The sequence below is a fragment of the Syzygium oleosum genome, unplaced genomic scaffold (assembly GCF_021117445.2).
Source record: "Syzygium oleosum isolate NSW1041296 unplaced genomic scaffold, Sole_v2.1 Sole_v2.11, whole genome shotgun sequence".
NCBI classification, from domain to species: domain Eukaryota; kingdom Viridiplantae; phylum Streptophyta; class Magnoliopsida; order Myrtales; family Myrtaceae; genus Syzygium; species Syzygium oleosum.
The window spans coordinates 6901923-7010431 of record NW_026607495.1 but is presented as its reverse complement, the minus strand read 5'-3'; the positions used below and the strand labels follow the sequence as shown (position 1 = coordinate 7010431).

General features: G+C 38.5%; 3 protein-coding genes across 29 annotated transcripts; all 3 read right to left on the bottom strand.

The window, feature by feature from the left end:
- Positions 1–224: 224 nt before the first annotated feature.
- Positions 225–58747, bottom strand: LOC115667385 (anaphase-promoting complex subunit 4-like). Of its 2 annotated transcripts, XM_056315913.1 has the most exons (20): positions 58538–58747; positions 28650–28756; positions 28424–28535; positions 26713–26804; positions 21941–22024; positions 21358–21597; positions 19784–19864; positions 18406–18557; positions 17342–17502; positions 17163–17263; positions 16991–17065; positions 7869–8048; positions 7091–7173; positions 6920–7018; positions 5691–5795; positions 4815–4950; positions 4488–4712; positions 4264–4416; positions 1214–1295; positions 227–433 (listed from the first exon to the last, which is right to left on the bottom strand). In XM_056315913.1, exons 2-20 carry the CDS (start codon positions 28722–28724, stop codon positions 339–341), a joined length of 2331 nt encoding a protein of 776 aa, XP_056171888.1. In that variant the 5' UTR covers positions 28725–28756; positions 58538–58747; the 3' UTR covers positions 227–338. The 2 variants fall into 2 exon arrangements, with proteins under 2 accessions (XP_056171889.1, XP_056171888.1); XM_056315914.1 differs by lacking the exon at positions 16991–17065 and having other exon boundaries at positions 225–433.
- Positions 33413–50540, bottom strand: LOC115687874 (disease resistance protein L6-like). Of its 19 annotated transcripts, none has more exons than XM_056315881.1 (13): positions 50089–50540; positions 47565–48660; positions 44841–45152; positions 41110–44743; positions 40847–40969; positions 39597–39755; positions 38955–39450; positions 37908–38084; positions 37133–37225; positions 35502–35741; positions 35095–35251; positions 34316–34467; positions 33413–34079 (listed from the first exon to the last, which is right to left on the bottom strand). In XM_056315881.1, exons 1-4 carry the CDS (start codon positions 50391–50393, stop codon positions 41711–41713), a joined length of 4746 nt encoding a protein of 1581 aa, XP_056171856.1. In that variant the 5' UTR covers positions 50394–50540; the 3' UTR covers positions 33413–34079; positions 34316–34467; positions 35095–35251; positions 35502–35741; positions 37133–37225; positions 37908–38084; positions 38955–39450; positions 39597–39755; positions 40847–40969; positions 41110–41710. The 19 variants fall into 19 exon arrangements, with proteins under 19 accessions (XP_056171856.1, XP_056171853.1, XP_056171855.1 ...); XM_056315878.1 differs by having other exon boundaries at positions 35624–35741; XM_056315880.1 differs by having other exon boundaries at positions 35118–35251; positions 35624–35741.
- A 3093-nt stretch (positions 58748–61840) lies between the features above and the next one.
- On the bottom strand, positions 61841–92702 carry LOC115687887 (disease resistance protein L6-like). 8 transcript variants are annotated; one of them, XM_056315908.1, is made up of 16 exons: positions 91867–92702; positions 89416–90511; positions 85980–86291; positions 84477–85877; positions 82957–83241; positions 82558–82669; positions 81079–81261; positions 80843–80934; positions 80099–80182; positions 79776–79880; positions 78388–78726; positions 70680–70859; positions 70286–70384; positions 63984–64118; positions 62711–62850; positions 61841–62474 (listed from the first exon to the last, which is right to left on the bottom strand). In XM_056315908.1, exons 1-4 carry the CDS (start codon positions 92553–92555, stop codon positions 84615–84617), a joined length of 3360 nt encoding a protein of 1119 aa, XP_056171883.1. In that variant the 5' UTR covers positions 92556–92702; the 3' UTR covers positions 61841–62474; positions 62711–62850; positions 63984–64118; positions 70286–70384; positions 70680–70859; positions 78388–78726; positions 79776–79880; positions 80099–80182; positions 80843–80934; positions 81079–81261; positions 82558–82669; positions 82957–83241; positions 84477–84614. The 8 variants fall into 8 exon arrangements, with proteins under 8 accessions (XP_056171883.1, XP_056171881.1, XP_056171880.1 ...); XM_056315906.1 differs by having other exon boundaries at positions 82558–83241; XM_056315905.1 differs by lacking the exon at positions 81079–81261.
- Between the last annotated feature and the right edge of the window lie 15807 nt (positions 92703–108509).

The following is a 108509-nucleotide window of genomic DNA, read 5'->3' as shown; positions in this document are numbered from 1 at the left end:
TCGAATGGGTCTCAAAGCTTGCAGCAATACCATGAAGACAATTACCACCAGATAGAAGCCCACCTAGCAGAAATTACTTTCATGCATTATGGCACATGGCCACCTAATAGATAAATAGTCACCTTTTACTCCAATTTTCTCTTCGACAAATGCCCACCTAGCAGAAAAGGCACATGGCAGGTACAAATTAAGGCTCTCCGAGAAGGCGGAGCCGAAAAGCTTCTGGCACAAAAGCCCACATGCATTGCTTCTCACACCGGTGTCTACAGCTTCAAGGAGTAGAGGTTCACCCACGGGAACAACACGAGCATAACCACCACAAATTCTTGAACGGACGGTCATTCTGAATCAGAGATTTCATCTTCATCCTCGTCCAGTATGTAGACCAGGGCCCGCTTTCTTGCAGCCAAAACACAAGCCACGCCTCTACTTGCTGTTGCCAAAAAGACATCAACTTGATTTCAGTCCGGTGTTCCTTGAATATATGGCCATAACTAACGTGATGTTTAGACCTTTGTTGGGTAAAAGTAAAAGTACAACACTTGCATTATGCTGAAACACAGGCGGGAAGCAAACCTTCCATGCCTAAAGACGCTATGGTATGCATGTAAACTATAAATGCTCTACATTATCTTGCTATACTAGATAACATGATAGTATTAGTCATCATGAACATGCACATGACAGTTCTCAGTCAGTAACCCAGATTGCAATGCATCGTAAGAAGATTATTCTTGTAGTATTTGTCTGGCCACTATATATTCATCCTTTTCGCACTTTGTCCTCTCAATTGATTTAAAATTAGGAGGAAACCTAATACTTTAGTATATTACTTCTTCAACTGAAAACATATTATTCTTTGGAGCATACTTTTGCATAAGGAGTCCATTAAAAAGGCACAATGTACCTACGCCAGTCACATTTAAACTAAAGAGTAGGTTCTAAGTGGAAATTTGGTAAAAAGCATGGGCAGGACTAATTCAGTTCCACCACGCAACCAACAAGATAAATTTGTAACTGACACTGGCAAGTTTATCAAACATTGATCCACAAAGAAAAGAGTATGGGCAACAATAAGTTTCCAAACATCCAAAACTGCTAACGGACATGGTAAGAAACTCAAAAGAAAAAATCTTCAGAACTATACTATTGATGGCATCCGCAATGAATTGATTTTTAGCTCGATAGTATGACAGTGTCAAAAAATTCTTACCACTAACTGACAAGGGAGGAACTACAGCATGGGGAATGCTGCGAATCTTCTCATTCTCCATGTCTAGGTGTAAGATAGAGTCCTAGATGCGTAGTTTCACTGGGTTAGTGTTTCAGAAGTGAGAATAATAAAAGCAGTAAAAATGTCGTCACAAAATAGAAGCAAAAATAGCACTACTAACCCATTAGGGCCATCAAATGCACATTTCTTAACATAGATACAAGTACAAGGCTCCAACTGTCAATGTATGTTGGAACTCTAGCAGTTACAGTAAGGCAGAAAAACATCCTTTGAATTTGCAAGCATGAAATGGCATGTATATGCTTTATACACAGGAGGAAAAACTAAGCTGCTGCTACTTGTGCTGATGAGGAGAGCAGATAAATCATAAATAGGAACAATAAAAAAAACAAACATTTTTAAAAACCAGACCAGTGGTTCAACCGGTCAAACTGGTAGAGCCGTGATCTACCAGTTCAACTGATTGAACCGATTACATGTGATGTCATCTGATAGAATACTCTGCATATATTAGATTACACACGTTCAGAACAAAAGAAGCCCAGTGAATCGGCAAGTGAACAAAAGAATCCCAGTGAGTCAGCAGAACCGCTTGAGCACACAAGACAGGATTTAGGTTCTTAACAACATCGTTCAATTTTCTCGTAAATTAGGCCAATACAGTCAATAAATAAATTATCCACCACAAATTGAAGCGAGCAGACACCGGAGTAAATGGTTGGCACTTTTGTTAGTAACAAGAGGTTGGAGTTCCACACCCCAACCCAACTCCAACATTATTCCTGTTGGGTTTATTATTTATTATAGTGTTAACAAGTTGGGGCCATTTTTTTGTAATTGTGCTAGGCTTAAGGTTAAGCCTATATATACCTTTTTGTATCTTCTTTTGACACTAACAAAAATAGAAGAGAGAGAGAGCCAACTTTTTCCACATAGTATCAGAGCATTGGCTCTCTTTTCTCTCTCTCTTCTTCGTCTCCTCCAGCTCTGATATTATTGTTACTGGGAATGACATGGATCACTCTGTGTTTAGTATGTCATCTTCAAAGGGGTGTGTTATTTTTCTTGTTTACGTTGATGATATTATTGTTACTGGGAATGACGTGGAAGGTATACAGTGCCTCAAGCAGTTTCTGCAGAAAGAGTTTAATACTAAAGACTTGGGTCATCTTCGATATTTCCTTGGCATAGAGATTGCATATACTAATGACAGTATCGCTCTCTCAGCGAAAGTATACTCGACATTCTTAAGGAGGCGGGCTTGCATGACGCTAGACCTAGTGACACCTATGGACCCCGGGGTGAGACTTGATAATGAACATGGAGAGCTTCTTCATGATCCCGAGAAGTATCGTCGGTTAGTAGGAAAGTTAAATTATCTCACTATTACTCGTCCAGATATTTCCTTTGCTGTTAGTGTGATGAGTCAATTCATGAGCTCTCCCCGTACCACTCGTTGGCAAGCCATTCTACACATTGTTCGCTATTTAAAGAGGGCTCTAGGTCAAGGACTTGTGTTCCATAATCGGGGTCATCTTCATATAGCTGGTTATTCTGACCCTAAATCTTTGGAGGTGACAGCATACTCTGATGCAGACTGGGCCGGTTGCCCTGTGGATCGTCGGTCTACTTCTGGATACTGTGTCTTTGTTGGTGGCAATCTTGTATCATGGAAAAGTAAGAAACAATATGTTGTTTCTCGATCTAGTGCAGAGGCCGAGTATTGTGCTATGGCTAATGTTACGAGTGAACTCCAATGGGTTCGTATGTTATTGACTGAGATTGGACTACCTATGACTGGAACATCTACTCTTCATTGTGATAATCAATCAGCTGTTCACATTGCTAGCAATCCAGTGTTTCATGAACGAACAAAGCATATAGAGATTGATTGTCACTTTGTTCGAGAAAAGGTGAATTGTGGTGATATACGGTTGGTGCACACACGGTCTGAGGAATAGCTGGTGATATACGGTTGGTGCACACACGGTCTGAGGAACAGCTAGCAAACATTTTCACCTTTTCCCGAACAAAGTGACAATCAATCTCTATATGCTTTGTTCGTTCATGAAACACTAGATTGCTAGCAATGTGAACAGCTGATTGATTATCACAATGATGAGTAGATGATCCAGTCATAGGTAGTCCAATCTCAGTCAACAACATACGAACCCATTGGAGTTCACTCGTAACATTAGCCATAGCACGATACTCGGCCTCTGCACTAGATCAAGAAACAACAGATTGTTTCTTACTTTTCCATGATACAAGATTGCCACCAACAAAGACACAGTATCCAGAAATAGACCGACGATCCACAGGGCAACCGGCCCAGTTTGCATCAGAGTATGCTGTCACCTCCAAAGATTTAGGGTCAGAATAACCAGCTATATGAAGATAATGGTTGGTGCACACACGGTATGAGGAACAGCTAGCAGACATTTTCACCAAACCTCTTCGACGTGGACGAGTTACGTACATTTGCGACAAGTTAGGCCTTTTTGATATGTACTCCCCAACTTGAGGGGGAGTGTTGGGTTTATTATTTATTATAGTGTTAACAAGTTGGGGGCATTTTTTTGTAATTGTGCTAGGCTTAAGGTTAAGCCTATATATACCTTTTTGTATCTTCTTTTGACACTAACAAAAATAGAAGAGAGAAAGCCAACTTTTTCCACAATTCCTTTAAATTTTTTGGAGCCCCAGAACTGGTCCAAACTAGTTGACAGGTTCGCTGGGTACCAGTTGACAGGTACACCTGGTTATCGGTTGAATAGGGTCAACGCACCACCTCTCAACCAATACTATTTCTGCTGGGGAACCAGACTGGACAGGTGTGGTTCCCGGTCCAACCAGAGCCACTTCTTAAAACTCTGAAAAGACCAGGAGTCGACATAAAAGAAGAATATCCTAGTAATTTTCCATTTGCCATCAATGTCTTAGGCAGTGAATTGACATGATCCGGAAAAATAGAACTCAGGATATCATGACTAAGAAATTAATATGCAAGCTCCAGATCCATGAGTTACCTTCAATTGGTACAACTCCCAGTTATTAGCACAAGTGGTACCAGCAATATGTACAAAAGGAAGGTCACAGGCCTGCAAGATCGTCATCCAGGCATCTCCCAAGTTTTCACGAGTATCATTCATCTTATTTAGCAACATAACAATTTGATGTTCCTGTTTCCAACAGAATATATTAGCCAAATTTACAAATTTGGGCTTTAAAATATAAGATACCAAGCTTTTACCTTATATAGAGCCAAATCCACACAACAGTAAGCAGGAGGGATGCACAACAAGATCGCTTCCAAAGGTCTTCCCTGCTTCACATTGGTTGAATCATTCGAAAGTCCCCTCACTACTGCTAAACAGTTCGTTACATCTACAAAAGACTCATCAGGTATCTGGAAGGAAATATAATCTGTAAACCCAATTTCATGGGTTTGATTAGATGAAGCAAATTCAGAGTCATCCTGCAGAGTCATACAGAGAAATGATTAGCATGAAAAAGCAGTATTACCCTGCACATGTGGATCTCTGGATAAAATTTGTACTTTAAGATTAAAAGTATACACCTCATAGAAGGACAGTGAAATGGGAATGTATCTGGTGGATGTTGAAACTGATGTAAGTGGGAATAGCGGCAGCAAATTCGTACAAAGTATCTTTTTTGAAATAGTAGAAAAAGGCATCTGGGCAGCTTCCTTGAAACTGTAATGATCAAATTAGTTCCTAATCAGGAAACATGAGATACGGTATTTCCATACACAAGGATCATAAGCTAAACAGAAAGCCCAATCCGATAAGATCACCCATCTAAAGTTTCCATGTACATTGTCAAGTAATCAACCTGAGATCAAATGCGAAAGACCAGATTATTAGACAGAGGGGTAAGTGAAAAACTATTGTTGAGGACAATCTCCAGAATACAACCCCTAACCCCCAAAGGTTTCCCTTTCTTTCTCTTTCTCTCCACTCGTTATGGTCTCAAGATTCTGGCCACTCAGGCAAGGAAATGACAAATATAGGTAAAACTTTATGGTAATAGGCATGCGGATAGAAATATCTACAGACAAACCCCATCAACACAAGTCCTGAATCAGCCAAATAAGAAATGAATATTTCAGCTCAAATAATGGATGAGTTGGGTAAAACAACCAATTTTGAACCCAGGTAATTATCCTCAAACTCCTGTTATGCATACAAAGAGATCTAGAATTTCACATTTGGTACACATACCAGCAATGAGGACCAGACTTGAAGAGGGATGGGGGGGGGAGAGGTGTTGGGTGGGGAAACATGTGTAAGAACATTTATGAATGATAAAGTAGATATAGCATTAATATGAAGAATTTACAATGAAAAAGCAATAAACAACACATTCAAGTAAGAACTTCTAAACACGAACAAGATTCTATGACATTTCAGATTTCTAATTCTTTTGCTAATACCTGTGTTCCATTTGTTGAAATTCCTTTGCAAGTGTCCTTCGCAAATATTCGGTGTCCCCAAATCCTCCAAATTGCAGTAATTCTCTGACTCTCTGCATTGTTTCTCTGAGACAATAATGAGGGTAAGACATCTTACTAACCTAACATGATATATCAAGGCAGAAAAGCGCAAGGAATTACATTTGGTCTTTTGAAAAGTGAGACCTTCCAATCCAATGAGAAACGGCAATCAATCCATCAATTTCAACGCTTGTTACCATGTGGTTACTTAAAATAGTGCTAGAACAACAATAACCATGGTTGAAGCCCAGCAAATCACCCTACCTCAAGTCAACCTCATTTAGTTGAAGTGCTCTTAAGGATTTCCTGTTCCAGTCATGGAACAGAAATGGGAGAAGCTGTAGGTATTATTGTGGGGAAGATCCTTTGCTGGGTCTCCGTTAACTCAAAAAAGAATATAGATGGATATGATAGCAAGATGACCTGAAATGAAGAACTAACCCACAAACCAGGAGTCATTTAAAATTTCACATCCTCAGTTTTGGCAACTAATTTGGTCACATTCCATTAAAGCATGAGTCAGCCTGACCAATTTCCATTACACCCTGATATTTTAATTCTCTGGCACATAAATGAATAGCACAACCTAGTGAAGGCCAACCAAAATTAGTTGCTAGAGTACATGAAGGCAATACTAAGCTGACCACACTTCGCAGTATCCAAGCCATTGCCTCACCAAATTTCAGGTACAAAGATGAAGAGATGACTCGCCACCCTTGAAATTATAAGGTCATCTATGTCCAATTATGAATCCAGTCTTGTCTCCAGATGATACATGTGATTTTATAACTAGGGCCAGGCAATAACCTTTTCTTATGAGCTGAATAAAATTCATTCAGAAAACCAAGGAGCAAAACTCACAGATAATTCACAAGAGAAGAAATTTATAATTCAATGGTTAGCCATTCTACCAACAATAATGACATGTCACAACTCAGCCCAAGTAAAAGTATATGTGAACTGAAATGACAGGAAAAAGTTTAACTTCAAGATATAAGTACACAAGGAATATCTACTGGAAGCTTTCTGTACATGGTGATGCCAAACATTCCACTTGGTGCCTCCATCAGGTATGAACAAATAATAACTTTAGATTCTGGGGTTCCAGGTGCCATATTGTAAAGGACATATAATTAGGAACTAGAACAAGTTAAGAGAAAGTCACTCACAGATCAATATCAATTCCTTCATCAGCATCAGATAGATCCAGAAGCTGCATAACTGGATCTTGATCATATAGAAACTTCAAGAACACGACAACAAGTTCACTGTTCAAATTCACAAGAGTAAATAGGAATTCACCGTAAGGAAGGATCCTGATTGACAAAAATTAGACAAACCTATTGTATGTTAAAAGTTGATCACTTGGCTCTGACATCAGTTGTTTTATACATTTCAGAAGCCAGCTAAAGAAATTTGCAAACTGAAAGAGAGACGAAAGCAAAAGCTTCAGCAACATGCACATTATTAACCAATACAAAATGCTTTCGACCCCTAAGGCAAATACCACAAGCACGCCACAGTCTTGAGAATTCTACAGGATCCTACCAATATTCTGATCTTGCCCTAGATTTTAGTGGTTGCACTATAAATCTTTTCATTTTGAAACAAGTAAGATTGCATTTCTTCAGGGTAGCATGCGAGAATTGAAAAGGTATCAATAAACCACAAGTTGTGTGAGGTGTGGGAAGCAAAGATAAGAAAAAGTCATGCAATTTCTCTTTGCTCCTTCAGTAGCATGACAATATCAACACAACAATGTGTTATTGTCAGTATTTCATAATGACCTTAACAGGTACTAAATGGACCTTTGTTGAACAGGTTCAAGTCATGTGTAAAGACTCACTGTCCATCGATATCTCCTTTACAATGTCGATAACAAGCTCACTTTTCAAATTATTAAATGCTATTTGACTTACATTTATTTGTCATTCTGAGCACGCAATATTGTCTCTTATCCACAAATAGTTCAACTTCATGTCTAAAAATTTAGGAATTTAGTCACTAAAGACATGATACCATACACGATGAGAGACGGGCAAGATTTTAGACAATAGTTGCAAACGGAAAATATCAAGAAAGGTAGAGAAATCATAAGAAAGATTGGAACAGGCATACCTGCTGCACAACAGATGAGAGCACCCTTATGAATCGCTCAACCTGTACAAGCAGCATTCCAGCCCTTTCTACTGCATTATTCACCAGTGTCTCATCCAAACGAATACCTAGATAACGAGAACGCCATCTCGAAAGACCCCTGAGCTCACCCATTCTAAAGCCAATAATTTCTACAGCAGGCTGCTAAGTAAATAACAATACTTCAATTACTTAACCCCATAAGTCAAATATCATCTCTTATTAAGGAAACTGACACACACTCATGAGGGATAAAAATAGCATTGAACACGTAAGTAACATGCTAAACGGTAATTGGAACCATTGGAGTTAAAAGTTCACGAGAGAAAATATTTTACACAGCAAATGGTCACTACAAGCCATCTTCGTCATCTTCGTCTTTCAACTGCGAACTGTGTTTGGACTAAACAACATATTCTAGAGTCTCTAACAAATAAAAGTTATCCTGGAAAATTCATAAAAAAAAATGGAGTTTGGTCTGCTATCCAATTCATGCAAGCAGGATGGAAGTTTGGAATGTTCATGTGAAATTATCAAGTCCTGTCCCAAATTCACTGAGAGAGAGAGAGAGAGAGAGAGAGAGAGAGAGGCTATTTATGTGATAGTTGTGGGCTATAAGCACAATATTGACAGGAATTGCTAGTGTTCTAAAGGAGACAAAGCCCTAGCCTTCTGCTGTCAGCTCAGGGAAGGGCAACTTCTTTACAACCTTCAAATATCGAACTGCACCTCTTACCAATAGCTAATGTTTTTTTATCACTTGGCACTAGTCCCATAAAATTATACGTGGAACTAGAGTAGGAGGTACTCGACTCAAAACTCTCCATGCTACCTATTTACCTCCCCATCTATCACATTTTTATGCTTCAATTTAAGGTGAAGTCCTAGCCTACAAGAGAGGCAGAGTATTATAACATTTATACAGTAAACCACATCTTTATTTCATAGCTTAATCTTTTAGATCACTTGGCAATTGTTCCACAAAATTCTACACCATCGTGAATGCACATTTTGAATAGACAAAGGGAGAATGGAACCCAAAAACATTGATCGGCAATACCATGGAGTTAAAGAGAATTCACAAGCTTTGCTAAAAAATGAATAGGCGGGCTTTTAAAAATGAGGAAACTTCTAATGGTGCTGTAAAGCTTTGTGATGGCAATTCTTTGGACACCAAGTCGTTTTTTTAATTTTTAAGGTAAATACGAGCTTATAGGTGGTAATTTGTAAATAAGAGGCATCCCCTTGGTGCTCTTTAATAGACTTACTTATCAAAAAAGAAAACAGGAGAGTTTATAACCTTAAAGAATATAACTAGAAACATCATTTCTCACTATAGTAGTAATCCACAAGAATGTGCAGCATGTACATGAAAGTGACTGTACCCAGGAGAAGCTAAGCCTCCGATTTAATTAACAACAACCCATGTACATGTGTGCACACCTGTGCAAGCACACGATCGCATGCATGTACATGCCGATGCACATGTTCACAACACACAAAAATGCCCACATGCATGGAGAGAGATCTGGCAGGAGAATAAACTGGCAATATCTTTTCTCAAGATAATAAAGGATTTTGTTGAAAGAAAAAGTTCTAGTACATCAGTATATTAAAATGAAAAAACAAACAAACAAACAAAAATAAAGCATCAGAAGAGTACACAGAATCAAAACATGATGCTCAAAGCCAGTTAAAAGGTACAATGCAGAAGCAACCAAAGATTCCGCACCCTACTATTTGGTTGCTTTCTTTCCAAAGGCACCACATGAGACAAAGGTGCGGTGCTCCAATACTTCTCAGAAAATGATCCTCCTAATGAGGCATTTCAACAACTAAAAAGCTGGATGGCATGTTTTGGCAAGAACCAAACCACATTATACAAGGTAAAGATTTGATGCAAAAGCTTGGGAACGAAGTCAGAATGATGAAAGAGATGGTCAACATTTTCACCCCAATGCTTACATGCATAACACCAATATGTGAGAATCAAATTCAGTTCCTGAGATTCTTGATTGTAAGAATGTCATTCCAATTTGATGCACATTTACTAAAAAATTTACACTCTCAGGAAACGGAATTTGATTCTCACAGATTGGTGTTGTATGTGTAAGCATTTGGGTGAAATGTTGAGGAACAATGAAGCTTTGGTAGCAGATTGTTATCGATTAAACAACGAAATGATCATTTGGGATATTGAGTTTGTGAGACAAGCCCAAGATTAGGAGTTTGACGCTTTTGCCCACCTCTTCTATGTCTTGCATAATTTGAAGATTTCTACTAGTTTTGAGGATTGTCTTGTGTGGACCAATGGAAGAGATGAAATTATTTCTGTAAAGTCTTACGACAAGCAGCTTGATAAGGAGGTTGTTGGTGGAAGAACGGATTTTCCTTGGAAAGCGATTTGGAAAGTGAGGATTCCAATTAGCATTCCTCTTTTGCTTGGGAAGCAACCTGGGAACAAATCCTCACTTTAGATATGAGGCACTATACTGGTTACCATGTGTTTCCTCGGCAAAAGGAGGCAGATTCCATGCAGCATCTCCACCTTCATTTTTTTTGGACAAGAATGGTTTGGACAGTTTCCTATGCTTGCACCGGTTTATCTTGGGTTATCAGAAGTTTATTGAGCTAGAGCTTTGGGCTTGGCAAGGCATTTGATTTCAGCGAAACAAAAAATCAAGGATTAACTCAATTCCCCTCTCCATTTTTTGGCTGATTTAGAAGGACCAGAACAAGAGAGCTTTTGATCGAGAGAAATCTTCCTTTCTGTTTTTATTGAGATTTGGCTTAAAGTCATACACTTTTGGTATAGTGCAAACTTGCATATGGATGTAAATGCCTTGGTTGATATAGTCGATGATTTATCTGGTAATTGAGCTCCCTTTTGGTTTTGGGAGTTGTTTTGTATATGGCTCTAGATTTTTGGGCTCCTTTTGTCTTGGTGCTCTACAGGTGAACTATATAATCTATAAAAAGAAAATCAAACTTTTCTTAGGATTTTAAGCTATTCCAATTATTCGACCGAAAAAAGAAGCCACTCCAATTACCCTAACACACTACCAAAAAGAAGCAATACTAGGAACCAAGACTATTATACAAAACTGGTTTGAAGAGGCAAAATCCGAATATAATACTAGGAAACCAATTTCAATACTGGGACTTAACATCCTTAGCATTATCCTGCCAAAAAAGAGGTGGTATGACAGAAATCGTGATCTAAAGATACAAAATAATAGTTGATAATAATAATATAAAATAATCAATTCTCAAATCTAAGTACTTTAAACAAAGGCTCTCATAACCATGATTAAGCATCACAGAGTTGATCCATGTAGGCTCGATTCATAGTCATCCGAGGACCCAACAGTTAGTTATCTACTCATTTTCTTCAGATAACGGAGTTCGTTCTCATCCTTAGCTTGTTGACAGTAAACATTACACCAGAAGGTAGTATAAATAAGTCTAACTTCTCCTAGGCTCTAATAGTGATATTGGTATGTTAAAAGAGTTGAACATGATTCTTTGATACAAAATTGACCCTTGCAATTATGAGGAGATATATGCTGAGATTGAAGCGACAATAAACTTTTTCCTTTTAAACTGAGAACATATCTCTACACCTGCAAATTATAATGTGAAATCATAAACATTCTGTTAGTTTTATTATTAGATAATTAGCAAGTTGGGTTTATTTTAGGAAAGGGTATTTAGGTCTTTGTATCAAGGCTTAACCCTAAGCCTATATATACTTGGTTTATCTCAATAATAAAGAATATCTCTTTTACCAAATTACATGGTATCAGAGCCACAGTAAAACCCTAATCCTAATCCTAAATTAAGCCCTAACCCTAGCCTACTGTTCACGGCCAGCGAAGAACCCACACGTCTCGCGCGTCTTAGCTCGCGCGCCTCGGCGCGACCTCGCGCCCCCCCGCGCGCGACTCAGCGCGCCTCCAGCGCGCCTCCAGAGCGCGACTCAACGCCTCTTCCAGTGATGTGATTCGCAGAGAGAGGCAACAAATGTGAAGAAATTTTTGGTCATGTTCCTGTTGCTTCTCTACTGATCTGTCTTGGTTATGGGATTTTTTGCTTGTGTTTCTCTGCTGTCTTGCACTGTCTGATGTGAAGACATTATTTTTAATTAAAGTGTAGTGGTGGTTGATATGGTGAGCAGATCTGGTTGATGTGGTAGTGGAAGTTGGAGTGGTGACTTGTAGTGTGATTGATAGTTGCTGTTGGTGGTGTTCACATTTTTTTTAGTGGATTTGGTGACAATCGATAGATTACGGTGTTCTCTTTTTAATTGGTGGATATGTCTACGATTCGAAGAACGTCGGATGTTCGTTCGGGGGTGACTACCCGACTATTGCAGGTTCCTTTGGTATGAGTGGTTTACACACCACATTAGTAAAGTTGGATGGCACGAATTACCCGAGTTGGTCAATGGCCCTTTCTACTTTTATTTATGCTAATCGCCAATCTAGGTGGCTCCATGAACCACCACCGAGGATTCAGCTAATTTAGAAGAATGGAGGGTCACCGACGCCGTTGCGTACTTTCTTTGTGGGGAAGTATGACCGATTCTATTCGTCCTCTTTTTATGGATTGTATGACAGCTCGTGAGGTGTGGTCCAAATGCACTTTACTTTATTCTGGACAGAATAATATGAGTCGAGTATGTGATATGTGGGAGGCATTATTTGAGGCTAAAATTGGTCCTTCCGGATTGGCAGAATACTATGCTCGTTTTACTTCTTTGTCTCAGCAACTCCGGTCTCATCTTCCACCAGCCACAACAGTTACTCAGATGCAGCAGAGAGAAGCAGACATGCTGGTGGTCCTCTTTCTTCGAGGTCTTGGTCCAGATCACAGTGCCCTAAGACAGCAGATTACTTCTCTGGGCACCCTTCCTTCCATAGAGGAAGTATATTCTCGAGCTGCTCGGTACACTCCTGATTCAAAAGCTTCAACTATGTCAGATAATAGTGCTATGGTGGCTCGTGGTAATCAAGGAGTTCGTGGTCGTGGCAATTGGAGTACAAGTAACTTTAATCATGGTCGTGGCCGCACTATTCCGGGTCGAGGTGTTCCTCGAGGTGGTAGTACTGCTAGTGCTAGAGGAGGTCGTGGAGGTCGTTTTTGTACTCATTGTTAGTTGGCTGGACACACTATTAACTATTGTTATGATCTCCATCCTGAGTTGCGGGATTTACAGGCTTCCATTGATATTGAGCCTCGGTCTTCTTCATCTGGATCAGCTTCCGAACAAAGTACTGTGCAGTTGACTCGTGCAGAATATGATGAGCTGATTAGAGCGCGACAACCTGGTGGTTCTTCAGCTCCTGTTGCTACTTTGGCACAACATAATGATGGTACTTGTCTCTTAGCCACTACAGATACACTTAGTCCTTGGATTATTGATTCAGGTGCCACTCATCATATGACTGGTGATTCGCGTCTTCTTACTTCATCTTCTTCTACTCCTTCCACTTCAGTCACCTTAGCAGATGGTTCAAAATCTCAAGTAGCTGGTACAGGTTGTGTGTCATTGAATTCCTCCATATCTTTGCCTTTTGTTTACCATATTCCTCGATTCCCTTATAGTTTGTTATCTGTCAGTTCCATTACTCGTGATCTTGATTGCAATATCACCTTTTCTCCATCTTCATGTGTCCTCCAGGATCGGAAGACTGGACGCCGGATAGGTGGTGGGCGTGAGGCTGGTGGATTGTATCTTCTAGACCCCGTGATTGTTGCTGCTACTGCTACTATTCAGAAGAAGGCTGTGGATGACTCTTATCGGTTGCATTGTCGTCTGGGTCATCCGTCAACAGATACACTTTGTCATTTTCCTTTTGTGTCTAGATCGAGTCTTAAGTTTGATTGTGAAACGTGTCAGTTGGGAAAGCATCATCGTGTGTCTTTTCCACCCCGTGTTTTGAGTCGTGCTTCTCAACCATTTGAGTTAGTCCATTCTGATGTTTGGGGTCCTAGTCGAGAGTCTTCATTTGGTTTTCGTTATTGTGTCACTTTCATTGATGATTGTACTCGTACCACTTGATTATATTTAATAAAAGATCGTACTGAGGTATTTCACTCCTTTCGTCAATTTTACAATGAAGTTACTACTCAGTATGGATATCCTGTTAAATGCTTACGTACAGATAATGCTCGTGAGTATTTTTCTTCTTCCACCTTTCTTCCTTTCCTTGAATCTCGTGGTATTTTACATCAGAGTTCTTGCGCTCACACTCCACAACAAAATGGAGTTGCTGAACGTAAGAATCGTCATTTACTCGATGTTGCCCGGTGTCTTCTTCATACACATGTACCTAAATCTTACTGGAGCTATGCTATTCGTACAGCATGTCATCTTATTAATCGTCTTCCATCTTCTGTGTTAAAGGGAGCTGTTCCTTTTACTCTTCTTCATCCTAATCAACCTTTATGGTCTATTCGTCCTCGTATTTTTGGTTGTGTCTGTTTTGTCCATCAGTTGTCTCCTGGCCTAGACAAATTATCTCCCCGTGCTGAAAAATGTGTCTTCGTTGGTTACTCTTGTACCCAAAAGGGTTATGTTTGTTATAATCCTACTTCTCGTCGAGAGTACGTCTCTGCTGATGTTGCCTTCTTCGAGGATCGGACATTTTTTGGTAATGTTTCTTGTCCTGCACCGTCTTCCTCACCTTCTCAAACATTGTTAGTTCCCTACCTATATCTCCAAAGAATCACCATATGTCTCTTCTACTGTTGTTCCATCAAATCCAAGTTCATCTCACCACTACAGTCTATACATGTGGTCCTCGCCGTGCTTGGAATCATGACTCTCCATCAGCAGACGCCTCACCACTATCTCCGGCCCCGGCTTCTGATCCTCTTCCATCACCTCCAGTTGACTCTCCTGTTGCACACCGTACTCGATCTCGGTATCCTCTTGCTCATTTTGTGTCTTATCATAATTTATCTCCTCAAATGTCATCATTTGTGTCGTCTCTCGCATCTGTGTCTGTGCCCAATAGTGTGCAGGAAGCTTTAGCTCATCCAGGTTGGGCTCGTGCTATGGAGGAAGAAATGGCTGCACTACAACACAACAAGACTTGGGAACTTGTCTCTTTACCTCCTGATAAGCAATTGGTAGGTTGTCGGTGGATATTTGTTGTTAAATATCATCCTGATGGTTCTGTTGAGCGCTTAAAGGCGCGTCTTGTTGCGAAGGGCTATACTCAAAATTATGGCATTGACTATGACGAGACTTTTTCTCCAGTGGCTAAAATTCCTTCTGTTCGTGTCATTATTTCTTTGGCTGCTCGTTTTAAGTGGACTCTTCATCAGCTTGATGTTAAAAATGCGTTTCTTCATGGGGATCTTCAAGAAGAGGTCTATATGGAGCAACCACCCGGGTTTGTTGCTCAAGGGGAGAAGGTATGCCGATTGCGTAAAGCTCTATATGGACTAAAGCAGTCTCTTCGTGCTTGGTTCGGTTGTTTTAGTGATGCTGTTACCAGTTTTGGTATGCATCGATGCAATGTGGATCATTCCGTATTTAGTATGTCATCTTTGAAGGGGTATGTTATTCTCGTTGTTTATGTTGATGATATCATTGTTCTTTGGGAGTGATGTTGAAGGCATAAAACGACTCAGCAGCTTTCTACAAAAGGAGTTTAATACTAAAGACTTAGGTCTACTTCGATATTTTCTCGGTATCGAAGTTGCATATACTGGTGATAGTATTGCTCTTTCTCAGAGAAAGTACGCCATTGATATTCTTAAGGAGGTGGGCTTGCACGATGCTAAGCCTGGTGATACACCTATGGACCCTGGAGTGAAGCTTGATAACGAACACGGGGAGCTTCTTCATGATCCAGAAAAATATCGTCGGTTGGTAGGCAAGTTGAATTATCTTACCATTACTCGTCCAGATATCTCATTTGCTGTTAGTGTGGTGAGTCAGCCTCATGAGCTCTCCTCGTACTACTCACTGGCAAGCTGTCTTACATATTATACGATATTTGAAGGGAGCCCCAGGTCAAGGGCTTGTATTCCATAATCGGGGTCATCTTAATGTAGCTGGTTATTCTGAGCCACTCTTTGGAGGTGACAGGATACTCTGATGCAGATTGGGCTAGTTGTCCTGTAGATCGCCGGTCTATATCAGGGTACTGTGTATTCCTTGGAGGTAATCTTGTGTCGTGGAAGAGTAAGAAACAATCATTTGTTTCTCGATCTAGTGCAAAAGCAGAATATCGTGCTATGGCTAACGTTACAAGTGAGCTTCAGTGGATTCGTATGTTGTAGACTGAGATTGGATTACATATGGCAGGATCGTCTACTCTCCATTGTGACAATCAATCTGCCATTCATATTGCTAGTAATCCAGTGTTTCATGAGCGAACTAAGCATATAGAGATTGATTGTCACTTTGTTCGGGAAAAGGTGAATTGTGGTGATATACAGCTGGTACATACACGGTCTGAGGAGCAATTAGCAGACATTTTCACGAAACCTCTACGGCGTGGACGAGTTTCATATATTTGCAGCAAGTTCGGTCTTTTTGATATGTATGCCCCAACTTGAGGGGGAGTGTTAGTTTTATTATTAGATAATTAGCAAGTTGAGTTTATTTTAGGAAAGGGTATTTAGGTCTTTGTATCAAGGCTTAACCCTAAGCCTATATATACTTGGTTTATCTCAATAATAAAGAATATCTCTTTTAACAAATTACACATTCTATATCCACATCTCATGTACAGCACTCTTAAAGCTCAAACTTAGATCAAGTTCAAGTTCAAACCAATGATCAATGTCCTACAATTTCCATTATACGCTTATAACAGAGATTTCCAACTTGTTGAATCAGATTTTACTTCACCCTTTCCAGCCACTTAATGTTAGTAATCCATATCATTGCATGCGATATGTTCGTATGAAAAATCAACATCAGGATGTTCTGACAGATATGGTGTGTTTCAAGACAAGTGAAGCATAACTTACTATAGCAAATTCCTATCTTTATCTAATCACTTCCAAGACTGTTCTCCGTGATGCTTCAAACATAATAATTTATCAGGGAGAAAGGCCAATGCAAAGATAATAACGTGCACCTGCAGATGATTGAGGACAACCAGCTGAAGTTCTTTTCCAGCACCACAAACAACTTTTGATACACGCTTCATAACCTATCATTGAACAAACTAGCAGACTAAGATTATAAAAACCAACCAACAAAAAATCAAAGTCCTATAGCAACACCAGAGCTTAAAAAACCAGCTGTACCACTTCACCCAGAGAATTAACAAGAAACTGATGGACTGCAGGACTGGTCCTAGCACCACCGAGAAGACTCAAAAGTTCCTCCTGAGGAGAAGAGTCAAGACCTAGTTAAACAAACAGAAACAGTTAAATGAAGAAAAATGAAAAGCAATCTACCACTCTGTATTAACAGTACCACTTACCATGGTCACTAATAAGGTTGGATAGCAAATCAAACTTCTCATGAAATATGTTCATGGCATCAGCCCACTGCTTATGCATAACTGATAAAGATGTCCGGATGACATGAAGTAAATCTTCGATGTTCGAAGCCTGTTGAGCAACTTGATGAAGTTCATTTTTTCTGCAGACAGGAAGAGATTGATAATCTAAGGAGGCATTCGGCTGATTAAGATTCTCAAAAGTCTGTTCTGATTTCAATTTGAGAAATAAAAGAGTCCAGAAAATGTGTTTGGTAACACTCTGAAAGCAGTTGATGAATGCAAGGAAAACTATTCTCTAAATCAAAATTACAAAATGAAGATGACTTTTAGTATTTGCATTCCACATGCAAACATGGAGATTTGGAATAACTAAGCCTGTTTTTTGAATGCAACATAACCCAAGCATATTCTCACAATCTTCATCCCCAACGACATATATGTTTTCACTTAACATATATTTTGTCAAAAAACACTGAAAACAGTTTCTATGAAATGGAAACTTACAGTGTTTGCTAAAACTAAGCAGGCCTTAATAGTTGAGAACAAAATTGATGTGTGAATTATGTGGCAATGTTTAAAATTTTGCAATAGTAACTCCTGCAAATTTGTCTGACCACTTTCAACATCTGACTTTATAGATTTCTAGAGGTTTCTACTAAAGATAGTATGATACTTGAAGGTTGGGTAGAAACCTTAAGCATGAAAAAAATTATTCAGGCTTCAAAGTATGAAGCATCATGTTGTTCAGCTTATGGTGATTCTCAAAAGTCAACTTAGTAGCATGTTAGAGCAATTTCCAAGAAAATTGTCCCGAAATTGCTCTATGTTAACTATCCATTTCTTTTTAAGGATGAAGATAATATCCTGAGTTATATGAGTTTTACTTTCCTTATGACCAAACAAAGTTAGATACACTGACACAAATATCAATGCACATAAACAACCTAATATAATCGTAATATCAAGTAAAATCACAACTACATAAACTAAAACAGAAGTTTCACCTAAAACTTGAACAACATTAAATCCTAGTGCAAGTTTACCTGTTTTGGAATATTGAAGTATCAAGCACTAAGCAATGGAAACCATGCATGCTATCTCCAACCTTTTGACCCCCTCTTGATTCAACAATGTCTTCAACAAGTTCTCCTGAACATGCAACTGTCAAACAACAAAGATCCTTGGATAAAGCCACCTAATGATAACAATTACATGCCTGTTAGCTTATTCTGGTGAAACATCAAACATGATATCTGGAATAATCCAATGACGAGAATTAATTTACAGAAGGTATACATTTGATTTCTAGCAAACAGTAAGCATTTACATCTATCAAAACGTTATCCAAGCTGTTTGACTTTTACTCTAGCTGGCTGTTTGACAATTATAGAAACATGTTTAGTTACCACTGAGCTTTTATTCGATATTCTTTATGAAATTCCAATAATGTGTTCATGAAAAGACAATGTATCTGACAACTATAACTTAAATGTCACAAAGCGAATGAAATTCTTTGTTGGTCACCAAAGCATTTCTAGCAAGAATCTTTGGACAACCACAGACTCATTTGTAACACGTAATATATTTTTTTAAAAACAACGATAAGCATGCCAAACATATACATATAAACAAGCATTTTTCCACATATCAGTTTTCTAGGAAAGACAAATTTCATCACATTATTGTCCAAGATCCATATGACACATGAGTAATGGAACTACCATTTAGGTGAGTCTTGCAAGTGTATACTAAATGTTGTTTTAACTGGTTCTCTAGCTTTAAGGAGAAGACGTTATACAGTTACATTTGGGAACATTCTTAGTAAAATAAAATGATAACAAGCCCTAATAACCATTGAATCATCCCCTTTAAAAGCATTCCAATAAAGCCTTAGGCCTCCCTTCCACTTATTTGATAAGTAGAAAGAATTATTATGCTCCAACTTCCTTAAGAAGTCTCTGTTGTCACATCCTTGAAAAATGATGCACACACCTTTTGCCCTCACACACTTATTTCCATTCCCGTAAAAATGTCACAGCGATGCATGGAGTCCATAAGAGCATGCAATCTAAACTAACTATGGCACGGCAACTAAATGCTGATATGAGCCAAAAACATCAAGGAGCGTCGCGTAAATTTTTGCTTCATTTAGTCTAGGTTCTTTTATATAAATTTAAGTTTATATTGATCACCAATCCTTCAAAAAGTCTCTTAAGGTTTATTTGTATTTTTCTTTTCCTAATGCATGGGAAAAACTAAACAAAAGAGAATATACCATACAATAAAGTTGAAATATGTTGATAGACAAAGTAGGAAGGAAAACAAAATTAACAACAGCAGAGCAAAATGGGCAACTATCGTTAACCCATTAGTTGAAGGAACATGGAGGCTCTTTAGAGACAACTATGGAAGTGAGTGTACCTTGCTGATGGAAGCATTTAGAAGTCGGCAAACAGTGTTTCTGTCGTTGGTTGTCGTGGGAATATTACATTCATGTATATTCTGGCACATATTCCCAGGCGTTACGGCAATCACACAGTAAGAAGCAATAAGTGACTCATTATATCGAGCTGAAAATAGCCAAGTGAATATAACAAAGAGCAACTATACAAACAAAGTGGAAACAGAAAGTTAGAAACGCTTCAAACCTGAAATAACTAGTATATGTGGAAGCTGTGCTATCTCTACAAGGTCAACTTGGAATCAACCAAGCACCATAGTAAAGTAACATCCATTTTTAGATTATGTCAAAGAAAAAACTAGCAAAAAGAGAGAAGCAACAACTTAACCAAAAACATCATCTTCATGGGCAACAGCACAAGTACAGTATCAGTACTGATTCAACTGTTCTTAAGGCCTTTAAATGACCTTAACTCAATGCCAGATTACAAAATATTTACATTTCATGGGAACTTGGAAGGCCGTAAATTAGTAGTTCACAATGTGGTTCCAAAGAAACTTCATATTCCTGCTAGTGGCATTTTTTTTGCAAAGGAAAAAGAAGAAAAAGCAACCCAGAGGCTCAATATTGAACTAAATGAGCTAAATCAATTTTCATAACAAGAGATCTTCCTATCAATGATGTTTAATTTTCCATCAAAATATCTCATCTTAAAGTGCATATTACGTGCTCTACAGAAAGCACATAGATTTTGGGATTGACTTTAGGAAGTTCACCGAGTTAGACATTTTGATCAAATCAATATTGACAATAAACAAATTTGTCTTAGGAAACTATAGTCCACACTTGTAGATGTGGAAATAGAGCAGTGGGCCCTAGGAAATCCATTTGGAAGAGTTCCTACAAGGAATTATAACTACAAGGACTTGCTCCACGTAACTAAAGAGACAACTGACAGAACCTAAACGGTACTTATTAGAACAATTCTCCTGCTCGCATTTTCTAGACTAATCAAATTTCTTCGGTTGAGAAATTTCTTCATGTTTGTTTTACTTTCATGTTGAAACAGTACCAAACCCAAACACGCAGGAAAGTTCCGAGTACCTAAAATTCTAAATCTTCTGATGGTTGCACACCCCAGAGAGAACTATCTACGTACATGCGCCCTCTCAGAACACTTTCCCCAACCGATGGTTGCATAGGCTCTCTCAATCTCCCTAGAACAGAGCAGAAACTCAAGAGTCTACAGCAAAAGCAGAAAGTCTTACAGTCAGGCTGACCTCAGGTCAAACAACAAAAAGATACAGATAAGTGTGTTGTATCAAAGTCGGAGGTGTCACCAGAAATGAAATCTAGCCAGGGAATATGGCTTAAACATTTAGAACTTTTACAGGCATTACTTCACCTAGTATAGTTTTTTAGTTAACCACCCATTACTTACCAGGCAATACTGATTTACTGCCAGTATGCTATCAAATCCATTTATTAAGAAAGACTGCTGTATGAGAGGCAAGAACAAGGAAAGAAGTACTCATTGACTGAATTTGATGGACCATAATGCTAAATATTTTATCTGAACAGACAGGAGACTTACAACATTCCCGATTGGAAACACACCAAATTTACTGAAGCACAAAACCCCATCTTTATCTCCACTGCAAAGGATATTGAAACATTGCTTTGAAGAATTTGAGAGCTCTACGAATGAATCTTGACCATCATCAGTTAAACCAGTGTCTCCGGGTACTAGTCCAGGCATGCGAGGAACTCTTGGAGCTGGAGGGAAGAAACAAGTAGTGCGATCTTCAAATGCCAAAGTGTTACCAGAAGTGTCCTATGAAAGAAAAGTAAATAATTATTTTTCCAATTGGAAAAATAAAAGAAAAAATACAACAAGAGATTAGAGCTAAGGAGTCAACAATCAGCAAATTAACAAGTTATAAATGACACCAAACATAAGGTTTTTAAAACATCTTCCATAAACCCCAATTAGAGCTGTTGGACTGTTAATAAGATTCTAAGGTTGAAAAAGAAATATTTTAGTAAACCAGACTAAAATAACTGCTTTACAGCACACAAAGCATTAGATATAACATGAAACGCATGACCAATAAAATATTGTCTGTTAAGAATCAAAATCAATAAGTTTATCAACTTTTAAGTGGAAAGATGCATACTCTGTTCACTTGGGCATCTTCCTCCCAGTTGAGGCACACCACAGCTGCTGCATGGGACTTCAAGCTTCTTAACAGTTTTCCATTCTGCTTAATATTTATACCATGTTAGGAATGATTATACCACGGCATGTATAACTGCTGCAAGTACTAGCATATACAAAGCAGCAAACCGCATATCAATAGTTAAGTAAAGAAAGCTAGATTAGTAAGATAACATTCATTAAATAAAAAACAAACTCTCTTCCAAGCAAAATGTAGTCCATGAAGTGGATGATGGTTAAAAAAATGGTAGAAGTCTCAAAGAAACAGAAATGCAGCAGCATCAACCAAATTCACAGCCATTGTACTATGACCAAACAGCTATAGCTTAATGACATAACCAGTTATCTACGAGCTTTTCCACCCACAAGCATATATAAGGCATATACACATCCTATCATTTAGGAGTCACCTAAATTATTACCTTCCTAATTTGACTGAACTGAACATATTTGAAATTTTTATAATCAAAAGAGACTATTAATTTAATGAAAATGAGCATGTCATAGACGACTGCTTCTATTGACACCATCCGCCTAGACCATGGATCCTCACAATGAGCTTGACCTCAGTAAACGCTATTCTGTAATTTGTCGTTGAAATTTGAAGCATTTTCAATCATCGATGACAACATCAACAGCAAGGTAACAATTTTCTGTCCTAAATGAGAATGCAATTGAGCACATCCTTTAGATTCAAGTCCTAAAGTGTATAAATCTATTGAATCTATCATTACTGTATGACATGTGAACCCAACAATTCAAACTGATTTCACCGATTAGATATGAGTCAATCCATTTCCTTGATTCATAATCAAATATAATTCAGGCATCAAACAATGCAGTGTCAAAAACATTTCATGGCTTTGATGTAGGAGGACAAGTCCCACAAGAAAGAATTAATCTTTAGGCATCAAACCCAAAACTCTTAAGCATCACACCTTAAAGAAAACTTGCATCACAAAATCCCAAAGCAAACACTGGCATAATTCCATAATTTATCAACTCAATTAAATTGTAAAAATTACAATTACATTTATGCACTCTCTAAAAGTTCTACTCCGAGTTGAAATAGGAAACCTCTAAACAAGACACATAATTGAAATATAAGTAATATTCACTACTCAAAGTAAACGAAGGTATATTAGTAAAATCTATATAATACGTAAATCCTAGCTGATAATTTTACAATAAAATTTCGAGAAGAATCTTGATCCTTGTAGAACTCTTAATTGAGTTGCAAAGTCCATCTTTACCAAAAGCTTGATAGAAACGCCAACATTTGAACAAAAATCATCTTGCATGATTTTGTTGGCTGCATCAGGCATGGTGGATGTTTTGATTGTCTTACATCAAACTCTATAAGTAAAAATTCAAGAACAATACTAACCCAATTACAATACTATGTTCACAATCTTTGTGCCCTTGCAGTTAAATGCAGTACTTATTTGACAAAAAAAATAATTTGTAGAATATCTAATGTTTAGAAATCATAAAATCAGTTTAATTTCAATATCTTTATCATTAGTCATGAGCCTACTTAACAATAAGAAGAAATCATAGTTCACAGTTAATTTACATATGTCATGAAATACGTATCTTAAACACTATATCAAACTTTCTAATTTCACTGGATTTAATTCTCACTTCACAATCCATAGATTTAATATTTTGATTCGTGACTGATATTTACATGTGACAACTTTGGGTGAACCTAGGTGGTAATCATGTCGTGTCAAGATTATGGCAACCTACTTGTTAGAAGTAGTATGTGCAAACTGTTGTTGCTGCACTGATCTTCCATGTAACTTATAACAGAATTTTTGAATATGGCCAGCTTTCCCACAGTAATGACAAGTCCGTATGGCCCCTGAGTTGTTAGTAGACATGTGCTGTTGGCCTTGGCCTCTCCCTGGTCCTTCACCTCGGCCTCCTCCTCGGCCACCACGTCCACTGTATCCTCCACGATTTCCTCCATCACTCCTGCTACCGCTACCCGATCGAGATTGGAACACAAGAGCTGAACTATCTGCCATAGGTGTAATATCTTGAGGAGACTCACGAGATACCCGAAGTACCCGAGCAAACGTATCCGTGAGTGATGCGACAGCCTCTCCTCCAAGAATCTGAGACCTAACAGTTTCATATTCAGGACCAATGCCTGCTAGATACACCATTACAGCCAATTGTTCTCTTTGAAGTTGCATTTGCTGAATATTGGCTGAAATGGGAAGAATAGCATTCAACTCCTCATACATTCTCTTAAACTCAGCAAAGTATTGCGTCATAGGACGTCCCTTCCTTTCAGATCGGTAAAACTCCTGCGATAACTCATAAACTCGTGACAGGTTATTTTGGCCAGAATATAATACATTCAAATAGTCCCACATTTCTTTGACCGTGTCAATATGAGTTACTAGATCAACTATATTATTTTCCATAGAGTTTAACATCTGACCAAGGATGCATGCATCAACAATATCCCAATTTGCATCATCTTCGGGTTTCGGCTCAGTTATGTGTTTAATCTGATTCCTGCCTGTCAAAGTAAGCTTCACAATTTTCTTCCATTGATGGAAGTTAGAACTCCCCACAAGCTTCTTATCAGTAATTCGATTAGATGAAGACGACATCACCTCAGTCATCACAGGATTATTCCTCTCAGAATCACCCATCCTTCAATATCCCAGTAGACCGTATACTGGCTCCCAAGCCTCGTCAACGTTACCAGCCTTCCTCCACAACTCCACCAATCAATAAACCATAACCCGATTAATCAAACATCCATAATCTAACGTCTAACAACCAAGCAATCTAACCTGGCCAGTATTGAAGAGCGACAAAAGCAAGCAAGGCAACAACAGCAGCATAGTCCAGCAACAAAACCACTGCAGGCAACTATGAAAAGGCTAAGAACACCTTCCTGCCAGCTTGAAATCCATCTTGAAGAATTTTCATTTGCTTGTCATTCCATCGAGAGACAATAACACATGCTGAAACTACTGGCCAGTTTCACAAATTTCTTGCATAAAGCAATTTCAGAGGAACAGAGGAACAAAGGAGGAACAGAGGGGGAGAGACCTTCAGAGACCTTCAGTTCATGGAGAGACCTTCAGTTCACATCAATGGCGAGGAAACCTCCAATCACCAGGCTCGCGTGACTCGCACGACCTGAATCGCGCGAGCTGGAGCCCCGCGCGAGCTGGGTCGCGCGAGCTGGACCCCCGCGCGAGCTGGGTCGCGCGAGCTGGAGCCCCGCGCGAGCTGGGTCGCGCGGTTGGAGCCCCGCGCGAGCTGGGTCGCGCGAGCTGGAGCCCCACGCGAGCTGGGTCGCGCGGCAACCCCGCGCGAGCTGGAGCCCCGCGCGAGCTGGGTCGCGCGGCTGGAGCCCCTCGCGAGCTGGGGTCGCCGGCGACGGGTTGTTCCGGCGACGGCGACGGCGCCGGCGACGGGTTGTTCCGGCGGCAGCGGCTAGGGTCGAGGCTCTGATACCATGAGAAGTAGAGAGAGAGAGAGGGAAAAGTGTATACTGTATTAACCAGTAGTGTCTAATACATATACCAAAAATAAGACCTAAAGGTCCTAAGGACCACTTTACCCTTTTACTACTTCTAACACTACTCAACAGTTAACACAATTAATAAACGAATATTTCAAGTTCAAAGATCAAACCACACAACACAAATTGACTAACGTAAACTATCTACCTATCATCCCAACTTGATTAGCAACCTGACCTATTTTGACCTATTTATATTTAGTTCAGTAAGTTTTATGATAATAAATTACATATGAATTTCGTTTTCAGATTTGCTACAAATTACACCATACAAATACAAGATTTTATGTAAACCTAGGATTTAGTATGCTTAAGGCTTTGACATTGAAGAAGATATTCACATTGCACATATTGTATTAGTTATTCAAGCTGTGTCGGTCCTGTTTGGATTGAAATGACCCATTCAATCTAACTAGTTAAAGACGTTATTCATCTCTTGTCATTTGTTGACATATTTAACAAATGCGTCATGTTCGAATAGAGTGTTCTAATAAGTTTTGTTAAGATTATACTTAAAATATGGACCTTTAGAGAAAACCGAAGAGCAGAAGAACGAATGAAAACCTAGAAACTTGGAACAGTGAGAGAGATAATGCAGAGAACAGAAACAGATGTTTTTTAAATAATGCTGTTGTATTGATTTCTCTCCTTTATGATTAACAAAGAGATGATGGGTTTATATACACTTGCAAAGAATCTGCACAACAAAAATCAGTTTAAGTTTGAATGAGTTTGAATGAGTTATAGATGTTGGTTGCTTGGTTGTCCGTGTGGAGAGAAGCTGGAAGTTTCTCGCTGAACCAAGTCTTGTGCAGGAGAATAGGAAGATGCAAACTGCTTGGGTGACATGGCAATTTGATTTGGGCTGGAAGCTGATGTGGATATGGTTGGACTTGTTCAACACTTATCCTGCTCGGATTGACCTATCTACCAGTCCGCTATTAACTTGACATTGGCAGACATGACCAGCAAACATGGATTGCCATCTATAATAGCAGCTAAATGTTCGTTGAGCAAGCTTGCTGATTGCATTGCATAATGCCACTTTTGAGCAATTCAGTTTCCCGTGAGAGATCAGAGAAGAACACATTCTGATGATAAAGGATTCTTGCAGGAGGAATTTCTTGTTGAGAAGTAATGAGCGTAACGTTAAAGTAATAACATAGAAAACTTACTTCAACATCATGCAGTGAAACTGTACCATCTTCAAGTCCCAACACAACAACCTTGCCATCAGGACGCCAACATAATGATGTTATACATTTACCTGGAGTAACATTAGAACAATAAAGAGAAGCCAGTATTGATGACACACAATGAATGTGCAAAGAAAAGTGAGTTCAAAAGAAACACTCAAGAGAGAGAGAGAGAGAGAGAGAGAGAGAGAATAATTTGTTCACAAAAAAATTAATAGATGAAGAGGGAAGATAGAGAACACACAGTAACTGAGAAAATGTTAATCAAAATTTGTGAAGTGAGGCAAAGCGTCATAACAGTACAAGATAACTGAGGGATATCGGTCACTTAATATGGGATTTCTTTGGACTAGTGCGTCATCTAAACCAAGGGAATCTATATCTTTTTGGTGACCTCCAATCCATTATCTCCAGCCAAAAAAGAATCTTGTAGTTCAGCTTTGGAACCTCAAGGTGGAGTGGATCCATGAAAGCATACTTCAGGCAAGGTCGCAAGTGTTCTAGTATCTGCAACTTAGGATCTCAACAGAAACCATTCAAATATTGGCTCAAGTACTATAGTGCACTCAACAACATGTTCTCCAAATTTAGAAGACAATATGATGCACAAAGCATTCAGATGTTTCTGGAGAAAAAACGCCTCGTCTCTAAATTTTTCCAGTGAGAAGAGATAGCAAGAACTGCCAAGGCTAGGAATCTAATCCGAAGCTCTTACGATTTTGAATTACCAAGATTTAAAGTCATATGAGAACTTAACATACTTGAATGCAGCTCACCCTACACTCCTAGTCTCTTCGCTTGCTCCAATTCCTCCCTCCATCCCTCTCGACCAGATTGTCAAACAAGTATGCAGCATAGCTTGAGATATCCTATTAACAAGTAAGTTAAAATCCCACCAGCGAACTTAATTAATCAAAATGATGCGACAAAATGCCCCTCTGTAATAAGAAGAAGATAAGTTAATTTCAAGCAATACAAAATGTGAGAAACTTTCCAGCCCATACTCTACATTCTAGTATCCATTAAATCTATCCTTATAGGGAACGCTCAATCAGTAAAAGAAGAGGAGCAAGAAGTAATATTACATTGTGAGAGTCAGCATCAGAAATCTAAGGAAAACTATATAGATGCCTGATGGCACTGGGATGGTATTCTGCAGGGGCTAAACCTGCCAACTCCATGTCGGCATCTAGCATTTCTGCATCTCTAGCTTAAATAATGTCCCCTCCAATTCAAGTTCGTCATTTTCATGGACACTTTAACTGATGTATCGAAAGGGAAACAAGATGGCAAAACAGGAGCATGGTACACTTCTGGTTGGTCTAGAAGTTGACAGGAATAAATAAAAGTCCCTCCATTTAACTGATATCAGCTTGGAATTCTTTGCTTGCAACTAAGTCATCTCTAAATTTCCACTCGTATCACCATAATTCGCTCTTCATTTTTGTGTAAAACACCAATTCCTTAGGTTCAACGTGGTCTTCTCGTTTAGACATTCAAGCACTTTACCTCTATGTTCGTCCAATCCTCCATCGAATGCAATTTGAATCAAAAGTAGCACATTTAGGAAAAGCGAAAGAAGTAAAACGAGATAAGGCCAATCACTCAGAGGGCACAAGAAGCCATCGTTGAAGACAAGAACACACTCGATAGAAAAAAAGAGAACTTTCTCTCGAATCGAAGCAATTACCAGGAGAGATGGTCCACAGCCTCTGCCAATTGAAGCGATGAAGCACGACCTTCGAGTCCTCCGTGACCATGGCCAGCAAATCCTTCTCCGGATTCCACTCCGCCATCTTCACCTGCCAATCGGATGAAACCCAGAAAAAACCTCACAAAACCAAGTCGGAAAACAATTGAATCGGCCACGCCCATTAGGAGGTCGCGAAAAGAACGCCCGGACGGGGGAGCCGAACCTGAGAAGCCAGCGGCTTGTCGAACTGGAGCTGAAACGGAAGCGCACGCCGCGACCCTTCTTCGTCGGTCTCCATTACCTCAAAAAGCTCCGGGAGCAGCCGGAAACCAGCCACTGGAGCGAACCGCGAGGGAATGTACAGAAGCGTCGGCGGCAAATGCGAACTTAGAGAGTGGAAGAGCTAGTGAAGGATAGAAGAAAGCTCGATGCTACTTAGGGGAACGGAGGGCGGTCGAAGAGGTGAGACGAAGGAGGATGGAAGAGGGAAGAGCGAGAGAGAGAGTAAAGGAAGGAAGTCCCAGTGGAGTCTTTGAGAGAATTTGCAGAGAGAGAAATTTGCAGAAATGAGGAACGAACAGGCGGGAAACAAAATGAGGACAGAGAGAGAGAGAGAGATTTGACTACAGGAGAGGAGGCGGACATTACTTGATTAATGGGCGGGCCAAGCTGGGCCGGATTGGGCCATTAGTCGGGCTTAACTTTTTCTCCGGACTCGTTCATCGTGTAAAGAGAACGGGAAAATTTATCTAAAAAGTCATAAACTTATTGCGTTGTTGCTAATTTAATCATAAATATTTTGCATTTGTACCAATTCAATCCATTCGACCAATTTTGACCGACTGGTACTGACGTAGATGCCGACTAGCCAGAGGCGAGGGCCGGCCTTTGGGGAAGCTCGCCCTCGCCGACCACTAGCAAGGGCGAGCTTCGCCTACCCTTGGCTGAGCAAGGCTCAACCTCTCCGTCGTTGGGCAAGGTGGAACCCAGCGATGGCAAGGTCAGCCTTGCCTTGGCTGGGCGGGGCTCGACCTCACCCCCGAGCGACAGGGCAAGGACGAGCTTCACCTCCACCTCACCTAGCCAAGGGCAGGCAAGACTCACTCTCACCAATGGCTGATGGGGCAAGCTTCACTAGAGGCCGGTGAGGCTTGATAGGCCAAAGTGAAGAAGGAAAGAAAAAAAAAAGAGAAAGAAAAGAAAAAAATAAATAATTTTGAAAAATATTAAAAATTATCACATCAGCGTTGCCCCGATGGTCGGCACCGGCCGATGTCCACGTTAGTGCCGGCCAGCTAAAGTTGGCTTGATAGATTGAATTGGTACAAATGCAAAATGCTTAGAACTAAATTGGCAAAAATGCAATAAGTTTAGAACTTTTTGGACAATTTTCCCTAAAAAGAACATATGAGATGACCCAACGAACTACTATAGGCTCAAACGGTCCAGGCCGAGCTTAACAACTAAATAGCCTTGTCAAGCAACGCTCAACAATGCCTCTCTGGGCCTGGGTCTTAGCCTGCCAAACTACTAATCATGTCAAGGCGCGGCTCAGTTATAGAGTTTTATGTGGAGTTTTGGGAGCAAGTCACGAAGCCTAAGCTTTGAGAGAAAATATTAGTTAGGACTATCTTGCCAAGTTAGTGCCCATTCACCTTCATTCAACACTTGAAACTTGTCCATATAGTGCCCACTATTCACCTTCATTCTCTCTCCTTTGTTACTCTCTTCCTCCGTTACCAACGGTGGGTTGATTATGGCGGTGGCGTGCATACGTATGTATGCCAAAAAAGAAGATGGTGAAAAGTTGATGCGAGAGAGAACAAAGGTGGGGAGAAAAGTGAGTAAGAGAGAGTAACAGAGGGAAGAGAGTAGTCATGGCCAACGGTTCAGAACTGGCAATTCCAATTTGGAACTACTGGTTTCGGTTCGTGGCCATGTATAAATCGGAACCGAAACCATCTGATTTCGGGCCGGTTCCGATCCTGTTCCGATTCCGGGCCGGTTCCGGTTCCTGCCGGTTCCGATTATCTTTTTATTTTTTTATTTTTTTTACTTTTATTTTATTTTTGCCCGTTGCCAGGGCAGCCTGCAAAGGCTGCCCTGGCAACAGGCCGCAGCAAGGCCTGCAGACGTGCAAGCCCTGCTACAGGTTTTCTATTTTTTAAATTTATTTATTTAAATTTTTAATTTTTTTTTTGGAACCGGGCCCAGAACTGCCGGTTCCGGGCCGGTTCCAAAATTGCTGGAATCGGAACCAGGCCCGTAGGCCACGGGCCGATTCCGATTCTGAACCGCGGGCCCAATCAACGGGCCGGGCCCGGGTTTGACCGGGCCGGTTCCAAGCCGAAATCGGCCCGTGGCCATGACTAGGAGAGAGTAAAGTTGCATAGTAAGACCCACCTTGCCACATGTCGCCCAATGAATGAAGTGGCACATTGCTGACTTGGCAAGACAATCCTATTCAATATTTTCTCAAGCTTGAGAGTAAGAGGGAAAGAGAGTTTGCTTGGTGAGGGAAAGAGAGGGGAAAATAAAGGGTTAGAGAGTAAGTTTTTGTATAAGTGTTTTGTACGTGGCGGAAGAAATTAATTTGTAATGGTGAGGTGTGGTCTTTTGCTCCATATATAGTGTACAATAGTTTTGGAGATTTCATCAAAGTATTATATTAGTACCACATTTTGGTGTAAGTGTGCTTTAAGTTGTTTACTGTAATCTTCTCAGTTTACTAACAAAGTCATGTTTCTATACTCAACAATTGATATCAAAGCTAGACGGTTAGGAATGGTTAGACTTTGCGCAAGTCTTTTGTCCATCTTCTAGGTAGAGGTGAGTGATGACCTGATTAAGAAGATTTTGATGGGTGGTAGCCCTATTCTTGAGTACTCGAAGTTCGAAAGTTGCACGCGTAGGGAGGGACCACATCAACATTTATTCGAGAAACTTGAAATGGCTTGTGATTGATAGATGTTGGCCAGTTGAAACTAATGATATGCTGTTAAAAATTCTCACTCCTTAGTTGTTGTCATTGCGAGAAACATGGCATTTCCACCCTAAGAAGGTTGGAATATAGCCTCACAATGATTTTTCCTGTTAATTGAAATAGAAGCGCTCTCATAAAAAATAAGGCACACCAAACCTTCGAGTCCTCCGTGACCATCGCCAGCAATTCCATCGCGGGATTCCACTCCACCATCTTCACTTGCTTATCGCAAATCGAGCAAAGTTCACAAAACCAAATCGGAACAATCAAGTCGACCCCCCATTAGGTCACAAAAGAGCACTGACAGGAGCTGAACCAACCCGAAGCTGAAACGGAAGCACACGTCGCAGTCCTTCGTCAATCTCAATAGCTAAAAAGCTCCTCGAGCTGCCAAAAATGCAGCAGCAGCGCTGGAAAAAGCATTAAATTGAAGTGTCGGTTTTACTTTGCAACCACAGTGGCCCACATTTCTTGTGCATCAGTTATCAAATCGAGCTCTCACTATCAAATTGATCAAAATCGACTTTCCATTTAGGCAATCCCTTGCACACAATGGGAGAAATAATATGACAAGAAAAGGCATTAAGAGAGTACATGAATCTCCCTAATATTAATTGGGTATCGAATGCGATCATCGATTCCACGAGGACTACTTGAGTTAACGACAAGGAACGAGACAAATTATTAGACATTTGTTTTTGAAAACTGTGATGTTAGTTGGATTCTAAGATTGCATGTTTTATGAGGAGAAAGCAACACAAATAGTCCCCAAACTTTGGCCCACCATGTAAATATTGTCCCTAAACTTTTAATTTATTCAATGTGATCTATGAACAATTGATAAATTTTCAATGTAGTTATTTTATTTGATGAAGTGGATTATTGTATGCCGAGTTGGACGTATAAAAACGATTAGTTAAACTTTATTCGATGACGATAATCTTTTAAAAAAAAAGGGTTTATATCACGAAAAATCCTAAACTGGTATACCTGCGATAAATTTATCCAAAACTAATTTTTTTTATCACAAAAAACCCTAAATTGGTACATCTATGACAAATTTATCCTTTGTAAGTGTCCGTTAAATTTTACTATCAAATTACTTGGTTGGATGACACGTGGCAATTTTTTTGTTTTTGGTCAGAAACACGGGACAATTGATAGTTTTACCGCTTGTTTGTTTATCAATTTGTGATTTTACGTGATATTAATCCAATCTAATAGAAACTAACAAATGGTAAATTTGTCACAAATGTACTAATTTTGGATTTTTGGTGATAAAAAAATTAGTTTGGGATAAATTTATCGCAAATATATTAGTTTGGGATTTTTCATGATATTAACCCTTTTAAAAATAATAAGACACTATTTGATGACGTATATTTCATAACGTTGATTATTATATTATGAGATGAAAACTAATGTGGACAGTCCACATGTAACTATCTTTTTTATTCTTTTGGTTTACAACAGATTGGAAGGCACATCAGCAAATTTCATTAAACTTAAATTAACGGAAGGACGACATTAAATATTTTCATATAGCCTAAGGGCTATATTGTACATTGAACAAATTAAAAATTCATGTTTGTCGTTGCATCTTGAATTAAAATTCATAGACCATTTATATTTTTCCTTTTATGAAAACTAATTCTTTGTTACAAAGCTAAAACAACATCAACAGAGCTTCAATATCCCAAACAGAAGCACGGTCTCAAATGCACATCAATTGGGTTCTGGCTACCTTGTTCTTCACACCAGAAACATTTTCTACTCTGGTTCTACCTGGTGACAATTCACCAAGAACTAATCCAATCCATGATCAATTTCTTTTCTAAAACTAAACCGACCAAAATCAACTTAACCCAACAACAACCCGCAGTATATTCTAGCAATAAAACTTTAAAATAAGTAAATATAATTCTGATGTAATGTTAAAGAGACAATGTAACAATAATACCAATATTTTTACGTGGAAAACCCAATGCGGGAAAAAATCACGAACCGTTCAAATACTTTCACTAATAATTAAGAATAGTAGGATACACAATTGTTCTTCCATAGTCACGCACTGAAGGCTCAACTACAACATTATTTCATCACCACGAAGGTGAATTAATAAAAATAGAGTTAAAAACCCTAACCGCGATTGGAGAAAATGAGAGACAATTTGGAGGTTTTCAATGAACAAACCCGATCAACTCATAGGTCTTGGTCTGACAAACAACATTCTGAAAATTGAGCTAATTCCTACAATGTTTGGCCTTCGAGTATGGACCGGAAAGTTGCTGCCCCTTTTCTTCTTCTCCTGCATTCTTCTCGGGTAACGCTCGCTCTCTCCCCCTCTCCACTCTTCACTTTACGAACAGCCCCTCTCTCTTTTTTTTCTTTTTGGCCTTTTCCTTCTTCTTTTATGTTATGTTAGCTGAACCCCACAAAGGGGCGGACCCAGCCAACGAACCTCCATCATTCTAATAGCAAAATCAACAGCAATAAGATCTCAGCCTCGCAAAACTTTTATTTCGAGACCTTTGACCGCAGGGGATACAACTGTTCCAAGCAAACTCTGACAGCAGCTTCCCTAGTAAGAACCTGTAAGTTCTTTATCAACCCCACAAACTTCAGCTAGCAAGCATCGGATTGCTTCCACTTTAGCATGAAGATCCAAACCTGAATCACAAACAACTCTCTCTGAATAAAGACTCCAATAGACCTCCATACAGGTGTCAACTACGATACCAACTTAAAATACAACTGTCCGATTCATTGACCATTATATCAAACTAGTTGGTTCGACTTCCAGTATTTCATAAACCTCTTAAGTTAATGGACAGTTTCAGCTCTACCAAGCTTCTGTTAAATAAAATCAGGGCAATGTGGGATGACAATATGCAAGCATCCTTTACCGTTCCGTGGATGCATTGTCAGACTTTGGAGAAGTTCAAGAAACATCGAGCTCCTGATCCTCTGATGATTTTGTCTCCTTTTAGAGGTGCCCTGCGAAAGCTCACTTGGATATTTTGGCATTTACATCAACCGGTGGAATGATAACCGAATCCTGCCAGTGAGTTAGATGAAATCAATACAGCAACTAACATCAACGAACTACTTATAGTACTCCGAAGTTTACGGATCTTTGTTTGTCAAACTCAATATTCTTTTAGAACTCTTCGGATCCAACTAATGGGGCATATTTTTGCAAAGGAAAAACAAGAAAAAGCAACCCTGAGGCTCAATATTGAACCAAATGAGCTACATTCATTTTCATAACAAGAGATTTTCCTATCAATGATGTTTAATTTTCCATCTAAAATACCTCATCTTAAAGTGCAATACCTGCTCTACGGAAAGCACATAGATTTTGGGATTGATTTTAGATAGCTCACCAAGTCCGACATTTTGATCAAATAAGCATTGACAATACACAAACTTGTATATAGATCTAAAAAACCTTCCATTAGGAAACTATAGTCCACACTTGTAGATGTGGTAATAGAACAGTGGGCCCGAGGAAGTCCATATGGGAGAGTTCATACAAGAAATTACAAGAACTTGCTCCATGTAACTAAAGAGACAACTAGCAGAATCTAGATAATACTTACTAGAACAATTCTCCTGCATGCACGTTCTAGACTAATCAATTTTAGGTTAAGAAGTTCATCAAGTTTGTTTTATTTACATATACCTGTGCAGGAAAGTTCCGTGTACCTAAAATTCTAAATCTGCTGATGGTTACCCCAGAGAGAACTATCTATGCGCGTGCCCACTCTCAGAACACTTTCCCAACCGATGATTGCATAGTCTCTCTCAATATCCCCAGAACAGAGCAGAAACCCAAGAGTCTAAAACAAAAGCAGAAAGTCCATAAGTCAGGCTGACCTCAGGCCAAACAACAAAAAGCTTCATATAAGTTGTTTACTTAACCAGCCCATTATTTTCCAGGCAATACTGATTCACTGCCAGTATGCTATCAAATCCATTTAATAAGAAAGACTGCTGTATGAGAAGCACGAACAAAGAAAGAAGTGCTAATTGACTGAATTTGATAGACCACAATGCTAAATATTCGAACTGAACAGACAGGTGGCATACAACATTTTCGATTGGAAAGACACCAAATATACTGAAGCACAAAATCCCATCTTTATCTCCACTGCCAAGGATAATGAAACGTTGCTTTGAAGAATTTGAGAGCTCTACGAATGAATCTTTACTATCGTCAGTTAAACCAATGTCTCTGGGTACTAGTCCAAGCATGTGAGGAACTCTCGGAGATGGAGGGAAGAAACAAGTAGTGTGATCTTCAAATGCCAAAGAGTTACCTGAAGCGTCCTATGATAAAACAAAAAACAATGAATAATTATCTTCTCAATTGTAAAAAAAGTGAAAAAAAAATATAAGGAGAAATTAAAGCTAAGGAGTCAACAATCAGCAAATCAACAAGTCAAAAATGACACCAAACATAAGGTTTTCAAAAAATCTTCCGTACACCCATGGTAAAGCTGTTGGACTGTGAAATAAGATTCTAAATTTGAAACTTAACTGCGAACAAATAATTAGAAATAACATGTAAAATATGAACCCTAAAATATTGTCCAATAAGAATCAAGATCAAGAGTTCTATCAACTTATAAGTTGAAAGATACATACTCTTTTCACTTGGGTACTTTTTGAAAGTTTTAGAATTTAATTGCACTTTTTAAAAGTTTTAGAACTCAATTGTATTTTCGTGATAAGTTTTAGGACTTAATTGTACTTTTTGAAAGTTTTAGGACTAAATTGCACTTTCATGATAAGTTTTAGGACTTTTAATGCACTTATCCCATTAAATTTCAAGAAGAATCTTGATCCTTCTAGAACTCTTGTTTGAGTTGCAAAGTCCATCTTTACCAATAGCATGGTAGAAACGGCAATATTAGAACAAATATCACCTTGCTTGATTTTGTTGGCTGCATCAGGCTTAGTGGGTATTTTGATTGTCTTACACTAAACTCTATAAATTAGAATCCAATTTACAAAATCTTTGTGTCCTTGCAGTTAAATGTGGTACTTATTTGACAAAGGAAGAATAATTTGTAGAATATCTAATGTCTAAAAATCATAAAATCAGTTTAATTTTAAATATCTTTATCATTGGTTCTGGAACTACTTAATATTAAAAGTAAGAAAATCATACTTGACAATTAATTTACGTCTGCCGTGTTTTAGTATTGATCACAAATTACACCATACAAATACAAGATTTTATGTAAACCCAGGACCCAGTAAGGTTAAGGTTTTAACATTGATGAAGATATGCACATTGTACATATTGTATTAGTTATGCTATGTCGGTCATGTTTGGATTGGAATGACCCCCTCAATCTATTTAGTTAAACAGGCTATATATCTCCTCATATTGACCTATTTAAAAAATGGGCCATGTTCAATGATCTAATAAGATTTGTTAAGCTTATCCTGCGCAGATTGATCTATCTAACAGTCCATATTAACTTGACATTGGCAAACATGACCAGTAAACATGGATTGCCATCTCTATTAGCAGCTAATTGTTCATTCCACAAGCTTTCTATTTGCATTGCATCATGCAGCTTTTAAGCAATTCAGAACATTTCCCAAGAGAGATCAGAGAACACATTCTGATGATAAAGGATTCCTGCAGGAGAAATTTCTTTTTGAGAAGTAATGAGAGTATCATTACAGCAATAGCATGGAAAACTTACTTCTACATCATGCAGTGAAGCCGTACCATCTTCAAGTCCCAAGACAAACAACCTTGCCATCAGGACCCCAGCATGGTGATGTTATACATTTACCTGGAGTAGATTAGATTAATTAAGAGAAGCCAGTATTGAAGACAATGAATGTGCAAAGAAAAGTGGGTTCATAAAAAACAACAAAAATAACGACATTGAGAGAGAGAGAGAAAGAATGAATAATTTCTTCACAATAAAATTAATAGAAGGAGACGGAAGATGGAGAACGCACAGTAACAAGAAAATGTTAATCAAAATTTGTGAATTGAAGCAAAGCGTCATAACAATACAAGATAACTGAGAGAGATATCAATCACTTAATATGGGATTTCTTTGGGCTAGTAGGTCATCTAAAGTGAGGGGAATCTATATCTTTTTGGCAGCCTCCAATCCATTATCTCAATCCAAAAACGAATCTTGTTGTTCCGCCTTGGAACCGCGAGGTGGAGTGGATCCATGAAAACTTACTTCAGGCAAGGATCACTAGTGTACTAGTACCTACAACTTAGGGTCTCAACAGAAACCATTCAAGGGTTGGCTCAAGTATTATGGTGCACTCAACATGTTCTCCAAATCCAGAAGACTATATGATGCGTGAAGCATTTAGATGTTTCTGGAGAAAAAATGCCTCCCCTTTAAATTTTTCCAGTGAGAATAGATAGCAAGAACTGCTAAGGCTAGGCATCTAATCCTAAGCTCTTACGAATTTGAATTACCAAGTCATATAAGAACTTTAACATACTTGGATGCAGCTCCCTCTATACTCCTAGTCTCTGCGCTTTCTCCAATTCGTAACTCCATCCCTCTCAACCAGATTGTCATACAAGCATGCAGCATAGCTTGAGATATCCTATTAACAAGTAAGTTCAACTCCCACCAGCGAACTTGATAAATCAAAATGATGCGACGAAATGACTGTCTGTAATCAGAAGAAGATAATTAACTTCAGGTAGTACAAAATTTTAGAAACTTTCCAGCCTATACTCTACAATCTAGTATATATTAAGTATCTCCTTGTAGGGAACGCTCAATCAGTATAAAAGAGGAAGAAGAAGAGCCAGAAGTAGCATTACATTGTGAGAGTCAGCATTAGAAATCTAAGAAAAACTATTTAGAGGCCTGACAGCACTGAGATGGTATTTTGCAGGGCCTAAACCTACCAACTCCATGCGGGCATCCAGCATTTCTGCATCTGACATAGCTAGTCTATCTAGCACAAATGACATCCCCTAAAATTCAAGTTCTTTATTTTCATGGACACTTCAACTGGTGTACCCCAGAAGGGAAACAAGATGGCAATACAGCAGTATGGTACACTTCCGGTTGGTCTATAAGACTGTCGGTTAAGTTAGGGAAAAAATTTCGCAAGGCACTTTGTCTGAAATTTGATAGGAATCTATCGCGCCTATAACTAAAAGTCCCTCCATTCAACTGATATCAGCTTGGAATTCTTTATTTGCAACTAAGTCATCTCTAGATTTCCACTTGTATCACCTTCGTTCACTCTTCGTTTTTCTGTAAAACACCAACTCCTTAGTTCGACATCATGTTCTCATTCAGACTTGCAAGCGCTTCACCTCTATATTTGTCCAATTCTCCATCGAACGCAAATCGAGCTAGATTGGCAATTACAGAGGTTCCTCTCTGGAAACGGAAGCAGAGCACATTTAGGAAAAGCGAAAGAAGTAAAACGAGATAAGGTCAATGACTCAAAGGGCGCACCAAGCCATCGTTGAAGCAACGAACATGCTGAATTAAAAAGAGAACTTTCTCTAGTCGAAGCAATTACCAAGGGAGACTGTCCAACAGCCTCTGCCAATCGAAGCGATGAAGGACCACCTTCAAGTCCTCCGTGACCATCACCAGCAAATCCTTCTCTGGATTCCACTTCGCCATCTTCACCTGCCAATCGGATATCAAGCAGACTTCACAAAACTGAGTCGTAACAATCAAGTCCAGCACCCATTTTGTCGCAAGATAACACCGGGAGCCAAACCACAGAAGCCAGCGGTTTGTCAAACTGAAGCTGAAACGGAAGCATACGCTACGGTCCTTCGTCGGTCTCCATAGTAAAAAAGCTCCACAAGCAGCCGAAAATGCAGCACCAGCGCTGGAACATCGTGAGGATGCGAGCTGAAAGAGAACTTGTAAAGGATAGAGCACAAAAACCCAGAGGAAAGCTTGAGGCTAGTTAGGGAATGGACGCTGTTGAAGAGCAGAGACAGAGAATGGAAGAGCGAGAGAGTGAGGAAAGTCCACTCGAGTCCGAGAGCATGCGGAGAAAACTGCAGAAGAGGAACAGGCGGGAAAGAAAATAAGGAAGAGAGAGAGAGAGAGAGAGAGAGAGAGAGAGAGAGAGAGAGAGAGAGAGAGAGAGAGAGAGAGAGAGGCTTGATTACAGGGCAATGTGGAATGACAATAGGCAAACAACCTTTTACCATTCCAAGGATGCACTGTCAGAGTTTGGAGAAGTTCAAGAAACATCGAGCTCTTGATCCTTTGATGATTTCCATTCCTTTTAGAAGTGCCTCGCGAAAGCTCTCTTGGATAAATCAACATTTACATCAACCAGTGGAATGATAACCGAATCCTGCCAGTGAGTCAAATGAAATCAATCCAGCGACTAACATCAACAAATTACAAATAATACTCCAAAGTTTGTTTGTCAAACTCGATATTGTTTTTGAACTCTTTGGATCCAACTAATGGGGCATCTAACATCATCAACCACAGAAGCTTTGATCAAATTAGCATAGTATGTTCAACTCAAGATGCTTGCTTTAGTGGGACATAGTATGATTCTTTTCATTACGTGCTATTCATGCACTAAAATTAATGCAAGACAGTTTTCAAATGGCATATAGGATACCGAAAAGTTTCCTCAGGAAACTTATGGAAATGCTTCCTGCGTTTTTCTTTTCAGCAAGTAAATGCACTAACGAGAGATTATGCACAATATAAGGAATTATTTCACAGTACAGCTGATTATGTCAAAAGACATTCTATATGTCTTGCTTCCAAAGTTGAGGCATTGACAGATGGCTAAACCAACTCTACAAGCATCAAGATGCATTCTTTGGGATAATCTATTATTAGCCTTGGAGTAGGTATATCCTGGATTGAAGCCAAATGAACATGATGGATCCATAGTCAGAAAAATTCGAATTCTAATTTTCTTGATCGATCCAAATAATTTGCGATGCTTTTGCTTCGGCTTCTGCCCTGTTTGCTAGTTCACTCACGACCACACCATTAGGAGAAGAGCTTGGTCTTGCATTTAGCATTTCTAAACCGATACAGTTACCTTAATCAGCTAATGCAAATGGTTCTGTGAGATAAAATGTGTGGAACACAATGGTTGGACAAATTTTATCCCAAGTTAGTAGCGTATGCATACTAAGGCATGCCCTATTAAGGTGCTCCTTTTGCACCTTAAATTCACTCTTAAGTGTACCTTAGATGCAGTCATGAACTGCATGGTGAGCGCAGAGAAAACTAAAACCTCACATTAGAAGGACCGCCATATAGGGTCCTTCATTTAGCATTTCTCGACCTATACAATGACTTTTGGCATGCTATCAGATACCTATATACATCAGTTTTTATTCAGTACTTCTAGCATTCTAGAATCAATCAAACATCGAGAATCTTTATTTTTCTACATAGGATGAAGGATCTTACCCAAAGACTAATGACAAATGATGCGCTTAGAAGGCCTTTTCATCTATTTCCGTTACTGGCACGATCAAGAGAATCATTTTGCCAAAGCACGCATTAACTTCCATGAACATCTCCCCCGGATTCCTTGAATTCAAGTAAGAAAACAATGACGCCACTGTCAACCAGGAAATAATATTGACAATATCATAAATTTTGAAAGATATTGCAAGCAAAAATACAAATGAAAATTGGGTGGTAGATCTCTAAGAGCAAAGGTAACTGACCTGTTTTATGTACCTTTGTTAGAAAATGTGAATCATTTCCAGTATATTACTCATCCAAGTCATCTGTATAGTCTGATCCAAATTCTATTGTTCCGCTATATGAAATGGCTTTTTCTTGATAAATCCGCATTTGAGATATTTCTAGAATTGTTTTGAGTGACTTGCATCCAAAGATACTCAGATCTTCCAAAAACTCCAACCGATCAAGGCCTTGAATTTCGGCTAAGTTTTCGCGGTCATTAGCATTTAATTTCTTTCGACTCCCAGATTTTGCAAGGTCTAACATTTCAATTGAAGTGCACCCTTCGATTTATAGCTTTTCCTAAAACTTCACCTTATCGAGGCCTTGAATTTCGGCTAAGTTTTTACAACCTCCAGCTTTCAATTTCTTCATACTCCCCGATTTTGGAAGGTTTAGCCTTTCAATTGAAGTGCACCATTGAATATATAGCTTTTCCAAAAACACCAACCTATCAAGGCCTTGAATTTCGGCTAAGTTTTCGTAGCCTCCAACTTCTAACTCTAACTCTCGGATTTTGAAAGGTTTAGCCTTTTAATTGAAAATCACCCTTGGATATATAGCTTTTTCAAAAACTCCAACCTATTGAGGCCTTAAAATTTCGGCTAAGTTTTTGCAACCTCCGGCTTCTAATTCCTTTAGCCTCCCGAATTTTGGAAGATCTAGCCTTTCAATTGAAGTGCACCCTTCAATACATATCTTTTCCAAAAACTCCAGCCTATCGAGCCCTTGAATTTTGGCTAAGTTTTTGCAGCCTCCAGCTTGTAATTCCTTCAGACACCCGGATTTTTGAAGGTCTAGCCTTTCAATTGAAGTGCATCCTTGGATATATAGCTTTTCCAAAAACTTCAACCTATCGAGACCTTGAATTTCAACTAATTTTTTGCAGCCTCCAGCTTCTAATTCCTTTAGCCTCCCGGATTTTGAAAGTTCTAGCCTTTCAATTGAAGTGCACCCTTGGATATATAACTTTTCCAAAAACTCCAACCTATCGAGGCCTTGAATTTCGGCTAAGTTTTCGCAACCTCCAGCTTCTAATTCCTTCAGTCTCCCGGATTTTGGAAGGTCTAGCCTTTTAATTGAAGAACACCCTTGGATATATAGCTTTTCCAAAAACTCCAGCCTATCGAGGCCTTGTATTTTGGCTAAGTTTTCGCAGCCTCCAGCATCTAATTCCTTCAGCCTCCCGGATTTTGGAAAGTCTAGTCTTTCAATTGAAGTGCATCCTTGGATATATAGCTTTTCCAGAAACTCTAACTTATTGAGGCCTTGAATTTCAGCTAAGTTTCCACAGCCTCCAGCTTCTAATTCCTTCAACCTCAAAGATTTTGGAAGGTCCAGTCTTTCAATTGAAGTGCACCCTTGGATATAAAGTTTTTCCAAAACCTCCAACCTATCGAGGCCTTGAATTTCATCTAAATTTTCACAGCCTCCAGCTTCTAATTCCTTTAAACTCCCAGATTTTGAAAGATCTAGCCTTTCCTTTGAAGTGCATCCTTGGATATATAGCTTTTCCAAACACTCCAACCTATCAATGCCTTGAATTTCAGCTAAGTTTTTACAGCCTCCAGCTTTTAATTCCTTCAGCCTCTCTGATTTTGGAAGATCTAGCCTTTCAATTGAAGTGCACCCTTGGATATAAAGCTTTTCCAAAACCTCCAACCTATCGAGGCCTTGAATTTCGGCTAAGTTCCCGCAACCTCCAGCTTTTAATTCCTTCAGTCTCCCACATTTTGGAAGGTCTAGCCTTTCAATTGAAGAGCACCCTTCGATATATACCTTTTCCAAAAAGTCCAACCTATTGAGGCCTTGTACTTCGGCTAAGTTTTCGCAGCCTCCAGCATCTAATTCCTTCAGCCTCCCTGATTTTGGAAAGTCTAGCCTTTCAATTGCAGTGCACCCTTGGATATATAGCTTTTCCAGAAACTCCAACCTATCGAGGCCTTGAATTTCGGCTAAGTTTTCGCAGCCTCCAGCTTCTAATTCCTTCAATCTCCTAGATTTTGGAAGGTCTAGCTTTTTAATTGATGAGCACCCTTGTATATATAGCTTTCCCAAAAACTCCAACCCATTGAGGCCTTGAATTTCGGTTAAGTTTTCACAGCCTCCGGCTTCTAATTCCTCTAGCCTCCTGGATTTTAGAAGGTCTAGCCCTTTAATTGAAGTGCAACCTTGGATATATAGCTTTTCCAAAAACTCCAACCTATCGAGGCCTTGAATTTCGGCTAAGTTTTCGCAGCCTCCAGCTTCTAATTCCTTTATTCTCCCGGATTTTGGAAGTTCTCGCCTTTCAATTGAAGTGCATCCTCGGATATATAGCCTTTCAATTGAAGTGCACCCTTGAATATATAGCTTTTCCAAAAACTGCAACCTATCGAGGCCTTGAACTTCGGCTAAGTTTTTGCAGTCTCGAGCTTCTAATTCCTTTAGCCTCCCAGATTTTGGAATGTCTAGCCTTTCAATCGAAGTGCACCCTTGTATATTTAGCAATTCCAAAAACTTCAACATATTGAGGCCTTGAATTTTGGCTAATTTTTTGCACAATTCAGCATCTAATATCTTCATACTCCCGGATTTTGGAAGGAGTAGCCTTTCAATTGAAGTGCACCGAGAGATTGTTAGACTTTCCAAGAATTCCAACCTATCGAGACCTTGAATTTCAACTAAGTTATCACAATCATGAACATTCAAAATCTTCAGACCCTTGAACCTTGGAAGGTCCAACCGTTCAATTGAATTGCAGCATGCAATAGTCAAGCTTTCTAAATATATCGATTTGTCAAGACCTCGAACTTCAAGTAGATTCTTGCAATATTCGACGGATAATGTCTTTAGATGGATAGACTGTGAAACTTCCAGAGTTTCAATAGATTCACAGTGATGGACTTCCAAGATTTCCAACTTGATGGGACTGTTTAGGGATTGTGGTAATTTTGATTCTTTAACGTTTTTGAGTTGGGAGCATTCTGAATTCTTTAAGAGTGTTGATGGAAGCTCCTGGATGCACTCGAGAAATTTGTATCCATGAACTTGTAGTTCTTTGAGATGGATTAAGTGGGAAAGTGAAGGCAATTTGTGGCTTTGACAGGTGATGCCCAAATATGTTAAGCTGGAAGGAAGGTGGTCCGGCAGCGACTGGAGCTCGGTGCAGCCAAGAACATCAAGGCGTTGTAGGGAAGACAGATTACACATGCTTTTCGGCATTTCCCCTTTCAGCTTGCTGCAAAATGAAGCATCGAACTCTCGGAGCTTTCTTAGCCTCCCCATACCGTTGGGTAATTCTTTTATACCGCTGCGAGAAATATTTAGAATCTCTAGATTCTGCAAAGATCCTATGCTGTCTGGTAATGTAGAAAGGGTTGGAGTTTCTAGTAGAAGGAGTTGCTCCAGTGCTTCTAATGTACCTATTTCTGTTGGAAGCTCCTTGAGGCTCCTACACCAGCACAAATTTAAGCAAAGGAGGGCCTTCATGTCTCCAATTGAAGAGTCAATTTGCCGCAGGCTATAACAATGACTAAGGATCAAAACCTCTAAATTTATAAAAGCTGAGAGGAAGTGTGTATTTTCCAAGGATTCACAAGATGTGAGGTCGAGAAATTTGAGCTTCTTTGCCATCTGGTAAAAAAAATGATTGTCAAGGGGTTAGTCTATAGTGATTATGATTCAAAAGAAAGCATAAAAGGGAAAAAAAAGAAAAAAGAATTGTTCTTACCATGAAGGAACTCCATCCTTCCCATTTCTCATTTATCATGCTCTGTGACAATTCGAGTACAACTAGTTCCTTTACATGAAAATTGTTTACTTCAAAATTCATGGGACATTTTTGCCATCGAAGCCATTTTAACCCCTCAATTGAGTCCTTAAAATCTCCACTGAGATGTGCCCCCTCCACGTGAAGGAATCTTAGATTGGTCAAATTCTTGAATTGTTTTTCTGTGTAAATGTCGCCATCTCGCTCGACTGTTTTACCGGAGCCTTCTGCGCTACCTTCACTCAGAAGAATTGCCTCAATCTTTTCTGTTCCCTGTAAGCAATAATCAACGTTCATTAATACTATATCCTACTAAAGTAATCTAGCATTATCTGTTCATATTGCTATTGATGTGCATTAATGTGTTCAAGAGACTAGCAAGGTGAAGACATCATTTTTTTATGCCAATAAACAGCATTGACATTTTGAAATTTGACCACACGCATTCGGATCTTAAAAAGAATTATGATGCAATGGCTCATATAGAGTAAAAACTGTACAACTTGTAATCTTCTTCTTTCCGGTATTGTAGCTTCATTACCATACTAGTTGGGACATGCGTGCAACGCACGAAATTAACAAAATTGCAATGTGCAAAATCAAACGTTGATTTGATCAATTTTAATAGAAATATATTTTTCCTCTCTATAAATTTCATATTAATTTCATGTATATCACTTGACTGTGCTACTTATACGATTAATTAAAAAAAAACATATACTCTTATTTTCCATTGCAATAATAACTAATTACAAGAAACTGAATATTGTGATAGCAATTATATTAATATGCTATGTACTTATTATTTTACTAATAGCAACTTGAAATATTGTTAATTAATTACTTTCTAATTATAAATAACTAAGACAATAATATTAGTTATATTAATATTCTCTACAACTTATTATTTCATCATTAATTTTCAATTTGACATAATCATAATCATAAATAACTGAGTTACCCAAGTTTAATAAATATAATAAACAGCCCCTAATAACTTTGATGTATATTAAAAAATAATTGCTGAAAGTGCAAAGCATTTGCGAAATGTGAAAATTGAAGCTATTCTTGGCTACAAGCCTACTTGGAACAAAAGTAGCAAAACCTTTCAAATGTCTACAAAGCCTAACGTTCAGCATCTATGACAAAAATAACATAACCTTTCCACCGTAATAAAAATAGCCCAACTATTTAACTGTAGAACAAAGCTAACACTTGTTACAAATTTCATCCATTATCATCGTGAAATTGCCATGGCTAGCCTACGCTGCTCACAGTGCCAATGTATTTGGTGAGCCATGTCAACTCACACAAAAAAAGATGTCGTGTTTTATTTTTATAATTTTGTTAGCAAACTTTGTTTATATTCTTACAAACTTTCTGGCTTTTTGTAAAAAAAGAAAAAAGAAGTCATTCTTGGTCATGATTAGTGCGGTTCATTGTGCATATTCGTGCAATGAGCTACATAGGATGATGCGGAGCGACAGAAAGTGAGAATACGCAAAATTGATGGTGGGTCATTTTTGTCCCATGAGTGAAAGGATGAGTTTGAAAGGTAATGTTATTTTTGTCCCAATGCAAAAGGATGGGCTACTTTTTATAATAGTACCATGAATGAAGAGCGAAATGGAGTCATCGAAACTTACTGAAATATTATATAAAAATGCACCTTTTTAGTTGTAAAATTTAGTTATACCTTTTTAGTTGTAAAATATTATATTCATTTTTCTTTTGGTTAGTTTAGTTTATTTAATCATGTAGTACGAAAGACATAATAAATAGATATTAGCTTTGAATTTGTTAATATATGAATTGGCTCTTGAGATTATACATCGGTCGCACATTGAGATTGCAAATAAGGGCTAGTCTTTTGAGCAACAACTTGAGTCAAACCAAATGATGGATTAAAAGTAGTAGAGTCAAAATTATGAATAATTTCACAAATGCAAATACACTCACATACTTAATTATACAAATTAGAATTTTAGAGTATTTGTCTCTTGGACATTTTATGTAGAAAAAGTAAAACATTTCTCTTTTTAATGGTCATTGCATAAAATACGCTTGAAGTTATATATATACATACGCACACATATATTATATATAAGGAATTTCTATTCCTATCTTATTTGGTAAGTTTTAAATGAGTCCCTTTCTTATGAATATTGGTAAATGGAATTCCTAACGTAATACTACATAAAAATAAGTATCCCTTTCATTCTCCATTATGGAATAATGGAGAAAATTTCATGAGAAATGCAGGCATCTTAGTCCTATAATATTAATTTTAACATCTAGAAATTAATGATTTGTATATCCTAAGTAGTTATGGTTAATAGTAGCATAGTCAAGTTATTTATTGCATGTGATCGAAGACGTAATTGAAACAATTATAGAAATTCAAGATCTTGCCAACATTGAATACCCCTATCAATTATCTAAAAAAATTTGGAAGTATCTCATCCTTGGAGATGATTTCGTAATATACACTATAAGGAAAATCTCAGATAACACTACAATATTTACTAAGAGAGAGCAACCTCCCTACTTTCTAATCATGTCAATGACACATTCAAGGCCAATAATAGTAGAAGGTTATCTGATCAATAGAGCAAGCACTAAGTAGTGGACCAACATTACTCTAACAATAGACATGGACTAAGTGCAAAAGAACGAAATGATTACCTTATTTTCCTTTAACACTTTATGGACTTCCTCGGAGTCCCATAACCTGCTCCGGTTCTGAGGCTCCCGCCGGTTTTCCTCGCGAACTATTTCCCTACCAAGATCTCTCAATTGTTCAAGCATTCGGAGCTCATGATCATCTCCAATTGTTACTAATGACATGAATTTCAATACCTCAATTCCCTCCTCAGGGAAAAAGCAACACGCGTCCCACATGTAGGATGCGATTCTCTTGTCAGTGCCAATGAAAAAGCAAGCGATATCCAAAAATATTTGTTTCTGTTCGTAGTCTAATGCTTCATAACTTAGCCTTAACCTTTCTTGCACTTCCTTAGGAGGCACTTTTTTTAACTTGTCTATTGTATCTCTCCAGAATGCTAGCGTTTTTCCACACAACAATGAACCTAAAACCTCAAGGGATAAGGGAAGTCCTCTAGTGATGGATACAACTTCCTGAGTGAGGTCCTTAAATTCCTTTAGAGGAGAGTCCTTTCGAAATGCGTGCTTGCTGAACAGAATCAAAGATTGATCTCTATCCATTTCCTTATGGTCATAGGCGTAGTCCACCCCAACTTCTTCAAGAATACTCTTGTTTCTAGTCGTAATAATGATCCTACTTCCAGAAGAAAACCAATCATGATTACCAGTCAAATGCTTCAACTGAATGACATTATCCACATCATCAAGAAGAATGAGGACCTTTTTACCTTTAAACTTGGAGGAGATGAACTTAGTCCCTTCATCCTCATTATGAACTTCATTTTTTCGCTTCAATATATTATAGATTAACTGATTTTGTAAGTAACATACACCATTATGCTTCCATGATTCCCTTATATTAGCAATGAAGCTACGGTGCTCAAATTGATTGGAGAGCTTGTTGTAGATGGTTTTAGCAAGAGTAGTCTTACCAATGCCTCCCATTCCGTGGATGCCAACAAATAGGGTGGTGTGAGATTTACTATCCACAAATTCCATAACCGTCTTCACATGACTATCAATTCCGACCAAACTCTCGGAAGTAACCAACTCAAACTTTTTCTTCAGTTCACTCAACACTTTTTGGACAATCTCTTTCACCAACTTTGCTTCATATCTGTCAAAAGTTACAAGAGTTCAAATATGTGGCAACAATAATTTTATATTTTTTTATCTATTGAGAACACAGTAATAAATAAATCTGGGGATAAATAGAAAAACTTTATGAACCGTTTTTGTCACCCCTCCATGTATTATCTTATATGCTAAGACTAAAGTGGGAAATGCCGGTGGTTGCTTCACATGGCGTAACCTATTCAACTATTACTCAGACATTATTTATTAAGCCAGAAGAAACTTGAGGGTATCGCTTTTGAATCTTGAGTATTGTGCACATTATGGATTTAAACGAAATTTTAAACTTCTTGTTAATTAACGATATTAGGGATGATGTGCGTGACTTTGAAAATTTTCTAGAGCATTTGAATAAGCAAAAAACCAATAAGCCAGCCCAATGTGAGAGTTAGCCATCAATCAGTAAGCACATCATAACTTCTGATGCAAGAGGATATCAGGCCCTGTGATACGAATCCGAAAAGTCATACAGAGTGTGATATTGTGAACTACCTGAATGCAATAAAGGGGATTTCTTCTTGTTTGTGCAATTGTACACGCTTGCAAGTTCTACTTGTGTTGTGAATTTAGTATCATTCTATATTGGTGTTCTTATCTGTTTTCATTGCCTCTAGGGATGATTACAGGTTGTATTCCTTTGGAGTATCTATGTTCTATGATTTCAATTGATCTAATATTGATTTTATAGGGAAGTAGCAGAATGATTTTTACCGAAAATAAGAACATTGCTTCAATATATGCAGGTGTATGAGATAGAAATTACTTGTCGAAGATGGGAAATCCATTGAAAATTATTTAAACAAACATATAATAAAAATAATCCTTTTTTTCCCTTTTTCTATATTTACCATCATCATAAATAACCAATGTAACATTTTTTTTGTAAAATAATTTTAATAGCAACTAATCAACGATATTAATGATTTAATAAATGTTACTTGGGAAGATAAAGAATTATGGCTTTGACAATCACCATGCACGGTATATGATGTTATGAGCTTCAAATAAAAATCACCAATAAGTTGTACTGTTAATCTCAAATAAATATGTAATTAGAAAAGTTTGTGACAAAGATTAATGTAGTGTACACTATGACGTGATATAAAAATGGCAGAATTTACAAAATCTTTGGATATAAGAGTAAAAATTCATTCAAAAAATCTTATTATTTAGGAGAATGGGATCATAACAATAGAATCTATAATTAGATTGGTCAATATCATTAAAGCAAAAAACGAAGAAAAAAAATAACTTATAGAACTCATGCAATGCGGGATCTTATTGCCAGCAAGATCTTACTATTTTTTATATAAAAAAATGAATGAAAATGAAGCAGGTGAGAATCAGAACAACCAATAAACACCCATACATATTAATAGAAAGTAGAGAATGTTTTGGTGAAAATTTTTACCCATTGGCATTGTATCCTTTCAAGGTGCTGACTTCAAGGAGTGCTTGCTTCCATTTCTCTAAAATCGTTGGGTCGAAATGCCTCTCAAGCAAACGCGTCTCACGCTTATGAAATGCATCTCCAAAACTTCCAATTTGATGTCCCACGTCAGATGGTTTCACTTTATAGAATATAGGCAACACTATTTGCCCTTTATTTTTCTTGCGCTCTATTATTTGAACCAGTTCATCAAGACACCAACTGCTTGTACCATAAGTCACGGAGAGAATAGGGATCAGGATCTTACTGTTCGTGATGGCTGCCATAAGCTCTGGTCCGATATTCTCACCTTGGCAGAGCTCGTCATCGTCTCTGAAAGCATCAACTCCAGCATCAAGGAGCCCATTGTAGAGGTGATCGGTGAAGCCTTTTCGAGTATCTGGACCTCTAAAACTCAAGAATACCTCGTAGCAATTTCCAGTCAATGCATTCAACGAACTAGATGCACCGTTATTAGTTTCTGTCGGAGACGAACTAGATGCACCGTTCTTAGTTTCCGCTGGAGATGAACTAGATCCACCGGAATTAGTTTTTGTCAGAGACGAACTAGATCCACCGGAATTAGTTTCTGTTGAAGACGAACTAGATGCACTGTTATTAGTTTTTGTCGGAGACGAACTAGATCAACCGGAATCAGTTACTGTCGGAGACGAACTAGATGCACCGTCATTCGTTTCTGTCGAAGACGAACTAGATCCACCGGAGTTAGTTTCTGTCGGCGCAATCAACGAACCGGAAGCTCCAACATCAGCATCTTCTGCATTTTCACGCACACTAGCTTTCTTCTTAATGAGAAAATAGAACGCAAGCCCAGGGAGCAGGATCAATGCCACGAGCTCGGCGAAAGAATGGCCGAAAATGAGACGATGCATTTCGTCTTTGCTCCGACTCTGCCCTTGATTTTTGCGTTCAAGTCTGACGAAGAAAAGAACCAGAATGGCTGTCAGGAAACAGGGAATGGCTTATGGTGGCCCATTCTCTTGTGGTTTGATTTATACAACGGAACCAGTTGGCAACCACAATCGCGCCAATAAGTCAAACTTGTCAAGCTACATTTAATTCATTCACCAGGAACCACAGCCACGTGCTTAGAGTCGTTGCGTTCACGCGGCTGAAATCTCATTGCGGAAGAGAATCCAAAGATAACAGGTAAGGTCTGTCAAAATTTCAACCACATGTTTGGAAGATGAAAAGTGGGACTTGCGGGAGAAGATGAAAAGTGGGTGGAGGGAGAAAAAGAGAGACAGATATTCGTCCGGTCCAAGTTGCACACTTGACAAGCAATGGCATTATTTTTTTTTTCCACGTTACTTGAGTACCATTATATTTTCCAGACAAGTGCTCAGAATAGATAAATATATGACACAGAGCGTCAAGACAGTGATGTTGGGCACGCTTAGTCCAGTGCTTGCACCGTTGAACTTTCCTTTTCTTTTGTTAATTTATTTTTCATCAAAAAAGTTATTTTTATCGAGTATATTTAAGCTCTTGATCCCGCTTAGAAATTTATCGCTCTCACTTTGAGCATGTTAAATATTGTCGTATCAAACTGATAAACCTTCATACAGAAACTCTAAATTGATCCGTTGAACTTATTCTTGAAATCCACATTATCCTCCTACAATATCTTCACGACTTGATTGACTATGTGAGTAAGTAGGGGATCCATATTTTTCTTAGTAGTAGGGAATATTATAAACCCAAGAAAGTGTAGAGGAAAAAACCTAGCGGCTTGATATCCCGACTCCTTAGGGGAAGCAGGCAAGGGCCCTACAGGACCTACGATGCTTCCTAAATTGTATTTTTAGGACTTTCAGTGCACTCTCTCTTTATTGATTCTCAGACAAACCAAAGAGCCGTCAATAGCATTAACTTAGACTCGCAAAAAATGTAATCTATAATGGAGAACAGACCAAAACAATTTTCGCTAATACGCATTTCTAATTCTTTTGCTAACTAAAATAATTCAGATAACATATCATAAGTCTTGTATATGTTCTTTTCTTTTGGAATGTAATTTTTTACACACATTTGCCTTTATTTTGCTAGCAATTGAATGCAATGGGTAGATCTAGTGGGATGATTCTCTGAATATATCATAGGACATGGACAGCCACTTGCAATACATCCGGACAAGAAACATGGCTTTATTCATGGGGCTGCAATTTAATGTCGCCAAAATTGACTGAACGTTCAGATGTGGCCGGCTAGTACGAGGGTAGATATTTCTGTAGCCCTTACTACACGTCGTTTTACGGTGGAGACCACTTTGAACACATCAATGCTCAATGTTTTTGTCATTCCTCTTGTTTAATTTCTTTTCCAGCTAAGACTTTTTAACTACAGGACAACTCTTTCTAGTTCCTTCCTTGACCTTTGCCCAGTTCTTATCTTTCCTCGCTCCATTCCTTGATCTTCCCCTTGTTGTCACTGCTCCACTCACATCCCTGCAGAACCCTAACCCCAGGCCCATGGCCATTCTTGGCGACCAATGAGCCACCCTCATCAAAATCACCTGCGAGTTCATGAGAGATGGTTTGATTGACACCGGCAATGATCATAGCATCTCGTCTTCACTCTCGGGATCGGGGCCTGTTCCACTGAAAGAGAGTCTACATAGCGGGACAAAAGTTTTTAAAAAGTTATGAGAAAACTCTAAATTTTCTATAAATAGAATCACCATCAATCAATTTAAGAATATTGAGCTGATTTGGGACCTAGGCGCATGTGTGAAAGCATTGGTTATTTGCAAGCAGTATTTAGTTATGTGTAGGGAGGGCTCAATATCTCCACGACGTCCTTTCGGTAACACATTTTTCAATTAAGTCATCTGTAATGCTTATCAAATAATATCCAAACATAATTGACGTAATATCGATTTTATTCAAATACGTAATCAAAAAAATTCCCTCGTCATTTATTGTCCGGCGTTACTCCGTGCACCATTTGTGTTTGTATTTTGAGAATATGCAATGACGTGTAAATTTGCATGAGTCCTAAATTGTGATGTGTTCATGTGCAATTGATTAATGATGTGCAATTGAGTGATGCATGCTTAGCATTGAAATTAACCTCAGACAAGAGTATTTTAGTCCTTTAGACAATATTTAATATGAATAACTCAAAATATTTTTAGAGAAAAGCAATTTTGAAAAATCTTGACATGCGTGGGGCCTCGATTCACGGACCCGGCGGACCTTAGCTCTTCAGCTTTTGAGATTGCTTGGAGTGACTCCTTTTTTATATGGGTTTGCTTCATACCACTGGTTTCCTAATGCAAATATTTAAACATGCAAAATACACAGCCTAGAGGAATTAAGATATCTCTTATAATTATGCAGAGGAATAGAAACAGTAAAATCACAATTTTTGTATTTTCAAAGGGTTATAAAAATGTTAAACCTAAGTATGCGGTTCCTCTTAAATAACGAGGGGTAGTTATGTTAATAAAAATGTTAAATAGATTTTACTTACCACCCAAAATAAACCTAAGCATATTATTCTCATCCAACAATCCATTTAATGTATACCTATTCCTATTAAATATCGAGGGGTAGCTATCTTTTATAAATATGTGAACTAGGTTGTCCTTACCACTCAAAATATATTTAAGCTTATTAAAATTGTTATTCAACTTGGTTGGTGCAAGATGTGAAGCAATTTGTATGTTCAATAGTGAATCCATCCATTTAGATATTATTTAATGCATTCTTTTTATTTAGTTACTCAATAAAACAATGCTCTTCAGATATTGAATCAACTCCAGTCAAAAAGATTTGCATCAAGAATTGAGTGAAATGTTAAAAATCCAATGCATGAATTACTTCATTTTACAATAGAAAGAAGCTTTATTCTGATATCCACTTGTAACAATGCAAGCTAAAAGAATTGTCAATGCTATTTGTATACAAACAATCCAAACTAAAATGTCAATACATGAAATTGTGGAGTGTATAAAAACAAAAAAAAGAGTGCTCGTGCATTTCTTTTTTTTTTTTGTTCAAAGTTCTCGTGCATTTCACGAGCACTCTTTTTTATAGTATTAATTTACAATGCTTTGTAAGTGCTAAATTATCACTTTAAATTCTAGAGCTTAACTGCATAATTCTCTAAAGCTAATAATTCTAGCTCGTAAGTTAGAGTACTTTGCCTAAAATCCGTCTGACCTGAAAGGCATCAAACATGAATACTATATATCAGCCCATACATATATACCACTCTAATAGGAGAGTACTAAGTATACTTACCATGTTAACTGTTGCGATACTAACATATTCGGCCTATCAATATATACAATTGTCGATCAATAGTTTGACGCAATAAAGTTGACATTTGATAACAAAAAACATAATTTTATTGAATTCGACACAATATTGTTTGGTATCCAAAAAGCAATGCCATGACTTTATGCTTCTAAGTTTGTCATACTGATAATTCATTATATGCATACTATTTAGTTCTATAAATGTTGCTTTAAGTTTGTATTTACGTTGTACATTTTTTTCACACTTGATCTTTTACGACATCATATTGCACGAAAGTTTGACAAACATCTTGGCCCTCCAAGTAAATTTTCTCAAGAAGTCTAGATTAAGGCTTTTGCAATGTCCTCGGCCTGGATTAAACTTGCTGGAAAGGGGAATATCTTCAAAAGATTTTGCTTAAATTTTTCTGAAATACTTCTGCCTACTTCTTTTGGAAGGCAAGCAATGGTACCCTGCACTCTCAATTAGCAGTTTCTCTTGACACGGTGCTTTGCTTGATTTAATATCAGGTTAAGCATCGGTTTGAAAGCCTTCCGGTGTTGCGAGGAAGATTAGATTGATCTTCATCTGTAGCTTTGCTTTAATTGGAGCATCTGCGTTTGATGGTGTGCAATTTGCTTTAAGCTTGTTGATATGATCGTTTAGTTGCTCTGTGTAAAGTTTTTGAAGTTTTTGGCCGTTAGTGCTGGCTAGAGGCGTTGTTGCTTATTGCCTTTTGGATAGTTGGTGATATTGTGTTTTCTGATTTGCGAGGCTCCGTCTGTAGTACGTGAATCTAATGAATTGACAGGGTTGTACTGGATTTCCGTCTGTAGCTCATGCAATATTTAAAAATCTCTTTATGAGCAAGTCCATCTTAATAGATGAACTTCAGACACATAAGATGTTTAAAATAATCTCGTTGACCAAGTAAGATAACATTTTTCAGATTCCTTCTCTTTGCTTTCCAAAGAATCACTAAAAAAAAATGCGAAATGCTCTTGAAAAAAACTACAACGAAATCATTTTCTTCAATTTGCACTAAAGAATGCCCGTTCGATCTCCAAGTTGAACATGCACGGTATATATGGTAGTGTCATGAAACAGGTTGCACGACTATCCTCTGCACAACACAGGATACAATTCGATATGGCACACCTCCATCCACTGTGACCCATCAAATTGGGGAGGATGCCATTAATCTTCTCTAGTTGCCCTACGCTTTTCTGTGCTCTTCTATTAGCCGATGGATATGAACCTTGGAGACTTACTTTTGTTGATATTCACAGGTTCATCCAAAGTAATATCAACTGCCTGGAAAAGGAAGATGGATGATGAGATTCCGAATTTCATTAGGACAGTGCATTTAAGCTGATCTAGTTTGTTATGTTCAGGTTGCTCTAGTTGCTAATTCTGATGGGCCATGGAGAGCAGGACCAGAGGATTTGTCCCAAGTTTAACATGAAGGACTGACAGAGGGGCCACTAGGATTTGCTTACTAGATGATCCTCTGTCAAAATCCGTGAGCTATATATATGCATGCTTTACAGTCCTTTGTATTCCACCTGTCGAGTAGATTGAAATAACTTATTTTCCTTAAAAAAAGGTCGCATTTGCCTGATGGTAATAAAGCTATTAAAAGGTAAAGTACCCTTGATTGAAAACATTGCATGGACGAATAATTTCGTGTTTGTTGGAAATAGAGGCGCTCATATATTTTAAATAAGAGAATTACAATGAATACCGGGAGAATAGTAGCACAAATCTTATCACCAAGATAAGCCAGTCAAAATAGCACCCTTTGAATTTATTTACCCGAATAAAAGTTGCAGCGTAATTTGAGATGAACTAGGAAGAAATTTGAAGCGACTTTAAATGCCAAAGTATACAGATGTTGCAAAAATTTGAGGTTTTTCAACTTTCGTGAAAATTCAATTTGACTCTCAAGTTCAAGAGAAAATAAAATATAAAAGTAAAACCGAACATGCACGATAAAATCTGTTTGGAACCAAATGAAAGAATTTCCACCCGTACTTTCGCTTTCTCCCTGCTAAAATGATAATTCCCTCTCAGATGGGAATTTTAGAAATTTTTTAGATGTGTGATCTTGTGAACAAACAACTTCTGACGGCAATGTTCCTCTTCGTCACCATTCCCAAACCCTGATTGACACTTGACCTGCAAATGGATAGCAAAACCTAGTCCTTCGGTTGAAACTTGATGAGCTTAGACATTTTACACGATGAAACAATAGTTACTATGAACAATAATCATCATGGACATCAACCACCCCAGTTATGATAAACTGAACTTTCGACAGAGCTATCAGCTGAAAAGAAGTACAACGGAGATCAATTATGCCTCTTAATTTCATCCCTCACCTCAATTGAAGTCTTCTCACTGTTCCAAAAGCTATTCGTAAAATGCCACTTACATGTAGTGGTAACATTCGCTAATCAATCTTTTATCATGGACAAGGAAAGCATAAGCTAGTATGTTTCACTGAACTCACATGGCATAATAAAGCTACTAAGATTTAAAAAGCGCTTTGTTTGTCTCAAGGGATTATAAGGCAGACGGCCGCAAACACTTGAGTTTTTCAGTATGATCTGCAGTGAATCACAAGTCTCGAGCTTGCTAAACTCATTACAGGCTACTTAATGCAACAGTAGAGACCCATGCACACACACTGGTATAAGAGTTAGCAACACTGATTTACAGGCATTTGCTTTCTCTTCATCTCGCGGTTCACCAAAAACATTGTCTATTTAGCTTTTATAGGATCAAACACGAATCAAAGCTAACTATTAGTGTAAAACAGCAAGCGGATCCTGTGCTACGAAAACACATCGAATGGATGGACGAAATCAAAGGAGATCGTTACTTGACCAGAGCTGTGCTTGGGGATTTCTCACTGAAGCCAGAGCACTCGAGACCGCGCTCATCTTTATGGCATGAAAGCGTGAGAGAGACTGACAATCGGAGGGGCAAAGTGTGAGAGCTGCGAGGTTCGATTTGAGGGAGAAATGAGAATGGGAGGAGGAGATAAAAGGGATATATCCTATTCACAAGTAAGTTAAATTCCCAACAATGAACTTGATTAATCAAAATGATGTGACAAAATGCCCATCTGTAATCAGAAGAAGATAAATTTAACTTCAAGTAATACAAAATGTGAGAAACTTCCAGGCTATACTAAATCTCTCCTTGTAGGGAACGCTCAATAAGTACAAGAAAAGGAAGAAGAGGAGCCAGAAGTAATATTACATCTCGAGAGTCACCAAAAGAAATCTAAGGAAAACTATACATTGGGATGGTATTCTGCAGGGGCTAAACCTGCCAACTCCATGTCGGCATCTAGCATTTCTGCATCTCTAGCTTAAATGATGTCCACTCCAATTCAAGTTCGTTATTTTCATGGACACTTTAACTGGTGTATCAAAAGGGCAACAAGATGGCAAAACAGGAGCATGGTGTACCATGCAATAAATAAAAGTCCCTCCATTTAATTGATATCAGCTTGGAATTCTTTACTTGCAACTAAGTCATCTCTAAATTTCCACTCGTATCACCATCATTAACTCTTCATTTTTGTGTAAAACACCAATTCCTTAAGTTCAACGCGGTCTTCTCGTTTAGACTTTCAAGCACTTTACCTCTATGTTCGTCCAATTCTCCATCGAATGCAATTTGAACTAGAAGGAGCGCATTTAGGAAAAGCGAAAGAAGTAGAACGAGATAAGGCCAATCACTCAGAGGGCACAACAACAAACTGAACAGAAAAAACAGAACTTTTTTTCTAGACGAAGCATTTACCAGGAGAGATTGCCCACAGCCTCTGCCAATTGAAGCGATGAAGCACCCCACCTTCTCATCCTCCGTGTGACCATGGCCAGCAAATCCTTCTCCGGATCCCACTCAATTCACGCCATCTTCACCTGCCGCCAACCGGAAGAAATCGAGCAACAGCCTCACCCAAAACCGAGTCGGAACACAATCGAATCGGCCACGCTCATTAGGAGGTCGCGAGAAGAACGCCCGAACGGGGGAGCCGAACCTGAGAAGCCGAGCGCGGCTTGTCGAACTGGAGCCGAACCTGAGAAGCGCACGCCGCAATCCTCCGTCGGTCTCCATAGGCTCAAAAAGCTCCGGGAGCAGCCGGAAACGTAGTAGCCAACCAGCTGCTGGAGCGAACCGCGAGGGGGTGTACAGGAGCGTCGGTGGCAAATGCGAACCGAGAGGGAGGTAGAGCTAGTGAAGGATAGGAGAGAGGCCGATGCTGCTTAGGGGAACGGACGGAGGGGGCGGTCGATGAAATGAGACGGAGGAGGATGGAAGAGGGGAAGAGCGAGAGAGAGAGAGATTTGACTACGGGAGTGGAGGCGGACTTTACTTGATTAATGGGCGGGCCATATGTCGGGCTTAACAACTAAATAGCCTCGTCAAGCAACGCTGAATGGTGGCCCCCCGGGCCCAGTTCCCGGCCCGCCAGACTACTGATCATGTCAAGGCGCGGCTGGGTTATAGAGTTTTATGTGGAGTTTTAGGAGTAAGTCACGGAGCCTAAGCTTCAGGAGAAAATATTAGTTAGGACTATCTTACTAAATCAGCAATATGTCGCTCCATTCAGCGCTCGACACTTGTCCATATGGCGCCTACTATTCACCTTTTATTCCCTCTCCTCTGTTACTCTCTCTTCCCCCGTTACCGACCGACGGTGGATTGATTGTGGCGGTGACATGCATATGTATGTCTGCCGAAAAAGAAGATGGCAAAAAGTAGATGAGAGAGAGAGCAATGGTGGGGAGAAAAGTGTGAGTACGAGAGAGTAATAGAGGGGAGAGAGTAGAGTTGCATAATGGGACCCACCTTGCCACGTATCGCTCAATGAATAGAGTGGCATATTGCTGACTTGGCAAAACAATCATATTTAATATTTTCTCGAGCTTCAGAATAAAAGAGAAAGAGGGGGAAATATAAAGGGTTAGAGAGTAAGCCTTTGTGCGAGCTAGTTTGCTCCAAGTGTTGTGTACGTGGAGGGAGAAATTAATTTGTAACGGTGAGGTGGGGTCTTTTGCTCCATACAGTGCATAATAGTTTTGGAGGTTTCATCGAAGTGTTATCTTCGTACCGCATTTTAGTACAAGTGTGTTTCAAGTTGTTTATTGTAATCTTCTCATGTTACTGACAAAGCCATGTTTCTGTGTTCAACAATTGATATCAAATCTAGATGTCTGGGATCGGTTAGACTACGATCAAGTCTTCGTCCGTCTGCCAGATCGAGGTGAGTGATGGCATGATCAAGAAGATTTTGATGGGTAGCCCTGTTCTTGAGTACTCGAAGTTCGAAAGTTGCACGCATAGGGAGTGACCACATCAACATTTATTCAAGAAACTCTCGTGATTGATAGATATTGGCTAGTTGAAACTAATGATCCGCTGTTAAAAATTCTCGCTCCTCAATTGTTGTCATTGCGAGAGACACGGCATTTCCACCGTAAGAAGGTTAGAATATAGCCTCACGATGAATTTTCTTATTAATTGAAATAGAAGCGCTCTCATGAAAAGTAAGGCACATCAAGCCATCGTTGAAGAAACGAACACACTAAATAGAAAAGAGAACTTTCTCTAGTCGAAGCAATTACGATTGTCCATAGCCTTTGCCAATTGGAGCGATGAAGCGCCACCTTCGAGTCCTCCGTGACCATCGCCAGCAAATCCATCACCGGATTCCATTCAACCATCTTCATCTACTGATCGCAAATCAAGCAAAAATCACAAAACCAAGTCGGAAGCTGAAATGGAAGCACATGTCGCAATCCTTGGTCGATCTCCATAGCTAAAAGTTCCCCGAGCAGCCGAAAACACAGCACTAGCACTGGAAAAAGGCATTAAATTGAAGTGTTGGCTTTACTTTGCAACCGCAGTGGCCCACATTTCTTGTGCATTAGTTAGCAAATCGAGCTCTTGCTATCCAATTGATCAAAATCGATTATCCAGTGAGGCAATCCCTTGCACAGCGAGAGAAATAATATGACAAGAAAAGGCATTAAAAGAGTACATGAATCTCCCTAATATTAATTGGTTATCAAATGCGATCATCGATTCCTCAAGGACTGCTCTAGTTAATGACAAGGAACGAGACAAATTATTGGGCATTTGTTTTTGAAAACTATGTTGTTAGTTGGATTCTAAGATTGCATGTTTTATGAGGAGAAAATGACACAAATGATCCATGAACTTTGGCCCACCGTGCAAATGTTATTCTTAAACTTTTAATTTGTTCAATATAGTTGATGAACCATTAGTAAATGTTCAATTTAATTATGTTATTTGATGAAGTGGATTATTGTATGCTGAGTCGGACGTATAAAAACGATTAGTCAGACTTTATTCAATGATGATAATTTTTTTAAAAAAAGGGTTAATACCACGAAAAATCCTAAACTGGTACATCTGCGACAAATTTATCCCAAATTAATTTTTTGACCACAAAAAATCCCAAACAAGTACACCTGTGATAAATTTATCATTCATTAGTTTCCATTAACTTTTACAGTCAAATTGCCAAGTTGGATGACATGTAGCAGTTTTTTTTTTGGTTGGAAACACGGGGCAGCGAGTAGGTGTATCAGTTTTGGGTTTTACTGTCTGTTTCTAGTTTGTGGTTTTTGTGATATTAAACCAATTTAACGAAATCTAACGGAGGGTAAATTTGTCACAAATGTACTAATTTTGGGTTTTTGGTGGTCAAAAAATTAGTTCGAGATAAATTTGTTGTAGACATATCAATTTTGGGTTTTTCATGATATTAAACCTTTTAAAAATAATAAAACATTATTTGATGACATACACTTCATAACGTTGATTATTATATTATGAGATAAAAACTAATGTGGACAATCTATATGTAACTATCTTTTTTTTTTTGGTTTACAACGGATTGGAAGCCACGTTAGCATATTTCATTAAACTTAAATTAACGGAAGGATAATATTGGATATTTTCATTTAACCTAAGGGCTAGATTGTACATTGAACAAATTAAAAGTTCTTGTACGACATAACACCTTGGATTAAAATTCATAAACCATTTATGTCATTTTTCCTTTTATGAAAACTAATTCTTTGTTACAAAGCTAAAGCAACATCAACCGAGCTTCAATGTCCCAAACAGCAAATGCACATCAATTGGGTTCTAGCAACCTTGTTCTTCACACCAGAATCATTTTCTACTCTGGTTCTATCGGGCAATGATTCACTAAGAACTAATACAATCCATGATCAATTTTTTCCCCAAAACTAAACCTACCAAAATCGACTTAATCAAGCAACAACCCACAATATATTCTAGCGTTACAACTTCAAAATAAGCAAATATAATGCTGATGAAATGTTAAAAAGACAAGGCAATAATAATACCAAGATTTTCACCTGGAAAACCCAACGAGGGAAAAAAACCACGGACCGTTCAAAAACTTTCACTAATCATTAAGAATAGTAGGATACACAATTGTTCTTCCTTAATCACACACTAAAGGCTCAACTGTAATATTATTTCATCACCACAAAGGTGAGTTAATAAAAATAAAGCAAGAAACTCTAATCGCGATTGGAGAAAACGAAAGACAATTTGGAGAAGGTTTTCGATGAACAAACAACATTTTAAAATTGAGTCAATTCCGACAGCGTTTGGCCTTTGAATATGGACCGAAAAGTCGCTGCCCCTTTTTCTTCTTCTGGTGCATTCTTCTCGGGGAACGCTCGCTCTCTCTCCCTCTCCACTCTTCACTTCACCAACAGCCCCTCCCTTTCTTTTTCTTTTTGACCTTTTCCTTCTTCTGTTATGTTATGTTAGCTGAACCCCACAAAGAGGCGGGCCCAGCCCACAAACCTCCATCATTCTAATAGCAAAATCAACAGCAATAAGATCTCAGCCTCACAAAACTTTGATTGCGAGACCTTCGACCGCATGGGATACACCCGTTCCAAGCCAACTCTGACAGCAGCTTTCCGTAGTAAGAACCTCTAAGTTCTTTATCAACCCCACAAACTTTAGCAGGCAAGCATCAAATTGCTTCCACTTTAGTATGAAGATCCATACCTGAATCACAAATAACTCTCTTTGAATATAGACTCCAATAGACCTTCATAGAGGTGTCAACTATGATACCGACTTAATAATACAATCATCCGATGCATTGGTCATGATATCAAACGAGTTGGTTATACTTTCACTATTTCAGAAACCTCTTATGTTAACAGACAGTTTCAGCTCTGCAAAGCTTCTGTTAAATATGATCAAGGCAATGTGGGATGACAATATGCAAACATCCTTACCATTCCAAGGATGCATTGTCAGAGTTTGAAGAAGTTCAAGAAACATCAAGCTGCTGATCCTTTGATGATTTCGAAAATCTTCCATGAACCCATATAAAAGCTGTTGGACTGTGAGATAAGATTCTGAGTTTGAAACTTAACTGCAAACAAAGCATTGGAAATAGCATGTAAGATATGAAGAATAAAATAGTCTGTTAAGAACAAGTTCAAGAAGTTGTATCAAAGCAAATTCAGAGTCATCCTGCAGAGCCGCACAGAGAAGTGATTAGCATGAAAAAAAAGTAGTTCTGCTCTGCACATGTGAATCTCTGGATATTATATGTAGTTTCAGATTAAAGGCATATACCCCATAGAAGGACAGTGAATTGGGAATGTATCTGGTGGATGCTGAAACTGACGTAACAGGGAAGAGTGGCAATAAATTCTTAAAAAGTATCTTTTTCGAAATAGAAGAGAAAGGCATCAGGGAAGCTTTCTTGAAAATGTGATGATCAAATTAGTTCCTAATCAGGAAACATGAGATACGGTATTTCTGTACACGAGGATCATAAGCTAAACAGAGAGCCCAATCCGATAAGATCACCCAACTAAAGCTTTCATGTACATTGTCAAGTAATCAAACCTGAGATTAAATACGAAAAACTAGATTATTAGACAGGGTGAGTGAAAAACCATTTGAGGACAACCTCCGGAAGACAACCCCTAAACCCCAATAGTTTCCTCTTCTTTCTCTCCTTCTCTCATTATGGTAGCAAGGTTCCGGTCACTTAGGCAAAGAAATGAAAAATATAAATACAACTTTATGGTAATAGGCATATGGATAGAAATATCTACAGACAAACCCAATTAACAGAATTCCTGAATCAGCCAAACAAGAAATGAATATTTCAGCTCAAATAATTGATGAGTTTGTTAAAACCAAAAGCACAAGCTTTTTTTTTAAAGGATTGCAATGCTTATAGAAACCATTTTTGAGCCTGGGTAATCATACTCAAACTCCTGTTATGCATACAAAGAGATCCAGAATTTCACATTTGGTGCACATATCACCAATGGGGACCAGATTTGAAGGGTGGAAAAAGCAATCACTTCAAACAACATATAACAGCAATTATTTATCACATAGTTCATATTTTTATCACTGAGGTAGCATATTAAAGAACATTTATGAATGGAAAAAGTAGATTAGCATTAATGAGAAGAATTTATGATGAAAGAGCAATAAGCAACACATTCAAGTAAGAACTTCTATACACAAACAAGATTCTATTACCTTTCAGCTTTCTAATTCTTTTGCTAATACCCGCATTCCATCTGTTGAAATTCCTCCACAAGTGTCCTCCACAAATATTCGGTGCCCCCAAATCCTCTAAACTACAGTAATTCTCTGACTCTCTGCATCGTTTCTCTGAGACAATAATGAGGGTAAGACGTCTTGCTAATCTAACAAGATATATCAAGGCAGAAAAGCGCAAGGAATTGCATTTGATCTTTTGGAATGTGAGACCGCCAATCCAATGAGAAGCGACAATCAACCCGTCAATTTCAACCCTGGTTACCATGTGGTTACTTAAAATAGTGCTGGACCAACAATAACCACAGTTGAAGCCCAGCAAACCACTCTAACTCGAGTCAACCTCATCTAGTGGAAGTGCTCCTAAGTATTTCCTGTTCCAGTCATGGAACAGAATTGGGAGAACCTGTAGGTGTTATTGCAGGAAAGATCCTAACTTTAGTGCTTTGGTGGGTGTCCGTTAACTCATATCCTCAATTTTGGCAACTAATTTGGTCACATTGCCTTAAAGCATAAGTCAGCCGCTAAAGCACATGAAAATAATACTAGGCTTGACAGCATATCATTCCGACATTTAAAGCATGACCAATTTCCATTACACCCTAATATTCTAACTCTCTGCTATATAAATGGATTGCACAACCTAGCAAAGGCCAACAAAATTAGCCGCTAGAGAACATGAAGGCAATACTAAGCTGACCACACCTCGCAGTATCCAAACCATTGTCTCACCAAATTTCAGGCACAAAGGATGAAGAGATGACCCACCACCCTTGGAATTATAAGGTCATCTTATGTCCAATTATGAATCCAGTCTCGCTTCATGTCTCCAAATGATACATATGATTCTATAATTAGGGCCAAGCGAACCTTTTCTTATTAGCTGAATGAAATTCATTAAGAAAACCGAGGAGCAAAACTCACAGATAATTCACAAGAGAAAAAATTTATAATTAAATGGTTAGCCATTCTATCAACAATAATGACATGCCACAACTCAGCCCAAGTAAAAGTATATGTGAACTGAAATGACAGGAAAAAGTTTAACTTTCAAGATATAAGTACACAAGGAATTTCTATTGGAAGATTTCTATACATGGTGATGCCAAACAATCCATTTGGTACGTCCATCAGGTATAAACAACTAACAACTAAAGATTCTGGGGTTCCAGGTGCCGTATTATACAGGACATATTGTTAGCGGAATAATAATCTATTTTATTGATCAGAAAGTACGGTATATATACACATCAAAATCCCAAAGACCATTATACCCTTTAACACTCCCCCTTAAACTGGAGCATGGATCTCAAGCATGCCCAGCTTGTTACAGATATACTCAATCCTACTTCCCCCTAGAGATTTGGTGAAAATATCAGCTAGTGTTCACCGGTTCTAACATGACTAGTAGAAATAACTCTAGCTTGAAGTTTATCACGGACAAAGTGGCAATCAACTTCGATATGCTTGGTACGCTCATGGAAAACTGGATTTGAGGCAATATGGACAGCTACTCGATTATCACACCACAACTCCATTGGCACAGGGTCTTCGAATCCAAGTTCAACTAATAATTGACACATCCAAACTAGGTCACAGGTAGCTTAAGCCATAGCTCTGTATTCTGATTCTGCACTTGATCTAGCCACAACACTTTGCTTCTTACTCTTCCAAGATACTAGGTTTCCTCCTACAAAGATACAATATCCTGACGTAGACCTCCTATCTATAGGAGATCCTGCCCAATCAGCATCTGAGAAGGCTTCCACCCTTCTATGACCATGATCCTGATAAATGAGACCACGACCGGGAGCTTTCTTCAAGTATCTCAAAATTTTGATTACAGCATCCCAATGTGAGGTACGGGGAGAAGACATAAACTGACTCACAACACTCATCGGAAAAGAAACATCAGGTCGAGTGATAGTTAGATAATTTAGCTTTCCAACAAGTCTTCGATACCTCTCCGGATCATCCAATAGCTCACCATCCTCTGCCATCAATTTAGAGCCCACTTCCATTGGTGTATCCAGTGGTTTAGCACCTGGCATACCTGTCTCTATAAGCAAATCCAGAACATATTTTCGTTGTGAGATATAAATACCTTTCTTCGCCCGTGTTACTTCGATACCCAGAAAATATCTAAGAAGACCCAAATCCTTTGTATGAAACTGCTGTTGCAAATACCTTTTCAACTCTTTAATCCCTGTAGAATCATCTCCAGTTATGACAATATCATCCACATAAACTACAAGGAATATCCGACCAGCTCCAGAAACTCGATAAAACATAGAATAATCTCCAGTACATCTACACAACCCAAACTGGAGTACCGCCTCAGTAAACTTCCCAAACCAGGCTCTGGGAGACTGTTTCAAGCCATATAAAGATTTGTTTAAGCAACAAACATGACCAGACTCCCCCTGAGCAACAAACCCTGGTGGTTGCTCTATATACACCTCTTCCTGTAAATCTCCATGAAGAAAGACATTCTTTACATCAAGCTGAAACAGAGGCCAACAAGCAGAAGCAGCCAAAGAAAACAAAAGACGAACGGAGGTCATCTTAGCTATCGGAGAAAAAGTATCACCATAATCAACCCCATAAGTCTGTGCATACCCTTTAGCAACCAGTCTAGCTTTGAGATGAGCAAGAGAACCATCAGGGTTAACTTTAACAGTATATACCCACTTATATCCAATGGTTGTTTTCCTTGCAGGCAAAGGAACAAGATCCCAGGTCTGATTTTGGTCCAGTGCCTGTAATTCCTCTTCCATAGATGCCCTCCAGCCTAGACTAGATAATGCTTCAGCAACAGTTTTAGGAATAGGATGATTATCAATGGTCATTAGACTAGCTCGACAAGAGGCAGATAAACCAGAATATGAGACAAACTGGGCAATAGGGTGTTTGGTACAACTACGAACTCCTTTGCGATGAGCAATAGGAATATCGAGATCAATACGTGACTGACTTACCTCAGGTTTAGAAGACGAAGTAGAGGAGATAGGCCGAGGTACATCTGCAGGGGGCTCCACATGTTGACGAGGACGTCTGTTATAAACATACTGGACAGGTGGAGGAATAATTGGACGGTCCAAAGTGGGTGTTGATTCCATAATAATATATGTTAAGGAATCATCATCCACTGTAGGAGTCTCCATCGAATTATCAAAATAGACAGTAGACTCGAAAAAGGAAACATCTGCAGTGATGAAGTACTTATGCAAAGAAGGACAATAATGGTAACCTTTGTATACAAGAATACCCAACAAAAATGCATTTAAGAGATCGAGGATCAAGTTTGGAAAGTCCTAGACGATGGTCACGAATATAACAAACACAACCAAATATACGAGGTGGCAAATGAAACGAAGGGTCAGAAGGAAAAAGAAGAGAGTGAGGAGTGGCACCCTTAAGAACAGAGGACGGCATGCGATTGATAAGATAACATGCTGTCATAACAGCATCAGCCCAAAAGGATTTATCTACCTTCATTTCAAACATCAAACAACGAGTAATTTCTAACAAGTGATGGTTCTTCCTTTCGGCTACACCGTTTTGTTGTGTTGTATCCGAACAAGAAGATTGATGAAGAATGCCCCGTTGGGACATGAATTCAGAGAATGTTCGAGAAAAATACTCCTTGGCATTATCACTTCGAAGAATGCAGACAGAAGCAGAAAATTGAGTATGTACTTCATTAACAAACACACAAAAAATAGAGAATAATTCAGAATGACTTTTCATTAGATATAGCCAAGTGGCTCTTGAATAGTCATCTACAAAAGTCACGAAGTACTTGAAACCCAACTTTGAAGCAGTAGGACATGGACCCCAAACATCAGAATGAACTAAAGAAAACGGCCGAGAAGCCTGTTTATTGACTCTTGGACTATAACTAATACGATGCAATTTTCCAAACTGACACGACTCACACTCAAAACTAGATAAAGAATGAAACCGAGCATCAAGTTTCTGCAAACTTGCTAAAGAAGGATGTCCCAAGCGACAGTGAACTTGATGTGGAGAAACTGCTGAACAAGCGACACTGGTAGCATTATCAAACACATATAGTCCCCCTGACATATGTCCTTTACCAATCGTCTTCAAATCCTGAAAAACACAGGAATCATGATAGAAGGTTATAGAACAGTTATATTCTTTGGTAAGATGACCAACAGACATAAGGTTAAATGGAAAATTTGGGAGGTACATGACAGAGGATAAAGATATGGAGGATGTCAGTGGTACTGTGCCTATCCCTTTCACTTTGGACAAAGAGCCATCAGCTAATGTAACACTAGATGAAGACTCATGAAAGACAGAAAAGATACCTGAAGATCCAGTCATATGATCAGTAGCACCTAAATGAATGACCCAGGGGCGAGAGGTAGATGAAAGACATGCTGTTGCATTACCTGTCTGAGCAAAAGTAGCTGTGGAAGAGGAAACTGGCTGAGAAATCTGGAATTGATTGTACCTAGCAAGTTCCTCTTCTGACATTCTAATAAGTGTTCCTCCTTCAGAAGACTGTGAAGAAACACCCAACTCTACTGCATTGGCTACATTAGCGACAGCCGAATGAGGGGGCTTTCCATGAAGCTTATAGCAAAAATGCTGAATATGTCCAGGCGTACCACAATAATGACATGTTCGTGCAAGTCCGGTATTACTCCCTTTGTCACTAGAGATGCTACCATATGACTGTGATTGGCCTCTATTGAACCCACGGCCACTACCACCACTATTAAAGCCACGGCCACTACGACCACCACCACGACCTTGACCACCACCTCGATTTCCTTGGACTGCCAAGGCAGAACTATCACCTGTGGGGGATATATCCTTAGATGACTCAAGTGAAACCCTTAAGACCTGAGAAAAGGTCTCCGTTAGTGAAGGCACAGTATTTCCTCCAAGAATTTGTGAACGAATTGCATCGAACTCTGGTCCAAGTGCTCCCAAAAATCCCATAACAGCCAATTGTTCTTGTTGCTCCAGCATCGTCTTAACATCAAAGGTAATTGGCAAAAGATGATTAAACTCCTCATACATTTGTTTAAAATCAGCAAAAAATTGAGTAAGAGACTGATTCTTTCTGTCAGCTCTAAAGAAATCTTGGGAGACTTCATAGATCCTTGAGAGATTATTTTCCCCAGAATAAAGGACATTCAAGTAATCCCACAAATCCTTAACAGTAGTGGCATGTGTAACTAAGGCAGCCACATGAGATTCCATAGAATTCCACATTTGTCCAAGAATTCTGGCATCCATGGTATCCCATTTAGTATCAAGAGCAGTTCGTGCACCTGTCAAATGGTGATTTTGCTCTTCCGGTCAATACTATCACCACAATTCTCTTCCAATGCTGAAAGTTGGTGACCCCAGCTAATTTTTCCTCAGTCAAACGATTAGAAGATGTAGATACGACTTCAGTCAATACTCCTTTGTTCTTATTTGCCATAATCAAACACTCACACTAAACCAGGAACAAAGCTCCACAACCTATCACAACACTGATCACCAACCAAATAAAACAATGTTCAACCTCACGTAAATCAGAAAACCAACACCAGTTGAATCAAACCATACACTTCAAAATGATCGACCAAATCCGAACCAATCAACACATCAGTTCGGCACATCAGTAGTTATACGCAACAGTACTCAGCCCCTCTCTTCTCTCAATCTACATGTATAGAACCACACGTAATCAGCCAATTAGCCAAACCAACATACACAGCAATAATCTCCCTTCCCTCAAGCATATTAGCAACCAAGTCAAACTTTAGAACACATTCACCTTTTTTTTTTTTAGCGATTCCACTTCAATCCGCAGCCATCAGAAGGGGCCGCTCCTCATCTAGTGACGTCAGAAGACGTCGAAGTGGGTCGTCCAGCCTGGAAACCTTCGATCGACGCTTGGAGGACTTAAATCGGTGCCGGAAATGGGGTCGTCGGGCCTGGACGACCTCAGATCTGGCTCGTCGGAGCTTCAGCGGGACGCCGGGATGAGGTCGCTGGCCTTGTATGAGGTCGCCGGTTTTGGGTTCTACTGTGGATGAGGTTGCAGGCCTTGGGTTCTACGGTGGTTGGTGGTGGGCGACAATAAGACGACAATAATTTTAGGGTTTAGGCTCTGATACCATGTTAGCGGAATAATAATCTATTTTATAGATCAGAAAGTACGGTATATATACACATCAAAATCCCAAAGACCATTATACCCTTTAACACATATAATTAGGAACTAGAACAAGTTAGAGAAAATCACTCACGGATCAATGTCAATTGCTTCATCAGCCTCAGATAGATCTAGAAGCTACATGACAGGATCTTGATCATATAGAAACTTCAAGAACACAACAAGAAGTTCACTGTCGAAATTCACAAGAGTATATAGGAATTCACCATAAGGAAGGACCCCGATTGACAAAAGTTAGACAAACCTATTGTATGTTAAAAGCTGATCACTTGGCTTTGACATCAATCGCTTACATTTATCAAGAAAGGTAGAGATATCATAAGAAAGATTTAACAGGCATACCGGCTGCACAACAAAAGTTAGACAAACCTATTGTATGTTAAAAGCTGATCACTTGGCTTTGACATCAATCGCTTACATTTATCAAGAAAGGTAGAGATATCATAAGAAAGATTTAACAGGCATACCGGCTGCACAACATATGAGAGCACCCTTATGAATCACTGAACCTGTAGAAGCAACATTCCAGCCTTTTCTACTACAATATCCACTAGTGTCTCATCCAAACCAATACCTAGATAACGAGAATGCCATCTTGAAAGACCCCTGAGCTCACCCATTCTAAAGTCAATAATTTCTACAGCAGGCTGCTAGGTAAATAATAATACTTCAATTACTTAACCCCATAAGTCAAATATCATCTCTTATTAAGGAAACTGACACACTCATGAGGGATAAAAATAGCATTGAACACATAAGTTACATGCTGGAACCATCGAAGTTAAAAGTTTACGAAAGAAAATGTTTTACACAGTAAATGGTCATTACAAGCCATCTTCATCTTCTGCAAACTTGTTTGAACAAAACAACATGCTCTAGAGTCTCTGACAGATAAAAGTTATACTGGAAAATTCATTAAAGAAATGCAACCTAGTCTGCTATCCAATTCATGCAAACAGGATAGAAGTTTGGAATGTTCATGTGAAATTATCAAGTCCTGCCCCAAAGTTGCTGAGAGAGAGAGAGAGAGAGAGAGAGAGAGAGAGAGAGAGAGAGAGAGAGAGAGAGAGAGAGAGAGAGAGAGAGAGAGGCCATTTATGTGATAATTGTGGGCTATAAGCACAATATTGACAGGAATTGCTAGTGTTTTCAAGGAGACAAAGACCAAGCCCTTCTGTTGTTAGCTTGGGGAAGGGCAATTGCTTTACAACATTCAAATATCGAACCGCATCTCTATCCAACAGCTTACGCTTTTGACCACTTAGCACTAGTCCCAAAAATTCCACATGGAACTAGAGTAGGAGGTACTCGATTCAAAACTCTCCCTGTTACCTATTTATCTCCACAATTATCAAATGTTTACACTTCAATCTAAGGCGAAGTCCTAGCCTACGAGAGAGGTGGAGTATTATAACATTTTAATAGTAAACCACATCTTTATTTCACGGCTTAATCATTTTATCTTTTGGAAATTGTTCCACAAAATTCTACACCGTTGAAGGCACATTTTGAATAGACAAAAGGAGAAAGGAGCCCAAAAGCATTGATCGGCAGTACCATGGGGTTAAAGAGAGTTCATAACCCTTGGTAAGAAAGAAATAGGCAGGCTTTTAAAGATGAGGAAAATTCTATAGGTGCAGTAATGGATTTTTGGCTTTCCACCTTATTTTTTCCACATTGTGGTGGCAGTTATTGGCACACCTAGTCTTTCTTTAATTTTGAAGGTAAATATGAACTTATAGGTGGTAATTTGTAAAAAAGAGGCATCCCGTTGGTGCTCTTGTTGCCCAATAATAGACATACTTATCAAAAAATAAAACAGGAGAGTCTATAACCTTAAAGAACATAACTAGAAACATCATTTCTCACTATAGTAGTAATCAACAGGAATGTGTAGCGCATACATGAGTCATTCTACCCAAGAGAAGCACAGAATCTGATCTAATTAACAACAGCCCTATAGTGTGCATGTACATGTGTGGGAACACCTGTGCAAGCACATGATCGCACATAGGTGCACACCAAAGCATATGTTCACAACACACAAATGCCCACATGCATGGACAGAGATTTGGCAAGGGAATAAACTGGTAATATATTTTCACTAGATAATAAAGGATTTTGTTAAAAGAAAAAGTTCCAGTACATCAGTATATATAAGAAAAAAAACAAAAATAAAGCATTAGAAGAGTATACATAATCAGAACATAGTGCTCAAAGCCGGTTAAAATGTACAACCCCGAAGCAACCAAAGATTCCAAACCCTACATTTTGTTGCCTTCTTTCCTAAGGCCCCACATGAGACAAAGGTGCGGCACTTCAGGACTTCTTTTAAATTGATCCTCCTAATTAGGCATTCCAACAACTAAAAAACTGGATGGCATGTTTTGGCAAGAACCAAACCACCTTAGACAAGCTAAAGATTTGATGCAAAAGCTTGGGAGCGAAGTCAGAAAGAAGAAAGAGATGATCAACATTTTCCCCCAAATGCTTTCACACACAACGCCATTCTATGAAAAATCAAATTCCGTTTCCCGAGATTTTCAATTGTAAGAATCTTATTCCAATTTGGGGCAGATTTACTAGAAAACTTACACTCCCAAGCAATGGAAATTGATTCTCAAGGAACAAGGAAGCTGTCACGCCCCGAACCCCACGGCGCGCCACATCCCTCACAAAGGTCGATTCAATGCGACGTCCCAGGACGCGTCGCCGACCCAACGCCCAAACAACAGAGAACAAAGCACAGCGGAAATAGCAAACACCCGAACAATAACTCACATAACCAAGGATAGCCACACCCCCATCAATATAAACAAATACATACTTGCATTGCCAGGGAGAACCTTTACAGTATTCATATACAGCATGAACCTCAAAAATCAAAAGCGGGTCAACAGCCACCAACGTCAAAAAGGGGGGTACGTGGCTCGGCGATCAAGTGCTATATCTAACCGGGGCATCTCCCAAAGCATATCAGCACACCTGCCATCCTCAAGGTCGGGGGTCTGAAAAATTGATTTTCAACAACAATGAGAATAAATCTCAGCGAGTAGGTTCCCTAAACCTAAGCTAGGCTAACATGCACCTCCTGACGAGCACTAATCAACACACCAATCAAACTATAATTGACTTAGGCCCTCGGGCCCAAATCCAATACTCACTTTGCCCTGCAAGTTAGGCACTTACAATTCAAGAATAAAACATAGGACCCAAACGCAACACATGCGCACATTACTTGGTCACAACGCATGTCATGCTTATGCTCGTGCTCATACGCGTGCTCACACCTCATCAATGCATTTTCGCACGCTTGCACTCAGCACACTTGCCATTTATCAATTTCTCCTCCGACCCGCGTAAAACGCATCAGGTCCGACCCGCGTAAAACGCATCAGATCCATCACTTTGAGATCGATCTCTAGCCCGCGTAAAACGCATCAGGCTCATGGCACAACACCCGCGTAAAACGCATCAGGTTTGGCCATCTTCCGGTAGACCGGGCATCGTCCCGCGTAACACGCCTCAGGACGGGTTCACTACCCCGCGTAAAACGCATCAGGGTTTATTGTGATCACACATTCACAAGTACCAATTTTCATCTGAACCCCGCGTTAAACGCATCAGGGCATTTTAGGTGATCACAATGCACATGTCACTCGAGCACACTTGTAAATGCACATGCCGTGCCAATGCTCGTGATGCAAACTCATGGCCATAAACTTCACACTCGGGCATTCACGGTTTTCACAATGAGCATTCAATTGCACAACGCCGCTTATTCAATTCACCACATAATATGCTCAATTCAATAAATCACAAGCCCAAGTAATCAACCATCCATTCCAGCCATGGCACAAACTTGGCACATAATTCACGCATACAAATCACACAATTGAGTCAACATCAATTCACGCACTCGAGGCCCGGCAAGAGACTCCATTCTTAGTCACACTAGGCACATGACACGGCACCACAAAATTGATCACAACCCAGTACAAGTCAGCCACTTAGCCCGCCAACCTAAACATTCCCGATAATCACACAATTAACCTCCAAATTGATCGCTCATAGACCAATTCAAACCCGGTATGGACAGCCACCAAACAAATCGTCCTAGGCCAACAAATGTTCTCAAAACACTCCATTTGACTCCCCAAAATATCACTCAAATCAGCCACCATGAGGACCAAATGAGGCGCGCACTATAATCCACATTTGAACCCGAAATCAACCCCAAACTCGGGCCGAATCATTCCAATACGTTCAGCCTTCATGCAGCACATTCCAAGTCATTACACCTCATTAAAATGATCCCGTTAGACCACCAAACCGCCATGAAATCAGCCGCTATTCGGTCTTCAATTTACACCCGCCAAATTTACAATTTGTACCCGAACCAAGGCGTCAACGCTCAGCCACTATCCAGCACACCACAGACCACTAAACCTCGATTAGAACATCATGCTAACCCACCGAATGCGCCACAACATCAGCCCTTAACAGCCTCCACAAACTAACCCCCAAATTGATCGCGCCTTGTCCGATTCAAACCCGATATGGACAGCCACCACACCGGTCCCTCTAGGCCACTAAATATCCTCAAAATGCTCCATTAGACTCCCCAAAACACCATTCTAGTCAGCCACCACAAGATCGAATAAGGTGCGTACTATAATCCCCATTTCAAACCCGAACTTTCCCGAACTCGGGCCATTCCGACACAAACCTGTCCAGCCAATATACAGCGCCTCTCGGGCCACTAAACCTCCATTAATTCATCACACTAATTCACCGAATCCGCCACAATGACAGCCCCTAATCACCTCCACAATTTAACCCCCAAATTAACCTAATTAAACCCTAAAACCCATCTAGAAACGCACATTAGTCTAATTAGGGTTTAGGGTTGTACTCACCGGGTGTCCTAAGCTTGAAACGGGCCAAACACGCGACGAAAAGGGGCTGGGCAGCGGCGGTCCCTCGCCGGAACAGTGACGGTAGCGGCCGAGCTCCTTCAGCTCAAGGCCTCTCACGGCCAAACCGAGAGAGAGAGAGAGAAAGGAGAGGGGGCTTGCCGGCTGCTTGGGGGAGAGACAAGGCGGCGACCAGCGGCACCGGAGGCGGCGACGGCGACGGGGGCCAGCCGGCGAGCCGGCGAGCCGCACCCGATGAGCGCGGGCGCGTCGCGAGCTCGCTGGCCGGGCGACGACCACGACGGCTCGGCTGGGCTGAGCGACAGCGACCCGCAGCGGCAGCGGCGGGGCGACGGAGCGGGCGGGCGAGCCGGCCGGGCCGGCAAGCAAGGAGAAGAAGAAGCGACGGCGTCGGGCGAAGGGGAAAGAGCGAGAACCGGTCGGGGTCGTGGGGAGGAAGAAGGAAGAGAAGAGAGAAGAGAGAGAAGAAGAAAGAGAAAAGAAAAAGGAGGAGAGAGAGAGGGGAGTGGGTGAGTGGTCTGACTTGCAGAGGGGGAAACGTGACCGGAGGGGGGGAAAGAACGTGCGCGGTTAGAGGAAAAAAAAGAGAGAGAAGGAGAGAGAAAGAGAGAAAGAGAGGGAAAATAAAAGAAAATATTTGAACATTCAAATATTATTTGCAATCCGATGGCCCAAATTAAAAACCGAAAGTGGTTTACCGGTCCAAAATAAGCCTCGCACATAAAAATGGACAAAGACCAAATTAATTAAACCAAAACATAACGAGGAAGGTCTACTAGTCCAAATTCGCACGTGGTCAAAAACTCCCCTTTTTCCATCATTCCTGACAATCTCAACGCTGGCCACAACAATATCGACACCGTCCAATTTATTTCGTCCCGAAACTCCCGAAAATCGACTGCCAAGTTCGGGGTCTAAATAACGGTCAAATTCGATCGAGTGCGATTCTAGCGAAATCTCTAATTAAAAAATAATAACCGAGAGTGATCAGTTTTCGGGAGAGATTTTACTATAAGCACACTGACAAATTACACGTTTTATAAATCCCAAAAATGGGCCGAAATTCGGAATGTCACGTAAGCTTTGGTTGCAGATTGTTATCGTTTAAACAACGAAATGATCATATGGAATATTGAGTCCATGAGCCAAGCCCAAGATTAGGAGTTCGAAGCTTTTTCCTGCCTTCTTTTATGCCTTGCATAATTCAAAGATTTTTGTTGCTTTTAAGGATGCTCTCGTGTGGAACAACAGAAGAGACGGAATTTTTTCTGTAAAGTCTTACTACAAGCTGCTCGATAGGCAGATTTGTGGTAGAACAGATTTTCCTCAGAAAGCGATTTGGAAAGTGAGGATTCCAATTAGAGTTTCTCTTTCTGCTTGGGAAGAAACCTGGGAACAAATCCTTACTTTAGATATGAGGCAAAAACTGGTTAACAGGTTTTTCCTCCGCAAAAGGAGGCATAGTCCGTGCGGCATCTCCTCCTTCACTGTACTTGAACAAGAATGGTTTGGACAGTTCCCTATGCTTGCACCATGTTATCTTGGGCTACCGGAGGTTTTATCGAGCAAGAACTTTGGGCATGGCAGGGCATTCGCTAACAGCACAACAGGTAGGATTAACTCAATTCCCGTGTCTTTTGGCTGATTTGGAAGGAGCGGAACAAGAGAGCTTTGGAAGGAGCGGAGCAAGAGAGCTTCTGATGAAGAGAAATCTTCCATTCTATTTGATGGAAATTTGGCTTAAAGTAATACACTTTTGATATAGTGCAAACATGCATATAGATGTAAATGCCTTGGTTGATTAGTCAATGATTTATCTGGCCTTTGAGCTCCCTTTCAGTTTTGGGAGTTGTTTTGTATATGGCTTTAGTTTTTTGGGCTCCTTTTGTTATGGGTTGCACCCCCTTGGTGCTTTACAGGTGAACTATATAATCTATAAAAAGAAACTTATACCTTTATGAAGATTTTAAGTTATTCCAATTACCCTTTATTCCAACACTTGTTATCCAACCATATAGTTTCAAGTACTAACATCAACATTTCACATATGATTTTGTGCTAATCAGCATAACCATCATCCACATACCATGCATTTATCAAGGGAAAAAACACTCCATTAACTCACAGTTGTAATTCGTTTTGCGAGTAAGATCACTGTTACAAAAGGGTGCCGCTACTACTGAAAGTCAAGATCTAAAAAGTTCAAGAGAAACTTTGGATCCAAAGAGCTACCAACACACTACCAAAAACGGAGCAATACTAGGGACTAAGAATAGTATAGAAAACTGATTTGAAGAGGCGAAATGCGATTATAATACGTAAGTACGTCGCAAACACCTAACACGAATCTATTTGGCACGTGACTTAGTAAACCAATTTCAATACTAGGACTCAACATCCTCTGCATTATTTTGCCAAAAAAGAGGTGTTACATCAAAAATCGTGATCTAAAGATACGATAAAAAAATAATAATATAAAATAATCAATTCTCACATCTAAGCACGAAACAAATGATTGTGAACAGAGGCCCCCATAACCATGGTTAAGCATCACAGATTAGATCCATGTAGGATCCATTCACTATCATCCGAGCACCCACCAATTAGTTTTCTGCTCATTTTCTTCATATAACTGAGTTTTCATTCTCATCCTTAGCTTGTTGACAGTAAACTTAACAAAGGAAAGAAGAGTTTCACTTACTACAGTGAGTGCAACGAGTGGAATTTGGTAGTATAAATTTCCCATAACCAATGATTAATGACTTACAATTTCCATTATACGGTTATAGGAGAGATTGCCAACTTGTTGAATCAAACTCAAATCAGATTTTACTTCACTCTTTCCAGCCACTTTATGTTGGTGATTCATATCATTGCATATGATAGTTCGTATGAAGAATCAACATAAGGATGTTCTGACAAATATGGTGTCTCAAGATGTGCGAAGCATAACTTACTGTAACAAATTCCTATTTCTATCTAATCACCTCCAAGACTGTTCTCTGAGAAGCGTCAAACTTAATTATTTATCAGGGAAAAAGGCCAAATGCAAAGATAATAACGTGCACTTGCAGATGATTGAGGACAACCAGCTGAAGTTCTTTTCCAGCCCCACAGACAGCTTTTGATACACGCTTCATACCCTATTGCTAAACAAACTAGCATACTAAGATTATAAAAACCAATAAAAAAAACAAAGGTCCTACAGCAGCATCGGAGCTTAAAAAACCAGCCATACCACTTTACCCACAGAATTAACAAGAAACTGATGGACTGCAGGACTGGTCCTAGCACCACCGAGAAGACTCAAAAATTCCTCCTGAGGAGAAGAGTCAAGACCTAGATAAGCAAACGAAAACAGTTAAATGAAGAAAAATGAAACGCCATCTACCGCTCTGTATTAACAGTACCACTTGCCATGGTCACTAATAAGGTTTGACAGCAAATCAAACTTCTCATGAAATATGTTGATGGCATCAGCCCACTGCTTATGCATGACTGATAATGATATCCGGATGACATGAAGTAAATCTTCAATGTTCAAAGCCTGTAAGCAACTTGATGAAGTTCATTGTTTCTGCAGACAGAAAGAGATTGATAATCTAAGGAGGCATTCGGCTGACAAAGATTCTCAAAAGTCTGTTCTGATTTCAATATGAGAACTAAAACAGAACAGAAAATGCGTTTGGTAACACTTTGAAAGCAGTTGATGCATAAAAGGAAAACTACTCTCAAAACCAAAAGCACAAGCTTTTTTTTAAAGGATTGGAATGTTTACAGAAACCAATTTTGAGCCCGGGTAAACATACTCAAACTCTTGTTATGCATACAAAGAGATCCAGAATTTCACATTTGGTAAACATATCAGCAATGAGGACCAGACTTGAAGGGGCGAAAAAGCAATCACTTCAAATAACATATGACATCAATGATTTATCACATAGTTCATATTTTTACCACTGAGGTAGCATGTTTAAGATTTGACCAAAAAAATAGGTAGCATGTTTAAGAACATTTATGAATGGAAAAAGTAGATTAGCATTAGGCTCCATTCGTTTGGCGGAAACCGGAAGTCATTTTCCTGGAAAATGTTTTCCCGGAACATAATTTTCCGGTGTTCGGTGACCAATATGAAAAAGTTTCGGAAAATATTTTTCACCGGTGACCGCCGGCCGCCGCCGGTCGCCGGCGGCCGGCGGCGGCGACGGCGGGCGACCGGCAGCGGCGACGGCGGGCGGCCGGCGACCGGCGACCAGCGGCCAACGGTGGTGACCGGCGATCAACTTCCTCTCCCACGGAAAATATTTTCCCTTCCATGGGCAATTTTGCCTTCAATTTGGGGGAAAATGATTTCCTCTTTGTGAAAAGAGGAAATCATTTTCCTCAAAACAATGAAGGATTTGGGGGTGGGGAAGGAAAATGTTTTCCCACGGAAAACATTTTCCGCCCCTGAACACCGGAAAACGCGAAAAATATTTTCCGAAAAAATATTTTTCCGCAAATGAACACAGCCTTAATGTGAAGAATTTATGATGAAAGAGCAATAAGCAACACATTCAAGTAAGAACTTCTATACACGAACAAGATTCTATTACATTTCAGCTTTTCTAATTCTTTTGCTAATACCTACGTTCCATCTATTGAGATTCCTTCGCAAGTGTCCTCCGCAAATATTCAGTGTCCCCAAATCCTCCAAACTGTAGTAATTCTCTAACTCTCTGCATTGTTTCTCTGAGACAATAATGAGGGTAAGACATCTTACTAACCTGACAAGATATATCAAGGCAGAAAATATTAAAGCTGTTGGACTGCAAAATAAGATTCTAAGTTTAAAACTTAACTGCAAACAAACCATTAGAAATAACATGTAAGATATGAAGAATAAAATATTGTCTGTTAAGAATCAAGATCAAGAAGACGTATCAACTTTTAAGTTGAAAGATGCATACTCTGCTCACATGGGCATCTTCCTCCCAATTGAGACACACCACTGCTACCGCACGGGACTTCAAGCTTCTCAACAGTTTTCCATTCTGCTTGATATTTATACCATGTTAGAAACTATTATAAACAGCATGTGTAACTGCTGCAAGCAGTAGCATATAAAAAGCAGCACACCACATATCCATAGTTAAGTAAAGAAAGCTACGTTGGTTTTCATTATGTATTATGTAAAAACAAACTCTCTTCCGAGCAAAACGAGTCCATGAAGTGGATGATGGTTAATAAGCTTAAGGCTTTAACATCAATGAAGATATGAACATTGTACATATTGTATTAGTTATTCATGCTGTCGGTCATGTATGGATTGGAATGACCCATTCGATCTAATTATTTGAACAGACTATTCATCTCTTCTCATTTGTCGACCTATTTAACAAATGGGCCATGTTCAATGATCTAATAAGATTTGTTAAGCTTATCCTGCTCAGATTGACCTATCTAACAGTCCATATTAACTTGACATTGGCAAACATGACCATTACACATGGATTGCCATCTCTATTAGCAGCTAAATGTTCATTTGGCAAGCTCGCTGTTTGCATTGCATCATGCAGCTTTTGAGCAATTCAGAATATTTCGCAAACGATATCAGAGAAGAACACATTCTGATGATTAAGGATTCCTGCAGGAGAAATTTCTTGTTGAGAAGTAATGAGGGTAACATTACAGCAATAGCATGGAAAACTTACTTCTACATCATGCAGTTAAACTGTACCATCTTCAAATCCCAATACAACAACCTTGCCATCAGGACGCCAGCATAATGATGTTATACATTTACCTGGAGTAGATTAGAATAATTAAGAGAAGCCAGTATTGATGACACACAACGAATGTGCAAAGAAAAGTGGGTTCATAAAAAAACAACCGAAGAAACAACGGAGAGAGAGAAAGAATAGAAGAAGAGGGAAGATAGAGAACGCACAGAAACCAGAAAATGTTAGTTAAAATTTGTGAAGTGAGGCAAAGCCTATATCTTTTGGGCAACCTCCAATCCATTATCTCAATCCAAAGATGAATCTTGTTGTTCCGCTTTGGAACCTCGAGGTGGAGTGGATCCACGAAAGCTAACTTCAGGCAAGGATCGCAAGAGTACTTGTATCTACAACTTAGGATTTTTACAGAAACCATTCGAGGGTTAGCTCAAGTACTCTAGTGCACTCAACAACATGTTCTCCAAATCCAGAAGACAATATGATGCGCGCTAAGCATTCAGATGTTTCTGGAGAAAAAACGCCTCCTCTCTAAATATTTCCAGTGGGAATAGATAGCGAGAATTGCCAAGGCTAGGCATCTATTCCTAACCTCTTACGAATTTGAATTACCAAGAGATAAAGTCATATAAGAACTTAAGATACTTGAATTCAGCTCCCTCTACACTCCTTGTCTCTGCACTTTCTCCAATTCCTTACTCCATCCCTCTCGACGAGATTGTCATACAAGAATGCAGCATAGCTTGAGATATACCATTAACAAGTAAAACTCCCACTAGTGAACTTGATTAATTAAAATGATGCGACAAAATGCCCCTCTATAATCAGAAGAAGATAAATTAACATCAAGTAGGACAAAATGTGAGAAACTTTCCAGCCTATACTCTACAATCTAGTATACATTAAATATGTCCGTGTACGGAACGCTCAATCAGTAAAAAAGAGGAAGAAGAGGAGCCAGAAGTAGCATGTACATTGTGAGAGTCAGCATTAGAAATCTAAGGAAAACTATATAGATGCCTGAAAGCATTGAGATGGTATTCTGCAGGGCCTAAACCTACCAACTCCATGTGGCATCAAGCATTTCTGCATCTGACATAACTAGTCTATCTAGCATAAATGACAGCCCCTCCAATTCAAGTTCTTTATTTTCATGGACACTTTAACTGGTGTACCCAGAAGGGAAACAAGATGGAAATACAGTAGTATGGTATACTTCCGGTTGGTCTAGATGACAGTCGGTTAAGTTAGGGAAAAAATCCCCTAAGGCACCAACATTGTCTAAAAGTTGGTAGGAATCTATCGCGCCTATAACTAAAAGTCCCTACATTCAACTGGTATCAGCTTGGAATTCTTTGTTTGCAACTAAGTCATCTCTAGATTTCCACTTGAATCACCTTCCTTCACTCTTTGTTTTTCTGTAAAACACCAAATTCTTAGTTCAACATCATGTTCTCATTCAGACTTTCAAGCACTTCACCTCTATATTCGTCCAATTCTCCATCGAACGCAAATCGAGCTAGATTGGCAATTACAGCGGTTCCTCTCAAGAAAAGGAAGCATAGCACATTTAGGAAAAGCAAAAGAAGTAAACAAGATAAGGCCAATGACTTAGAGGGCACAAGAAGCCATTGTTGAAGAAACGAACATGCTGAATTAAAAAGATAACTTTCTTTAGTCGAAGCAATTACCAGGAGAGACTGTCCACAGCCTCTGCCAATTGAAGCGATGAAGCACCACCTTTGAGTCTTCCTTGACCAATGCCAGCAAATCCTTCTCCGGATTCCACTCTGCCATCTTCACCTGCCAATCAGAAATCGAGCAAACTTCACAAATCCGAGTCGGACCAATCAGGTTGACCACCCATTAGGTTGCAAAAGAACACCGGGAGCCGAACTTGAGAAGCCAGTGAGACCCAAAGTATGCAGAGAAAATTGCAGGGGAGGAATAGGCGGGAGAGAAAATAAGGACGAGAGAGACAGACAGACAGACTTGATTACAGGAGTGGAGGCGGACAGTTTCAGCTCTGCAAAGCTTCAGTTAAATATAATCAGGGCAATTTGGGATGACAACATGCAAACATCCTTTACCTTTCCAAGGATGCATTGTTAGGGTTCGAGAAGTTCAAGAAACATCGAGCTCCTAATCCTTCGATGATTTCGATTCCTTTTAGAAGCGCCTTGTGAAAACTCTCTTGGATATTTCAGCATTTACATCCACCAGTGGAATGATAAATGAATCCTGCCAGTGAGTCAGAAGAAATCAATCCGGCAACTAACATCAACGAACTACTGATAATACTCCAAAGTTTAGGGATCTCTGTTTGTCAAACTCGATATTCTTTTTGAACTCTTTGGATCAAACTAATGCGGCATCTAACATCATCAACCACAGAAGCTTTGATCAAATTAGCATAGTGTATTCAACTCAAGTTGCCTGCTTTTGTGGGACATAGTATGATTCTTTTCCTTATCATCATGTGCTATTCTTGCATTAGAATAAATGCAAGACAATTTTCAAATGGCATATGGAATACCGAAAATTTTCCTCAGGAAACTTATGGAAATGCTTCCTGTGTTTTCCTTTTCAGCAAGTAAATGAACTAACAAGAGCTTATGCACAATATAAGGAACTATCTCACAGTACAGCCGATTATGTCAAAAGACAATCTAGTTAATGTCTTGCTCGGCTCAAAAGTTCATGTACATGAAAGATGGCTGTACCAACTCTACAAACATTAAGATACATTCTTTCGGATAATCTATTATTAGCCTTGGAGTAGGTATATCCTAGATTCAAACCAAACGAACATGAATCCATAGTCAGAAAAATTCGATTGGAATTTTTCTCGATCGATCCAAATAATTCAAGATGCTTTTGCTTCTGCCCTGTTTGCTAGTTCACTCACAACCACACCACTAGGAGAATAGCTCGTTCTTGCATTCAGCATTTCTAGACAGATACGATTACCTTAATCATCTAATGCGGACAGTTCTGTGAGATAAAATGTGTGGAACTCAATGGTTGGACAAGTTTTATCCCAAGTCATTGGCGTATGCATACTAACTAAAGCCCTATCAACATGCTCCTTTAGCTCCGTAAATTCACTCGTAAGTGTACCTTAGAAACATCCAGTCGTGAACAGCATGATGAGTGCAGAGCAAACTAAAACCTCACATTAGAAGGACCGCCATATAGGGTCCTTCATTTAGCATTTCTCAACCGATACAATGACCTTTGGCATACTATGAAATACCTGCATACATCAGTTTTTATTCAATCCTCCAGTATTCCAGAATCAATCGAACGTCGAGAATCTTTATTTTTCTGCATAGGATGAAGGATCCTACCCGAAGACTAATAACAAATGATGCGCTTAGAAAGCCTTTTCATCTATTTCCGTTACCGGCGTGATAAGCAGAATCATTTTGCCAAAGCACACATTAACTTTTAATCTCCCCTGGATTCCTTGAATTCAAGTAAGGATACAATGATGACATTGTCAACCAGGAGATAATAATGATAAGATCATAAATCTTGAAAGATATTGCAAGCAGAAAATACAAATGAAAATTGGGCGGTAGATCTCAAAAGAGCAAAGGTAACTTACCTGCTTTATGTACCCTTCGTTAGAAAATGTGGATCATTTCCATTGTATTGACTCATTCTCGTCGTACGTATCGTCTGATTCCTTGTCTGATTTCTCGTCTGATTCCTCGTCTGATCCCTCATCTGATTTCTAGAAATTTCAATCAATCCACACACCAAATAATTCTGGAATTGTTTGGAGCGACTCGCATCCACCGATTCTCAGTTCTTCCAAAAACTCCAACGTATTGAGGCCTTGAATTTCGGCTAAGTTTTTGCAGCCTTCAACGTTTAATGTCTTCAACCTCCCGGATTTTGGAAGATCCAGCCTTTCAATTGAAGCGCACTCAGAGATAACGAGGCTTTCCAAAAACTCCAACCTATCGAGGCCTTGAATTTCGGCTAAGTTTTCGCAGGCATCAGCGTCTAATATCTTCAGCCTCCCGGATTTTGGAAGGTCTAGCCTTTTAATTGAATCGCTCTTAGAGACATCAAGGATTTCCAAAAACTCCAACCCATCGAGGCCTTGAATTTCGGCTAATTTCTTGCACTTTCTAGCATCTAATGTCTTCAGGCTCTTGAATTTTGGAAGGAGCAGCTTCTCAATTGAACCGCACCGATAGACAGTCAAGCTTTCCAAATATATCAATTTGTCAAGTTCAAGACCTCGAACTTCAACTAGATTCTGGCACTTAGCGACGTTTAATGTCCTTAGATGGATAAACTGTGAAACGTCCATTGTTTTAATGGATTGACAGGCCCGAACGTACAAGAATTCCAGCTCGAAGGGAGTGTTTAGGGATTGTGGTAATTCTGATTCTTCAATGTCTGTCGGTTGGGAGCATTCTGAATTCTTTAATAGTGTTGATGGAAGCACTTCGATGCACTCAAGAGATCCACATGAATAAACTCGTAGTCGCTTGAGATGGGTTAAGTGGGAAAGTGAGGGCAATTTGCGGCTTCCACAGGTGACGCTCAAATCTGTTACGCTGGAAGGAAGGTTGTCCGGCAACGATTGGAGCTGGAGGCAGCCAAGAACATCAAGGAGTTGTAGGGAAGAAAGATTGCACATGCTTTCCGGCATTTCCCCTTTCAGATCTATGCAATATGAAGCGCATAACTCTTGGAGCTTTCTCAAACTCCCAATACCCTTGGGTAATTCTTTTATACGGGTTTCAGATATGTTCAAAATCTCTAGATTCTCCAGAGACTCTATTTCTGCTGGAAGCTTTCTAAGGGACTGACACCCCATCAAATCCAAGCGAAGGAGGGCCTTCATGTCTCCAATTGAAGGATCTATCTGCTTCAGTCTTCGACAATTTTCGAGGATGAGAACCTCCAAATGCTTAAAAGCTGAGAGGAAGATCGTATTTTCCAAGGAGTCACAATCTGTGAGGTCGAGATATTTGAGATTCTCCGCCGTCTGGTAAAATAAAAATAATAATAATTGTCAAAGAATTAGTCTAGAGTGATTATAATTCAAAAGAACAAATAAAAGGCTAAAAAAAAAAGGACTTGTTCTTACCATGAAAGAACTCCATCCTTCCCATTGATCATTTATCTTGCTGCCCGACAATTTGAGTACAACTAATTTCGTTACATGAAAATTTTTTACTTTGAAATTCACAGGACAATATTGCCATCGGAGCCACTTTAACTCCTCAATTGAGTTCTCAAAATCTCCACTGAGATGTGCCCTCTTCATTTGAAGGAATCTTAGACTCGTCAAATTCTTGAATTGTTTTGCTGTGTAATTGTTGCCATCTCGCTTGGTTGTTTTGCCAGAGCCTTTTGAGCTGCCTTCACTCATATCAATGGCCTCAATCTTGTCCGTTCCCTATAAGAAAGAATCAACGTTCATTGATACTAAATCCAACTAGAGTATCCTAATATTATTTGTTCAAATTGCTATTGATGTGCATTAATGTGTTCAAGAGACCACTAATGTGAAGATATGATTTTCTCTTAACGCCAATAAATAGTATTTATGAAGGCTAACAAAGTGAAGGATGTCAACTTCCATTTTGAAATTTGGCCATACGCATTCTGATCTTAAAAAGAATTATGATGTAATGGCTCATTCAAAGTAAAAACTTTACAACATGTAATCTTCTTCTTTTCGGTACTGCAGCTTCATTACCATGCTAGTTGAGACAAGCATGCAATGCAGGGAATTTGATCAAATTGCAATGTGCAAAACCAAAATTTTGATTTGATCAATTTTAATAGAAATATATTTTTTTATCTATGTAAATTTCATACTAATTTCGTGCATATTACGCGATTGTGCTACTCACGCCATTAATAAAAAAAAAACATATACTCTTATTTTCCATCGGAGTAATAACTAATTGCAAGAAACCGAATATTGTGATAGTAGTTATATTAATATATTTTGTACTTATTATTTTACTAATAGTGACTTGAAATATTGTTAATTAATTATTTTCTAATTATAAATAACTAAGACAATAATATTGGTTATATTAATATTCTCTACAACTTATTATTTTATCATAAATTTTAGTTTTAACAATAGATTACATTTTGATATATTCATAATCGTAAATAACTGATTAGTTATATTAATATTCTCTACAGCTTATTATTTTATCATTAATTTAAGTTTAACTATAGATTACAAACTGATATAATCATAATCATAAATAACCGAGTAACTCAAGTATAATAAATATAATAAACAAACCCCGATAACTTTGATGTATACCAAAAATATTAATTGTTAAAAGTGCAAAACATTTTTGCAATTGGAAAATTGAAGCTACTCTTGGCTACAAGCCTACATGGAATAGCTTTTCCTTGGCCCCCCCAAGGAATAACTATTCCTGATTGGGAAAGAATAGTAATTTCTAATATATTTTTGAACAAAATGAAGGAATAATTGCTTTATTGGAATAGATTGGAAATAGAATAGTTCTTCTTGAGAACCAAATGTGTAGTAAGCTTTCACAAGAAAAAAAAAATCACTTATGCATAAGAAGTCAAGAAGTAAAACAGAAAGTTCATGAATTTCCACATCAGTTTCTCCGAACCCAAAATTTTGCTATTGTAATTCACAATGCTATACAAGATTTCATGGATACTCATAGGTGATTGACATAATAATTTTGAAAGGAATCAGATCTCAACACCTAAAAGGAATCCAAGAGAAGAGTAACTATATAAAAAAAAAGGAAGAAATCTTCAACATAAGTAATCTACTCACATTAGTCATTTTCCCATAAACTTCCCTCTCAAAATATCAAGATACCCTATCTATCTTCAAGAATTTTATGTGTGGTGTAACTTTTTTCACCTTCAAAAATCGATAAATAGAGTTTGGCCAAATCCTGAAAATAAGCCCAACCTTTTGTACTTGGGATAAATGCAAAAAAACCGTTCAAACGTCTACAAAGTTTAACCATCGGCATCTACGACAAAAATAACATAACCTTTCTAACGGCATAAAAACAGCCCAAATATTTAACCGTAGAACAAAGCTGGCACCTGTTATAAATTTCATCCATTATCATCGTTAAATCGCCATGGGTATCCTAGATTGCTCACCTTGCTAACGTATACATTGAGCCATGTCAACCCACACCAAAAAAGATGATGTGTTTTATTTTATAATCTTGTTAACAAACTCTGTTTATAATCTTTCTTACAAAATTTCTGGCTTTTTGTAAATAAACAAAAAAGAAGTCATTTGTGGTCATGATTAATGCGGTTCATTGTGCATGTTCGCACAATGAACTATGTAGGACGACACCGGGCGATTTAATGTGAGAATAGGAAGAATTGATGGCGAGTGTCATTTTTATCACGAGTGAAAAGATGACTTTGACAGGAAATGTTATTTTTGTCCCATATGCAAAAGGCTGGGCTTCTTTTTATGATAGTACCATGGATGAAGAGCGAAAAAGAGTCATGCAAAAATACTGAAATAATTATATAAAAATGTACCTTTTTAGTTGTAAAATTTAGCTATACCATTTTATTTGTATATAAAAATATACAACATATTCGTTTTTCTTTTGGTTAGTTTCGTTTATTTAATCGTGCAGTACGAAAGACATAATAAATAGACATTGGCTTTGAAGTTGTTAATATATGAATTGGCTCTTGAGATTATACATGGGTCGCACGCACTTTGAGTCTTTCAAGCAACAACTTGAGTCAAACCAAATGATGGATTAAAAGTAGTAGAGTCAAAATTTTGATTAATTTCACAAATGCATATACAATTGCATACTTAATTTTACAAAACAGGATTTGAGTATTTATCTCCTGGATTTTTGTGAAGAAAAAGAAAAAATACGCTTGATGTTATGGATATTTGTACATATATATACACACATATATATTATATATAAGGAATTTTTGTTCCTATCATATTCGGTAAGTTTTAAATCAGTCCTTGTCCTATGAATATTATTAAATGGAATTCCTAACGTAATATTACATAAAATAACATCCCTTCCATTCTCCATTATGGAATAATGACTAAAATTTCATGAGAAATGCGGGCATCATTAGTCCTATTATATTAATTTTAACATCTAGAGATTATAATTCTATGATTTATATATCCTAAGTAGTTATAGTTTACAGTAGCATAGTCAAGTTATTTATTGCATGTGTCGAAGACGTAAATGAAGCAATTATAGAAATTCAACATCTTTCCAAAATTGAATAACCCTATCAATTATCTAAAAAATTTGAAAGTATCTCATTATTGGCGATAATTTCATAATATACACTTACGAAAAATCTCAGATAACACTACAATACTTACTAAGAGAGAGCAACCTCCCTACATTTTAATCACGTCAATGAAACATTCGAGGGCAATAATAGTAGAAGGTCCTCTGTTCACTAGAGCAAGCACTAAGTAGTGGACCAACATTACTGTAATCGTAGAACACGAACTAAGTGAGAAAAAGAAACGAAACGGTTACCTTATTTTCCTTTAGCACTTTCTGGACTTCCTTAGAGTCCCATAACCTGCTACGGTACTGAGGCTCTCGCTGGTTTTCCTCATGAACTAGATCTCTACCAAGATCTCTCAATTGGTCATGCATTCGAAGCTCATGATCATCTCCAAGTTTTATTAATGACATGAATCTCAATACTTCAATTCCCTCCTCAGGGAAAAAGCCACAGGCATCCCACATATAGGATGCGATTCTTTTGTCAGTGCCAATGAAAAAGCAAGCGATATCCAAAAATATTTGTTTTTGTTCATAGTCTAATACTTCATAACTTATCTTTAACTTTTCTCGCACTTTCTTATGAGGGACTCTTTTTAACTTGTCTATTGTACCTCTCCAGAATTCTGGCTTTTTTCCGCACAATGTTGAACCTAAAACCTCAAGAGATAAGGGAAGCCCTCCGGTGGTAGCTATAACATCACGAGCAAGGTCCTCAAATTCACTTGGAGGAGAGCTCCTTCGAAATGCATGTCTACAAAACAGAACCATGGAATCATTCTTGTCCATTTCCTTATGTTCATATTTGTAGTCCACCCCTACATTGTCAAAAATACTGCTATTTCTAGTGGTAATAAGGATCCTACTTCCAGAAGAAAACCAATTGTGATCTCCAGCCAAAGCCTTCAACTGATCATGATCATCCACATCATCAAGAAGAATGAGGACTTTCTTATCTTTGAACATCAATGAGATGAGCTTAGTCCCTTCATCCTTATTAGTAACTTGATTTTTTTGATTCGATATATCATACAATAGTTGATTCTGCAAGTACTCAAGTCCATGACACTGACATAATTCCCTAATATCTACAATGAAGCTACGATACTCAAATTGATTGGAGAGCTTGTTGTAGATGGTTTTCGCAAGAGTTGTCTTACCAATGCCTCCCATTCCGTGGATTCCGATAAATTTGGTAGCACTGGAATGATTACCTATAAATTTCATAACCTCCTCCACATGACCATCAATTCCGACCAAATATTCAGGAATAACCAACTCAAACTCTTTCTTCAACTCGCTCAACACTTTTTGGATGACCAATTTCACCAATTCTCCTTCCTTCCTATCAAATGCGATGAGTTCAAACATGTGGCAACGGTAATTTTAAGTTATTTCTCTAATTAGAACACAATAATAAACAAATTTGGGGATAAATTGCAAAACTTTAAAAATTGCTTTTGTCACACCTCCATGTGTTATCTTATATGCTAAGAATAAAATGGGAAATGTTGGTCGTTGCTTCACATGAGCCGGAAGAAACTTGACGATAGTGCTAATAAATTTGAATTGAATATGTTATGAATTTGAATCAAAATTTAAACTCGTTGTTTGTTAAAGCTATCAAGGATGATGTCGATGACAGGATGTGACTTTGAAATTTTTTTAGAGAATTTGAATAAGGAAAAGTCCAATAAGCCAGCCATGTACGAGAGTCCAATCATTTTTCAATAAATATGACATAAATTTTGATGGAAGAGAAATTCGTGTCCTGTAATATCTATCCGAAGAGTTGTTCGAACCGCTATATAGTGAACTACCTGAATACAATTGAGGGAATTTCTCCTTATTTGTGCAATTCTACATGTTTGCAAGTTTCTACGCGTGTTGTGAATTCAGTATTGTTCTAGATTTGTGCTCTCAACAGTCATTGCGTCAAGGGATAATAACAAGCCGTACTTTGTTTTCCTTTTGAGTATCCATGTGCTATGATATTAATTAACCGAACATTGATTTTAAAAGAAGTAGAAGAATAATTTTTCCCCAAAAAAAGAACATTGCCTCGATTTATGCAAGTGTATGAGATAGAAATTATGAGTTGAAGATAGGAAAATTGCATTGAAATTATTTAAACAAACATATAATAAAGATGATCTTTTTTTGCTTTTTCATATCTAACATCATCACACATAACCAATTAAATATTTCTTTTGTAAAAATAACAACATTAATGATTTAGTACATGTAACTTGGGAAGATAAAGAATTATGGCTTTGACCATCAACATGCACGATATATGATGTTGTAAGCTTTAAATAGGAACCACCAATAAGTTGTATCATTAATCTCTAATAAATATGTAATTATAAAGTTCGTGATGTAGATTAATGTAGTTTATGCTGTAAAAATGAAAAAAAAAATGGCACCATATTATGAAATCTTTGGATATAAGAGTAAAAATTCATTAAAATAATCTTTATATAATTGAAGTGAATGGGATCTTAACAATAAAATTTATTATTCGATTGGTCGATATCATTAAAATCAGGATCTTACTGCTAGGAAGACTTCAGCTTTTTTCTTTTATAAAAATAACGAAAAATGAAAAAGGAAAATGAAGCATATAGGAATCAGACCAACCGTAAACACCCACACAAATTAAAAGACGCTAACGAATGTTTTGGTGAAAAAGTGAAGTACCTTTTGGCTTCCCATCCTTTCAAGGAACTAACTTTAACGAGTGCTTGCTCCCATTTCTTCAGGATCGTTGGGTCGAAACGCCTCGAACGTGTACGAAATGCTTCTCCAAAATCCCCAATCTGGTGTCGCACGTGAGCTGGTTCCACTTTGTAGAATATAGGTAATACTATATGACCCTTGTTATTATTCTTGCACTCCATTATTTGAACCAGTTCATCAAGGCACCATTTGCTCGAACCATAATTCACTGAGAGGATGGGGATCGAGATCTTACTGTTCTTGATGGCCGCCAAAAGATCTGGGCCAATCTCCTCGCCTTGGCGAAGCTCATCATCGTCCCTGAAAGCACGAATTCCGGCATCAACGAGCCCGGTATAGAGGTGATCGGTGAAGCCATCTCGAGTATCTGGGCCTCTAAAACTCAAGAACACATCGTAGCAGTTTCCAGCCGATGCATTCAACGAAGCAGATGGAACGTTATTAGTTTCTGTCGGTGCGGCTGATGAACTAGATGCGCCAGAATTAGTTTCTGTCGGTGCAGTCGATGAACCAAATTCGCCAATACCAGCACCTTCTGCATTTCTACGAACACTAGATTTCTTCCTAGTGAGAAAATTGAACGCAATCACGGAGAGAAGGATCGGGGCCACGAGCACGGCGAAAGAACGGCCAAAAAGAGGACGATGCATTTCTTCTTGCGCTGATTCTGCCCTTAGTTTTGCGACGGAGAAGAAGACCAATATATGCCTTCTTATTGCCCACAGAAGAAAGTCTGGTATATTTTATTATTATTTGGACCAACCAAACAGCAGCCAATGTTGAAAAAGAATCAGTAAGCACGTGCTGATGCATCGACCACTGTCATTTATTCACGGGGTTGCAAATTAATGTCGCAAAAATTGACTGAAGGTTCGGATGGGGCCGGCTAGCATGAGGGTACGTATTTCTATAGCCCTCACTGCACGTCTTTTAAGGTGAAGATCACTTTGAACACATCAATGCTTAATGTTTTTGTCTTTCCCCTTGTTAAATTTATTTTCTAGGAAAGACTTTTTAACTCCACGACAACTCTTTCTTGTTCCTTTCTCGACCTTTGCACATTTCTTTCTTCCTCACACCATTTAAGGGATATATTTTTATTACAAAAATATAATTGAATCTTAAAATTTTTAAAAATTATAATTAAATTTTAAATTTATTAAATTAATTTAATCAAATCCTAAAGTTAACAGCGTTAATTTGTTTAATAGAAAATGCTGACGTGGTATTTTTCAATGAATTATTCTGTCTTGCGTGGCGTTTTTTATTATTATTTTATTCAAATCTTATTTAAATTAAATTGAAAGACCTAAAAGGCTAAAAATTTTAAAACTAAACTGGAAAGAAAAAGAAAGATAGAAGGAGCTTTGCCGGTGAGGCGCTATCGTCCATCGCCGTAGAGGCCGGCGGAGGTCGCTAGAGGGTGGCCAGTCCTCGTCGGCCCGCCTCTAGGCGAGGCTCATCGGCCCTCACCTAGGACTGGGGGCCGGCGAGCCTCGCACAGCTCTAGGTTGAAGGCACCTAGATCTGGGCAATGCCGGGGCCTCGCTTGGGGCCAGTGAGGCCTTGCCCGGGGCTGGCGAGGATCGGCCACCCTTCGGCGACCTCCGCCGGCCCCTCCGGTGATGGGCGGCGGTGCCCCACTGGCAAAGCTCCTTCTATCTTTTTTTTTTCAGTTTTGTTTTGTCTTTTTTATTTTTAGCCTTTTTAGTTTTTTAATTTAATGTGAATAAAATAATAATAAATGCCATGTAGGAGAGAGAAATTCATTTAAAAATGCCACGTCAGCTTAACTTTAGGATTTGATTGAACCGATTTGATAAGTTTTAAAACTTGATTACATTTTTTGAAAGTTTTAGGATTTAATTGCACTTTTACAATAAATTTTAGGATTTTTAGTGAATATATCCCAAATCGTTGATCTTCCCCTTGTTTTCAGTGCTTCACTCACATGCCTGCAGAACCCTAACCCCATGTCCAGGAAGAAGTAATGAAAAGAAATGAAACCAAAGATAAAAAGACTAGGTCTGTTAGAATTTCAATACACATAAAACGGTGGATTTGTTGGGAAGATGAAAAGTGGAGAGAGAGACTTGGGACGAGTCTTCCTTGAACTTAGTCCACTGCTTGCACTAACTTCCCCTTTTCTTTTGTTAATTTATTCTTCATCAGAAAAGATATTTTTTGTTAAATATATTTAAGCTCTCGATTTCACTTAGGAATTTTTTTTCCTCATAATCCCACTTAGGAAATTAACCCCTCTCACTTTTAGCCTCTTAAATATTGTCCAGTCAAACCAATAAACTTTATTTCAATACTGAAATATTGTATTATTAACGATCACTTATTCTAAAAAAGTATGTTATTAACGCATGTCGAGGATCATAAAAAATTATCAACATGCTCTATATATATTCATTTTACCTGTGGATCATTGGTAGATGGTTACAAGGGTAACCTCACCACAGTAGAGGAGCCGAAGCTTCCATAGGGGTTTTCGCGGCATGTCCGTTTGATATATAGGAATGATGAGTTCCACAGATGAGTTTCTTATTTTAATGTACCGGTGCCCACACGACATGCGTCTCTTGTTAGGGGAAGCAGTTTTTCTTCTCTTACCCTAGGAAATACTTATGTCCTAGAGTTTAGATGAAGCCTTTTAATGTCTTGTTTAAGACCATCCTGAGCACAATGAGAAGAATTTCTTTTTTCCTCCTAAAACATTAAGGAACAGGAAAAGACGCACTTAGGTATCTTTGTCACATTAAATGACAGCTTTACCTCATCTTACTCATTAAGATCATAATATTAGGTAAGAGTATAGTGAATATTTCGAGAGAGCACAAGAAATTATCAAGTTTTCAGCTTTATATTTGTATAAATAAATCATGTTTAGAACTTAAATAAAGCTTTTTCAACCATAGAAACTTAAGAATTCTAATTCCACAAAGTTCACAGAGCTAATTTCTTACCTACATAGTACCAATAATCGCCTCATCTTTCGGATTAGTATTATTTTAAAATAAAGTACTTAATTTCAAACATGCTGAGTTTATATATATATTTCGAAATCAATAATTTTGAATTTACATTTTTTTGATATTATGATAAGATCATGCCCATGCCTCTTTTAAGATGAATTTATTACTGTGTTTGGACAGAATGATAATTTAGAAGAGTATAAGCTCCAGTGTACAAGCTTATATGGCGCCTACATGCGCAAACCTTCTAAGAAAGTAAACTTTTGCTCATCATATTCTTGTGAATGTTCGATTTTAATCCTTATGAATTATTTTTGTGACAAAACTAGTAAAAAACATATTCATTAGATTGATTAAATGTTTTTGACCCTTTAACAAATTAAATTCATCTCCTTCGATAATCCAAATCAAGCACATATTTGTGTGCCCTTTTTTGCTAGTGAATTGAATAAGCGAACTAATCTAAGTGGACTGATTCCTAATTTTCTGATTAAACACAATTTCGTTTTGGATATAATTTTCCATGTCACTTTGTCGATGTGGATTTTTTTTTACTGACATAGAAATGCCACGTCAAACAACTAACAATGTTTTTGAATATAAGGTTTACAGGGGCAGATTTAAGACTAGTTAGTGATTTTTTTAGATAAAAAATATTCGGGGTAGATTTAGGACTGGATATAAAGTTTGGGATTTTTTTAGACAAAAAAATTGGAACATATTTAGGATTGAATCTAAAATTGAGGATTTTTTTTAGATAACAAATTCGGGGTATAATTATAGCTGGACTTAAAATTTGACGGTTTTTTGAGGCATTAGGACCGTATAAAAAGAGGGAACTGAAAGTTGAGGAGCTTCACCTGTTTTAATCATCCAAGGGCAAATTTGTAATTAGATAGCATATAATTTTCCTTTTGTCCTCGTGCCCAGTGGCTGGGTCCCATTAGTCTTTGCTCAACTTGAGGCTACCGCTCTTATCTATCAAGTTTTTGTCCCTTTCTTATTTCGAATGAGTGGCTGTGCTCACCACTTTTCTCTCTACTTAATTGTGAAGTTATCAATTAATCATTTACTCAAATTTATTAGTTTCACAATTTCTTAATCAACCCAAAGCCAAATTAACAAATCAAAATTTACAATTTTTTTCTGGCAAATGTTTTTTCTTGGTTCAGTTTAGCGATTGCTCTAACATTTTGCCCTTCTTCTTGACTTGGTCAAAAAGTGGGCTTTAATAAAAAAAGAAAAAGAAGAGATATAAAGGGAGAGCACGCACCATGAGAGAAAGGAAAAGAAAGGAAAAAGAAGAGGAAGAAACGGAAAAAAGAAAAAAAAAGGAAAGAAAAAGAGAAATAGAGCTTTGTGCATACACTCAAGTCATATTTACTTCGGTTTACAATGCGCGGGCCTATATTTATCTAATCAAAGTAGTTTTCGGAATTAGGGTACAAATTCAAAAATTATGTGAAATTGTAATTACGAAATTCGATTTTAGAGTTGTTAAGCTGTGGAAGTAAGAGCGTTGCGGAGTTGTGGGGCTTGAAGGAAGTTGATTTGGAATAACACTGTAGTTGGAACAAAATTTTCGAGTTTTGTGTGCAAGCTCCGCATTACGGATAGCTTTGAATAATTGCTTTGGTGAGCAATTTGTTGACGTGTGAGAGTCATTTTGTTGGAAAATGAATTTCGTCCGAAGGGACGCTGTCAATCGTGGCTTTTGTAAAGTCTCCAACACTAGTCGCCTTTGCATGCCCTTTTCTATAAAAATGAAATGGTTTTTCTCACTTTGGTTCTAGCTTTGAATAAAAGTTGTTCAACTTCAAAACAGTGCAAAACTTGATTTCGTTTTTGGCTTTGAAATTGAAATGCTGGAGAAATTTAACCGTGAGGAGTAAAATTCTTGGAAATTAAAAGTGCAAAGGAAAAGTGAACTTGGAGGAAATATAGATACTTCGAAAGTAGATTAAACAAACTTAAGGTGAAATTGTATCTTTTTGCTCTCTGTCGCTTCCTCGCGCGTGCCCCGACAATTCTCTCTCTCTCCCTGCCTTTTCATTTTTTTCCTGTCCACCTCCTCCACGAGAATCTGCCTCCTCTGTTCTTCTTTTACTTTCTTTTCTTTTGCCGACCACTTCTCTGTTTTTCTTCATTAAAGTTTTCTCTCTTTTGCCGACCATAGCCCTCTCTCTTTCTCTCTCTCTGTATTTCTCTTTCAAGCTCTCTTTGGCAATGATTATATGCTGAAAAATCTCGCGCCCCACTTGCCCGAGAATCCTCTGCTTTTTTAATGCCCAGATTTGCTTGTCTTCTTTGGCCGTGAACTCCTGTCCCTGAATATCGATTTTGCTCCCTTGTGAAGATGGAAATTGCTCTCCCTCGATCTCATCTTCAAGATTCTTATCGTTGTACGGGATAGATTGAGACTGGACATAAATTTTGATTTTTTTTAAATAAAAAAATTGATGGCAAATTTAGGACTGGGTATAAAGTTAAGAATTTTTTTTTGAAATAAAAAAGTTCCGGAGAGAATTAAGATTTGACCTAATATTTGAAGATTTTTAGGACTTAGGCCTGTATAGAAATAGGGAAGAGAAGGTCGAGGAGCTTCACCTGTTTTAATCATCCGGGAGCAGATTTGTAATTAGATAGCATATAATTATCTTTAGAGATATGTTCACTAGAAGTCTTAAAACTTATCATGAAAGTGCAATTGAATCCTAAAATTTACAAAAAGTACAATAAAGTCCAAAAACTTATCAAATTGGTTCAAATGAATTCTAAAGTTAATACCGTCAAACTTACTAACGGAAAATGCCGACATGATGCTGACGTAGCTTATTTTAATATTCTCTCTCTCCTCCATGGCGATAACGTGACTAAAGTACGAAACATAAGACTAAAACGACATTATTTTAGCCCAAATTTAATTTTTAATACTAATTTTATTTAAAAAAAGGAGGAGGAGGATAGGTGGGGAGGGAGGCTTGCCCTCCCCGCTGCCCCACCCTTGCCAGGAGGGGCCGACCCACATCAGGGGAGGGTCGTCGACCCTCGCCAGTGGCAGCCCTTGGCTAGGTCTAGGCGAGGGCCGGCGACCCTTACCTGATCTGGGGGAGGGCCGTGAACCCTCGCCCAAATTTGGGTGAAGGCTTGCAGGCCCTTGCTTATCGTCCCCCCACCCTCACTAAGCCCTCCCGGCGATGGTGGGGCAGCGGTATCGTCAAGGAGGGCAAGCCCTCCCTCCCCTTTGCCCTCCTACTCCACTTTTTTTAAAAAAAATTAATTTAAATAAAATGTCACGTCATTACCATGTAGGATAAAAAAAATAATAATAAAGCCACGTCAGCATTTTCCATTATCTAAATTGGATAGTGTTAACTTTAGTTATCGATTGAACCAATTTAACAAGTTTTAGGATTTGATTGCACTTTTTACAAGTTTTAGAACTCAATTGCACTTTCTTGATAAGTTTTAAGATTTCTAATGAACATATCCCTTATATTTATGTCCCCTCTCCTAATGGCTAGGCCCCACCAGTCGGTGCTTAACTTGAGGCCGTCGCTCTTCTTTACCAAGTTTTTGTCCATTTCTTATTTCGACTGAGTGGCTAGGCCCACCACTCTTCTCTCTACCTAATTGTGATGTAGCCAACTAATCATTTAATCAAATTTACTGATTTCACAATTTCTTAATCAACCCAAAGCCAAATTAATAAATAAAAAATTTCAATTTTTTCAGGCAAATGCTTTTGCTTGGTTTAGTTTAGCGATTGCAATCTTCCTTCAACACTTATAATTTGTAATGTGTGTTAATTCAAATATTTATATTATTGAATGGAGCGATACGTGTAGTGTTAGTTCATTTGGATTAAATATAATTTTATATAATACTTAAATACAAATGCATGAGGTTCCTCTTAAATAACAAGGGGTAGCTATGTTAATAAAAATGTTAAATAGGTTTTACTTACCACCCAAAATATACCTAAGCATATTATTCTCATCCAACAATTCATTTACTATAGATCTATTCCTATTAAATAACGAGGGGTAGCTACCTTTCATAAATATGTTGAATAGGTTTACTCACCACTCAAAATATATCTAAGCATATTAATATTGTTATTCAACTTGGTTGGTGCAATATGTGAAGCAATTTGTATGTTCAATAGTGAGTCCATCCATTTAGATACCATGTAATGCATTTTTTTTTATTTAGTTACTCAATAAAACAATGCTCTCCAGACATTGAATCAACTCTAGTCAAAAGATTTGTATTAAGAATTGAGTGAAATGTTAAAAAATCCAATGCATTAATTACTTCATTTTATAATAAAAAGGAACATAATCTGATATCAACTTGTAATAATGCAAGCTAAAATAATTATCAATGTTATTTATATACCAACAATCCAAACTAAAATGTCAATACTTGAAATGTGGAGTGTAAAAAAAGAAAAGAAGAAGAATCCTAAATTCTCAGTTTTAATTCAAGAGCTTAACCGCATTATTCTCTAAAGCTAAACAACTCTAGCTCGTAAGTTAAGAGGACTTTGCCTAAAATGCATCTAACCTAAAAGGCATCAAACATCAATGTAAGATATCAGCCTATATATGTTTACCACTCTAATAGGAGAGTATTATGTATATTTACCACGTTAACTGTTATGATACTAACATATTCAGCCTACCAATATATACAATTGTCGATCGTTAGTTTGACACAATAAAATTGACACTTCATAACAAAAAACACAATTTTATCGAATTCGACACAATATTGTTTGGTAACCAAAAAGCAATGCCATGACTCTACGTTTTTAAGTTTATCATATTGATAATTCATTATATGCATGCTATTTAGTTCTGTAAATGTTGTTTTAAGTTTGCATTTGCGTTGGACATTATTTCACACTCAATTTTAAGACATCATATTGCACAAAAGTTTGACAAACATCCTGGCCCTCCCAAGTATATTTTCTTATGAAGTCTAGACTCAGGCTTCTGCAATGTCCTTGGCTTGGATTAAACTTGCTGGAAAGGGGATGATCATCGTAGGCTCTCCCAATCTTCCTAGAACAGAGCAGAAACCCAATAGTATGGAGTAGAGCAGAAAGTAAGGCAGGCCAACCTCAAGCCAAACAACAAAAAGCTTCAGATAATTATTTAGTATCGAAGTTGGAGGTGTCATATGTGAAGTGACCAACAGAAGTGAAATCTAGCCTGGGAAATGGCATACACATCTAGAACTTTTACAGGCATCTTCACCTAGTATAGTTGTTTACTTAACCAGCCCATTACTTTCCAGGCAATACCGATTTACTGCCAGTCTGCCATCAAATCCATTTATTAAGAAAAACTGCTCTATGAGAAGCAAGAACAAGGAAAGAGGGACTCATTGACTGAATCTGATAGACCATACTACTAAATATTTGATTTGAACAGACAGGATGCTTACAATATTTCCGACTGGAAAGACACCAAATATACTGAAGCACAAAACCCCATCTTTATCTCCACTGCAAAGGATATGGAAACATTGCTTTGAAGAATTTGGGAGCTCTACAAATGAATCTTAAACATCGTCAGTTAAACCAGCATCTCCAGGTACTACTAGTCCAGGCATTCAAGGAACTCTTGGAGCTGGAGGGACGAATTGAGTAGTGCGATCTTCAAATGTCAAAGAGTTGTTCTATAAAACAAATGAATAATTACTTTCCAATTGGAAAATAAAAGGATGAAAAAATATGAGATTAAAGCAAAGGAGCCAAACAAATCAACAAGTTACAGACAACACCAAACACATGGTTTTGATGTAGGATGATGAGTCCCACAATAAAGAATAAATATTTAGGCATCACACGAAACTGCCTAAGCATCACACCTAGGATTTCTTAAGCATCACACAATCTGCAAAACAAATACTTGCCAAGTTCTATAAATTTTTAACTTCGAAAAGTAAAAATTACAACTATTTTAGTAGACTCTCTAAAAGTTTTGCTCCTAGTTGAAATAGGAAATCTCTAAACAAGAAACATAATTGCAGTATACGCAAGATCCTACTACTCAAACTTAAAAGAAGAAGAAGAGGGGAACTTTGTAAAATCCTAATAATACTCAAATCCTAGTTGATAATTTTAGTGAAGAAACTTCAAGACGAATACTGACCCTTGTTTGAGTTTCAAAGTCAATCTTCACCAAAACCTTGGTAGTCATCTTGCATGATTTTGTTGGCTGCATTGGGCTTAGTGGATGGTTTGATTGTCTTATACTAAGTTCTATGAATGGGAATCCAATTACAACACTATGGACACGATCTTTGTCTCCTTGTAGTCAAATGGGTACTTACTTGACAAAAGAAAATAATTTGTAGCAATGTCTCATGTCTGGAAATAATAACATTAATTGAATTTGAAGTATCTTTATCATTAGTTATTACCTAACAATAAAAATAACACCATACTCTACAATTAATTTACATCTATCATGGAATACCAATCTCAAACAGTATATCAGGTTTTATGATTCCATTGGATGAAATTCATGATCCACAATCCATAGATTTAATATTTTGATTTATGACTCAAATTTCCATGTGACAACTAAGGGTGATCCCAAGTGGTTATAATGTGATGTCAAAATTGTGGCTACCTACTTAATAGTTAACACAATTAATAAACAACTGTTGTTCTGGGTTCAAAGTTCAAACCACGAAACACAAATTGACTTTTGTAATCTATCTAACTACACAACAGTGCCAACTCGATTAACAACCTGACCTATCATGACCTGTTTATATTTAGTTCAGTAAGTTCTCTAATAATAAATCCTACATGAATTTGTTCGATAGTAGTTACAAATCACAATTTGATCACACCATATAAATACAACATTTCTTGTAAACCTAGGATTTTGTAAGCTTATGGCTAGTTTCTTTTCAAGCTTATTTGACATTGATGAAGATATGCATATTGTACATATGCCGTGTTGGTCATGTTAGGATTGGAATGACCCATTCAATCTAACTAGTTAAACGGGTTATTTATCGCTTGTAATTTGTTGACCCATTTAACAGATGGGTCATTTCGAATAGAGTTTTCTAATAAAAATTTTTGTTAAGCATATCCTGCTCAGATTGACCTATCTAGCAATCCATTGTTAACTTGACATTGACAGACATGACCAATAAAAAAGGATTGCCATCTCTATTAGCAGCTGAATGTTCGCTGAGCAAGTTTTCTGTTTGCATTGCATCATGCAGATTTTGAGTAATTCAGAATCTTTTCCAAGAGAGATTAGAGAAGAAAACGTTCTGATGATAAAAGGACTGTTGCAGGAGCAATTTCTAGTTGAGAAGTAATGAGGGTAACATTCAAGTAACAACATAGATAACTCACTTCAACATCATGCAGTAAAATTGTACTGTCTTCAAGTCCCAAGACAACAACCTTGCCATCAGGACGCCAGCATAATGATGTTATACATTTACCTGGAGTAGATTAGAATGATTAAGAAGAGCCAGTATTGACGACACACATTGAAATGTGCAAAGAAAGTGAGTTCATTTTAAGCAAAAAGAACACAGAGAGAGAGAGAGAGAGAGAGAGAGAGAGAGAGAGAGAGAGAGAGAGAGAGAGAGAGTGAATGAATGATTTGTTCCCAATAAAATTAACAGAAGAAGAGGAACAGATTGAGCACACACAAAATGATGTGATGAAATGCCCTTCTGTAATGAGAAGAAGATAAATTAAACTTCAAGTAATACAAAATGTGAGAAACTTTCCGCCTATAGTCTATATTTCAGTATCCAATAAATCTCTCCTTGTAGGGCACGCTCAATGAGTAAAAGAATGCTCAATCAGTAAAAGAAGAGAAGTCAGCAGTAAAATTACAATGTGAGAGTCACCATCAGAAATCTAAGAAGATCTTTTGAGATGCCTGATGACATTTAGATGTCTTCTGCAGGGGTTAAACCTGTGAACTCCAAGTGGGCATCAAGCATTTCTGCATCTGACATCTATTCTATCTAGCATAAATGACATCCCCTCCAATTCATGTCCTTTATTTTCATGGGCACCTTGACTGGTGTACCGAAAAGGGTAACAATTCCTTAGTTCTCTAGATTTCCCCTCGCATCACCATCATTCAATCTTCGTTTCTGTATAAAAGACCAAACTCCTTAGTTCGACGTCACCTTCTCATTTAGACTTCCAAGCACTTTATACCTCTATATTCGTCAAATTCTCCATCGAACGCAATTTGAGCTAGATTGGCAATTACAGGGGTTCCTCTCTGGAAAAGGAAGCATAGCACATTTAGGAAAAGCGAAAAGAAGTAAAACGAGATAAGGCCAATGACTCAAAGGGCACACCGAGCATCGTTGAAGAAATGAACACACTGAATAAAGAAAAAAGAGAACTTTCTCGAGTCAAAGCAATTACCAGGAGAGATTGTCCACAGCCTCTGCCAATTGAAGTGAGGAAGCACCCACCATTGAGTCCTCCATGACCATCGCCAGCAAATCCTTCTCCGGATTCCACTCTGCCATCTTCACCTGCCAATCAAAAATCGAGCAACAGCCTCACCAAACAATCAAATTGACCACCCATTAGGTCACAAAATAACGCCCGAACGGGAGCTGAACCTGAGAAGCCAGCGGTTTGTCGAACTGAAGCTGAAACGGAAGCACATGCTGCAACCCCCGTCGGTCTCCATAGCTCAAAAAGTTCCAGGAGCAGCTGAAGGCGTAGCACCAGCCACTGAAGCAAAACGTGAGGGAGTGTACAGAAGCATCGGTGGCATATGCGAACTGAGAGAGGGAGAGCTAGTGAAGGATAGAGCTCAAAAACCCCCAGAAGAAAGCTGAACGCTACTTAGGGAATGGAGGGAAGTTGAAGAGCGAGACGAAGGATGGAAGAGAAGAGCGAGAGAGTAACGAAGTCCAATGGAGTCTTTGAGAATTTGCAGAAAGTAACAATATAGAAAACTTACTTTGAGATTATGCAGTAAAACTGTACCGTCTTCAAGTCCCCAGACAACAACCTTGCCATTAGGACGCCAGCATAATGATGTTATAAATTTACCTGGAGTAGAGTAGAACGATTAAGAAAAGACAGAATTGATGACACATTGAAATGAGCAAAGCAAGTGAGTTCATCATAAACAAAGAAGAGAGAGAGAGAGAGAGAGAGAGAGAGAGAGAGAGAGAGAGGATGAATAATTTGTTCCCAAAAAAATTAAAAGAAGAGGAAAGATAGAGCACACACATTAATCAACAAAATGTTAATCAAAATTTGTGAAGTGAGGCAAAACATCACAACTGTACAAAATAACCGAGAGAGATATTGGTCACTTGATATGGGATTTCTTTGGGCTAGTAGGTCGTCTAAAGCGAGGGAATCTATATCTTGTTGGCAGGCTCCAATTCAATATCTGAATCACAAAAAAAAAAATCGCTGTTCAACTGTGGAACCTCAAGGTGGAGTGGATGTATGAAAGCTTACTTCAGGCGAGGATTACAAGTGTAACTTAAGATCTTATCAGACACCATTCAGGATTGGCTCAAGTACTATATTGCACTCGAGACATTCTCCATATCCAGAAGACAATATGACGAGCGAAGCATTCAGATGTTTCTGGAGAAAAAAATCTACTCTATAAATTTTTCCAGTGAGAATAGACAGCAAGAACTACCAAGGTTAGGCATCCAATCCTAAGCTCTTACGAATTTGAATTACCAAAAGATTAAGTCATATAGGAACTTAACATGCTTGGATGCAACTCCCCTTACGCTCCTAGTCTCTTTGCTTTCTTCAATTCCTCCCTCTGTCCCTCCCGACCAGATTGTCATACAAGTATGCAGCATAGCTCGATTTATATCCTATTCAAAAGTCAAACTCCCACCAGCGAACTTGATTAATCAATATGATGTGACGAAATGCCCCTCTGTAATGAAAAGAAGATTAATTAAACTTCAAGTAATACAAAACATGAGAAGCTTTCTGCCTATAGTCTATATTTCAGTATCCACTAAATCTCTCATTGTAGGGCACGCTCAGTCAGTAAAAGAAGAGGAGCCAGCAGTAAAATTTCACTGTGAAGTCACCATCAGAAATCTAAGATCTTTTTAGATGCCTGATGAACATATAGATGGTATTCTGCAGGGGCTAAACCTGCAAACTCCAAGTGGGTATCAAGCATTTCTGCATCTGACATAGCTACTCTATCTGGCATAAATGGCATCCCCTCCTATTCATGTTAATTATGTCATGGACACTTTAACTAGTGTACGAAGAAGGGCAACAAGATGGCCATACAGGAGTATGGTACACTTACAGTCGATGTAGATGACTGTCGGCTAGGTTATGGAAAAAATCTTCTAAGGCAACAACCTGGTTGAGAAGTTGATGAGAATCTATCGCGCCAGTAAATAAAATTCCCTTCATTCAATTAATACCAGCTTGGAATTCCTTGCAACTAAGTAGTCCCTAGATTTCCACTCGCATCGCCATCATTCGCTCTTCGTTTCTGTGTAAAAGACCAACTCCTTGGTTCAACGTCACCTTCTCATGTAGACTTTCAAGCACTTTATCCCTCTATATTCGTCCAATCATCCATCAGAGGCAATTCGAACTGATTGGTAATTACAGTGGTTCCTATGGCGAAAAAGGAAGCGTAGCACGTAAAGGAAAAGCTCCAGAAGTAGAACGAGATAAGGCCAATGACTCAAAGGGTACACACCAAGCCATCGTTGAGAAGCCAACACACTGAATAAAAAAAAAAAACAGAACTTTCTAGAATCGAAGCAATTACCAGAAGAGATTGTCCACAGCCTCTGCCAATCGAAGCGACGAAGCACTCACCTTTGTGACCATTGCCAGCAAATCCTTCTCCGGAATTCCACTCCGCCATCTTCACCCGCCCACCAACCGGAAGAAATCGAGCAACAGTCTCACCCAAAACCAAATCGAACGGGAGAAGAGCCTAAGCTGAGAAGCCAAAAGCTCGGGGTTTGTCGAACTTGAAGCTGAAACAGGAAGCGCACACGCCGGCGGCCCCCCTTCATCGGTCTCCCATTGCTAGAGAGCTCCGACAAGCATAGCAAGCCGAAAACCGCAGCCACCAGCTCTGCTTGAACAAATCGCGAGGGAGTGTACGGAAGCATCGGAAGGAAATGCGAACCAATAGAAAGAGAGCTTGTGAAGGATATATAAAGCTCAACACCAACGGAGGAAAAGGTCGACCGGGCCGATAGAAATCGCAAAGAAACTTTATTGCAGCAGCATCAACCAAGTTCTGAGCAATTGTACCCATGACCAAACAGCTATAGCTTAATGACATAACCGGTTATCTACGAACTTTTCCCCCACAAGCATAATTGAGGCACATACAAATTCTCTCATTTAGGAGTCACCCAAATTATTACCATTCTAATTTGACTATACTGGACATATGTAACTTTTAATAATAGAAAGAAACTATTAATTTGATGAAAATGAGCATGTCATGGGTGACTGCTTCTATATGACACCATCCACTTAGACCGTAGATCCTTACAATGAGCTCAACACCAGTAGACACTACTTTAATTTGTCATTGATATTCGAAAAATTTTAGATCATTGATGACAACAACTGCAACAAGGTGACAATTATTTGTCCTACATGAGAATGCAATTGAGCACATCAATCAGATTCAAGTCTGACGACATTGAGATGGTATTCTGCAGGGGTTATTAAACCACAAGTAATATTACATCGTGAGAGTCACCAACAGAAATCGAAGGAAAACTATATAGACGCCTGACGACATTGTGATGGTATTCTGCAGGGGTTAAACCAGCCAACTCCATGTGGGCAGCAAGCATTTCTGCATATGACATAGTTAGTCTATCCAGCATAAATGACATCCCCTCCTATTCGAGTTCTATATCTTCACGGACACTTTAACTGGTGTACCAAAAAGAGCAACAAGATGGCAATACAGGAGTAGGGTACGCTTGCGGTTGGTCTAGATGACTGTCAGTAAGGTTATGGAATCTCCTAAGGCACCAATCTCGTCTAGAAGTTGATAGGAATCTATCGCGCCTGTAAATAAACATCCCTTCATTCAACTAATATCAGCTTCGGATTCGTTACTTGCAACTATGTCATATCCAAATTTTCACTCTCATTACCATCATTCACTTTTCATTCGTGTGTAAAACACCAACTCCTTAGTTCGACATCGTGTTCTCAATTAGACTTTCAAGCACGTTACCTCAATATTCACCACCTCTCCATCAAACGCAATTTGAGCTAGAATGGCAATTGAAGTTGTTTATTTGGGGAAAAGGTGCGTAACACATTTAGGAAAAGAAAAAGGAGATAAGGCCAATGACTCAAGGGGGCACACCAAGCCATCGCTGAAGACACGCACAAATTACCAGGAGAGATTGTCCACAGCCTCTGCCAATTGAAGCGACGAAGCACCCACCTTCCTTTGAGTCCTCCGTGCGACCATGGCCAGCAAATCCTTCTCCGGATTCCACTCACGCCATCTTCACCTGCCAATCGCTAAAATTTAATTGATTATCGAAAGCAATCATCGATTCCACGAGGACGTTCCTGTTAATGACAAGGAACGAGACAAATTATCGGGCAGTTGTTTTTGAAAACTAAGTTGTTAGCTGGATTCCAAGATTGCATGCTTCATCAGGAGAAAATGATACAAATGGTCATTGAACTTTAATTTGATGTACAATATTGTTCCCAAACTTTTAATTTGTTCAGTTTGTTCCCTAAACTATTGATACATATTTAACATAGCTCTTTCATTTGCTCAAATGACAAATCAAATGTGATTTGATGATGTGGATTATTGTATGTCGTGTCGAACGTATAAAAACGATTAGTCAAACTTTATTTGATCACGATAATCTTTTAAAAAAGAATAAGACACTATTTGATGATGTATTTTTCACAACGTAGATTATTATATTATGAGATGAAAACTTAACGGGTAACTATCTTCTTCTTTTTTTGTTCACCATTCAAAATTAAAGATTGAAACTTACATTAGCAAATTTCATTAAACTTAAATTAACAAAAGGATAACATTGAACATTTTCATATAACTTAGGGACTAGATTGTACATTGAACAAATTAAAAATCCATAGACGACAATCCATGATCAATTTCTTCTCCAAAACAAAATCAACTAAAATCGACTTAACCCTAGCAACAACCAACAGTATATTCCAAAAATAAAACCTGAAAATAATTAAATATAATGTTGAAATGTTAAAGAGACAAGGCAACAATGACACCAAGATTTTTACGTGAAAAACCCAATGCGGGAAAAAACCACAGACCACAAAAAAACTGCCAACAATCACCAAGAATAGTAGGTTACACAAACGTTCTTCTCTAGTCACACAGTAAAAACTCAACATCAACAATGGAATAATATTTCATCACCACGAAGGTGTATTAATATAAACAGAGTAAGAAACACTAACCGCGATCAAAGAAAACGAGAGACAATTTGGAGAAGGTTTTCAATGAACGAAACCAATCAATTCGTAAGTCTCATTCTCACGAACAACATTTTAAAGATTGAGCCAATTCTGACAACGGTTGGCCTTCG

Bases quoted from the DNA above. Each gene is read 5' to 3' on its own strand.
- LOC115687887 (XM_056315906.1), bottom strand. From the start codon at position 92,555: ATGCATCGTCCTCTTTTTGGCCGTTCTTTCGCCGTGCTCGTGGCCCCG. The intron at 90,512-91,866 runs GTACTTCACTTT...CGCATTTGATAG, and splicing joins AAAGGATGGGAAGCCAAAAG to GAAGGAAGGAGAATTGGTGA. The intron at 86,292-89,415 runs GTAACCGTTTCG...TCTTTCTTATAG, and splicing joins AAGTGCTAAAGGAAAATAAG to GGAACGGACAAGATTGAGGC.
- LOC115687874 (XM_056315877.1), bottom strand. From the start codon at position 50,393: ATGGCAGCCATCACGAACAGTAAGATCCTGATCCCTATTCTCTCCGTG. The intron at 48,661-50,088 runs GTAAAAATTTTC...AACTTTTGACAG, and splicing joins AAAGGATACAATGCCAATGG to ATATGAAGCAAAGTTGGTGA. The intron at 44,744-44,840 runs GTAAGAACAATT...TTTTTTTACCAG, and splicing joins AAGGATGGAGTTCCTTCATG to ATGGCAAAGAAGCTCAAATT.
- LOC115667385 (XM_056315913.1), bottom strand. From the start codon at position 28,724: ATGGAGACCGACGAAGAAGGGTCGCGGCGTGCGCTTCCGTTTCAGCTC. The intron at 4,713-4,814 runs GTGTATACTTTT...ATGACTCTGCAG, and splicing joins TTTCACTGTCCTTCTATGAG to GATGACTCTGAATTTGCTTC. The intron at 434-1,213 runs GTAAGAATTTTT...TTTTGGCAACAG, and splicing joins TCCTCCCTTGTCAGTTAGTG to CAAGTAGAGGCGTGGCTTGT.